This window comes from Lycium barbarum, chromosome 4 (assembly GCF_019175385.1).
Source record: "Lycium barbarum isolate Lr01 chromosome 4, ASM1917538v2, whole genome shotgun sequence".
NCBI classification, from domain to species: domain Eukaryota; kingdom Viridiplantae; phylum Streptophyta; class Magnoliopsida; order Solanales; family Solanaceae; genus Lycium; species Lycium barbarum.
In genome coordinates this window covers 124360411-124504589 of record NC_083340.1, presented here as the reverse complement: position 1 = coordinate 124504589, position 144179 = coordinate 124360411, and the positions used below count along the sequence as shown (strand labels likewise).

At 35.8% G+C, this 144179-nt stretch overlaps 5 protein-coding genes across 12 annotated transcripts in view; 1 reads left to right on the top strand and 4 right to left on the bottom strand.

The window, feature by feature from the left end:
- The window catches only part of LOC132636367 (protein NDR1-like), a 4269-nt gene extending 2423 nt beyond the window's left edge, over window positions 1–1846 (bottom strand). The window contains exons 1-2 of one of the 2 annotated variants that reach the window (XM_060353207.1): window positions 1004–1846; window positions 545–784 (exon numbers count right to left, since the gene is read on the bottom strand). In XM_060353207.1, coding sequence (XP_060209190.1) covers window positions 1024–1638 — 615 coding nt within the window. In that variant the 5' untranslated portion in view covers window positions 1639–1846 and the 3' untranslated portion in view covers window positions 545–784; window positions 1004–1023. Of the gene's footprint in view, window positions 1–544; window positions 785–1003 lie in introns of those variants that run through there. The other variant, XM_060353206.1, reaches the window with a different exon arrangement.
- Window positions 1847–53915: 52069 nt separating this feature from the next.
- Window positions 53916–65641, bottom strand: LOC132637744 (uncharacterized). The gene is made up of 5 exons (XM_060354791.1): window positions 65564–65641; window positions 65161–65478; window positions 55313–55612; window positions 55028–55225; window positions 53916–54680 (listed from the first exon to the last, which is right to left on the bottom strand). The coding sequence occupies exons 1-5, from the start codon at window positions 65639–65641 to the stop codon at window positions 53916–53918; spliced, it is 1659 nt and encodes a 552-aa protein (XP_060210774.1).
- A 14183-nt stretch (window positions 65642–79824) lies between these two features.
- On the bottom strand, window positions 79825–89353 carry LOC132636365 (uncharacterized). Of its 5 annotated transcripts, none has more exons than XM_060353203.1 (8): window positions 89190–89353; window positions 86299–86715; window positions 85953–86191; window positions 85674–85877; window positions 85282–85374; window positions 85083–85199; window positions 84554–84977; window positions 79825–80116 (listed from the first exon to the last, which is right to left on the bottom strand). In XM_060353203.1, exons 2-8 carry the CDS (start codon window positions 86654–86656, stop codon window positions 80079–80081), a joined length of 1473 nt encoding a protein of 490 aa, XP_060209186.1. In that variant the 5' UTR covers window positions 86657–86715; window positions 89190–89353; the 3' UTR covers window positions 79825–80078. The 5 variants fall into 5 exon arrangements, with proteins under 5 accessions (XP_060209186.1, XP_060209185.1, XP_060209184.1 ...); XM_060353202.1 differs by having other exon boundaries at window positions 86299–86672; XM_060353201.1 differs by having other exon boundaries at window positions 86299–86975; window positions 89190–89352.
- Window positions 89354–90244: 891 nt separating this feature from the next.
- On the top strand, window positions 90245–93253 carry LOC132636364 (protein translation factor SUI1 homolog). 2 transcript variants are annotated; one of them, XM_060353199.1, is made up of 5 exons: window positions 90245–90396; window positions 91552–91653; window positions 91900–92105; window positions 92206–92259; window positions 93059–93253. In XM_060353199.1, the coding sequence occupies exons 2-5, from the start codon at window positions 91617–91619 to the stop codon at window positions 93101–93103; spliced, it is 342 nt and encodes a 113-aa protein (XP_060209182.1). In that variant the 5' UTR covers window positions 90245–90396; window positions 91552–91616; the 3' UTR covers window positions 93104–93253. The 2 variants fall into 2 exon arrangements, with proteins under 2 accessions (XP_060209182.1, XP_060209183.1); XM_060353200.1 differs by lacking the exon at window positions 90245–90396 and adding an exon at window positions 90577–90599.
- Window positions 93254–96426: 3173 nt separating this feature from the next.
- On the bottom strand, window positions 96427–105042 carry LOC132636363 (rab GTPase-activating protein 22-like). 2 transcript variants are annotated; one of them, XM_060353198.1, is made up of 13 exons: window positions 104879–105042; window positions 104250–104398; window positions 103161–103256; window positions 102848–102951; window positions 102090–102259; window positions 101878–101955; window positions 101653–101775; window positions 100868–100956; window positions 99460–99565; window positions 98167–98264; window positions 97769–98020; window positions 97070–97153; window positions 96427–96851 (listed from the first exon to the last, which is right to left on the bottom strand). In XM_060353198.1, exons 2-13 carry the CDS (start codon window positions 104340–104342, stop codon window positions 96831–96833), a joined length of 1314 nt encoding a protein of 437 aa, XP_060209181.1. In that variant the 5' UTR covers window positions 104343–104398; window positions 104879–105042; the 3' UTR covers window positions 96427–96830. The 2 variants fall into 2 exon arrangements, with proteins under 2 accessions (XP_060209181.1, XP_060209180.1); XM_060353197.1 differs by lacking the exon at window positions 104879–105042 and having other exon boundaries at window positions 104250–104648.
- Window positions 105043–144179: the final 39137 nt, after the last annotated feature.

The window sequence follows — 144179 nt, the reverse complement described above, 5'->3', positions numbered from 1 at the left end:
GAAATAGGGGTATGAAACATGTTGCCTAGAGCTGGAAATGCAGCATCAGCAGATCAAATAACAGAGAAAGTCACTGCCCTCCCACAGGGATAAAATAACACTACAACGGAATAACTAATCTCGGGATTAATTATATTACGATTTTATCCCAACCAAACATGGGATAAACTCATCTCAAATATAATCTCCGAATTATTTATCGTTATCTCTCGTACCAAACGAGCCCTTATAATATTATTCAATTAAAAACTTGTGAGAAGCTGCTACTAAACTCAGAAAGGTGACTATTGTCCATAAAATACTTTTATATGTTTTTCACTTTCTTTAGTTTAGGTAATAAGTAGGACAAGCCTAGTTGGATAGAATATTTCTATTTTCTGGAGGACATTGTTCCACAAATCACACTTCTGGACAGAAGGCATCAGAAGGCATCGAATCATAAACTACCTCTTTTCACTTTAATTGATGTGGTGCAAACTCCAAAGCCTACATGGCTCATTAAAAAGAGAAAGAGGGAAGACAGAAAAGGATAAGACTTACGATATCAACAAACTACTACATGGTTCTTTTATAACCACTTATAAATGTGTAAAAGCAATATCCAAGAAAAAAGGTCATAGATCTACCACATTAAACAACAACAACAACATAAATTTATAAAGAACAAATGCAGGGAAAGATAACACTTCTGTCTATTTGTACCTTGTCTATTTGTACCTTAATTAGACTCTGCAAAATTTTTGGTTGGAGGATCCGATACGGGTGTGACAACATTTTGAAGAATCTGAACAATATAAATACCAACAAGCAGAGTCGGGAGAAATATGTAAAATACTGATTCAACTGAATTGAATACTTTTTACACGAAAAAATGATACATAAGTACAATAAAAGATCAAAAATATTACGAATACTAAAATCTGAACCCATAATTATAAAATGAATTAGGTCCAACAATGAATATATAAAAGTGTTGAACTCATCAAATTTAAATCTTGAATACCTTTGTCGAGAAGTCATTTATCACAAAAGAAGCAAGCTGACCAAAACACTTAGGGGAAACCCAAAAGCCATAAGATAGCGATGAAGCTGTTGTGCACTTGATTTACCTGAACCATCCACACTCACTGTTCTATTTTCCACAGTTACATTATGTCTCTTACTATACCAAAAAATAACCTTGTACCTGACTGTTGTAGTCACATCCACCCTAAAAACAACATTTGACCCATTTGAAACAATCTTTAAAGCATCATCCCAAGGCAATTTTTCAGTTTTGAACATCCCCTTTTTATGTGCTTTCTTGTCATGGCCTTGGTAAAATCGAGGTACTGTATAATTACCTATAAGGAAACTGGTATTTGTACCATAGTAAAAGCGTAATTTAATGTCGTCGTAACGAACACCTTTGTCCTTCATCTTGTTGTTCAAATTGAGCTGAAAGAAGAGTGTATGGTTGGATCTTGTTGTGTTGGAATTATCAGATTTGTTAAGGGCAGGTAAGTAAAAATTTTCTATGGAGCATGATGGTTTGGTGGTTCTTAAACTTAGCCAGATGAAGAGAGCTGATAAGCCTGCAGTTAATACAAACTTGGCGCAACGAAAGCAGCATGTGTTGTCGGATCCATAGTCAGACATGAGAAAAAACTTGGTTTTTCAAGGAGAAAAACAGATGAGATGAAGATATATTAAAATTTGACTTTAGATCACTAATTTTATAGAATGAGAAGGAAAAATCTTGAGTTTAAGAAGAATCTGGGAAAATTACACTTTTGGTTTTGGGAAGTGCTTGTAAATGAGTATGTGAGCACTTATGAATTTCTGGTCACTGGGTAAGTAAATACCCACTTGGTGACCTTCCAAGTCTTTGAAGTCAATGGTAAGGGGTCAAGCTGCTGACTAGCCAATAAAATTGTGTGTGCGTGGCCAGTTTGCAGAGGGGTTGGTGTAGTAAAATACTTATCGGTGTTTATGTTTATACCAAATCGTGTAAACGTATTATAGTTAAATAATTTAACAATGAGAGAATACACGTTAATTAACCATGATTATGTGCTAAGGGACTATATATAAATACATATATATTATGCATTTATTATTGGCTTGATGTAAGTATCGAGTGCTAATAAGTTTTTATCAGTTGAAAGTGGGGTTTCTTTTATATTACTCTGTCACTTTAAATTTATGTTGCATTAGCTGTTTACTTCATTTTGAAAAGAATGAAAATATGTTCAAATTTAGAAGAAATTTAGTTTTAATTTTTTAATTTTACCCTCAATAATATGATTTGGTTATGACATAATTGAAACTATATATTTTAAAATTCTTTTTTTATTGTTTAATAATGTGCTTAGTTAAATACGATCATATAAAATACAATACGATATTTTCCAGTTAATTTGTTATATACTGATAATATACTTTATTATATTATTTCTAAATTTGCTTTGTTACTACAAGATGATCAGTCCGAGAGTGCTTGAGAGAAGAGAGAGCAGTAAAATCTCTCTTATTCATTCACTAAGAAGTCGGACGACTTCAGTAACCCAGGGTGATCCGACCCCTTCGACACTTTTTCATTGTATACTCCCTCCATCCTTCAAAGGTGGAAGAAAGGGTACCCTAATTTTAAGACATAATAGGGCCCAGTGTTGGGATCGAAATAAACAGGGCGTCATGCAGAAGATAATAATTGCAAACCTCGAACAACAATAAATCAGAAACAAGCGAACTATACTAAAAAGGCATAATATTTTAATAGGTTTGATCAATTAACCTACATATTAAAAAACTAATATAAAGGAAAGCATAGAAACTATAGAGAGAATAATATCTACATAAACAAGACTCGATAGAGGACTACATTGTAGATGTTATTGTGTTTTTGTTTGAAGGAAATATCCTTGATTTATAAAAGTACAAAACTTCTCCTCCAAGAAAAGGGATAAATATGGTAGAGTTCTTTTTGTTATACCCCATTTTAACCGGGTTAAAGTAGAGTACAACATATTGGAGATTCCTATTTTTTTCTTTATTTTAAGGAGTCGCCACCTAATTGATTTTAAGGTGAATTAGGGCACCTAATTATTAACTAAGGTAAAGTTGGCTAAACCTCCGTTAATAGTCTGCTTAATCAGTGTGATTCTAGGTAAGGGTTTTATATTATCCTAAAGGGAAGGGGTTAGGCATCCTTTAGAATCCGTTAACTACGGTTATCCAGCCAAACTTAGGTTAATTAATTAATGCTAAATAAGATGCTTGAAATTTTAAGAAAAGGTGCTAAAAAATGTTGCTAAGGTTTTTAAGAAAATATAAGAATGTTGCTTAGGATAAGATTTAGAGAAAATATAATAATTTGCATAAAAGAAGATTTTAAATGCCATTTAAAATAAAACTTATAAAAGTTAATAAGGCTTTAAATAAAAATGCTATTTAGAATGAGATTTGCAGAAAATATAATAATTTGCATAAAAGGAAACTTCAAATGCCATTTAAAATAAACTTATAAATGTTGCAAAGACTTTAAATAGTAATTCTATTTAAAATAAGATTTGCATAAAATATATAAGTAGAAGAAAACACGGGTTTATGTAATGTTTTAATAAATATTTGAAACAACTCAAATGGTGAGATATTAATTGATTTTGCGATTTAAGAGCATAAACAAAATATAAAAACAGCTTATGTGAGTTTTCTTTATCCTTTTATTAACTATACTTAAAAAATATGCGTAATTGACTCAAAACTTAAAGAGTTATTTATAAAATATATTTATATTTGTGTATTAGTGAAATTCTGAAATTCCTAAGATAGTAAGAATAAAAATGATTTCTTTAACCCAAAATATGTAGGCATGCTATTTTGCAAATCAATTATTCCAATAAAAATAAATATTATATATGCTATAAATAGTTTAACATAAAAGAAACTTATGGGACTAATGGTGAGTTTCTCTCTTAAATTAACTACCCATCATACTAATGCTAACCCACTAATCTTACTAGAATTCATCTAAGTTAGAAAAAAAAAAAAAAGTAACGGGTTAGTCAAATAATACAAGTTAAGTGCACAAAACAAAATAAAAGAGCAAAAGATATCAAATGGGCTCAGCCCGTTTTGGACTGCTGCAATCCATAGCTGCTATTGGGCTTTGGCCCAGAAAATTCTATATGTTGCTGCTGCGGGCTGCTCCTGTCTATTGGGTTTTGGCCCAGGATTTGTTTTCTTATTTTTTGCTGCGGACAAGACTGATGGGGGATGACCCGAGAAGATTGTGAGATTATGTTGGGCTTTCAGCCCAACACCGAATGCGGAAGAAGAACGAGTCCGTCGGACTCGTATGCGATGGTCATGCATAAGACGAAAAGAAAAGGATTAGAATATAATCAAATGAATAAGATCAAAACACGTAAAATATACACTCAAAGCAAATTATGTATATGCCGTGTATAATTAATGTATATCTCATACATACATATGCATAACCAACCGAACATGCTTGCAATATAGGAATCACAACAAAAAAATCAAGCAAACAGCGAACCCAAACATGCTCCACAGATCTGATTTTATACTTTACTAAGTATAGCAATCTATGAGCAACTTAATGGCTTTTAATTAACACAGTGGACTGCCTCTGGTTCATATATCAACAGTTTCCAAACAAGCAAACATGAATTGATATTTGTAAACTGGACAAAACTAAATAACATTCTTGACATGCCACTAATGTTTCAACATCAATCAGTCAATGACACACCCTTAAGACACACATAGAATTCCTTAAGATGTGCTTCACATTATAAAACACAATGTTTTAATGGTTGGCTTAGACCAGCAGACCACAGAGAGGACCAGTTCGAACAACATGGGTATAGAAAAATCAACATCAGACAGGGATTTAATCTTTCTAAACACGCAAACCCACATATTTGGCATTTCTTTACCTTGGCATGGTCACTAGAGGCCAAGCAGGTATGGTTTTCCATAGGAACATTAGAATGTCAACAGTTTATCCAGATTTAAACAAGTATTTGTATGAAGAGGTACACTTAACTGATTCATGTGATTGTTTTTTTTTTAAGTAACAATAGCGAGTGAAACAAGGTTAATCTAACAGGGAGTAATCATTTAGTATGCAGTTGTCATTTTTTTTATCAATAATGGACTTCAATACTCCTACATAACTTAGTCAGATATGTTATATGTATGCAAAATATCAGAGTTGAACTCAGAGGAATGAAAGGGAATGAAGGAAATAATTATGACATGCAGTTTCGGCAACAATTTGAGGAAGGGAATAATACAAGGTCTTTTAAACAAAGCCAGTGATTTAGATTTGGCACTTTCTTGAGCATATTTTAGTTCAAAGCATCAAACCAACATTATTTAAGCTATTGTATAATGAATCTAAATAATAGAAGAAAAATTTTGACAGCTCATGCCAGCCCAACTTCACTTTACACTTCTCCGAAATAAGATACAGGGGAAACAGTGGGATAAGGGGACAAGATGAGGACAACCTAGTATTCCATGTCAATGAATGCCCCAAGCAAAAGTATGGCCTCCCAGAACCTCTCTAAGAACAAGAGTCCTCACAGAGAGCATGTATGCATAAGATTTAGGCAAAGCACCACAATTTAAAGGTCGTGCAAGGTCTTAGGTCAGTGTTACAGATATAGGCAGGATCACATTAGGGAGCACATCAGCACACAGTAGTATATTGAAGAGTGATTCAAGCAAGTAAAGTGGGACATGAGGCTAAAAGTAGTTTTGCATATCCAAAGAACTCTAAATTTATCACATGATGGTCATGGAGGGTAATAAGTGGCACTACAGGGGGTAGGGTAGGGTAGGGTAGATTGGCTTAGGATACATGGAAGTTCACACAATGGAATAGACGAGCGCAATGAAGTAGGCATAGCATCTCAGATACCATGATGGCTCAGTAGGCTAATGAAGTTGAGGCATTGCATAGAGGGTACAAAACAGATAGGAAGACATCTAATACACATATGCAGTGAAGCAAGAAAGAAAGACATATATGTTAACCAGTTACACCCAAATCATGATGCAAATGAGGTTATACCATATGCAGATGAGTAGATGCTCATTGAGAGTGAGTTCAGATGAAGCAAGGTGCAGACAAAGATACAAACATGAAACGTTTAAAGCTCAGATCCTTTAAAACAGAGACACTATATGTTTATAAACTAATTGAAGTTGAATTCAGATCCTTGTTGATCCTATTTAGACCTGCTAACATCATTTAAATCCTATTTTTTATCATGCTGAAGAATATATGAACCAAAAGAAACTCAGGCCAACACCGAAACCTATCAGAATCAGCTTATAGCCTAGCATAGAGACATTAATGGTATCATATTAGTATAGTTCATACTGACGCATAACCAAACTACTAAACTGGAAGTTTAAACCAAACTAAATGGGAACATCCCAATATTTACCTTCTGGACCGAAACTAGCCTAACTGAAACAGGGATATGCCTAATGCTGCCTAGCTAAACTGAACTGAATAAACCCAACTGAGACCGCAATCATGAACGAATATACAGCACTTACTGAGCTACCAGGCCGCAATTGACTAATTAAAGAAGTGTTGTTCACATACTTAAACAAGCTAAACTGCATTATCACGTAAAAAAACAATGCTTAGCCACGCAAACAGACCAATACAAGAAACAAACTTATCCATCAAACTAAATCAAATTAACCATACTAACATGCTTAATCACAGAATGACAAACTACAATAACACAGAGCAACCAAAATGGGAAAGAAAATATATATAAAAAAAAAGAAATGGAGAATTACCTTCTTCGGGTGCAGCGAATTAAGGCTTTGAGTCTTCGATCTACCTCGAAAGACTGCCAAATCCGAGCTTGCGAGGCTCGGATTCACGGCAACAACAGAGCAAACGAAAAGCAGAAAAATTGTCTTAGTATTTTTGACTCGATATTCAGCAATAGAGCTGATGTACTAATATTGCTTAAAGGATTTTGGCCCTTGGAAAATATCGGGTTTTGTAAGGGATTTTTGCGATTCCAAGGCTTTCCAAAACTTGTCCTCAAACGATTCAACCCGCCCCTATTTATAGGGTTTTGCTTTGTGTTGAAGAAAGCGTGAAGGAGGAGCGGGAGAGAGAGAAGAGCGGGGGACAAAGGGAAGTGGGAGACAGCGGGGAACAGGGAGAGAACGGCGGTGGTGGGGATGAGAGGAGAAGAGAGAGACGAAGGGGAGAAGGGAGAGAGAGAACAGGGGGCGACTCAAAATGGGAAGGGAACCCTAGTGATTCCCTTGTTTTGAACGAAAATGGGTCGGGTAAGAGTAGTGGGCCGGGTTGTGGGTTAATGGACTGGGTCAACTTCTTTTGGGCTGGGTATTAAATTTTGGACTGATCTGAAAATTGGGGTTGATGGATATAAATATGGCTGGTCATTAATGGACTGGTCCAAGAAGGTTTGTGGATTAATCGGAACGGATGAGTCCGCAATTTGGCTGATGGATTTAAAATATGGGGCTTTATAAATTTGAATAAAAGACCATCAATTAATGATATAACAACGTGTGCTAAAATATTACTTAATATAAAAAACATAATTATCGGTCCTCAGATAAAAAATAAAATTATACGATATCGTAATAGCCCAGCGATAATATTTTAAAATTCAACAGTAAATAAACGCTATTTACATTAATTATGCGAAGATAAATGCGATGCGTGTGCGTAAGCTGGTAAAATGCTGAAATGATAAAAAAAAATGTGAATTATAATAATACTGGTAGCAAAATAATAATAATAATAATAATAATAATAATAATAACAACAATAATAATAATAATAATAATAATAATAACAATAATAATTATTATAATAGTAATGATAATGGTGGTGGTAATAACGGTAATAAAATAAAAGATAAGAATAGTAGTGACTACAACAGTATAATGAAACGCCAGTGTTAATAATTATAGTAAAAAAATATAAATATAAATAATTACTTCTTGAGTTGCCAAAATATTAGGAGTGTAAATAAATATTTAGAGGAAGGCGGGACAAAATTGGGTGTCAACACTTTTTCACAAAGAAAACATTTTATACCAAGAAATCCTTTTTGAAGTAAAACACAATTATGATAGAATCCAACTAAGGTAGGAAATTCAGGGCAAATCCTAATAAATCTCCCCTTGGCCTGAATTTTCTGGCAAAATAATATAGATTCTCTATCTACGCATAATCTTCATCGTTGCTGCTTGTCATGTTTAAAAATAAGGTTAAAAATTGATTTAAAAATATTTTACTGTATTTTTAAAGATGCAGCGCAGCAGCAGTGATGTTGGAAATATGGTTGAAAATTCATCTCCACGTGTAGTACTTCAGACAAAATCTTCATTATCCTGATATTGGCTTTGCAACTTGATTTGAATCTGTCTTGAACCTATCTTCAACCTCGTTCAACCATTGACTCTGCTACCACTTGTTGGGATCGAAATAAACAGAGCATCATGCAGAAGCTAATATTGCAAACCTCGAAAAACGATAAATCAGAAACAAAGAGAACTATACTAAAAAGGCATAATATTTTAATAGGGTTTGGTCAATTGACCTACATATGAAAAATTAATATAAAGGAAAGCATAAAAACTATGGGGAGAATAATATCTCCATAAACAAGACTCTCTAGACAAGTACATTGTGGATGCTATTGTGTTTTTGTTTGAAGGGTATATCCTCAATTTATAGAAGTGCAAACCTTTTCCTCCAAGAAAAGGGATAAATATGGTAGAGTCTTTTTCCACAAACAAAACCTTTTATACCAAGAAATCTTTTTTGAAGTAAAACACAAGAGATAATGGTCAAAAACATCTCAAGTATCGCATTCTTTTAGTTTCCTACCTGAACTATCAGGTGTGAGAGTTTTCTACCGAAACTATGACCAATTAGTTCGTGAAACACACCTAAACTATTAGTTATTCTCTTACCCAAACTATCACCAACTAGTTTGCAAAACACACCTCAACTATCAGTTGTTCACTTTTGATGAGGTGTGTTTTGCAAACTAGGTTGTGATAGTTCATGTAGGAAACATGAACAACTGATAGTTGAGGTGTGTTTTGCAAATTAATTGGTGACAATTTAGGTAAGAAACTCTCATACCTGGTAGTTCAAGTAGAAGACTCAAAAAAGGTGATACTTGAGGTGAACTTGTGGTAGAATCTAAATAAGGTAGGAAATTTAGGACAAACCCTAACAATCAGAACAGTAAAGGTCGGGAAATAAGAGTTGTAAAAATAGAAAGATAAATAAATAAATGTAGTGTTCAACAACATGGAACACAGTATGAGAGATTTTGAAGGAGGGTTTGTTGCTGCCTTATATGCATACTAATAGGGTAAGTATGTTTTTCATTGTGGTTCACCTTCATATTTTACGTGGTCTATGTCATATCAGTTATAACAGTCCTAGAGAATTTGTTCAGTGTCCCGGCATTATAATTTTCCAATTTATGAATGATTGTGACTACTTTTATAGGATATGTACTATCTTGAAGTTAGACAAGCTTTTGGGGAGCTACGGTAATACAGGCTTAGCTAGCACCGTATTATTAGCTAGTTAATTTGTTTTAAACACTAAGAAGGGGAATTTCTAAGTAATTATCCCTACAATTTAACATGTTATTACCAGTGTTTTAAAATGCAATTTCAGGACTCTTCCCGGGGCTCGTCTTGGGGCGGAGCACTGACAAAACGCTCCGGGACTCACGTGCGGGGCTTAGTTCTTGTGAGGCTAATGCCCTAAGCGCCCAATTGTATGCCCTAAACACGCCTAACACCTAACGCTCAGGGCTCGCCTAACAGTTCTTACACAAATTATATGTTGACTTTCTTAATTAAAATCGTTAACCCTCATAATTCTTTAACAAATGAATGATACTTAATAGTTTTTCTCCTATAGAAGAGATAAGAAGATTGGGTGTAACTCAAATAACAAGTCGTAGTATTGTATATTTACTAATTGAGAATATCGTGAGGGTGGTGAATATCACTTAATGTTTCTTTGAAAAATACATAGGCGAACTGTATATTTTCACTTGTCATTGGTGTTTTTGCCTATATATCAAAATTATCATATTTTATTATTTCGTTATTTGAAAGTAGTTTTATTTTTATTCATGAAGGAGTTAGTTTTAATTATAATACTGATAAAGTTTATCGATTATTTGCTTATAGGGAGATAAAATGAATAGTATGATAGTAATATTGTTTTAAGAAATTGTGATTTTTTCATTGTTTGAAAGTTAAGATGTTAGAGTTGATTTGCATTTCATAATAGCTTTCATTTCATTGTATAGTTTATACATGTAAAATTATGTTATATATAATTATAAGTTGTAAGTGGTGTTTTGTTATTAGTTTATCATATATATATATATATATATATATATATATATATATATATATATATAGACACACACACACGCACAAAGGTTTCTTTTATTTTTTTTATGTAATTTTACCCATTTAAAAATATTTATTGCAATTATATTATTTTATGAAATACTAAAAATAAATAACCATGAGGCTCAAGTCCCGTGCCTCGAAGCTTACGCCTCACCGAAGCATATGTAAAATGCCCCGTCTTTTAAAACACTTATTATTACACATTTCAAAGTTACAACAGCAGACTTGATATAGAAACTATTTGTTACCATAAATTAACTTTAACCGAGTACTCTAGTAGTGCTAGCTGTTTTGCACTGCCCCTATACTGAATATAAACCCTATCGGCATGACCATTTAGTCAACAACAATGGCTGTATATTTCTGCACTACTTGTCTTGTGTGCATAATAATCAGCGACAACGACAATAACCTCTCATCGTAGCTACATATACTCAACCCCTTAAATTAAGGGCAAAGGAACGGCCCAAAGTAATGTCATATTTGACCAATATTTGAGTCTAATATCGCCAGCTGGCCGGCCAGCCCAAAATAATGTCAAGCGCTGACCGGCCCAGCTCAAGGCAACAACCAGATTTTTAGTAAATAAGTAAAATATTTCATAATCCACAACTATTAACTAAATTGCATAATCTACAATATATACTCTATATTTAGGGTGTATGTATAATTTTATACCATAAATAAAAAATGTTGCTATGAATAAAAGGCTAATAATAAGGAGTTTCCTATATTAGTGATAACCAAATTAAATACATATCAAAACACATTAATTACTTTTCTAAACATTCCAATATACTCAGCTAGCATTAATCCATAAAATAGTATACTACTGTTTATATGATATATATTATACAATTCCTTGAACAATTATATATATTCTTGTACTTATATATGCGTATATTTCACTAGTATATACTATATATAAAATAATTTCTTATGTATATTAAACAAAAAATATTATATATATATATATATATATATATATATATATATATATATATATATTACTACTATATAGATAAACCCATGCTTCGTCGTCAGTCACGGACCAAAAAAAAATAGGTAGGCCCCATACTAAAAACACCAAGCAATACTAAAAAAAAAAAGTGGACCCCACCATCTCTAAACTCATGTAAAAAAAAAAAGTGAACCCCATATTAAAAAAACAAGCAATGTCAAAAAAAAAAAAAAAAAACGTGTACCACATATTAAAAATCAAACAATATTCATGTAATTTCCAAAGTATCCCCATTAAGTCAATAATGGTGGATTCATTGCTACATGCGTATCAACCCATTAGTGGGAGCAAATGAAATTATTGTACAGCAAAAAATATGGACTCCGTATTATTGCTTTTCTTCAAAAGGTTAAGTAGCCAAACCATGCAATTTCCTTTCTTTTCTTATATTAGCATGAGATCTAATCTAGATATTTAACTGTTGTATTTTTTATTCCGCCATGTTATTTATTTGTTATGTTTACTAAAATAAATATACTTAAAATATTTATATTTTAAAATAAGATAGAATTTAATTACTTTTTCATTTTTATTCTTACTCTAATAAATGTGAAAAGAGATTAATGTCATAAAAGAAAAAATAATATTAAATGGAGATCAAATAATTAATAATATAAATTAGTCAAATTATAATTCTAATTGAAGTTTCGTTAAAAAACCGTGCAAAAGACAACATGACAAGTAAATTGAGTTAAACCAAGAATATTTACCAAAAATTAAAAAATACTAGTTCTTTGTTTATCAGGAAATCAAATTTCTACTTGTTTCGTTTTAAACATGTAAGATTAATTTAATAATTTGAATTAGAATTATCAAAATCAAAATTTTGATAAAAAATAATAAGTATTGTTTAGGTCCAATCTACATACATTAATAATAGAATATTCTACACCTTTAAATTAATCGAATTAAAATTCAAAGTATCAACTAATGCTTAAATATTACTATTGTTTTATCTCAAAGAGAGGAAAATAGTTTCCTTTTAAACAAATCTTCTCTTTTAAAAAGTATTAATAAAATTTTGCCAACTTTGTATTCGTAGCAAACACTAAGTTTTTGATACGGAGCACAAATTACCATGTTATATTAATCATGTTTTGAACATAGTATATATATATATATATATATATATTATCACTACCCAAACACAACTACATACACATAGATACACTATAATCCAAAGTACGCACGGGCATACGTCGTCTAGTGTATATATATATATATCTTTGACCACATACATTATTGTATATATTAGGCATATATTGTTTATTATATTAAATATACACAAATATAAATTTAATTGATTTAATTTTCCTATTTCATGGAATAGAGGGAAAAAAAATTGAATAGTAAATATGTGATGGCAGAAAGGAAGCCAAGTTTAATGGGATGGGGTGTCAATTATTAATTAAGATCCTATGTTAATGGTAATCCATAAGTAATTATATTATTCTAACTAGAGTTTAAGTTTGGTGCACTGCATCATTTTTTTACACTATCAGATAAGTTTAAAGATAAATAAAATAACTTTCTTAAGTAATATTATTATTTACCTTTTAAAAAAATGTGAATTACCGAAGAGTAAATATCATTAAAAGGAAGTTGTATCGTACGGATACTCTAACCAAATTTATTTTCTTATTTACGGTCACTAAGATTATTTCCTTTTCAAACGACATTTAGCATTTTGATTTTTTTCATCAGGTTTACTCAAGATCATTACTGAAGCAATTTTTTAACTCTTAAAACATTGTCAACGGTAATACAGTAGTACTTATGCGTTTTCTAACAAATTGTGAATGTTTTTGGTTCACATTTCACAAGCATGTAAAGAGTACTGTACAATTTTAAGGAGTTAATAAGAAATGAATTTCAGATTTAAACTATATGGGTTCAATATTTAAGAACTTAATAGTTATAGATTCGTACCTAATATTTGTTGTAATTTTAGTAAATAATTATGTAGAAATTTATGCTCCACGTCGAAAGTACTGGGTTCAGATGACTCGATATCATAAAATTAGATCCACCCCTGAGTGCTATCATATTGTCTCCAATATGTCGTCATGCTCTTTAGATTGTTGGGATGGAACTTTAGGAATTGAAATTTGATTAATGTTGAATATTTTAACAATCGAAAACTAAATTTTCAATGTAACAAAGAGATGCTGATGATCCAATTCGTAATGAATATAAAGGGTTCTGGATTGAAGGAGGAATAGAAATTTACGGTGGTCGAAGAAGCAAAGAGAAAACGTGGATAGACTATTGAAAGAGATGAAGACAAAAAGAAGGGAAGAGAGAGGGATAAAGAAAAATTCAGTGTGTAAATTTTAAAAAGAAAAAATATATGAAAAGTTGGTAACCTGTTATAGTAGGTCAAAGTTACCCGATAGTGTAAAAAAGTGATACACCGACGGTGCATAAAACTTAAACTCTTCTATCTATATATTGTATATTATATTATGTACTATATATAATATACAAACTTAAATATACTAATTTCTACTATTATAATCACAAACATTTTGTTATCATCTTTTCAGTTTAATATACCAATTTGAATATACCATATACTTTCTAAGGTATATTTTCATGTACATTTCTTATACCATATTTCCATATATCATATCTTTTCATGTACTTTTCTTAATATTAATATATTCAAATAATTTCTTTTAGTCACAAAAAAATAATTGAATCATCATCAAGTGAAATTTAAAAAAAAAAAAAAGAAGAATAAAAAGGAGGAAACGAAAGGGAAAAAAAGACTTTTTAAAACGGTAGATAGAATATGGTATTAGAAGTTGATTTTGTTATGTTTATTTGGAAAATTATATTCTAATGATTTTGAAAGAAAGAGAAAGTAAAAAGTCGATATGCATTAATAGTAGTAACTCCTAAAATTAAGTATTATTGATATTTTAGGAATGTAAAAAGTTGTATTTTTGTAATTAAGAAGTTAAAATTTTAAATAAGTTGTATTTATGTAATTTTTTTAAAGTAGTTGTAATCTTTTAAATTACCATTTGAAAAAGTTGTATTTGTGTGGCTTTCCCCTTCCCCTTCCCTTGTGTTTTGGGCTTTTTATTCAAATAATCCCAAAACATGTATAATACGTGTATATTTAGTAAGAAATATCCTAAGATATGTATAACATGTGTATATTTAGTAAGTATATACAAGAATGATACAGTTTATATACATATGCTGGAATTATATATACACTTTCTATACAAGAATGATATACTTTATATACATATGCTGGAATTAATTATACATTTATTGTACATAAATTATACGTTAATTATACATTTATTATACACATATTATACAATAATGATACAGTTTCTATGCATATGATATATTTTCTATACGTATATGTATAATACATTTTTTATACGTATGATACACTTTCTATACAAGAATGATACAATTTATATACATATGCTGGAATTATATATACACTTTCTATACAATAATGATACGGTTTATATACAAATGCCGGAATTATATACACACTTTCTATACAAGAATGATACAGTTTATATATTGTATATGTATGATACATTGTGTAGACGTATGATACATTTTCTATACAAGGATGATACAGTTTATAAAGTATTGGTTAATGGATGAGATTAATTTAGCGGGTATAATTTGAGTTTAGAAGAACTTTGGCCACCGGGTGGAATTAGTTTCACCCGGCTGGCCAATTATGTCCTTTCCCCTTAAATTAATCCAAGAAGGAAGCCCATCAAAGATACAATTGATCTAGCAGTAATTATCCAAAAATAATGTAATTATATATCCAATTAATTCGTTAATTAATCTCAATCAATTATTTAGAGTAGTAGGGGAACAATTGCCAGCAATCAGGAGGTAGGATGATTGATTGTTCTAATATTCCAGTTATAACATTCTATACTTACACGTCAATCAAATATATCATTCCGTATAGATATTTAGCAATTAGATTACTATCAAAATTCAAAACGTCTATTCCAAATTTAAGTGTGTCATTTCAGTTGTTGAGACTCTGAAGACATTTTGTAGCTATTTTGATTGAGTAGATGTACATGTATCCAATAATATTTCCTTCATAATAAAGTGATAAAAATTCTCCATTAGATACTCCTTCACTTGTCTCAATTTATATGACGTCTTTTTTATTTTGATATGTTTCGAAATATGTAATATCATTTCTTGAACAATATAATTTACAATTTCAAGAATTTAGTATCATTGAATTATTCAGATTTTAGTCATAATAACAGCCGGTCCATTTCATAAGATAGTTTTGACTGGAATCAAAATTTGAAAAAGTAATTTAACTTATACTATACTAATTACTATACTAATTTTTGAGTTGGAAAGAAAGTCAATTTGATGGAAAAATATCACATATATTAATACATGAAAAAAATTTTAATAAGTATGTGGTGTTTGCACTAAATCAATAATGAACAATTTGTGTTTTGCATACAGTTTCCATATCATAAGTGATGTTTTGAAAGTAACTCTAATGTGCATACTAAAGTCGTGCAAAATAAAATACGAGTTAAATATTGTTGTTAGTGATCACCTAAAAAACATGTTGTTTATTCATTATATATAGGTTCTTTAGTTTGAGACCCACCACTCTACCACATGTAGTAATAGTATTCATGTGACAATAAAAATTAAATTGTTACTCATTCAATGCAAAAAGAGCATAAACTCATTATAGATTTCAGAAATTAGAAATTAAGTTCTTTCCCCGACAATCATCAAGATCATTAACATGATTCTGTACATTTTGTATTACAATGACATGAGATGTGTTACCATAATATTTAAGGTAAATTTCGTGGTTTAATTATTAATATTGCTTTACCAGTACATATACATCTTCTTGTTAAATGTGAAGAGAGACAAAATAATAATTACAAAGGTCGAGTAGGAGTATTATGTTCACGGGAAGAAGAATTTTGGGAGATTATAAGTTTTTGGATTACTTCTGTTGCAAATTTTAGTTCTTTAACAATTATAAATTTTTTTGAGAATTTTTAAAAAATATTTCATGTTATATAATGAGGTTCTTTTGACACTTGTTTGTGAAGCATTTTCTAAAATCCTAGAAGCAGTTCTTGTTAAACGTGTTGTAAAAAGTTTCGTTACACAAATGTTCTTAAAAAATCTTTTTTTTTCACTCACAAAAGGCACATAAATCTTTAAAAAATGCAATTATCCAAACACATGTTATTTTTTTTTGCAAAAACTCTTTTCTTTTTTGATTTTTTTTGCTGAGAGTTCTCCTAAAAAAACAGCTCCTCTTTTTGTTTTTTTCTTAAAAATATTTTATTGAAAAGTTGAACACACCCTTTAAAGTGAGGGCCAACTCCAATTAAGTGAGGGCTTAATAGTTCCTCCTACTTTTGCCTCAAAGGCACTAGAGGCAGGCAAATTAAGGAGTAGTTGTCGCGCCTTTAAATGGGGGCGGAACATGATTGACATTCAAATCCTTACTATATATTTAAGGTTAGTGAACCTTATAGTAACCTTCATGGTTTGAAATAGGGCTGTACAAAGAAAATTCACAAACAACACTAAACTGATAATCTGAGTCAAATTGAGAAAAAACCCAACTATTAGTGTGGTTTGACTTGGTTTGGTATTAAAAAAAAATTCAATCATCATTGGTTTGGTTTGGTTTAATTAAAAAAATTCAAACCGAACCAAACCAACCCGACAATACATATAGACAATTTTGAAAAATATTTATTTGTAAATACTTTTTAAATGTTTTCATAGTTTTTGTCTTTTAACATACTAGTCTAGCGCACGCGCTTTGCGTGTGACCAAAACGCGTACCTCATTTGACAGCAAACACTAGAAAAAATGGACTTAGCTACGAACTTCGTCGCTAAATTGATTTTTAGTTATGAGCAATTGATACAACAAATCATCTTACTGTTCTGAAAGTTGCAAACTGTGGCTTCTACAATGAACTGCAACATGTCAACACAAAGTCTCAAAGTATTGATGTTGAACTATTACAATCTACACAAAATTTGAGGTGATCTCTTGTTTGTCAGTTCTGACTCTAATAACAATTAATTAAAATTAATCTCTACTCATGTATAATTCATATATAATGTTAAAAGTTATTAACTACCACGGATAAAGAAAGCCAGAAATAAGAACTAAAACATCTCTCAAAGCAATCCCCATTCAACGACATATAAGATACATTCATACTTTAATCTCCAAATTTTCTATCAACGATGATAGAAAACCATGTTTCAAAGTGAATAAAAGTTTGTCTGGTTCCAATTAATACTATGACTCATAATTTGCGTTGGTGTCCACTATCCAACAACTTTTCAAAATTCTTGTTGAAATAAAAAGGTCCTTTTATTCCTTACATAGTTAAACGAAATTACTTTTGTATTATTTGTTGTATCGTGAAATTATGTTTTTTTTTAATTAACTAACAATCATAAATTAAAAGAAAATCAAAGTTGCGAAATCCTAGAAGGTTTATATGTTTGTTTTCCGATGACATGTCACAATTGTACTGAAAGTTTACTTGGTGACTCCATATCTATATATAATATAGAGCTAGGCATTAAGGGAATGATGTGACACATCTCTATGACCATCATTCCTATTTATATTTTTTCTCATTTTTTAAAAAATTTCTCTAATTTTTATTTACTTATTATTGTACAAAAATAAATGTGTCAATTACTACTCCTCTATTCATTCTTATTCTTTAATGTTTATACTTAAATGACTCAAAATTACTACTCCACTAATTTCTATTCTTTATTGTAAAAGAAATTAAAAGTTTCAACATTTATTACTCACCTTAGTCTCCTTTATTTTTGGCATTTTGTTTTTCCATTTTTCTACTTCATTCTATTAAACACATTATTACGGGAAAACAAAATCTGATCATCTTTCTTTCCTTGACATGTAGCAGAGGCTATACGGTAGTACTTAATACCTTTTTCAGTTATCTTTTTGTCTTCTTTATTTGTTTTTTTCTCCTATATTTGTTTTCAAATTTTCACCTCCATAACTTATACCAATTAAACTTCTACTCTTAATAGTGTCATTAACTTCATGATTTTAAAGTTTTCATATTAATAACCCCCAACTATTTAGTTTTCAAATTTAAGATACCTTATGGTATTCCTCAAATTTTCTCTACATAAATTTACAATTTTTTTTCATGAAAACCACTACCCAATGTTATTATTTTCATTCCATATTAAAGGAGTAATATCCTCATAGTATTATTGTAGTGTCAGATTTATGCTTTACCTTGACTCGATGAAGAAGGCTCTTGAATGATGATCAGTTTGTGGGGAGGAGATGTCGTAAAGAGCTCAAAAAGTGTGCATTAATTATGTATTTCTTTTTTAGCTACTTCTTATTATTAATGTCCTAAGGAAGAGCGTGTGTTGTATTTTTTCTTTCTATTTACTTTCTCATGTGTTCTCTCTAGGAAACCTCTTTAGTTAGAGTTTTTATGAATTTTGAGTTTGACAAGTCTGTATATTCGTTTAGGCTCAAAATTAATTTTCTGTAACTTTGTCTGGAATCTGCTAACTATTAACGAAGGTTAAAGAAATACTACTAATTGCTTAAAAGGAATATATATTAAATATTGAAATAAGCCCTTATTTAGGTGTTTCTTATGGTATGAAGAACCATTTACGCTTTCTTTAAAGATTTGTTCATTTTTTTCTACTTTCAAAAAATTAGCAAAAGAATTGATAGAGTCCGTATAATTTAATAAACTAAAATTAATCATTTATAAGAATATTAGCAATATCTTTAGGTAAATTCTTGATCACAGTTGAGGTCAAGATGAAATGAACCGGCGACAATCCCAATCTACAAAAGGTAAATGAAAAATAATTCTAAATGTTCTTGCTGAAAAGAAATTTAAATTACCTAAAATGTAAGTTTTTTTCTTTTGTTTTTTCCAACTATTTGCTCTCTCTCTTTTTGGAGATGTAGTTTTCTTTATTTGTAAGACGAGCAACTGAAATATTGAAATAGCAATAAATTTTGATGTCTTAGAATAAGAAATAGAAATTTCTAGGCATGAAAAAAATAATATTTTTTTCTTAGTTTTTTAGAGTAACGGTAGGACAGAGGAAGGAAAAGGAAAAAAAAAAAACGAAGAACAAAGTAATAAAGGAAGAGAAAACAAATTTTGTAATAGAGGATAGAGACAAAATTAACAAGAGGAATTTATTTATATGATGATGAAATATGAGAGAAAAATAAGGACAAAACATATTAAAAAAATGAAATAGATACTTATCTTTTTTTCCTTCTATTTAGTCTCATCACTTTTCTTTTCCTTCTTTTTTTTTTACTTCAGATTCATCGAACAAAACCGTTTAATAAAAGCAACAAAAAAAAATCAAGTCCTTAAATATATGAATTCGAAATAAATTAAACTAATAAAATTGTGTATTAACCTTATAATATATGAAAATTTTCTTAATAAATTTCATTTTATAGAATAATTGACAATAAAAATGTAATAATTCATATAAGCTCCAATTCTACTAAAATGTCTATATTGTAATTTTATCATTTTTATGGTTGAATTTTTTTGTTTGTTCTATCTCGATTAAATTTACAAAAGAATTATTGCTAAACTTACTGGGGTTCCCTAACTGCACGAAGTGCGGCAAATTCCCTAGTTAATAATTTAAAGTAGTCCTTAGGCACATAATTCAAATAAGGAAAGGTTTAATAATCAAATTGTAACGGATTTTTAAGTTTAGGGTATAGAATATTCATGTATTATAAGATTGAATAATTAAAATTTTAGTTATTGTACATGCTGGCTCATATTTTTTTTCCACTGAGATACATATATGTAACTAATCTTTAAGACATAATTCACGTGATCAAGAAGATTAAATTACCTCAAATAGGACTGATGTTCTGTGAATGTGGCAATATTTGATAAATAACCTGAAACACACAAAAAGAAAAATGTATCACAAATATTATAATTTAATAAAGCGAATGTGCAAGTCGAAGTATTTACGAAAATCCCGACAAATTAGTTTTATTAAAATGCACAAAATGCACCACATAATTATACAAAGAGAAACACCCATAATCAAAACCTGATCAAAGCTCTAGCCCTCATATCCCAAAGCACAACCATCATTAACCATTATGCAGAGGAAAAAAAAAAAAGAACAACAAAAACGAAAGGATAAAACTACAACATGCTGGCATAATTTATTTTCAATTGAGATAAATAAACGAAATTAATCTCTGAGAGACAATTCTTGTAATAAAGAAATTAAATAATGTATAAAATAATAATAATATTGCGTGTGTATTGCATCGGAATGAGGCAACAATGTAACATCTTCCTTTATATAGAAAGCCAAAGGCAGTTCAAATTATGTTTTCTTGATTTCTTGTCATTGTGAAATTTGTATGAATGTAGGATTTACAGAATACGTAGGATATGAAGTTTAATAGTGGAAGAAGCTATATAAGGTAATCGAATTCAAAGTTCCTATGTAATATAAATAAGGAAAAATTTAGTAATCGCAATTTTAATTGATTTTGAAGTCCTAAATATTAAAAAATAACTAATGAATTCATTTACTTTTCCAAAAATAAAATGTTTGCCAAAGTAAAAAAAAAAAAATCCAAAAATAACGGTGAGTATTATCCATAAAACAGATGAATAGAAAAATATCATAGAATAATTAATTGCCAAACCAAAGGGCAGTAGTAATTATTGCCGTGCCTTTTTTTTTTTTTTGGTAAAAAAATAATAACTATAATTCAACATATCTAGCATTCCATATTTGACTTGGACTCTAAAACTTTTCCTTACGTGACATAATTTTTTACGTCAATTCAAAGTCTTAATTCTAGGACTTCTTACATAATTCAAATAAGGAAATATTGAAAAAGTGAAATTTAGTTAATTTTAAGTTCTAAATATTACGATAAAAATTAATTTACAATGACAGTTTTGTCTATTGTGGAGTCTTTTAATAAAGGACAAAAAGTTCAATCAACATTTCTAAGGCCCTTCGTGCTTATAGTATAGATATAGATTTTTTGTAAAAAAAAATAATAACTATAATTCAACATATCGAGCATTCCATGTTTGACTTACTTCAATTCAAAGTTTTAATTTTAGGACTTCTTACATAATTCAAATAAGGAAATATTGAAAACTGAAATTTTAGTTGATTTTAAGTTTAAAATATTAGGATAATAATTAAATTACAATATTACACATTTATTTAATGAGGAAATTAGCAAATGACAGCTTTGTCTATTGTGGAGTCTTTTAATGAAGGGCAAAAAATTCATTCAACATTTCTAAGGCCCTTCGTGCTTTTAATATAGTATAGATTATTTCAAGCTTGGACTTAGAATTTTGAATGTTCCAATAAGTTTTATAGCCCAATGAATGTTAGCAATTCAAATAAAGTTCAAATCAAAATCAAATCAATAATAATGCTAACAGAACAAATTCAATTCTATAACTGAGAATGAGAATAAGTTATAGGAGACCAAATTTGATTTCGTTTGTTTTTTACTGATTGCTGACTGTGGATTATTGGGTTCATAAGTTATGGGAGTACGACGTTGATTGTTGGAGTGTGTTAATTGTTTCTTTTCATCTTCAATTTTTCCTTGACAAGAATCTATATATAATATAAAGCTAGGCATAGACAAGGTGATGTGACACCTCTCTATGGCCTCCATTCCTATTTATCTTTTTTCTCCTTTTTTTGGTCCTTTCTCAAATTATAAAATCAAAACCTCTAATTATATCTTAGTTATTGTGTTTAATAATGGACAACTGAAAAGACTTACTAAATTTAATATGACAGGAGCTTGCCACTCTTATAATGTAACGTACTTTTCTACGTGAAAAGTGTAATGGCAGAATTAAAAATAGTACAGTACCCAACTGAGCACTTCTAATATGCATAATTAATTGATATGTACTACGTGAAAAGAGTGCAATGGCAGCATTAAAAATACTAACGGACTCAGCACTTCTAATATGCATAACTAAAATGATAAGTACGAAGAAAAGAAACGACATATATTAATTAAAACGTAAAGCTTTTAATTCTATTAAATTCGTGAAACGTTTGGTAGAGATCATGGAGATGAAGAGTTTGCGCAAGTTATGGAGGTAGGCTTTATAATTTGTGAAATTGTTGGGTCTCAGCTATTGCATCCAAGAAAATTCTCAAGAGTCTAGATCCAGTAACAACGATTTCATTAGAAAATGGAGAGCAAGAAGGATTTCATGAATGCTACTTGGCAATGTATGTAAAAACGATCGTCAAATTAACATCTTTACGGTTTTGTTATATATATTTCTACTTATATATTTTTCTTCTTTTGCATATTTCTTAGTCATCATTTTTTGTTATGAAGAAGACCGTCGTTTGGCAAAGAGATCTGCAATTATTGTATGAACACGTTCAACATTGTTTTCTTAAAATCTTTCTTTATTTATTTAAGATATTTTAACAGAAAGATGCTCAACATAAAAAAAATAATTTATTCAATTGTATTTTCGCAGAGGTGCTTGTGTTTGAATTACTCCATTGATTTTGGGTAGTGAAATATACGTACAATTGGCGAGGTTGTGGTAAGATTAGTTTGAAGAAACACTCATGTTTCAGTTAAGAAGTCTAGGACTTCTACAACATATATCAAAACCATCAACCATAATGTTAATCAAGCTATGATTGCTTAAACTATGAGAATATTTTTTTCGTTAATCTTAGGGTTACATAAGTTATCAGATGTAATTTTAAATGTTTGAGGGTGAAAGAAGCATTTCAGGGGATGATATTGAAACTAGAGAGTTTTTCACTTTCTCCTACTCTAAGGTAAACTAATTTATCTAGATAGCATGCTGATCCCAAAATTAAACTTTTCAACATAACAACTTGATATATGATTATTCTGGTTTGGGCTTTCAGCAGGAAAATACCCATGATAGCAATGACATTAAAGGTAGATGTAAATTAAATATTACATATAACAACTAACAAGGCAACAAAGTATCAATAACCTTATCAAGTCCCTAAGAAAGGTTCGAGGCTAACAAACATGTGTTATGTTCTTTCGAATAATAATTAAATTTGCAGCAGTTTATGAAAACTTTCTCATTTACGTTCTATTCAATGTCTTTGTGCTCTTAATCATCATGAGAATACAACATGTTGTTTAGTGAATGTAATCTATTTGTCTTTTTTTTTTTGTGATTTTCCTCTGTACCCTGCTTTATTCTCTTCTCTTTTTTTTTTCTTTTTTTTCTTTTAGCGTTCTTTATTAGCCAAAGTACTAATTTTGTGACTCCAACGATGATCCAAAGGGTGAAAATGCTATTTTCTTATGAATGATAATACAAAATGTAGCTTTAGTCATTACTAGAGTAGTACTATTTTTATAATATACCTTTATTTTTATTTTTCGTTTTGTAATCGGCATGTAATTTTGATTATTTTTTAATTTATCCTTGGGGTTAATATAATCTTTTTAAATTTTAATTTTATTTATTTTTGTATCAAGTTGAACTGTTGAAGTTCTAAGAGAGAGGTTCGAGTCTAACAAACAAATGATATGTGTTATTCTCCTTTTTCGTTTACTCCATATTTATTTCTTTCTTTTTCAGTAAATTTACAACTTCATGCTTATTACCATTTTAGTTTTACTTTTTGATCATTTATATTGTAAAAATTCATTACCTTGATAGAAATAATGTTATAAACTAAATGTAGGTATAGTAGGAATTATACGTTTATTCTTACTTATTTACAATAGTTTTTATTGTAATTTTCCTTATTCTTCCGCTAAATTTTTAATATTTGTAAAAGAAAATATATTTCAACCGCGCGAAGCGCGGATATATTTACTAGTATTTTATATAATTGATCTTTAGAGTTTGTTGTGCTATTTAATACTTTAGCACACTGTCTAAAAGGAATACTAGGGTACATGTTTTTGGAAATGTTGTGTAACAATCACATTATATATATATATATATATATATATATATATATATATATATATATATATATATATATATATATATATATATATATATATATATGCAAAACATATCGTAATAATCTTTAATTTAATTTACAGATTATTTATCTAATATCTCTGTGTAGGTACTATTGGATAGGGGTGCTTGTTGGAGATACTATTGATGATCAGCCACATGTATAGCATTAGTGTATAGCTTAGTATGCTTGTATATCATTAGTTAGGACCTACATTTCTTTTTCATTATTCTGCATTCGGCTTGGCCCGATATTTATATGTTTAGTAGAGATAGTTTAAGTGAATCAAACCCGGGTCGCTATACATACCTTGGGCCCAGATATTTTATACTCAGATTTCATTTTCTCATTTTACACAGATATAGAAAATTCTCTCTCTACTTTTCCTTTTCCATTCTCTCTCAAAGTTTAACCGACCTTATGTACATTTTCCACTTTCGTTGCATCATTTGAATGTTAACATGGTATCAGAGCGCAGATCCTATTAGATCTCGCGATTTTCTTTCGATCGATATTACCCTCGAGTATTTTTGATGTTGTTTTCGAGTTCGTCAAAATAAGGGTTTTGGCTAATTTGTGAACGGAGTAATTTTTATTTTTGCTTCTGAAGGCCGTCACTTTTTCCGGTAGAGAAAAAGCCTGGTATTTTCGTTCTCATTTCTTTGTTATTCTCATTTTTGTTGAGGTATTGTCATTTGTGCTGAGATTTTGTGGTTTGAAATCGTTTCTTTTTCGATTTTGTGTTGAGATTTCTGTTATTTGAAATTAGGACTCTTTTCGTTTTGGGATATTTGTTTTGAAATTAGAATTCTTTCCATCAACATTAGGGTTTTCTACTGTGAATTTTGAGTTTCTTCGTTTGATTTTGGGGATTTTCATCGCGATTAGGTTTTTCTTTCGTGAACATTGTTGCTATGACGAATTTCGATGACAACAATACTTCTTCTTCTCCACCTGTTGCATCTGCATCTACACAACTTACTGCGTCTCGAACTGAGTTTCACAAGGATGATTATACTCATCCATGTCATCCCTTGTATGTTCATCCCTCTGATATTTTAGGAGGCTCTCAGTTTTTGTTCCTTTCGATGGTACTGGTTATGGAAGTTGGCGACGAACAATTTTGGTGACTCTCGGTGTGAAACAAACTAGAATTCATTGATGGTACTTTTGATAAGCCTCCCACAGACTCTCCTTTAGCTAGGCAATGACAACGTTGTAATGATTTAGTGTTATCTTGACTTGTCAACTCCTTAACTAAAGAAATTGGTTGTAGTGTTGAATACTCTATCCTTGCTAGTGAAATTTGGAATGAATTAGAGGACAGATATGGTAAAGCTGATGGTGCTAGGGTTTTCGAATTGAAAAAGGAGTTAGCACATATTTCTCAAGGCTCCCTTGACATTCCCTCATACTTCAATAGAATTAAGCAATTATGGGATGAAATTGCTTCTATATTAGTCAAACGATCTAGGGTTTGTAGTTGTGGGGCAAAGAGTTTGTATCAGGAAGATGAGGATGAACAAAAACTTTACCAATTCCTAATGGGACTCAATGAGACATATGTTCAGGTCTGGAGTCACATTCTCATAATGAAACCCACTCCATCTATTGGAACTGCTTATGGTATGTTGCTTAATGATGAAAAACAAAGACACATGTTTGCCTCATCTCAGTTTTCATCAGGTTCCACTTCTTTTAGTGTTAGGTCATCTTCCTTTAGTGCTGGTACTGTGAGGCAATCTAATACTGTGAGATAGTCTTTCCCCACAAGAGTGAATTTTGATCCATCCAAACCACCTCTTATTTGCAAATATTGTAAAAGACTAGGGCACAACATTGACAAATACTACAGGCTACATGATTTTCCTCCTGGGTTCAAATTTAGCAAATCTGCTGGACCTAAGAAGACTGCAACCAATGTGGAAGTTGAATCTCCTTTCACCTCTGGTCCTAATGTTGTTTCCAACTCTTCTGATGATGTTTTAATGTTCTTGGTCTGACTCCTGACCAACATTCTCAACTCATGTTTCTCCTACAACAAACTCAAATCTCCTCTGAAGCACTTGGTTCCTCATGTCATGTAGCATCTGCTGACTTTGCGGGTAAGGTCATAGCTCAAAGTTTATTACTCAGGTCTTGCATGCTCTCTCAAGTAGATAGTTTTATATGGATAATTGACTCTGGAGCCTCTGACCACATGACTTCCCATAAGAATTTACTCTTTAACATGCAAGCTTTACCCATTCCTATTCTTGTAACTCTCCCAAATCGATACAAAGTTAAGGTCACAAACAAGGGATCTTTGACTCTGTTCCCTCACATTACTCTTCACAATGTCTTGTATATTCCTACTTTTCATTATAATCTAATTTATGTTCACAAACTAGTAGATCAGTTGGATGGCATTGTTCATTTTACTAGAACTCTTTGTGTGTTATAGGGCCCTTCTTTGAAGATGCCTCTGGTTCTTGGTAGGGTGGACAATGGTCTCTACAAATTGCTGCTCCCTCCCGCCAGTTTTGCTAGTAATCTTACATCTGCTTGTCCTGTCTTGTTCTCCAATTCTGTCACTAGAAGCATTACTGCTCCTGTATCTTCTTATGTTCTTCCTAGTTCAATTACTTCCACTGATTTACATACAGATGTAACCCATATTGTTTCTAATAAAGTAGATGATGCACATATAGATGTAACCTATGTTGTTTCTAATAAAGCAGATGTTAATAATGTTGTTTCTACCAAAATAAATAAATAAATTGGACATTGTTTGGCATTACAGACTTAGGCATAGTCCCTTTTCTAGGATGAAAGACATACCTTACATCAAGCCCCGTTTATCCCATAAACAATCTTTCTCTTGGCTAGTATGCCCTTTAGCAAGACAAACTAGGCTACCCTTCTTAGATAGCACTATCCAGACTACTAAACCTTTCCAACTTGTTCATGTTGATACTTGGGGTCCTTACCACTCTCCTACACACAATGGTTGCAAATATTTTCTAACACTGGTAGATGACTATTCTAGGGCAATCTGGACATAGTTGATGGGGGGCTAAAAGTAATGCCTTTGATATGTTAAAAGCTTTTATCTTTATGGTAGAGACTCAATTTAACTACAAAGTCCAAATTGTGAGGAGTGACAATGCTTTTGAATTGGGTTCTAGTCACCTTGGTTCTGCTTTCTTTTCTACCAAGGGCATTATCCATCAGACCACCTGTCCACACACTCCGTAGCAAAATGGAGTGGTGGAAAGAAAACACAGACATCTCCTAGAAATTGCTCGGGCTCTTCTCTTTCAATCCTCTATGCCTATTCTTACTTCTACTTATCTAATTAATAGGTTTCCTTCTTCACTACTCAATAATAAAAGTCCTTATGAGGTCCTTCACTCTAAGCCTCCTACCTATTCCAATTTAAGGTCATTTGGTTGTCTGTGTTACTCCACTTTTACTAAACCACATAAATATAAATTTCAACCCAAATCTATCCTTTGTGTGTTGTTAGGGTATCCATTTGCTAAGAAGGGGTATAAGTTGTACAACTTAGTCTCTAAATCCATCTTTGTTTATAGGGATGTAGTGTTCCATGAGCACATATTCCCTTTTGCTAGCCTATCCACCAGCTCTTCCTCACCTTCTTATTTTCCTTATCCTCCTTACTTTGATGATCCTACTTCTAAATTTGACTGATGTTCCATCATTTCCTCCTCCTGAGGCTTTCTCTCCTGATCCTTCCCCTCAGTCTGCCTTTCCTCCCCTTACTCATTCATCTCCTTCTTCCCGTACATCTTCACCAGATCCTCTTGGCCCACCTAGTTCTGTATCCCATGCTTCCATTCTCCCTGTCAAGACTTCTTTTTCTTCTACCTTGCCTGCTGCTTCCTTGGCACCTTTAAGGCAATCCTCCAGGTCCCACTCTCTTCCTAAATATCTTCATGATCACTCTCTTCCCAAATACCTTCAACACTGTTCTGCTCATGTCTCCAACTCACTTCCATCCATTACTACTTCTAGGGGGCATCTTGTAGCTGAGCCTTCCACTTATTCTCAAGCTGCAGCCATCCCTGCTTGGCAGGATGCCATGAAGTTGGAGTTTGAGGCTTTAGTTGCAAATGGTACTTGGGATATAGTTGAATTACCTCCTGGGAAGAAACCCATTGGGTGCAAATGGGTCTATAAAATCAAGTATAAAGATGATGGTAGTATAGAGAGATACAAGGCTAGACTAGTAGTTAGGGGTGACACCCAAGTTGAAGGAATAGATTTCCATGAGACTTTCTCTCCTGTAGTTAAAATGTCAACTCTCAAAACTTTGGTTGCTATTGCTGTCAAGAGACAGTGGCCAATGTTTCAACTTGATGTCAACAATGCATTTTTGCATGGTGACTTGGATGAGGTGGTTTTCATGAAACTTCCCCCTGGTTTAGTTGTTGACTCTTATTCCTCCTCTCAGTTGGTTTGCAAGCTTCAAAAATCATTATATGGTTTAAGGCAGGCTTCTAGGCAATAGTATGCCAAGCTGTCCCGGGCCTTGTGTTCCAAAGGGTACTCCCACTCTTTTAATGATTATTCCTTGTTCAAAAGGGTTTCTGGTGATTCTTTGGTCGTCTTAGCAATCTATGTAGATGATATAATCCTTACAAGGATTGACTTGACTGCATTTTTTTATCTCAAGTCTTTTCTCCATGCTAAGTTCAAAATTAAGAATTTGGGTTCTCTAAACTACTTCTTGGGTATTGAAGCTTTATACACTCCTTCTGGTGTTGTTCTTCATCAGAAGAAGTTTGTGCATGATCTCCTAACTGCCTTTCACAGTATTGATTGCTCACTAGTGGTGTGTCCTCTTGAACTGAATGCTAAACTTAAAGCTGGGGTTGGGCATCCTCTTCCTAAGCCTGAGGAGTACAGATGTTTGGTTGGAAAATTGAATTTCTTCACTCAAACAAGACCTGACATTAGCTTTGCTGTCCTGCACCTTAGTCAATTCATGCAGCAGCCCTGTGTTCCCCACATGCATGCTGCCTTACACCTGCTAAGATACCTCAAAGGGACTTCTGATTTTGGTATTCTCTTCAATTCATCTCCTGATCTTTCCTTGGCTGTGTATTGTGATAGTGACTGGGGTGCCTGTGTTGATAGTAGAAGATCTATTTCAATTGGTTGGAAATCCAACAAGCAGGCTGTGGTGTCACTCTCATCTGCAGAAGCAGAATACAAATCAATGAGTAAAGCTATTGCTGAGATTCCTTGGGTTGCTCGTTTATTGTCTAATTTTGGCCTGACTGATCTCTCTTCTATCTATGAAGCACATTGAGTTGGATTTTCATTTTGTGCGGAGCAAGTTACATGAGGGGCCAATCACCTTATCCTACACTTCCAGTTCTTCTCAACTGGCGGACATGTTTACCAAGCCCCTCACTGGTTCTGCTTATCACTTGCATCTTCACAAGTTGGGAGTTTTCTCACCCTCCAACTTGCGAGGAGGGGGGGGGGGGGGGGGTGTTGGAGATACTATTGATGATCCGCCACATGTATAGCATTAGGGTATAGCTTAGCATGCTTGTATATCATTAGTTAGGACCTACATTTCTCTTTCATTATTCTGTATTGGGCTTGGCCCGATATTTTTATGTTTAGTAGAGATAGTTTACGTGAATCAGACCCGGGTCGCTATATATACCTTGGGCCCAGATATTTTGTACTTAGATTTCATTTTCTCATTTTACACGGATATTGAAAATTCTCTCTCTACTTTTCCTTTTCTATTTCTCTCTCAAAGTTTAACCGACCTTATGCACATTTTCCACTATAGTTGCATCATTCGAATGTGAACACGTATCATATTATACTAAAAGCGGAAACAACCCAAGTAAAAGTTAAAATACCAAAATGTCCTTATAAAATTAAATGACACTATTGCCATTTTCTTCTATTAAAGGCCAACAAATTTATTTATTTTTGTTAAAACCCTTTTTATCAATCAATTCTTTTCATTTCCGTTTAAAGACAAATGAAGAGTCATCAATACAGTCAAACCTCTCTATAATTGCCATTCGTTATAATGACATTTCACTATAACGGCATGATTTTCTTCGGAACCGATTTTTCATGTTATATTTTACTTCTCTATAATAGCATTCTGCCTATAACAACAATGACATCCATTATAGCGGTACACTTTTTGTAAAATTACCTCTCTATAACAGCCATACCCAAATAGCGTGTAATAATATTTTGTAAGAAATATATTATGTGACAACAAAAGTGTCGATGAAGAGCCTCAACCTATTGCTACTTGGAGATAGAAGAGTCATCTGTTAAGCACTTAGACAGCCTTCAAGGGAAAGCAATTGAAGTTCCTTTTGCTGAAAGTTTGGAGAAAATTCTTTGTCAGTTCAAGCGTTATATTATCACTAAGAGACTAGAATTTATGAAACAACCTACAATTATAGAGTTCTTACGTAAAACTTGAAATATTTAAATTCTCAATTAATTTAAAATGCATATGTTCCATAGATTTTAATTCTTTATCTATGTGGTACAACTAGTTATGGGTTTAGTAGTAATTTATTAGTCTTTTCAATTTTTAATTTATGAGATATGAATATCAATTGAGATTTTAAAATTTACAAGTATATTATTTTCGTTTATAACATAAAAAGTACAAAAGTTAATTGTTTGCGTACTTTTGTTTATAACAACTAAATGAGATCTAAATATTGAATGCCAGTATACATGCATAACAACACCTCACTATAACAGCCATAAAATTTTCGGACAAACGCTGCCATTATAGAGAGGCTTGACTGTATATACAGTCAAGCCTCTCTATAATAGCATCGCTTGGTCTGAAAATTTTCAGATGTTATAGAGAATGACTGTTATACACCTATAACAACATTGACATTTAAATAATACTTCGCTGTTATAGGCAAAAAAAGAGGCATAAAATCTAATTTTCATTTTTAATTGTCAAATTCTAAGCTTAATAACAATTTATACAACGAAGGAAAATCGTTTAATAATGAAAATATATATATTCATATGATATTTTTTATCATAAATAGTGTATTAAATGATCAAATATTTGGTCAAAATCTATACACTTACTATTGGTAATCATAGATATTCTATTTTTTAAAAAGATAGTTAGTTATTATATTACCAAAAAAAGAAGATAGTTGTTATATGGGGGGTAATTTTACAAAGAGCGTAGTTGTTGCTGTTATAGGTGAAATGTTGTTATAGAGAAGTAAAATATAACATAAAAAATTTGTTCCGAAAAAACTTGGCTATTATAGAGAGGTGATGTTATATGCGGGTGCCGTTATAGAGGGGTCTGACTGTACACCATTATCTTATCTTTAACAATAGGGAAATCAATCAGCAAAATAATAAATTTGCTCAATAAATAATTTATTTTTTAATCCATTAAGATGCTGCCATTAATGTACACAAAATCATAACTTTCACGATTAAAAATAATAATTATGTCTCTTCCATTACCTATCCTAAATATATACTCTTTAAACAAGTAGAAATTTAAAAGTTAGTTTGGTTAATCTATCCTTGAAAGCAAATAAAAAGACTTATGTTATAATTTTATTATTTAGGTTGAATAAGTAAAAATTATAATATTTATATTATTCTAAAAGTGAGTTTCAAATATGAATATATTGATAGGTTAAAATAACCTAATAAAATTGAGAGACTATAACACCCTTAGGTAAATAAATAAATTAATCCTTGTTAAATTACTACATTAATTAAATTTATGTTAGCCAACCACTTGGTTGCTATAAGAAAACCGTAGAATTCACAAAGGTTCCAATGAGTAGTTAATGTAAATTAATCCAAATGATAAATGCATTACTAAATTCTCAAGGAATGACAAAGCAAAAAACAACTATAAAAAGGCAAGATAGGGTTTATTTCTCTCTAATCTCTTCCTCTTCATCTTCATGTACTCAACATTTTACGTGCATTTATCAGATTTTCGTTAATTTATCCTTTTTGTCTTCTTCTTCGTTTTTGCAGCAAAAAAAAAAAAAAACAGAAAGAGAGATGGGAAGCACATGTAGCTGTTGGAGGTTGAAATGGAAATAGCCGTAAGAATCAACTCTTGCTACATTCGCTACATTCTTGCCCTTGTAATGATAGAAACTAAGCGTCCCCAAAACAGATAAGGGACCAAGTACCTTATCTGTTCCCTTAAGCAAAACAGAAAGTAAACAAGACACAATGTTTACGTGAAAAACTCATTGCTCAAGGGATTAAAAATCACGACCTACACTGGTAGGATTTCCAACTTCACTAACTGAGCAATGTTTTTCAGATTAAAAGACTTTTGCAGCCGAGGAATTAGACAACTAATCCCTTCCCTTATAATAACTCTATTGCAAGCACTTACTTGACCAACTCTAGCCAAGAACCAAACTAATTCAACTACCTCTAGGTGAACTTCAACTCACCATAACTAACTATAGTTAGGCGTCTAAACAAAAAGCTTAATAAACCAAACACCTACAAAAGCCCTTCTTAAAAGAAGTGTAGGTTTACAATATTTAGACCAAAAGATAAAGACTAAAATAACCTAGGACTTAAGACATCTTCAGTATTGGGATCTAGTCCTTGGAGTTATTTAGTCTTGATCTTGAAAGCTTTGAGAAAATAGTGGCAGCTACTCTGTTCAACAATGAGAATAATATGTTTTGAGTTGCTAGGTCAAACAAATGCCAACATGTTGTTTATATAGGGGCAAAGTGAGGAACATGTGAGAAGCATGTGATATATATAGAGACATTGCAATGATCCATCTGTCCTGCTGTGGCTCTGCAAGTCGGAACATTGCCACAGCTTTACAGCTGTCATGTTCGTATAGTGCCCAGGGGACCTAATCAAGGACCTGGTCCCTGGTGTATATGTCGATCATCAAAACTCATAACTCATCAATTTCCCCCTTTTTGATGATAACAAACTCGTAAGTGATGTTCCCTTGCAGAACTAAGTTCCTCCTACAGATTTGGCCCCAACAACATGTAGCATATAATATTTTCGTTTTCGTTTTCATTTTCATTTGGAGAACCAAGGTTTCCTTTTGCGATACTCACACATATCTTCCCCCTTTTGGCATCATTGAAAAGAGATAAAGATTGGCACAAGCAATAAGAAGTTCAGAAACATTGACCCAGGCCACTTGAGCAACTCAGCATGAGTACCAACAGAAACAGCAAAGCACCAAAAGAAACATATGCGAAAATCAGATAATGTACCAAGCAGAAGAAAATTTTTGTATAAAAACATAGTAATCAATGCAATACATATATACTAAATTAAATGTCAAAATGCCAATATCAAAGAGAAAGTTCAGGAATTGTGACGGAATAGAGGATCAGGGTTGGACGAACTGGCAAGGTTGAAAGCTTTGACCATCATGTCTAGTCTAGCATCCGCAGCTTTGTGATTAGCCAGGATTTGCTCTTGGATCTCGGAAACTTTCTTCGTGACATTAACCTCTCGCAACTCCGTTACTTCTGTCGCTGAATCACCACTGGGACCAGGCCCCTCCAGCTTCAGTCTGGTGATTTCTGCCTTCAGCCGAGTGTTCTCAACCTGCGACCTCTCAACATCAGCCAAGATTTTCTCATTTGCTTCAATTAGAACGGATATAGTGGATGTGGTCCCTGATCCTCCTTTCTTTGGGACACATTCACACTCCTCCAAGGTGGACATAGAGAGTATCTGCTTATTGGTCCCTTTGGAAGCTTTACCAAGAGGCACCTTGAAATGCTCAAACACTTTGGTAAGAAGAAAACCATAGGGCAGACCATACTTACCATCCTTGATATCCACCACCTTCATCATGTGTTGCAACATTATGCCAGGAAAGATGATCAAATGGCCACCATACAGAATTTCCATAAGGACCAGGTCCGTCCTGGAAGCAATACACCTTTTCTCAGTGCGAGGAAGCATGACCTTGTTCACAAACTCAAAGAGCAACTGATACTGAGACTTCATTTGTTTGTTACAGATGGTCTCAGTGGTCACATGCTCACCTCTTTTAACTATGTAAAGCTTGGAATCTGCAGTAGCCTTGTCTCCTTCCTCCAGTCTGCTTACTCCATCAATTGGAACACCAAGAATTTTCCCCAGCTGTTCTTCATTGAGGGTGAACTCCACCTGATCAACTTGGCAAACCAATGAGTACTCATCAGTGTACTAAAGATTTACAAAGAAATCAGTTGTTTCTTTCTCATAAGCCACTGTAGGACCTTCCATTAGGTGCTCCCATTGTTGAGATTTGAGCACTTCCATTAAATCCTCTAACGCTTTGTGGCCGACAATATTTTGATCAATTACTCTTCCCAGTAAATTTCTGCCAGTGGAGATTACGTTGTCTTTCCTTCTCCAGTGCTTAGGTGCTTTTCATTGAGGAACCAGGTCCTTCGATACTGACTCTTCTCCTCTTGGAAGAACCTTCCTCTTTACTAAAATCGTTTTTTCTCTTCTTAGGCGATTTTGACACCAATCTCTCCTCTGCCATAGCTTCTTCCTTTCCACTTCCTTCAGCCACAATTTTCTTTTCAACAACCATTGACGTGCTTTTACTTTTGGAGTTCTTTCTGACCAAGGAGGCTTCCTCTTCCTTTTCTTCTCCATCAGACACAACAATTACCTCTTCATTTTCATCCCTCAACTTACTCAAATTTGCCAAATGTACTCTCATCCGCCTCTTACCAGTTGTCTTTGCTTTGTTAACCAGTGAGGCAGAGTCTAATCTTGCCTTAGATTTTTGCCTTGTAGTGGGAGGTCTCCTTCTTTGCTTAGAAACAGGCCTCCTATCAGCGATGTTTTCTCCTGCTTTCCTCCTTTCTCATCTGCTTAGCACCCCTGACCTTTGTCTATATACAGTTTTCAATATAATATCATCATCACAGTTTAATTCATTTCCTTCAGAGTTAACCCTTTCAGAATAGTTAGAGGAACCAAGTTCCTCCTCTGAAGAGGCTTTCTGTTCAGGTGTGGTTTCTTTTCATGGAATCGCAATTGTAGACACTTTTTGAGAGGCAAACGCTATTTCAGAGGGACCAGGTCCCTCACTCACCATATGTCACGCCCCAAAGCCAGCTTGTGACGCCCCAAAGCCCACCCTAGACGTGACCGGCATCCGACGTCATGAACAACATCGGAAGAACCTAAAAAATGCAATAATAACACTTGAACCCGCCAGGTTCAACATTCACCTCCAACAGTTTATGAAATAAATGTAACGTCAAGTTCCTTTTTAATAATATTTCCTTATTAAATTAAAGAAAGTAATAAATAACTGCATATATCAGGATCATAATTATAAAATAAGATCAGCGGAAGTCTAATATAAGTAATAGTCATAAACGTGGCAAACACCCATTAAGTCGTACGAGACTTTGACAATCTACCCACAATTCTGACAACTATCTATGGAGCTTCTAAGAGACACAACAATCGTCTAACTTCGGGACACAACCCGGAAATCTAGAATAATAAATGAAACAGGAAGTGTCCCACGAACAAGGATGTGAGCTCACCAAATCAACAACAGCAACAAGTTCTCCTAAGCGTCGAGAGTATCACGAACCTGCTCTTCTCCGTTTCCTAACATACCATAAAAAACAACAATGGTATGCCTGAGTACTTTTGTACTCAGTGAGTGCCTCGGGGACAACAAGTATTATAAAATAAAATATAATAATACATAAAGAAATCAGTTCTGAAAAGATAATATAAAAACAGTCATTCCACTTTGTGATTCTTAATATCATTTGTTAAACAGTTTACAAAGCAATTAATCAATATAAAAACAGGTATTCAGCATGTGTATCTCAATAAGAATTATCAAAACCAATTATAAAGTCTTTTGTCAAGTTACAACTTTCAATTATGCCTTTTAAATTGATCATGATTGTCAACAACAGTTCCATGAGAGAATAAGAATATCACACATGCCAATACAAGCCCAAGAATAAATCATATCGCCCATAGCGCAGCACACCGGAACATATAATTTTCGGTGGCTATCCTTCCTCCCGAATAGCTAGGCATAAATCACACCCTAGGTAGCGAACCCAGCAGTAGCTATCCTTCCTCCCGAATAGCTAGGCATGAATCACACCCCGGGTAGCGAACCCAGTAGTGGCTACTCTTCCTCTCGAATGGCTAGGCAATTACCACACTAGGATCCATAGTGACTACCCTTCCTCCCGAGTAGCTAGGCATAAATACACCGGAATATGAAATCCTCGGTGACCACTCATCCTCTCGAATGGCTAGGCATAAATACACCGGAATATGAAATCCTCGGTGACCACTCATCCTCCCGAATGTCTAGGCAAAATCACATCAACAGAGTTCATAGCATAAAAGCCGAATTACAATTCATCTAAAGTAGTCACATCACCATTTACCATTAAGGTTCGTTATGCCATATCGTAAAGATAAATCATTTCAAAGAATGTCTTGAAAACGTTTCACTTCTTTAAACAAGTTTCAATTTCCACAATTCGTGATAACATACTTCTATGAGTTAACAACCTTTCAAGTAACTAGTTAAATCATCCATCAAGAGAATTCCAATATCATTACCAATCGTTATCCTTCATTATTAAGCATCTCTTATAGAGGAAAACATTCATAATATCATATAAATATATAGATTTTGTTACAATCTAGGTTTAATGTGGGTTTGTCCCCTCACACATATTAACCACCATTTAGACATGAATTGGAGTTCAAGAACCATGAAAAGAATTGCTTTTTCTTTCATTCATTAAAGAATCTTGAATAAAATTTATACTTCCAACAATAGTTTCAAAAGTGATTTTCATTCAAAATAAGCTTTCAAAAGAGAGACATACAAATCACCTTCATAGTCAAAAAGAATTTTCAAAAGCGACATACAAATCACAACCAAAGAGTTCGTACAAACCGATAGAAAGAGTATGTTCAAAAGAGACATACAAATTACTTTTATATTCAAAAAGGATTTTATTTTTAAAGAGACATACCTTAATATGTTAAATAAAGTTTAACAATTCACTTTTCTAATGAAGAACACCCAAACCCTAGCTTGAATCACTTTGGGAAGAATTATGTTGCAAACCCTAGGTTTTGGTCACAAGAATCATGTTAAGAATCATGGGTTTGATGTTAGAATCGATTAGTAATGTTAGGGATGTTCTTATCTTTGATTTGGAGACTTGGAGGAATGATTTTCGTCCTTAGGGTTGTTCAGAAAGTGGAGGAATAAACAAAACAAGTGTCTTATTTATACTTTTCTGGTGAAAACGGGTCAAAGGACGCCCCTGAAGGACGGACCGTCCTTCGTGTTACAGACCGTTCTTTGGATCGTCCTTTAGTGGAAATTTCCAGAGAGTTCTGATGATTTTTGAGACATTACAGTTCCATGTTACGGCTCATAACACGTGTTACGGTCCGTAACGTCTCACCGTAACACAGGCCAAATTTCCAGCGAAGATAGGCTTTAGTAAAACGGGCATAACTTTTTGTACACAACTTTTCTTGGGCTGGGCGACCTACCGTTGGAAAGATATTTCAAAGATATACAACTTTTATCAAGGACGTTTTTCTAAATTCACAACAAATTTTCATGAAAATCGGCCAGAAGACAGACCTACCAAAACTTAGACGAATTTAAAAGCCCTTAAGAACTTCAATAGTTGGTTTGACTTCAAAACGACCATCTTCCACCTGAATACATCAAGAATGGATTCATATAGAAAAAATATCATCTTAACACTAGATTTTTACAAATTCACACCTAGTTCAAGTTTACGGGGTGTTACACAATATGACCTAAACTACTCTGTTCCCCCTAAGTTGAAACGCACACTTCCTCAGTTTCCATCCCCCACTGTTTCCAGGTTCATCGGCAACAACAATTTCTACACTATCCTTTGTTTCACCACCCGTTACCACACTCTCATCCAAAACCCCAAAAATATCCATATTTTCAAGAGAAGTTGGATTACTTGAATCTGGAGGAACTTCCCCTTTTTAATTGCAGTCTCTGTTTCCACTCCTTAATTTGTCACTTCTATACCGTCGTCCTTCTCAATAGTGTCCACAGATGTCTCAAGATTTTCAGAGGTCGTCATAGTATGAATGCTTTCTTCTGAATTGGGTTTCTCAGAGGATGTGAAAGTAGGCACAAACTTCATTGGGATTTGGTTTTTACGAGTCCTAGAGAAACCAATAGGATTTGGGGAAGACGTTGTAGAGTTTGGTTCTTTGGGAAAGGAAACTATTAGAGATGGTAAACTTGTGTTACACCTCGGAAAACTTTTCGCTCATGCACAGTGAATAGACTAATGAAGGGTACGACGTATACGATGTTTTGATGAGTAAGAAATACTATTTGATGATTCTAAATGACATTTCAAAGACATTTGAGGTAGGAGACGAAAGTTGCTAAGGAAAGCAAGGTATATGTTGTGTGTCGGGCAAGAAATTACGAGCATCGAATTAATGAGGACTTAATGATGTCGTGAAAAAGAGTTATAATGTCCTTTAGATTGCTAACGAGGTGTTAAACAAGTATCAAGAAGGTTCCATAAGGATTGGAGATCAAACGAAGTGACGAGAACAAGATCGGAGAAAAGATGGGTTCCACGGCCGATTATACGGTCCGTATAATGTTATACGGTCCGTATAATGGACCGCAGAATCATCACAGTGAAGTCCCTCATTGGTGATATTATACGGTCACTTATACGGACCGTATAAATTTATACGGCCCGTATAATGTGCCGTATAATGGTCACATAGGCAAGATGTTGAAGAGGTGATTTTACGGTCACTTATACAGACCGTATAAAATTATACAACCTGTATAATGTGCCGTATAATGGTACAGAAACGATATGTTGTTGGGACGATTTCACGGTCACTTATACGGACCGTATAAGTGTCCGTAGACTGCACGACGGGTCAGATTTCTCCAATTATAAATACCAGACCTTACGTTATTATTTTTATTTTTCTCACTTCTCCACTTATCTCCAAGTCTCTAGAACATTCTACACCCTTCATCCACAAGAATTCTAGGGAAATCAAAGATCAATATCATAAATCCAAGGGAATCAAGTGTAAGAAAGCTATTGAGGGTTTCTTGAAGTCAAGAAATCTCTTGGATTGAAGCTAGGGTTTTTCTTCAAGTGGAGTATTGCTATCCAAAACCCATTCCTACACCACCAAAGGTAAGTTTTATGATCAATTCATGTTATTTAGAGTATTGAGGGGTTGAAAGACTTGGATTATAGAAGGAAATAGAAAATGGGTTACAAATATGAGAATGGTGACATTTTTTAATAGTAGCTTAATATGAACCATGATTCTTTGTATATTACGAGTGTAGATATGTTATAAATGATAATATGAACATAGGAGTAACATTATATGAGGATGAAGGTAATGTTGTATTATGACCATGGTTATGGATGCCCTTGAAATGGAAGTAGGAGAATTGAATAATGTATGGTTGATGAAGATTATTGGGTATGATATTATGGATATTGTTATTGACGTTTGGGAGTTGATATGTACTATGAGAAAAGTTGAATAAATAAAGGAAACGCTGCCCAATTTTCTCTAGCTTTAGTATGCACGTTCATATAATCAATTAGCTAATATGAATATGAATTCTCTTGAAGGTAGAAACGTGAGCATTAAAGCAGAACAATCAAGCGATGGAAATTGTTAAACGAAAGAGGTATGTAAGGCTAGTCCCTTCTTTCTAAGGCATGATTCCTATGGTATGAATCGTCCTATCTTTCCATGATTCTCCTACGTATCGAAAATTATGAGTCTACGAGTATAAAGAGCTTCCTATGAGATAAAGATGAGAAATATGTCATGAATACGGAAATAATGATGGTAAGTTTAAGCCTAGAGATTCTAAAGCAAGATATGATGTCTATGAAGTTAAAGATCCTACTTACAATCCCTTGATGTTGTTCATGGTGTACACTCACCTTAAAATGTTAGTTCCTTCTAGGTGAGTTATGATGTATATGATCACTCCATAATGTTATCGGGGGTTCTCGACCTTATGTCACCCCGAAATTGTTATAGATTGTCTGTAAGTTCTAATGTATGTTCTATGACCAATGTTCCGAAAAGTTACGAGTCTATGTTCATAGGGGGTTCCATATGGAATAGAGGTAAGAGATATGCCACAGATACGATGATGGTAATGATGAGCCTAAGTTTAGAGATTATAAAGTCTATCATGCGATATTTTTTTACGAAGTTCATGCTATGAATATGATATGATTTTCATAGATTGTCCTTAAATTCAAATGCATGCTCTATGAAAGGTTATGATAAGCTTATGAGATATATGTGATGATAATGATGACGATGTTGATAGTGATGATGATAATGATGACGATGATAATAGTGATGACGCTAAAGATGTTTGTGGGTTTCTATGTATATGTGCCTATGTATGGTTATTATGAAACCTTGAGCTTATATGGCCGGGTGGAATATATATATATATATATATATATATATATATATATATATATATATATATAATGCGCGCGCACCACTGCAGTTGGGTACGGATACCACTGAGCCTTGGTAGGGCCGGGTACGGATATCACTGAGCCTTGGTAGGGCCAGGTACGGACAACACTGAGCCTTGGTAGGGCCAGGCACGCATAACACCAAGCTTTATTATAGTTGGGTACGTAAGACACCGAACCTATATGATCGGGTACAATACTACTATGTATTCCAATGTATAAAAAGCCTGAAAGACATGTATGTGATATTGTCGAGCCACTACGTGGCCGAATACGGATAATGTTTAAATGTGTAAGAGCAGATACGGTATTATGATATATGTATGATACGATGATGTATGCGCTATGATGATATACGTACTGTGATTTAATATGATATAGGCATGAAAGGTATCCACCCTTAAAAGTTACGCAGGTTATATCTACACCTTATGTCTTATGATTTCTCTATTATGTTCATTTCATTCATGCCTTACATACTCAGTACAATATTCGTACTGACGTCCGTTTTATTTGGACGCTGTGTTCATGCCCACAAGTAGACAGGGAGGCGACCCAGATTTATTGAAGCCGATAAGCAGACTTTTGAGAGCACTCCATTATTCCGGAGGTGCCGTTGATTCACTATTTCATGTACATATATGTTTTGGGCACGACGGGGTCCTGTCCCGTCCATATGTCTAGTACTCTAGTAGAGGCTTGTAGATATGTATGTGTGGGTAGTATGGTCTCACGATGTCATTATTGTACGTATATTATTTTGATAGCCGAAGGGCTTATGTATATAAATGTAATTATGTTTCCAAATAAATAATGGTTTTCCTATGATTTGAGCATAAGATTAATGAATGAACGCTTGATGAGTACGATGGGTAATGGTACGAGCGGTGCTCGGTGGTTAGCCCCAGGTACCCGTCATGGCCCCTAGTCGGGTCGTGACAAAAGTGGTATCAGAGCAGTTCAGTCCTAGGAAGTGTCTGCGAGCCGTGTCTAGTAGAGTCTTGTTTATGGTGTGTTGCACGCCACATCTATAAACAGAAGGCTACAAGGCATTTAGGATGGTTACTCTTCTTTCATCTCTAAGATCGTGCGATAGAGCTAAGCCATAGGGAATGAGATTCCTTATACTAACCCCTGATTATAGCAGAAGAACGGTATTGACCGAAGAAAGTGATTGATGATGTTGAAGTTACAGAGGTAAGCCCCTTCGTTGAGGCTACGCTATCGGAATATGTATTTATATGAAAATGAATTGATTGTCATAGAGGCAAGTCAGTGTTCATATGACAGAGAAATTGATTAAATGTGTATCTTGATGATAAGTTCAGTTATAAGTTGTGAACTAAACAAATTGAATGAACCAGAACAAAGGTAAGCGACGGTACGAAAGATGTGTGTCGAGTAAGGTAAGAATATTGAGGTATAATTGAAATGTAAAGCTGAAGGATGAAAGGGAAAGTAAATAGGAAGGGATAACAGGGCAGATCGCTAAAGGATCAGGCACATCTCGAAGTGTGATATATGAGGTAAGTTTTGACATCTTTGTGCTTTTACTTGAAAGTGGGAGCCCTGTGTGGCTGAGATATGCCGTACATATATATTGGCCCTGTGAGGTATTGTTGGTATTTGCTGCGTGCAGGTTTTGGGATAGTAATAAATATAGAGGAAACTCCGCCGAAATTTTCCTAGAATCTAAAGGAAATAAAAATATAAGCTTGTAATATGTCCTAACGGGAAGAGATGTTGTGCAAAAAGTAATGGCAGGACGAGATTAAGTTAGGAGTATCATTGACGATTACAAGAGATGAGCTAAATGTTGTTGAATTGATAGTAAGGGTAATTATGAGATCAACATTCATAGGGTAAAGAGATATACTAGAGTGAATTAGGGAGACTAGTAGTACTAGAACATGACATAGAAAGAGAAAAGGGTAACTCCAGTAAAGTGTGATACCGGGAGTATTAATTTGATGGATAAGCACAAGTAAGATACGATAAATTTATTAGCAAAATAGAGTAACAATATGATTGAGACAGGGGTGTGAAGTACAAAGGGGTATAACGAATGAAGATACCTTGATAAGATGACTTATGTGGTAAGTGTAATAGGGCTGATTAGAAAGAGTAACAGGTTGAAAAAGGAATCAGAGAAATGTGATATGGCAAAGTAGTAGTAGTTGTGATTGGTATAATCAAGAGTATAAGTGGTATCTTTAGCTGGATGTAAAAGACCAAGACTACAAAAGGATGAATAACGAAATAGGACGATTGTTAGAAAAAGGATCAACACAATAAGGATGAGAGAAGAAGATTAGAATGAACATAATAAGTTTTGGGAAGCGAAGAATGGATGGTACAAAGGTGGTATATTCTAAAGGACAAGCGGTACTAAGTTAAGAATGGGGTTCCTCGTGCGGAGGATAAAGAATTGATTATAAAACGGGAGGAAATAAGATAAATTGAGGAGGAAGGAATGTGAACGAATAAGAATGGGAATAGAAAGAGAAGGAAAATGCGCTGCAAAGTACGCGCACTTAAGAAGTAGTTGTGTTATGATTAAAGGAAGATGCATCTCCTACGAATATCCTATACCAAGTTAGAACGAATAAAGTATATGAAGTAATGAGTCGAAAAGAAAAAGGTGGCCATGAGTTATGAGTTTACCGTACAACGATAAAGCGATAGAGCAAAGCTATCATAAACGACAAATACAGTATGATTATGATTGGTTTTGAAATCAATGTCGAGTGCAACACATGAGTAAAATATTATGAGGCATAAGGGGTGTTAGTTGCGCATGAGACTTAGGCCCTAGAAAACAAAGATGACGTTACAAGTAAATTTTGAGCACCGAAGAAGAGAGCAGGTGACATTGCATGGATGGTATGGGTAACTAGACAGAATACTATTGTGAGCATCCCTATGGGGCAAAAAAGTTGTTAATTGGAGCAGATTTAGACATTGACTCATAACTACCAGATGAGCTAAGTAAAATACATCCTGCTTCGGATTGCTATGTCGGTTGTATTAATTGATTACAAAACTGCAAGATGAGTATGTTAAGACTTCACACATGAATTATTCGTAGCTATAAATTAAGGTAAACGGCATGAATAATATGTAGTATAGTAAGGGATATATGAATTCAAGATTTGAAGGAGAGGCAATGGATTTGAGAATGGTACAAGTAAAACCCTTAAAGGAGGGAAGCGAGTAAAGAGAATACAAGTGTAGAGATTGAAACGATGGACCCTAAGATGTGACAGATATAGACTCTAAAACAAAGAGTGAGAGTTGCGCAAAAATGAGTCCAATGACTAGTAAATAAACGAACACGAATTGAGCAGGCATCTGAGGCTGTACGGGAAATCATTCGCGAAGACCTTGAACCACGTGACATTGAGAGCGAATAACTAAAGGGCTATTGTAAAGGATGGCAATGTTATGCTAGAATAGAAGCAAAGGCACTAACGGTAAAGTCATGATTAATGATATTGCGATTTATAAGCAACAATTAAGCAAGGGACCTAAGGTTTTCTATAGTAGAACCTAAGATATGATAATCAAGGGAAAAATAAAGGAAGGAAGAGATCATGATGAGATAAGTTACTACAGATAGACAAAAAGGTTTAGGTATATATAATCACCAAGCCTAGCCATGGTCGGGTACGCGAAACACCGAACCTTTGTGGTCGGGCATGCTATGTAAATAATATGTATATAAATATGACTATGGATACCATATGTAAATGAGTATGATTATGAATACGGATACGGATATGGATACATGTATATGTATAGATGTGTATGTACACGAATCACGCAAGAACGATTATGTAACTTGCAAGTATTTATACGTCGCCAATGAAACCAAGTGGGTACTTAAAAAGAGGAGTAAGAGGTAAGCAAGAATAGTGTGGTCGTGATATTGCGGGTCAGTTGAAAGGAAATATATGACGAAATTTTCGTAGAATCCCGGATAGCTTAACATTCGAGGACGAATATTCTCAAGGGGGGAAGAATGTTACACCTCGAAAAAAATTTCGTTCATGCACAGTGAATAGACTGACGAAGGGTACGACGTATACGATGTTTTGATGAGTAAGAAATAATATTTGGTGATTCTAAATGATATTTCAAAGACATTTGAGGTAGGAGATGAAAGTTACTAAGGAAAGCAAGGTATATGTTGTGTGTCGGGCAAGAAATTACGAGCATCGAATTAATGATGTATTGAAGAAGAGTTATAATGTACCTTAGATTTATAACGAGGTGTTAAACAAGTATCGAAGGTTCCATAAGGATTGGAGATCAAACGAAGTGACGAGAACAAGATCGGAGAAAAGATGGGTTCCACGGCAGATTATACGGTTCGTATAATGTTATACGGTCCGTATAATGGACCGCAGAATCATCACAGTGAATTCCCTCATTGGTGAGATTATACGGTCACTTATACGAACCGTATAAAGTTATACGACCCGTATAATGTGCCGTATAATGGTCACAGAGGCAAGATGTTGAAGAGGTTATTTTACGGTCACTTATACGGACCGTATAAAATTATACGGCCCATATAATGTGCTGTATAATGGTACAAAAATGATATGTTGTTGGGACGATTTCACGGTCACTTATACGGACCGTATAAGTTTATACAGACCGAATAAGTGTCCGTAGAATGCACGACGGGTTAGATTTCTCCAATTATAAATACAAGACCCCACGTTATTATTTTCATTTTTCTCACTTCTCCACTTCTCTCCAAGTCTCTAGAACATTCTACACCCTTCATCCACAAGAATTCTGGGGAAATCAAAGATCAATATCATAAATCCAAGGGAATCAAGTGTAAGAAAGCTATTGAGGGTTGCTTGAAGTCAAGAAATCTCTTGGATTGAAGCTAGGGTTTTTCTTCAAGTGGAGTATTGTTATCCAAAACACATTCCTACACCACCAAAGATAAATTTATGATCAATTCATGTTATTTAGAGTATTGAGGGGTTGAAAGACTTGGATTATAGAAGGAAATAGAAAATGGGTTACAAATATGAGAATGGTGACATTTTTGAATAGTAGCTTAATATGAACCATGATTCTTTGTATATTATGAGTGTAGATATGTTATAAATGATATTAATAACATAGGAGAAACATTATATGAGGATGAAGGTAATGTTGTATTATGACCATGGCTATGGATGCCCTTGAAATGGAAGTAGGAGAATTGAATAATGTATGGTTGATAAAGATTATTGAGTATGATATTATGGATATTGTTATTGATGTTTGGGAGTTGATATGTACTATGAGAAAAGTTGAATAAATAAAGGAAACGCTGCCCAATTTTCTCTAGCTTTAGTAAGCACGTTCATATAATCAATTAGCTAATATGAATGCGAATTCTCTTGAAGGTAGAAACGTGAGCATTATGTCACGACCCGGATAGGGGCCGTGACGGGTACCCGGGGCTAACCACCGAGCACCTCTCATTCTACTACTCATCATACTCATTAAACGTTCTTTTATCAGATTCATACTCAAATTATAAGAAAATCATCTTTCATTTGAAAACATAAATACTCTTATATACATAAGCCTTTCGGCCATCAAAATAATATATATACATACATAATGGAAACCTCGTGACACCATATAACCCACACTACGTACCTACGAGCCTCTACTAGAGTGCTAGACATAGGGACGGGACAGGACCCCGTCGTGCCCAAAATATACATATGTACACAAAGAATAATCAAAAGCACCTCCGGAATAATGGAGTGCTCTCAAATCGGCTACTGGCTTCTGCGAGTCTGGATCAAGCTCAACTCCCTGTCTACCTGTGGGTATGAACATAACGTCCAAAGAAAACAAACATCAGTACGAACATTGTACTGAGCATGAGAGGCATAAATATCAACAATACATCAATAAGATAAAGGAAGCATCAATAAGGAACATCTGTATCTGACTGTCATTTATAAGAGGAATAATACATGATGTCTTACTCATAATCATCATCATATCATATATGCATAAATATATAAGCTTCCTGTCCATATCGGATCGGTGTGAAAATCATTAGCCTGCGTCCAGGCCTCCCGCGTCCGGGGTATCATCTCATGCCGCCCACTAGTGGTGTCTGCCCATGTCACTTAGACATGGTGTATACATATAGCTACCCGCCTTAGCGGTGTCTGCCCGGCCATATAGGCGCGGTGTGATAGCATCATGTACATATCATAGACTTATCATATTCTCGTCATATTATTATCATAATGCATGACTGGAAACTTAAGACAATTATACTCTATCGGGGTGACATAAGGTCGTGGACCCCCGATTCCATTATGGAATGTTTATAAGTATTCTGCCTCACCTTGAAGGAAATAGTATATAAGGTGAGTGTATACAATAAATGACATCGTTAACTTTATAGGAACATCATATCATAAACTATAGAATCTTTACACTTAACCCATCGTCAACTCTATTGTCTCATAACATATCTCTTATCTCATATAGTCATTCATGAACATAAACTCTTAGCTTTCCGGAGTATAGAAGATTCATGGGAAAGAAAGAATAATCATGTCATAGGATTCATGCCATAGAAAGAAGGGACTAGCCTTACATACCTTTTACGCTTAACTAATCTATTGCTTGCTTGTTCTCCTTCAATGCCCTCGTTTCTACCTTTAAGAGAATTCGCATCAACATTAGTTAATCGGCTATAAGAACGTGTTACTATTTCTAGGAACTTTTGGGCAGTATTTCCTTTGTTTATACAACTTTTCCATGTTATATATCAACTCCCAAACATTCATAACAACACTCACAATATAATAGACAACAATCATCATTCATCTACATTATCCGCATTTCACAATTCCCCTTCAATTTCTCCATAATTGTGGTTATAGCTCACTATCGTGTTTTCTCATATCTAATACTTATTCCATGTTTTAAATGTCATTCATAACACATTTACAATCACAACATATCAATATTCGTAATTCACTCCAAACTACTATTCAACAATGACACTATTCACATCTTCATGACTCGTTTCCTATACCTTTCTACAATCCAAGTGTTTTCAACTTTCAACACCTTAACAACAATGAATTTTCATAAAACTCACCTTAGCTAATGGAAGAATAAGCCTTGAGTGGGAATTATCTTCTTGCACAAAAACCCTAGCTCAATTCCTTTGAGATTTCTTGGTTTAGATAGACCCTAGTGAGCTTTATGCACTTGATTCACTTGAATTCTTGATATTGATCTTTGTTTTCCTTTGTATTCTTTTAGATGAAGTTTGTGGAACCTTCTAGAGGTCTTGATAGGGATGAAGAAGTGTGTGGGAAATGAAATTAATGAAGTGGAATCACATTTATATAATTGAACTTACTCAGCCCGTCAGGACTTCGTGGACACTTGTACGGTCCGTGGAACATTGTACGGCTCATACAACTAGTCGTGGTTCACCACAGGAAACCATCATTTCTGCTGGGTATTATACGGTCTGTGGAAAGTTTCACGGTCCTTGCAACATGGTCGTGGAACTCACAGCTTTTTCCGAAGTGTTCCGCGTCGTTTCGTTTGATCTCCAATCCTTATACAACCTTCTTAACACTTGTTTAATACTTCATTAATGATCTAAACATCCCTATAACTTGTCCTCAAGACCTTACCAAACAATTCTTAACGCAATAATTTACGAAACCTTTCATAAACCTCACTTATACTCCACTTATCTTTATCAATCCTTATTCCATCAATTCATATAGCTTCAAGATCTCAACGTACGCATTCTAAGACCACTAATTATCCGTCTTATAATCTTAAGAACTTCCTGTTATCCTTAAGCTCGCAGTAGTTCACTCACTATGCTACGACATGAAATTTCCAAGGTGTAACACATTAAAGGAGAACAATCAAGCGATGGAAATTGTTAAACGAAAGAGGTATGTAAGGCTAGTCCCTTATTTCTAAGGCATGATTCCTATGGTATGAATCCTCCTATCTTTCCATGATTCTCCTACGTATCGGAAATTATGAGTCTACGAGTATAAAGAGCTTCCTATGAGATAAAGATGAGAAATATGTCATGAATACGGAAATAATGATGGTAAGTTTAAGCCTAGAGATTCTAAAGCAAGATATGATGTCTATGAAGTTAAAGATCCTACTTACAATCCCTTGATGTTGTTCATGGTGTACACTCACCTTAAAATGTTAGTTCCTTCAAGGTGAGTTATGATGTATATGATCACTCCATAATGTTATCGGGGGTTCTCGACCTTATGTCACCCCGAAATTGTTATAGATTGTCTGTAAGTTCTAATGTATGTTCTATGACCAATGTTCCGAAAAGTTACGAGTCTATGTTCATAAGGGGTTCCATATGGAATAGAGGTAAGAGATATGCCACAGATACGATGATGGTAATGATGAGCCTAAGTTTAGAGATTATAAAGTCTATCATGCGATATTTTTTTACGAAGTTCATGCTACGAATATGATATGATTTTCATAGATTGTCTTTGAATTCAAATGCATGCTCTATGAAAGGTTATGATAAGCTTATGAGATATATGTGATGATAATGATGACGATGTTGATAGTGATGATGATAATGATGACGATGATAATAGTGATGACGCTAAAGATGTTTGTGGGTTTCTATGTATATGTGCCTATGTGTGGCTATTATGAAACCTCGAGCTTATATGGCCGGGTAGAATATATATATATATATATATATATATATATATATATATATATATATATGTATATAAAATGCGCGCGCACCACTGTAGTTGGGTACGGCTACCACTGAGCCTTGGTAGGGCCAGGCACGCATAACACCAAGCTTTATTATAGATGGGTACGTAAGACACCGAACCTATATGATCGGGTACGATACTACTATGTATTCCAATGTATGAAAAGCCCGGAAGATATGTATGTGATATTGTCGAGCCACTACGTGGCCGAATACAGATAATGTTTAAATGTGCATGAGCAGATACGGTATTATGATATATGTATGATACAATGATGTATGCGCTATGATGATATACGTACTGTGATTATATATGATATAGGCATGAATGGTATCCACCCTTAAAAGTTACACAGGTTATATCTACACCTTATGTCTTATGATTTCTCTATTATGTTCATTTTATTCATGCCTTACATACTCAGTACAATATTCGTACTGACGTCCGTTTTCTTTGGACGTTGTGTTCATGCCCATAGGTAGACAGGGAGGCGACCCAGATTTATAGAAGCCGATAAGCAGACTTCTAAGAGCACTTCATTATTCCGGAGGTGTCGTTGATTCACTATTTTATGTACATATATGTTTTGGGCACGACGGGGTCCTGTCCCATCCATATGTCTAGTACTCTAGTAGAGGCTCGTAGATACGTATGTGTGGGTAGTATGGTCTCACGATGTCATTATTGTATGTATATTATTTTGATAGCCGAAGGGCTTATGTATATAAATGTAATTATGTTTCCAAATAAATAATGGTTTTCCTATGATTTGAGCATAAGATTAATGAATGAACGCTTGATGTGTACGATGGGTAATGGTACGAGCGGTGCTCGGTGGTTAACCCCGGGTACCCATCAAGGCCCCTAGTTGGGTCGTGACCATTTGTTTGTGGGTTGGTTAAAGTAAGTTGTTTGTGAGAGGAAGGATTGATTTCTGAGACACTAGGAGGTAAAGCTTCGTTGTTTGACATGGTCAAATTGATGTGAGAAGATAGGGACGATGAAGACTGAGTGTTAGGAGTAAAGTAAGAGAGAGAGAAATTTATGGTTGGGTTTTTAAAAGAGGGTGAAGGAACCGATTCCTATTGGCAAACAAACCGTTTCATTTAAGTCGGGTTGGTTCTGAAATAGTGTGATAATTCGACGTTGGATTTCTAAAGGAGGTGGGGACAAATGATGACATGGCATTTTGACAATTTAAGAGCATATAAGTACTAAAAATACTACTAACCTGAGTCAACGGGACCAGGTCCTTTGACTAATTTGCTTTGATAAAGCTTAGGCAAAACTCTGAAATATGCAATGGCTTCCGTGCTTTGGCTGTCCTGAGAGTGTCTTGTGAGTATACCTGTAACAGTATAAGAGTGAGTCAGATGTCTCCAAAAAACTCGTTGAGCATTGTACCTTTTCTATTGACATAGCCAATCATTGGGAGACAATTAGTTTAGCTTGATCAAGCCCAGCTCCAAACACTTTCCTTCAAATGTTCTCTGCCCATTGCCTTGCTGAAAATATCTGCAATCTGATCTTCTGTGTTGCAGAACTTCATGCAGATCAAACCCTTTTCCATATTGTCCCTTAGGAAATGATGCCTCACATCAATGTGCTTGGTTCTTTTGTGGTGCACTGGATTTTTTTCCATATTCAGGGCACTAGTATTGTCACACATTAGAGGCACACAAACAGTGAAGACACCAAAGTCCTCAAGTTGTTGTTTGATCCACAGTAATTGAGCACAACAAGAGGCGGCAACCACATACTCAGCCTCAGCAGTAGAGAGAGCCACAGAGTTCTGTTTCCTTGTACCCCATGAGATCAAGCATGACCCCAGAAAATGTGCCATACCAAGGGTACTTTTTCTATCCACCAGGTAACCAATATAATCAACATCAGCATAACCAACCAAGTCAAAATTGTCTCCAGAGGGATAGAAGAGGACCAGGTCCTGTGAACCTTTAAGGTACCTCAATATTCTTTTTGCATATTTCAAGTGAGACTCTTTAAGACTTGATTGGAACCTAGCACAAAGCCCTACACTGAACATAATGTCAAGCCTGCTAGCAGTTAGGTATAGCAGTGACCTAATGATACCTCTATACATGGTTTCATTCACAGAGAGACCAAGTTCATCCATGTCCAGCTTAGTATCAGTTCCTATAGGGGTATCAATAGGCTTTGCATTTTCCATTTTCAAACCTTTTAAGAAGTTCCTTGATGTACTTTTGTTGACTAATCATGGTGCCCTTTTGAGATTGCTTGACTTGTAGTCCCAAGAAGAAATTTAGCTCACCCATCATGCTCAGTTCAAATTCACTTGTCATAAGCTCAGCAGATTCTTCACATAGGGAATCAAGAGTAGCACCAAAGATGATGTCATCAACATGTACTTGCACAATCAACAGATTCTTCCCTCTCTTCTTTAGAAACAGAGTGTTGTCAATTCTACCTCTTGTAAACCCATTTTCCAGAAGAAAATTTGACAATCTTTCATACCATGCTCGAGGAGCCTGCTTTAAGACATAGAGAGCTTTGTCAAGCTTGAAAACATGCTCAGGATGATCATGACTTTCAAAGCCAGGAGGTTTCTTGAAAAAGACCTCTTCTTTCAAGTATCCATTGAGAAATACACTTTTGACATCCATTTGGAACAATTTTAACTCCATATGGGATGCAAAAGTAATTAGAATCCTGATTGCCTCCATTCTTGCCACTGGTGCAAAAGTCTCATCATAGTCAATACCCTCTTCTTGATTATACCCTTGAACCGCCAATCTGGCCTTGTTTCTGGTAGTGTTTCCAAACTCATCGAGCTTGTTACGAAATACCCACCTAGTCGCAATCACTGTTCTATCTGCTGGTCTATGGACCAGGTGCTACACCTTGTTCCTTTCAAATTGATGAAGCTTTTCTTGCATAGCACTAATCTAGTCAGCATCTTTCAATGCCTCCTTGATATTCTTGGGCTCAATTTGGGAAATGAACGCGGAGTAGGAAAACATGTTTCTTGCCTTAGATATGGTTTGGATGCCAGAGTTTAAGGGAGTGATTACATTTTCAAGAGGGTGAGATTTTTTGTGTTTCCAGTTGGATACTTGAATTTCACTGCTTGAGGGACCAGGTGCCTCCGCATTGGAACCATCATTCACATCTAGAGATGTATGATCTCCACTTCTCTGATCAGTACTAGGAGTGCCTGACATAGCATCAACAGCTCTATCTTCAGCCTCAAGTGGAGTGATGGAGGGACCGGGTACCTTTGCATTAACTGGATATTATGTTGCATCTTTTTCATTGCTTGCTTCAACTTGATTCATCATTTCAGCCTTTCCATTTGTGATTTCCAAGACCTCATTAGGAATTGAGAGGTCTTCATCATCTACTTCATCCCTTTGTATCCCTTTGCTTCCCAACTCATCTGTCTCATCAAAGATCACATGCACACTTTCTTCCACAATTTGAGTCCTCTTGTTGAAAACTTTATATGCCTTGCTGTGAGAAGAATACCCAAGAAAGATTCCTTCATCACTCTCAACATCAAACTTTCCTAAGGCCTCCTTGCCATTGTTAAGAATAAAACATTTGCATCCAAAAGCCTTAAGGTAAGTTAGCTTGGGTTTCTTTCCATTTAGCAGCTCATAGGGTGTCTTTTCAAGCAACGATCTGATCATGCACCAGTTGATCAAATAACAAGCGGTGTTGACAACCTCTGTCCAAAAGATTTTGGCCATATCACTTGCAATCAGCATTGTTCTTGCCATGTCTTCAAGAGCCCTATTTTTCCTTCCACAACACCATTTTGCTGAGGTGTTCTGGGAGCAGAGAAATTGTAACTAATCCCATTTTCAGCACAGAATTCGTTAAAGTTTGCATTGTCAAATTCAATGCCATGATCAGATTTTATGCTTACAACTTGATATCCTAACTTTACTTGAATCTATTTCACAAAGGCTACAAAAACAAGGAGTGTTTCATCCTTGGTTCTTAGAAACAAGGTCCAAGTGAATCTTGAAATGTCATCAACAATCACAAAAATGTACTTCTTTCCACCTCTGTTTTGAATCCTCATAGGCCCACAAAGATCCATATGAAGAAGTTCAAGTGGCGTAGAGGTGATTACTTCCTTCTTTGGTTTAAAGGAGGTTCTGACTTGCTTTCTTTTTATGCATTCATCACACACCTTGTGATCTTTGAACTTGACATTTGGTAGCCCACGGACCAGGTCCTTTGCCACCAATTTGTTCAGCAAGGTAAAGCTTGCATGTCCCAATCTCTTGTGCCACAGCTCAGTATTATCATCCACAGTACTAAGACAAGTCAAATCACCATCATCAGATGAGCCAAAATCTGCTGCATAGATGTTCTTGTATCTTTTTGCAGTTAGTACCACATCTCCGATTTTGAGATTAGTAATAGTGCACACATGAGACAAGAACTCCACTTTGTTTCCTCTATTGCATATTTGTGACACACTCAGCTGACTGTAACTTAAACCCTTCACATAGTAAACATTTTCAATAGCATGGGAGAGTGTTTTTCCAATTTTATCAATGCCAAGAATATATCCTTTCTTCCCATTACCAAAGGACACACTCCCACCTTTCAAGGCCTTGAGTGAGAGAAAATTTTCCATCCTTCCAGTCATGTGCTTTGAGCAGCCACTATCCACAAACCATTTTTGACTGCTCCCTCTCACTCTGGCCTACAAACAAAGTTATTTGTTAGTCTTAGGAACCCAAGCTAAATTGGGTCCCTTGTAGTCATAGAATGGGTCAATAAGAGATCTATTCGCCCATGCAGGCAACACAGATTTCATTTTATGGGGACCAGGTCCCGCATTCTTGGGTTTGTTATCAACATAAGCTCTGTTTCTGTACATAGACCGAAATCTTGCTTGCAAGAGTCTTTATAATGACCAGTGTTGACACAGTTGGTGCAAAACCAATTATCAGTTACAGAAACATATTTGATGCGAGGATTGAACAGGGTCTAGGACTTTTTATAACCAATGCCCTGTCTACCGTCATTACCCTTGCACAGAGTAGCCACCTTGTCAGAGGAGCAGGTCCAATGAAGAGATTTATCAAGTTCAGATTTCACACGGCTTAGATCTTCTTGAAGTTCTCTATTTCTTTCTAGATGAATAGAGAGGTTCGTTTTAGCCCTTTTGAGTTCACTATCAAGCTCAAAATAAATCTCACTTCCCACTTGTTTTCCCTTAGAAGGAGTATTCACCCATTTGTTCATCTAACTAATCAACAAAGCATTATCCCTAGTTAACACTTCAACTTGTTCCTTTAAATCCACAATATTTATTATCATATCATCCCTTACTTGTTCTAAACCTTCAATATCTTCATTTAAGACATTTTTCTCATTGATAAGGCTATGAAAGGTATCAATTAGCACATTTGCAAGAGATATTAATTTCTTTTGAGAGTAATTTTTTAGATTTTTCTGAACATCAAAGAAATTTACCTTTTCATTTCCATTGTCATCTTCATCTTCCGACTTGGACATGAGTGCAAAAGTGGACTCATAGTTCGCAGGTTCATCTTCAATAGCCATCATGGAGGTATCCCCTGTATCTTCATCTTCAGACTCACAAGAGGAGTCTCCCCAAGAAGCTAAAGCCTGTTTTACCAAGTTGTCAGCCACGTCTCTTCTATTGAACTTCTTTGTTATGTCCCGTATTTTCGTGTAAGTGAAAATTTAGAAATAATAAAGATTGTGCCTTATGAAGAAATATTTTTAATTGTGGTGAATATGACGATGTTGGTTATGGAATCATTGATGTTAAGACATTGGGAAAGGCCGAGGGTAAATTTGGAATTTCGGAAATTAGTTTCGGGAATTGCAAAACGGGACTTTTAATGAGTTGGGCCAAGAAAGTGAAACAAGAAATGAGGCCCAAACAATTTGAAGGGGGGCCGGCCACTAGGTTGGCCCAAACCCAATTGTTTAATGTCATGTGCTATGCACATGACTTTCAATATTGGATATATATCACTTTGTAGCTAGTAATTATCTAGAACAAAGAAAAAAAAAATTGGAGAGCACCCATTGAAGGCTCTCGGCCGAACCAAGATAGAAAAAAAAAAAATTCTTGGCCTTTGTTTCTAATCCAATCACCTAGTCTCTTTTGGAATAATTGATGAGTTCAAGGTGCTCTTCGTGGTGGTACAATTAGTTTGACGAGAGGACGACGTTTGCGGCGAATCGGAATTTAAAGAAAGAGGTAAGATTTCAATGTTTTTATGTTATGAAAGGGATACATATGTGTTAGTGATTGAATTAGCATGAAGATTTTGGAATGGTGTTGTGTTTGTGTATGGTGTGTGTGTGTATAAAGGGTGTGTTTGGCCGAAAGTGAGGGAGGTGAAAGGCCTAAGAATTTGAGCTTGTTTAGTTTGAATAATGTGTTGTTGTGGTCGTTATGTTGTAAATGATTGATTAAGGAATTGAGTTGGTATTAGAAAATAATTTTTGACGTTATTGGAAAGTGTATACCCTTGGTATATTTGTGTATATCATAGTATATTTATGATACTAAAGACTTTGAACATGATTTATGGTTGATGATAATGAGTTTGGAATGAAACGACGCAAGTTAGAACGTTCGTCGTAACTTTTGGTGTTTTGAATGAAAATTGGAAAGTAGTGAACGTTGGGGATGTTTGTATGTGATTTGGAACTTGTATGTAGTGTGTTTGAATAATTGAGAATGAGTGAATGAATGGACTAATGTGAAAATAAATTTGGAATTTTGAAGTTGAATCAAGAATTTGCCAACTTATGTATTAAAGTGAAATTTTGAAGTTAATGTAATATGGTTGTGGTTTGTATGGTTTAATGATGTTTGGGCTGTTGTTGTTGTTGTATTTTGAGCCGAGCTAAGTCTCGGGGGTGTTAGATTTATAGGGGAAGTGCTGCCGAAATTTCGGTAGCCAAATATAGCCCAAAGACTAAAATGTTAATTCTCATGAATAGTAACTGGTAAAAGTGACCATTTGCAGTTTCTGGACGAAACGGGAATTTCGATTTGAGGAGCGTAAGGCGCCAACCAGGTATGTAAAGCCTACCTCTCATTCTTTTGGCATGTCCTAGACCCACTAGGTAAATTTCGGAATCTCGGGAATAATCCTACTCTTGGAAATCGAGGTTCAAGTTCGAGCACTATTCACTCAGCGCGATTGAACCCTCTTTGTCACATTTGGTTAAAAGAATGTTCGTACCTCCATAGCTTGTGCTGTTGTGTCCGAAACTCTTCGAAACTTTTGTAGATGGCTCTATGGAGCCGAAAGTCTGTGATTTGTGTCCGCCACCTCAATTTGACTCGAGGTGGGCCCGCGAGCCCCGAGGCTCCCCTTATTCGGTTTGTTTGATTCGCTTGTGTCTGTTATGATTCGCAATCTTCTGTTTATGACTCAAGGATGTGTTTGAAACTTCCTATGCCATTAATGCATGTTCTGTACTTTGGGATGATGTGAGAATTCCGGAAAAATGACTTATGAACAGTTTTCTTACGAATTTGACGGTTTGGAACTTCGTAACCTTTATATGCCTACTTTTATCAATTCGATTCCTACTCCGAGCCTTCTGGCGTCAGTATCTACCTATATGTAAACGATATGTTGAGTCCGACAAATTATTTTTTTTATATGCATATGGTTTCGGCACTACTCTGTTCGTGCTGTCTGCTATGACTTCGTTCGTCGGTACCCGGGCCGACTTTGTGATCGTGCGCGCTATAATATATTCGGGAGTTATGATGTGTTACGGTTTCCGAGGCCTCGCCATAGGGCCGGTTACCGTTTATGGAGTTATGATGTGATATGGCATTTGATATGTTCTGATGATATGATGTGTGTGTGATATGATGTGTCTGGAGGCTGTACGGAGATTTGAAAACTTCTGGAGTTATGATGTGTTGTGGCACCAGCGTCGGGGGGTGACCACGTTCCTAAACCCTATACATGATTTGATTTGCATTTGTACGTTCGCCTCCCGCACAGGTTTGCTTTGTTTGCGATGTTGGTGTGTTTGTTCTTTCTGTCTCCAGCTATGTTTGTGATTTCTGTACCTTCTGCTTTACATACTCAGTACTTCTCCCGTACTGACCCCCGTTTCTTCGGGGGCTGTGTTTCATGCCCGCAGGTACAGAAGCTCGTTTGGGTGGTCCTCCAGTTTAGGCTACTCATTCTGCTGTGTTGGAAAGCTCCCCTTGATCCGGAGCCTACTTTTGGTACATATCTTTTGTTGTGTCTGTATTCTACATATTTGGATGAGTGGGTACGGCGGGGCCCTGTCCCGTCCTATGTTCTTATGTTCTGTTTTGTCTAGAGGCCTGTAGTCAGATTTGTGGGTCGTGGGTCCGGTGTGTTTGCATGTGAGTCTGTTTTGCGATCTTAAGCGGCCCGTACGCTACTATGGCCAAGTCGGCCTCTGAGTTTGTATGTATGTGTATGCATTTGGGGGCGATGTGCATTCCGCCACCCTTCTGATGTGTGTGTGTGAAATTTGGCGATGTACATTCCGCCTCCTTTCTGATTTGTGATTTGTCTGATCTGTACGGGCGACTGCTTAGGATAAGTGTTCGGTAGATATCTGATTGCGATGATGAGTTCGAATAACGTACGTTGAGTTCGGACGAGTCTGATTACGATGGTCTGGGTGTGAGTTCGTTTGGGGTGTCCCAGAAGGACACCAGTCGCGGCCCACGAGGCTGGGTCGTGACAAAAGTGGTATCAGAGCGGTTTTTCCTCGGAATGCCTACAGGCCGTGTCTAGTAGAGTCTTGTTTATCGATGTGTTGTGCACCACATCTATAAACAGGGAGCTACAGGACATCTAGGATGTTGTGTTGCCTTTTCTTTGGAATCTTAGATCGTGCGATAGAGCTGTGTTATTAGGGTCATTCTGATCTGACCCGTTGTTGTGTTTGCAGTGATGCCTCCGAAGAAGGCAACGGCGGCCCAAAAGGGCAAGGCGAAGGTGGGAGAGACCAGTCAGGCACAACGGGCTACTCGGGCTCGTGTTTATGATTTGCCTGAGGTTACACCTCATTCTGAGGGGTCTACTACACCCCCATTAGTACAGCCTGCAGCGGGACCTTCAGCAGCTCCAGAGGTCCGTGTACCCGCTCCTGAGATTCCTCAGCCAGGGGCGGAGGATAGGACCCTACGGGAGGCTGTACAGTTGTTGACCACGATTGTAGCCGGACAGGCTCGCAGACGCGGGCGGAGGGACGATGATGATGAGGACAGGCGGGACAGCCTAAGAGTTCGGGAGTTCTTGTTATGCGGCCCTCCAGAGTTTTTCGGGTCTAAGCCCGACGAGGACCCCCATGACTTCATTCGGGGGATGCGGCGTGCATTAGACTTGGTCAGGGCGTCAGAGACCGAGTCGGTTGAGCTAGCTTCGCATAGACTTCGGGATGTTGCCGCGCATTGGTATGAGACTTGGGAGCTATCCCGGGGTGAGGGTGCTCCTCCAGCTATGTGGGATCAGTTTGTGACTGCTTTCACCCGCCACTTTCTGCCCCCAGAGTTACGACGGGAGCGAGCTGATCGGTTTTTGCATCTGCAGCAGAGGGGTCGGAGCGTCCGTGAATATAATTTGGAGTTTGATTCCCTGGCCCGGTATGCCCCTGCCGTGGTGGCAGATATGACAGATCGGATGCATAGGTATGTTATGGGGCTGGATCGTTACTTGATTGACGGGTGCATGGCGGTATCATTGCAGACAGATATGGACATTGCCCGTCTACAGGCCTACGCCCAGGGGATGGAGAACCGGCACCGAGCAGATCGGCCCAGCCGAGAGTATGATGGGAGACGGCCCAAGAGGGCCAGATCAGCGGGGTATTCTGGAGATTCTCGGAGCGGGCAGCCTCAGTATCAGTCCAGTGGGTACATTCCTCCGTCAGGCCGGGACACACAGTCTGTTGGTAAGAGGTTTGATGGAGCAGGACCGTCCAGGGCAGACCAGAGTTCCAGAGCCCCAGGTCCTCAGGTGAGCAGGGGTCCCAGTCAGTCTAGGCCACCCATACCCCAGTGTTCGTATTGTGGAAGATCGCACCCAGGTGAGTGCTTCAGGGCCACAGGGGCCTGTTTTGCTTGCGGCCGCCAGGGCCATATCATGCGGGATTGTCCGTGGGCAGGCGGTTCCGGTAGCGCAGCACCGCCGATGAGATCTGTTGCGGGTTCGTCATCTACCCCTTCGGCCACGCGCTCTACAGGGCGAGGTATGCCAGCACCAGCGGGCCGCGGTAGAGGCCGTGGTGGGGGTTCAGATTCTAGCGGTCCCTCGAACCGCATCTACGCTTTGACTGGTCGTCGGGACCCAGAGGCACCCCCAGACACAGACCCAGGTATATTACTAACCCTTTTTCTGAATAAAATATGTGCAATGATAGGTTTGTACCTCAGTATTATGCGATATTCTTTTTGTGTGTGTCAGTAAAGGTAGGGTAAGAATCCGAATTAATAAAAATATCCGAGGCAGTTATCTGTACATGTGGGAGGAAAATATATGGGATTTGGAAGGCTAGAACGATAGACCACACCGCCAGAAAAGCAAACGACCTCTTTGGGTCAGAGTGGGACCCGCTACGAAAAATTTCCGAAAATTTTGCTAAGACCCCGTTTGGCCTAAAATTACGTGACAAAGGTCGTACGGGGCAATTGGCGAAATTATATCAGCCCTAAAGCGTCAAAATGTGTAAAAGTTTCAGGGTTAAGCGTGCTCAAGCCAGAGCAATTCTTGGATGGGTGACCCCCTGGGAAGTAATGCAAAGTTTTTCATAAGTGTAAGTATGATTAATGTAAATGGGAATTTGAGGTAACCAAAAGATAATAGAATGTGTGTGGAGTAATTGGTGCCCTTTCGGGAGTCGCGCGGAACGAGGCGGACTAAATGGGCAAAAAGGAAAGGGTACGACACCTCTTGGGAAATTGAACGAATTTGAATAACAGCCAGAGATGTTCGCCAGCAAGGTATGAATAAACGTGTGTATGTGTATATGTATGTGTATGTGTGTGTAGGATTCTCATTTGGTGCCTATGAGGGCTAAGAGCCGAGCCCGGAAATTAATGTTGTGATAAATAAAGATAAGCAGTGTGAGTAACTGGGAATTTTGAAGGAGTCGATACGTAAGACGCAAAGTAAATTGTGTGACGACTGGATGAGTGAGTTTGCGAATAAAGGGAAATTCTCATGAATTATTGGAGCCTTAATATGAATGATTTGATCCTAAATTGACAATCTATCTCTGGTGCTTCTGCACTTCCGATTTCGATGAGGCTCTGCCTAGTACGCCTCTGTGATTCTGAGTTCGACTATGTACCCATCCGATGAACCTTTTGTGCGTTTGATTCTGAATCCGTTTCTGTCTGGCACACCTCTGTGGGTCTGACTCTGGATATAAATCCGTCTGATATGCTTCGGTGCGTTTGATTTTGACCGCGTATGTGTTTGATACACTTCGGTTTGACTGATCACGACTTTGTATGAAACAATTTTGTATATTCGCTTCTGAATTCTGATCTGTTCGATATAATCCCATACGTCTGATTTCGATTATGAATCTGTTTGGTATACCTTCGTGTGTTTGATTCTGCTTACGAATTCGTTTGATACGCCTTTGTACGTCTGACTCCGATCTCAGATGTGTCTGATATGCGTCCGCACTTTTGATGTTGACTACGAATCCGTCTGATATATTTATGCGCGTCCGGCTTAAGTTCTGAATCTGTTTGGCATGAAGTGTTTGCTATGAAGTAAAGAGAGATTACGACAATGTGGTAAGGAAACTCAGGAGTGTGAAAAGAAGATGATATTGACGAGGATATCTGGAAAGCGTCCGTCCCTTACAAGAATATAGTGCAGAGTTCGGTGATTACGTAAAGTATGAGAAAATGTATTATGAAGGCATGTGAATCGGTGACGTGAGAAATCTACCCCTGGTATTGGTAGAGAAGATATGTCGGAGAAATCAATAAAGGACAACTATCAAGAGAACCCTCCCGGAGTAGTGCGACACCCATGAGGTCGATTCAACATTCGAGGACGAATGTTCTTAAGGGGGGGAGAATGTTATGTCCCGTATTTTCGTGTAAGTGAAAATTTAGAAATAATAAAGATTGTGCCTTATGAAGAAATATTTTTAATTGTGGTGAATATGACGATGTTGGTTATGGAATCATTGATGTTAAGACATTGGGAAAGGCCGAGGGTAAATTTGGAATTTCGGAAATTAGTTTCGGGAATTGCAAAACGGGACTTTTAATGAGTTGGGCCAAGAAAGTGAAACAAGAAATGAGGCCCAAACAATTTGAAGGGGGGCCGGCCACTAGGTTGGCCCAAACCCAATTGTTTAATGTCATGTGCTATGCACATGACTTTCAATATTGGATATATATCACTTTGTAGCTAGTAATTATCTAGAACAAAGAAAAAAAAAATTGGAGAGCACCCATTGAAGGCTCTCGGCCGAACCAAGATAGAAAAAAAAAAATTCTTGGCCTTTGTTTCTAATCCAATCACCTAGTCTCTTTTGGAATAATTGATGAGTTCAAGGTGCTCTTCGTGGTGGTACAATTAGTTTGACGAGAGGACGACGTTTGCGGCGAATCGGAATTTAAAGAAAGAGGTAAGATTTCAATGTTTTTATGTTATGAAAGGGATACATATGTGTTAGTGATTGAATTAGCATGAAGATTTTGGAATGGTGTTGTGTTTGTGCATGGTGTGTGTGTGTATAAAGGGTGTGTTTGGCCGAAAGTGAGGGAGGTGAAAGGCCTAAGAATTTGAGCTTGTTTAGTTTGAATAATGTGTTGTTGTGGTCGTTATGTTGTAAATGATTGATTAAGGAATTGAGTTGGTATTAGAAAATAATTTTTGACGTTATTGGAAAGTGTATACCCTTGGTATATTTGTGTATATCATAGTATATTTATGATACTAAAGACTTTGAACATGATTTATGGTTGATGATAATGAGTTTGGAATGAAACGACGCAAGTTAGAACGTTCGTCGTAACTTTTGGTGTTTTGAATGAAAATTGGAAAGTAGTGAACGTTGGGGATGTTTGTATGTGATTTGGAACTTGTATGTAGTGTGTTTGAATAATTGAGAATGAGTGAATGAATGGACTAATGTGAAAATAAATTTGGAATTTTGAAGTTGAATCAAGAATTTGCCAACTTATGTATTAAAGTGAAATTTTGAAGTTAATGTAATATGGTTGTGGTTTGTATGGTTTAATGATGTTTGGGCTGTTGTTGTTGTTGTATTTTGAGCCGAGCTAAGTCTCGGGGGTGTTAGATTTATAGGGGAAGTGCTGCCGAAATTTCGGTAGCCAAATATAGCCCAAAGACTAAAATGTTAATTCTCATGAATAGTAACTGGTAAAAGTGACCATTTGCAGTTTCTGGACGAAACGGGAATTTCGATTTGAGGAGCGTAAGGCGCCAACCAGGTATGTAAAGCCTACCTCTCATTCTTTTGGCATGTCCTAGACCCACTAGGTAAATTTCGGAATCTCGGGAATAATCCTACTCTTGGAAATCGAGGTTCAAGTTCGAGCACTATTCACTCAGCGCGATTGAACCCTCTTTGTCACATTTGGTTAAAAGAATGTTCGTACCTCCATAGCTTGTGCTGTTGTGTCCGAAACTCTTCGAAACTTTTGTAGATGGCTCTATGGAGCCGAAAGTCTGTGATTTGTGTCCGCCACCTCAATTTGACTCGAGGTGGGCCCGCGAGCCCCGAGGCTCCCCTTATTCGGTTTGTTTGATTCGCTTGTGTCTGTTATGATTCGCAATCTTCTGTTTATGACTCAAGGATGTGTTTGAAACTTCCTATGCCATTAATGCATGTTCTGTACTTTGGGATGATGTGAGAATTCCGGAAAAATGACTTATGAACAGTTTTCTTACGAATTTGACGGTTTGGAACTTCGTAACCTTTATATGCCTACTTTTATCAATTCGATTCCTACTCCGAGCCTTCTGGCGTCAGTATCTACCTATATGTAAACGATATGTTGAGTCCGACAAATTATTTTTTTTATATGCATATGGTTTCGGCACTACTCTGTTCGTGCTGTCTGCTATGACTTCGTTCGTCGGTACCCGGGCCGACTTTGTGATCGTGCGCGCTATAATATATTCGGGAGTTATGATGTGTTACGGTTTCCGAGGCCTCGCCATAGGGCCGGTTACCGTTTATGGAGTTATGATGTGATATGGCATTTGATATGTTCTGATGATATGATGTGTGTGTGATATGATGTGTCTGGAGGCTGTACGGAGATTTGAAAACTTCTGGAGTTATGATGTGTTGTGGCACCAGCGTCGGGGGGTGACCACGTTCCTAAACCCTATACATGATTTGATTTGCATTTGTACGTTCGCCTCCCGCACAGGTTTGCTTTGTTTGCGATGTTGGTGTGTTTGTTCTTTCTGTCTCCAGCTATGTTTGTGATTTCTGTACCTTCTGCTTTACATACTCAGTACTTCTCCCGTACTGACCCCCGTTTCTTCGGGGGCTGTGTTTCATGCCCGCAGGTACAGAAGCTCGTTTGGGTGGTCCTCCAGTTTAGGCTACTCATTCTGCTGTGTTGGAAAGCTCCCCTTGATCCGGAGCCTACTTTTGGTACATATCTTTTGTTGTGTCTGTATTCTGTATATTTGGATGAGTGGGTACGGCGGGGCCCTGTCCCGTCCTATGTTCTTATGTTCTGTTTTGTCTAGAGGCCTGTAGTCAGATTTGTGGGTCGTGGGTCCGGTGTGTTTGCATGTGAGTCTGTTTTGCGATCTTAAGCGGCCCGTACGCTACTATGGCCAAGTCGGCCTCTGAGTTTGTATGTATGTGTATGCATTTGGGGGCGATGTGCATTCCGCCACCCTTCTGATGTGTGTGTGTGTGAAATTTGGCGATGTACATTCCGCCTCCTTTCTGATTTGTGATTTGTCTGATCTGTACGGGCGACTGCTTAGGATAAGTGTTCGGTAGATATCTGATTGCGATGATGAGTTCGAATAACGTACGTTGAGTTCGGACGAGTCTGATTACGATGGTCTGGGTGTGAGTTCGTTTGGGGTGTCCCAGAAGGACACCAGTCGCGGCCCACGGGGCTGGGTCGTGACATTCTTATCAGGGACCTAGGTCCTCTTCACTCCCTTGTCAGCATTCTTGTAGTACTTTTGCTTGTGAAAAGGGCATTCCTTAATGTAGTGACCCGGCTTCCTACATTTGTGACATAAGTCATTCTGTTTGAAGTTCTTGGTGGAGCTTCCTATCTTGAAGAATCCACCATTTTTACGAATCATCTTACGAAACCTTTTTGTAATGTAGGCCATATCAGATTCATCACCACTTGAGTCACTTTTAGCCGCCTTAAGGACCAGGTTCCTCTCTTTCTTTGGCTCCCATATTTCAAGCTCCTTCTTTTTCTTCACCTCATAGGTTTTGAGATTTCCAATCCAAATCTTTAGCTTCAGTTATGGCATTAACTTTACTTTCCCAAGACCCTGGCAAAACACCAAGTATTTTTCGAACTCGCTTGTTGATTGGAATGACTTCGCCAAGAGAATGAAGCTCATTGATAATAGAGGTGAAACTAGTGTGCATATCCTGGATTGACTCATCGTCCTTCATTCTAAATAGTTCATACTCAGTGGTAAGCATGTCTATTTTGGACTGCTTGACTTGAGAGGTTCCTTCATGAGCCTCAAGAGGGTTTTCTATATTTCCTTGGCAGTTTCAAAAGATGAAACACGATTGTATTCATCTGGTCCAATACCACACATTGAAATATTTTTTGCCTTGAACCCCTTTTCAATGGCTTTTCTATCAGCTTCAGTATATTTTTTTCTAGGTTTTACCTCTAGCTTTCCAGACTCAGTATCAGTCTTTGTAGGGACAAAAGGACCATCAAGAATGATGTCCCAAAGCTCAGAATCTTCAGCCATCAGATAGTCACGTATTCTTGTTTTCCACCATCCATAATACTTCCCATTAAATCTTGGAGGCCTCGTGGTTGACTGTTCTTACTTAAAGTTTGGTGGAGCAGCCATAATGTGAGATCCTTTCTAGGTGTTACCCTTTTAGAAAGAACCCACTTTGATACCAATTGACAGAAACTAAGCGTCCACCAAAACAGATAAGGGACCAGGTACCTTATTTGTTCCCTTAAGCAAAAACAGAAAGTAAACAAGACACGATGTTTACGTGGAAAACTCCTTGCTCAAGGGATTAAAAACCATGATCTACACTGGTAGGATTTCCAACTTCACTAACTGAGCAACGTCTTTCAGATTACAAGTCTTTTGCAACCAAGGAATTAGCCCACTAATCCCTTCGCTTATAATAACTCTATTGCAAGAACTCACTTGACCAACTCTAGCCAAGAACCAAACTAATTCAACTTACCTCTAGTTGAACTTCAAATCACCATAACTAACTATAATTAGGTGTCTACACAAAAAACTTAATAAACCAAACACCTACAAAATCCCTTCTTAAAAAAATGTAGGTTTACAATATTTAGACCAAAAGATAAAGACTAAAATAACCTAGGACTTAAGACATCTTCAGTATTGGGATCTGGTCCTTAGAATTATTTAGTCTTGATCTTGAAAGCTCCGAGAAAACATTGGCGGCTACTCTTTTCAACAATGAGAATAATATGTTTTGAGTTGCTAGGTCAAACAAATGCCAACATGTTGTTTATATATGGGGCAAAGTGAGGAACATGTGAGAAGCATGTGATGTATATCTAGAGAAATTGCAATGATCTGTCTGTCCTGCTGTGGCTCTGCAAGTTGGAATAGTGCCACAGCTTATAGCTGTCACGTTCGTACAGTGCCCAGGGGACCTGATCAAAGACTTGATCCCTGATACATATGTCGATCATCAAAATTCATAACTCATCATGTAAGAAGTTCAACACAATATTATTTTTATGGCACACAATATTTATGTATCCCGATAAATTTTAAATGTTGCATATGTACTTTAGAATCCGTTAACTACGGTTATCCGGCCAAACTTAGCTTAATTAATTAAGGTTAAATATAATGTTTAAATTTTAAGAAAATAGCGTGTACATATTACTAAGGTTTCAAAGAAAAATATAATAATGTCGTTTGAATTAACTTGTAGAAAAATATAGTAATTTCATAAAGGAAACGCTGAAACTTATGACTGCTGTTAAAACTTTGAATGAGAAGAGTAATGCTATTTTTTTTTTTTTTAAGTAGGACTTATAAATGTTGCTAAGACTTTAAATGAAAGTAATAATGATGTCATTTGAAATAATACTTGTAGAAAATATGATGTATTGCATAAAAGAAGATTTTAAAGGCTATTTAAAATAAAACTTGGACATGCTAAAGCCTTGAATGAAAATGTAATAATATTCTTGAAAATAAGACTTGCAAAAATATAACAACTCGCCTATACCCTTTTACCAAATGTGAACTTTAGACAAAATTTTGTGTTATATCAATATGGTAATGTAAAAATACCCAAACTTATTTTCTTTAAAATGTGATGGATAGGGTATGAGTTTAATTTCTTTTATATTAACTATACATGGCTAAAAGAAGTGTATTATTGGATAAACTTTGAAAAATTATTCATAGAATGTATTTGAACTTATATTTGCATATTAGTGACGTTTTGAAATTTCTAGGATAGTGAGCATAAAATATGATTCTCTTAACTCGAAAATATATAGTCATGCTATTTTGCAAATCAATTACTCTAAAAAATAAATACTAGATGTCGCAAACAGTTTTGACACAAAAGGGAAAGAAAATGAAGCTAATGGAATTAATTGGTCTTTCTTAAGTTTAACTACCCTTTCACTAAAGCTAACCCACTAAATTCACTAAAGTTCACCTAAATTAAGAAAATAAAAACAAAATAAAAGTTAGTCACATAATACAAGTTAAATGCAACAACATAAAATAGAGGTGTAAAATATAATGAGATGGGCTTAACCCATTTTTGGGCAGCTGTGAACAGGCCGCTGTTGGGCTTTGGCCCAGCTATTTTTATAGACTGCTATGGCTGCTGCCTGTATTCCTGTCTATTGGGCTTTGGCCCAGAATTTTATTTCTTTCCTTTTGGGCATGTGCTGCGGACAGGGGGCTGGAGAGAATTTCATATTGGGCTTTTAGCCCAACGCCAAATGCGGGAGGAGATGACGAGTCGCTTGGACTCGTATGCGAGATGTCATGCATAAAAAAAAGAAAAGGAAAAGGATTAGCAGATAGTCAACGAATGAGGTCAGACATGTAAATATAACTAAAAAAAAAAACAAATCAACAGATTATGTATATACTGTGTATATTTAGGTATATCTTATGTATACCCATTCATAAGGATGTATAGAAGGTTAATATTGGAAAGCTTTCGCCCCCGTCCTCCCTTAAATGTATTAACTGAGATATGCTGGTCATATACATATATATACATAATTAAACACAGTACACACATTTGCTTAAAAGCTACAAAAAAATAAACAAAGATTTGATTGGCTGGTAGAAGACCTTCCATATTTCATACCCATACCATAGCCGATGCAAAACTTAAACATCTATGAAATTTAATTAACTGACCATATGCTAATTCAAACATTCAACTGTCGTTATTGTTGTTATCGTATTGTTGATACTAATTTTGAACAAACAGAAAACAGGGGCTGAAAACTACATAACGAACATTAAAACATAATGTAACCATAGCTAGCTTATTGATCATATATATCAATTAAACGAGTGGGGAATCAGTACAATCAGCCACAGGGGAACTAGAAAAAGACTAAAATAAAACTAAACTGAATCAACACATAAGCATATAGCCGTTGTTAACTACTAAGCAAGATTAAGACATAAGCATTTTATCAAATCCCAGCAGCATATCACATGCTTCATAACCCATAAACTGAATTAATATAAGAATGTGCTAAATCATGAAGACAATATACTAATACTAATACATAACGACTAAGAAACTAAAATGTATGGGGTGAAGAGAGGAAAGAAAAAAGAAAATGAAACAGAAGAGGAAGGGATGGCGTATTTTCAGAACTGTAACTAAACAAAATTAAGTGAAAATCTCTAATCACAGTAACACACCAGCAACTATCCCCATAGACAAGATTCAGACCACATAGAGGAATTGACTTGGAATATGATTAATCGACACAGAAATTCAGTTAGACTAACAATCTCCGCTGAACTTAGCAAAATGGCTCAACAGGCATAAAATCAAACACTTTAATGTTAAAGCCTATGTGTGGATTTAAACACATAACCATATGAACATACTTATTGATCAACAAAAGGGTAAGGAAGGGACAAGCCCACATGAGCAGATTCAAAATGTAAGAAGAGGAAAAGATCTGCTCAGACATGAAGAATATCACATAAATAGACATTTGGCCTTAGGCAAACAAACAAGACTTTTCGGAGTTATCATGGATTAAATAATGGCATCCAAACATACTTATGCACATTTGACCATGCTTAAGCAACCATCAATCAGGAAATTAACTAATAAGGCCACTAAATGTTTGTTTACCATATTTAAGTCACTAGCAATAAACAAACTTATCTGGATAGACATTCCACAATAATTTTAACTAAACAGTACGAGTTAAGCATACTAACTTAACTTAACCACCAAACAATACCTAAAGGCAACCCTAATCGTGCTTGCACTGCTAATGTCAACTAACAAACTAAACCATAACATGACAACAAGCAGAAGCTAAACTGGACTCGAAATACCCTTTCACTTTGCCATTCTACAAATCATTAAAAGCCTCCACAAATTAAGAATTAAGGTCTGAAACCACAGCTACAGTAGGGAATTAACAACTGGAAACTACCCTTTTCTTTTAAAGAAAACAGGCTATTGACATGAGATGCAAATTCAACTGGTTTCGAAGGAGAGAAAAAAAAGAAACACAGAATCTGTCCTTAATTCAAAAGATATAAAATTGATTCTATACTCAAAAGAGAATAAACCAAATAAGTAGTTGTCGTACTCCTAAAGCAGTTTTAGAAGGCGAAAAGGCCTGTTTTCATCACTACCCATTTTCAATCTAATATACGAATTCAGGCAGCGTACTTCGAACACACTGAGCTATCTTGGGATCTTCCAAATAAATATTTAACCTCACAGCCACATTTCTTATCAGCTATCTTAGGCAAACACACACATGGGCAGCTTCATTTTTTTTTATCAACAGGCAAATACAAGACAAAGAAACATACTTCGTCTAATCCCAATATTAGATGTTCAATCAAAATGCATATTAACATCTGCCTTCGTCCAAATTAAAACTGATATTTGATCTTGCTAAAACATGATTTCAATAATTAACAGAGTACATTACACATATGTGAATAAACCACAAACACATTAAGAATATAAACCAGCTTGAAACACAGAAGGTAATGGCCACACACAGCCTTAAGACTGCTAATAATGTTCAAGCGATATACTGAAGATCAAATTACCCACTAGAGAGTGAAACATACTAAACTCAAACTAAACAAAACTAAACCAAACTAATCTAAGCAGAACTGGAATAATATCTATCAGTATCATCACATTACCTAAACCAATGAAAATGTAAAGCATATGAAAGCAGATAATACAAAACAGAGGCTGAAATATGCACAACGTCGATCAAACTGATTACTCAACATACTGAATCTCGACTAAACAGGACCTAAGCTACCAAATAAGCAGGAATTAAATACTCTCAAGCATGATTAAACTTAGCAAATAAGAAGAACACAACTAAACACATCCAACTTTCATATATGCAATCCTAGTTTAAACTACCGAACAACATAATTATACTAACAAACTTCAACATGCCCAAACCAAACACCTGACGATGCTTACTCCTTAACTAATACTGAAACTGAAACAAATACATGTCGACATAGGAAACTAACTCATACAAAACATCGCATCGAAAGTAAAAATGAACTTCAAAGAAGAGGGGAAATTGCTGACCTTCTTCGGGTGCAGCGAAGTGAGTACGGGTCTTCGATTCACACTTGAAACACTTCAAATTCGATGTTACGAGACTCGAATTCGCGATATACTCAGATTCACAGCAACAACAAGGCAAACGAATATAAATTGAGATCTAGTATTTTGACCCGATTAAAATAAAATTACGTTTTGCTAAAGAAACTGATTTTTATGGAGATTTTGAGGCGATTCAAGAACTTGTTTTTGCAAGGCAATTTTTGGGGGTTCTAAAACCTGTCCTAAACGATTTCAAGCCTCGACCATTTATAGGGTTTTGGCTCGTTTGAAAAAGGAGAGAGGAGCGGGGAACAGGGGAAAGTGGGGAACAGAGGGAAGTGGGAGCGGGGTGTAGGCGGCGGTGGTGGGGACGAGGGATGATGAAGGAGAGAAGGAGCGGCGGAAAAGGGGAGAACAGAGAGAAAGGGGAGGAAGAGGAAGGGTGCGGCGGATGGTGGGGAAAATGAGGGAAACCCTAGGGTTTCCCTTGTTAAATGGGAAATGGGCCGTCCGGGTCGGGTTTAAAAAAAATGGGCTGGTTTGGCTAAAATATGGGCTGGGCAAAATTAAAAGAGTGGGCTGGTCCGAAAATGTTGGTTAATTATTTGGGCTGGGGTGAATTAAGTGATGTCAGGTAAATTAAAATGTGGACTGGTTTTGTGAATTGGTCCGAAAATAGTATGAGTTGATTGGGCTACTACATTTAAATAAAAGACCTATTTAAATAACTTGTGTTAAAATATTACTTAATATAAAATATGCGATCATTAGTGCTCAGATAAAAAATGGTGTTGTAATAGCCATGTAATAATATTTCAAAAATTCACAGTAAATAAACACTATTATTTAATTATGCAAAAATGCGATGTGTGTGCGTAAGCTGATAAAAATGTGTTGAAATGATAAAAATTGGGAATAATAATAATAATAACAATAATAATAATAATAATAATAATAATAATAATAATAATAATAATAATAATAATAATAATAATAATAATAATAATAATAATAATAATGCTGATGATAATGATGGCTAGTAACTGTAATGGATTAATGAAACGCCGGTATTGATAAGAGGCTAATTATAGAAAAAATATAAATATATATTTTTTAATTTTCCAAAAATATTAGAAGCATAAATAGGTATTTCGGAGGAGAGGCGGGACAAAATTGGGTGTCAACAATAATTAGCTACGATATCTTTATTTACCGCTAAACTGTATAATTCAGGAGATTGGTCGGTGATTACTCCAAACTTCAAGCCAATGATCTAACAAAAATTCAATATGCTTCCTATCCCCCACTTTTAAAATTATAAGCTGCTGAAATTCCCCCAAAGATTGTAATTTTACTTTCATAAGGTTGTCTTATTAGGCATAAGTACCAGATTGGCAGTTCACTGATTCTCCTTTCCATACTTTGCGACAATGACTTCTTCCCGAAGCTTAACAGAAGGTATATATGCTGGAAGTTGCAGAATAGCTAACACCACAGGTAGACCCATGAAGTTCCCAATTTAAATCACTTCCACTTTTAAAGATTAAGAGGGTTGGCGAAGTGCCTCCTACTATCGTCAGTGTGCATAAAGTAGCATGGTAGCAAGTAGGAACCTAACAAATTAGTTGGTGTGCATAGTTTATGGATCCAAGAGGTCCTTTCACTTTTGAATTTAGAGCATTGATTCATACTGCATCTATGTTTAAATCTTACAACTTTGAAGTATATAAGGAGATAGTTTACTTAGAATAAACTAAGACGGAAGATTGCTCTGAACAAATAACTTTCATAATGTAGGTTGAGGTAACACAAAATGTAGTTAATTTTTTTAACAAAGCATAGGATGAGAAGAAAGCGAACTTAGCTCTTTGGTTTTTCTATTTCTTCTTTGCTTGTTGTTCTTGCTTCTCCTGAAGTGTATGTCTTAAGAGGAATGAGATTAATGTAGACAGCGAGGAAAAAGAAATCATCACATAATATCTATTGTGCAATCATCACATCACATAGCATAACATAATTTTATTCAAGGTGGACCAATAAAACCTGAAAAAACTATTGAACAAAAAAGCAAAATATCAACAGATAATGCAATTTCTCTTAAAAATTCTAATAGAAGCAGCAAGAGAAAAAGAGATAAGTACTCATCATAGTGGGAAAAAATTGCAGTATCTCATGAATAATCTCAGTATCAAATAGTATAACAAAAAAGAACAAAAACTTCCACAAAAACAATTGTAATGTAAGCTGCAATCTCGCTGTGAAAAAAAGATTTATATTGTGTTATCCTATTATTCTGTACTTATTTCCAAAAATCTGCTTAAAGCCAAAGTTAGAAAGAAAAAATGATCGAGAGAAATAAGTAAAACATTCAAATGAAGGATATGCACATACACAGCTAAAAAACCAGGAAGGAATGAGGATGAGGATACAAAAGACATCTCTTACAAATGAGAATAATGTGGAAGACTCAACCGTTGTTGATTCCCTGGGGCTGGGGCTATCGTCAGAACCATTGCTTTCAAAGGGAAAAAAGTTATTTTTTGAATAAAACATAAATATTTCCATCATCACTGATCAGTGGCTTGCCGATCCTGCAAAAAAGTAATCTTTTGAACACACATAAACCTTTTCATCATGACTGATAAGTGCCTTGCTGATCCTATATGCAGCTTTCTTGGAAGATTCTCGATCTATTGAAAACAAATACAAAAATTCAACAGATTTTAGAAGGTTGAACAATTCAATCTCTCGTATTTCAAGCATTTTTTGCGAACTATGTTTGATGCATCAAAGATTACATAGTGGAAAATGAGGCCAAAAATCAAAGCTTAACTATCTAGAATAGGAACATAAGCAGATTCAAGAAATATTGTAAGCATGTATATGAAAGAACCAATTTTATGTAGATAAGTTGGTACTTGAAGTTGTACCACATCAAACTATATAATATTGAGGTATGAAGTTAGCCAATATATATCTAAAAATTAGTACTCCTAGTTTCAAATGCTTTTCTCTAAAAGAGCCAAGAGGCGTTGGCACTAAACTGTTTGTCAAGGTTACAAGCTAAATCTCAAAAGAAGATATAGGATGTGTGCTCTCTTGGTGCATTCAATTCACTTGAATTTAATCTTTCAGCATATAAAGGGTTCAACTATTTGAAGAAGCAGATTGAAGTACTACAAAAATGAAATACACTATCGTATGTATATAAGTTAAATCCAGTCCATAGTGGTAATTCTAATTTAGTAAGCTAAATGCAGAAAACAACTTGTTATCATCGGTTAAAATACACTTATAATAGAAAAATTCTTCACATTGTTACTGTATTATTCAAACAAATCTCTCTCATAAATGCACTTAATATAAGGATACCTAAAAATATTTGGGGATATGCAGAGGACACAACAAATGCAGACGATAAACTTCTTCTCCTCTATTGATTTATTCTCTGTCTTTGCTGCTATTGGTATTGAAATTCTTAAACGTTTTGTTCAAAACGACAGATGGGCGGAATTCTTCTCCTCTGTTGATTGATGGCGGCAAATGTGCGGAATTCTTCTCATCTATTGATTGATTTATGTTTTTGATTTGATGCTATGTGGCACTATGAATTTGGTGAAGAATTTTCTAAGAGAACACTTAACATTGATTGAAATAGAAGACGTTAGGTTTTGTTTGAAAACGACGGGAAGTTGCCGTTGTTGCTGGGAAACAAATGAACTGAGGGAAAAAAATCCTAAAGATTGGCTTGTTGTAAGGGAGGAGAATGGGAGAAAGGGAGGTGTATGGAGAAAGGAAGCGGTTGTTGAGTTTTGTGTAACTGGAAACGGCTTTTGGGGTTTTTCAACTGAAGGCCGAAGGCGCACTTTTAGTTCAGTTAATAATTGATTTTTTAAATTTAAAATGACAAAAAATTTAGAAAAAAGATAATAGTCATTCTTATCCTAGAGCGTGCCACATCATCGAATCTAAGTCCCTGTTTTATATATTTATATAGATATGCAAGATTAGAAATGATAATCTAATTAATAGTGCAACTTACACCTTTCTTTAAGATCAATTTATGGTCTGCAGGTTTCCGTTTCATAGAAATGACAACTTAGGAAAAACAATGTCAATAAAAAACTTTTCTACAAGTTTATTTGATAAATAAAATATGATATTACTGTTTCAATTTGATTTTTATTAATTTTGAGATCTTTTATTTTGTGAACTTTAATGATGACTATTAGCTTGCGAAATATTAGTGTTCTTTTATATAATGTGTGACAATTATTAAGCGAAAGATAAAATAATATAAGCAAATTAAATTTCATAGAGGGAATCGAATATATAGGAAATTGTTGTAAGAGTAAACTTTATTCCTAAACTATTGAGAGAGGAAAATTTTGTCCCCTTTTGTTTTCCAGCACAAAAATGCTCACTCAATTAGTCAATGGCTCAAAAAATGCGCAAATCAGGCCAATGAGAAAATAACATATCAAAACAAAAAAGAGATGTCCGTGTTTCATAGGTGCATATTGGCCAACTTTAGGTGTTCAATAGGTCGTTAAGTGGAGCGAAGTGTACAGATAGATGACTACAAGATCCAAAATTTAAGCCATGGCCAGGGGTACTTATTTTTTACAATATTTAGCTGCTTTTAAATCAACTTCAGGCCCGTGAGTCTAAAGTTTTATTATATATGAACATCTGGAATTTGGCTTGCCAAAACTTAACTTTAGGCAATTTTGAAGCAAGCAATTTAAGATATTTTTATATAAAACAATTAATATGAGATACACGTGCAACACACGTGTCCGAATACTAGTATAATGGATAAGGAGATTTAGTTCGTAACCATCCAGTCTAGGACTTGACATTCTTCATTTGTAATTTATACATAAGGGAGGCTCCTCCATCAATTATTAGATGGTATGTTTGATGTTTCATCTTCTTCTTTTTTTTCAAGAAATTTTGTTGTTTATGTTTTTTTTTCTTTAATCTTTTTTCTGTAGTATCACATAAAGGAATAATTTTTGGCAGGATTGTAGGTGGTCTATTTATCATTTTTTTTTTTTTTTTGTGTGTGTGTGTGTTTGTGTGTGTTAAATATTTATGTTGAGTCAAGGAAACTAAGGGCACTCTTCAACAACTTCACTTACCGACGACGAGTTGCCCATGATGCGGAGGAGTGCACAAGATTATTGTGATGCTGCTCACAGTGGGTGCCATTGAGGTAAATATACAGTACTCGTTTGTGCTTTTTGCCTGTACTGGGTCTTATAATATGGAAATGTTGTTAGTTGTTTGTATCAATTACCTTATCGAGTTTAGTTGTCTAATATTATTTTTTCTCTTTTCTAAATTATATGATGTTTGACTGGATATGGCGTTTAAAGATGCTAATTTCAATTGGTGTATTATATAAGTGATAGTTGAAGAAAATATAATTAAAGCAGAAAAGTTAGAAAATCCACTGAAATTTATGATTGATTAGTTAAATGGATTAGGATATTTGAAAATTTTGAATGTGTATAAAATAGTATAGTCAAAGACTTTGAATTAACCCAAAATAAAATAAAAAGGCGTATAATTGGAATGGATAGAGTACTGGAAAATGCTACTTGAAGATGTTTACTTTCGTATGTAAAGTATCATTTATCAATTCTTAGATCGATGGTTCTCGAATATTTGTATTTGCATGGTCTAATTTCTGTAACTACGCTTTCAACCACATCATTTAAGTGATTCTTCTTTTGTTCTTTTTTTTTGTTCTTTTCTTTTTTTTTTTTTTTTTTTTTTTTTGCTCAATGTTGAGTTTGGGGGTGTTGGATGGTGTGCAATTGAAGTAGTTCATCAAATAAGACGGGCATTAATAGGAAATCTAGATCTGATCTGTGAAAAAATTTTACACGCGATCTTTGGGACAAATACATTTTGAGACCTTTGTGCTTCTGTTTTGGTTATTCATTATCCAAAATAGAAAATTCCCACATACTTTTATTAATGTCGTTTTCCAGAAAATTCCTTTAGTGCATGGGGATTGATTGTTGTTGTTTGAATATGCAGATATTTGTGTCCTGAGCCATATCCCAGGAAAATTCGGAGTTTCTCCTAATTAACAATATCAAGCTTCTCAAATTTGTGATAGATGGCACTGAGGTAATCCTTTTGTGTTTTCTTTTGTTTTTCTGCTTTATTTTCTTTTCTTTTGTTTTTCTGCTTTATTTTTGATGTTCTCTACTATTAATTATCTCAAGTTGCCAATTTTATGTAGATCGTTGCTGATTATTTAAAGGACCAAAGGGGTGTAGATCCGTTTATGGTTGTTGTTCAATCATGAATTTGATGTTTTTTGGTTAAAGAAAGATGAAATCTACAAAAGCACGTGAATTTTTCTAGCCTCATTGCACATAACTAAGGAACTTTAATAATTGAGAAGTTAAATTTTGTTTTTTTTCTTTTATCTCAGACTTGGCCGATGATTTAGATAATTTTATATTTAGCCGTGTTGCAAAATAATATAGAATGGATAGGTTCCACTATTCTTCATATTCTCCGATGTTGACCGCTAAAGTTTAAACTTTTTTAGAGCTATAATTGCAGTGGATGCAGTAGCAACTATTTGGAAATCGAAGAGGCTACAAATAATATCGTAGTAATTTTTTTCAAAAATGTAACAATTCTTTGACAATGACACGTTTAAAGTATGGGTTTACTTACATTGCTACATTTATTTTCTGTTAATCTTTAAGTAACAATGGTTCTTTCTTCTTCTTTTTTATAGTCATTAGACAATGATACTTTAGTTGTGTAACCGTTAAAATTAGTAGCCAAAGAATTATTGCAGGGAGGATGAGTAATTTGAGAAAGTATTAAATATTGTTAGAAATAATAATTCAAAATTGTAGGAAACAAAAATTAGTTAGGATTTGATATTTTAATCCATGTCCAATTAGGATTTATAATCAAATTAGTATAGGAATAGGTTTTCCTGTTTTGAGTTAAAGTAGGTTTTATACTATTATAAATAGGGTTGCTGCTATTTATTTTATGTTGTGGAGATTGTAGAGAGCATTCAGAGATTCATAGAGTTTATCAATAGAATATTTTTCCTTCAACTGGTATCAGAGCTTCTACGATTCTGGTAGAAAATCAAAGAGTTTCGCTGCCGGCGGGCGGCTACAACTCTTATATGCCACCCATCTGGCCAATGATGATGATGTTGGCAAATGTTGGGCTAATGATATGCATGAAAAACAATCATGCTGACAAGGACTAACAAACTATTGCAAGTTTAAAGAGGTGCAAGAAAATATGCACAAGAAGAACGAACTGTTTTCTTTAGAAGTCGGAGAAGTGGGTTAAAAAAAAGGGTGTTGAAGAGAAAGTGCTTCAAGGGCTGCACAATTGAAGGTTGATGAGAAAGTATATCAACAAAATTGGAATGTTAGAGAGAAAGTGCTCCAACGATTGTAAATGTTGAAGAGAAAGTGCTTCAACAATTGAAGGTTGATGAGAAAGTGCATCAACAAAATTGAAATGTTTGAGAGAAAGTGCTCCAACGGTTGAAGGTTTTAGAGAAAGTGTTTCAGCAATTGAAGGTTGGTGAGAAAGTACATCAACAAAATTGAAATGTTGGAGAGAAAGTGTTCCAACGATTGTGAAGGTTGAAGAGAAAGTACTTCAACAATTGAAGGTTGGTGATAAAGCGCATCAACAAATTGGATTGTTGGAGAGAAAGTGCTCCAATGATTGTGAAGGTTGAAGAGAAAGTGCTTCAACAATTGAAGGTCGGTGAAAGCGCATCAACAAATTGGAATGTTGGAGAGAAAGTGCTCCAACAATTGTGAAGGTTGAAGCGAAAGTGCTTCAACAAATAGGAAGATAGTGAGTGACGGTTGAAGAGAAAGTGCTTCAACAATTGATGGGCTGGAAATAAGTGTTTCAACAATTGGAAGATGGTGATAAGTGCATCAAGAATCAGATATACAATTTTGAATTACGGGAGAATATTGAAATAATAATTCAAAATTGTAGGAAACAAAAATTAGTTAGAATTTGATATTTTAATCCATGTCCAATTAGGATTTATAGTCAAATTAGTATAGGAATAGGTTTTCCTGTTTTGAGTTAAAGTAGGTTTTATACTATTATAAATAGGGTTGTTGCTATTTATTTTATGTTGTGGAGATTGTAGAGAGCATTCAGAGATTCATAGAGTTTATCAATAGAATATTTTTCCTTCAAATACTGATTTTGTGAAATAAATGGAGCAGTAAAGAGCATCCATGTCCTCTCAGCTCCAGTTTTTTGAGAAATTTTCACTCTTTCTGGACATACAAAATTTAGCCAATTCATTTTCTATTTGAAGAATTGATACACACAAGTTATATGTCGAACAATTATGTTGTAATTCTTATGTTATAATTCTGATATTATACTTTACCAAAATGGTTTGCCCTCTAACAAAGAAGAGAAGTTGCCAATTAGAACATATTGAGGTGCTTCTTATCGTCATCTATTCTATCTGATGAATTGCTTCACCTTTATTCATTTGCTGAATGCAAAAATGAATTCATTTGCAGGCAGCATTAGACGAGCGAAGGGCGAAAGGAAGAGAAAATTTCTGTTGTGTCGTGGGAAGCATTGAAATCATAGCAGGAGGAGCCAAAGCACAAGCTGTCACGACCCATTTGTCTTAGGCTGTGCGGGCACTTACCTTCCCCCCTCGGTAAGCGAACCCTCATCCCAACATTGAACCAATACATAAACTGAAGAAAGTTAAGTAACGAAAATCAACAAATACGTAAGTCTCACGATATATATATATATATATATATAGGTAGTAGTAAAAGTGTGGAAGACAGTAAATACCCTCAGGGTCTAGGCTGAATAATACAAGAGCATCTAAGGAGAATAATACAGTCTGGAATACTAATACATAATGTCTATGTCTCTGAAATAAAAGTAAGACATGTGATAGGAAGGTCTTCAAGGTCAGCGGACACCATGCTCACCCTGGAAACTCGAGAGAAAGCCGAAGAGTCGATCAGCCACGGGTCACAGAAGTAGATCCGACCTGGTACTCTGCATTCATAAAAGAATGCAGCAAGTGCAGGTCAGTACAAACAACAGTACTGGTAGGCATCATCGGCCGACTAAGTATAGTTAACACAATTCAGAAGATAAAGCAGATAAGCAAGGAATCTAGCAAGTATAAGACAATATAATCACAACCAAGTATCTATCATCGCCTATGTAAAGCATCTAAACCCAAATACGTCAAATTCGAATATATCCGACCCAATCAAGTCATAATGCAATATTGGAATGAATGTAATGTAATGCCATGCAAATGAGGTGTACACATGTACTCCGGACGGAAATATCGACGTCTCGGTAGCACAACCCAGTGTGACTCGCGAAGTCTAAGTGCCACCCGTCTCGGATCTTTTCCCAACAGACAGACGGGATCCTGGCTAATTGCTCACACAGGGAGTCTCATCGGCACCACCCTGGGGGACCCGCGGAGTCCATGCACTAACAACGATTCCGAGATATCATCAGAATCAGCCATGCAACAATGATGCCGGAATAGATCATCAGACATTGCCATCTCACAATCACTAAAGTAAAAGAGTCTATCAAATATCGGTCTCACACAATCAACGATTCCGGAATTAAACCTCGGACATCGGCCTTCTCACAATCACTCAAGTAAAAGAGTTTATCAAATGTCAATTTCATACAATTAACGATTCCTGAATTGATCTTCGAACCTCGGCCTTTTCACAATCACTCAAGTAAAGAGTTTATCGAAATATCAGTTTACTCAATCAACGATACCGGATCATCACCGGGTATCGGCCATGCATCATGAATGTGTGAGAATGCGTGTAATGTGTATATCAATTATCCACAATCAAGTTCAATATCACAAGTACCAACGAAGGGTACGCCAACAATGTATCATATCACAATACCAACAGTGGTATGCCAACAGTATATCAATATCACAAGTACCAACAACGGGTAATGTATCATAGTTCAAATACCAACCACGGTATATCAATCCTATCTCAGTCAAGACAATAACACAGATTCCGATATCTACCAACTATTCATGGCATCAAACCATCACAATGGAACAATCAAACACGCATAACGGGGTGGCTAGTCCCAACACACAATAGGGCCCAACCTACGGCAATATCCAACCCGACTTCATACCCGAAGGTTCACATGTTGTCTCCGACATCATAATCTAAATATGTGTTTGGCTATACAAAATCTCACCAAAGGTAAGCCATAACCTACCTGGGTTGCCGAACCGCAACACCAACAACTCACACCTTTGCTTTGCCCTTCCGCTGAACCTCGGAATCAAAGTAGTCTAAGCATAATCGAATTCTATATTAGAAATCATGAAGAATGATACTAATATTGCTACTATTTCAATTCGGTCCATTTTAACCCTAGAAATTGGGGAAACGGGCCTACAATGGCAAAACGGGAAATTCGCGGGCAAAATACCAATTTAAGTACTAGGCAATCACAATCCAACCATTAATTGTTGATTTAGCCCAAGGATTAGCCTATTTCTGATTTCAAGCAAAACTCCCAATTTGGGTATAAACCCTAAGTGTTCAATCCCGAAATTCAATGTTAAAAGTGGAAGATATATGATCAATAAGCTTAGATTAGTCAATATCTAGCATAAACATCATCAATTTTATCATTAATAATCTTAGGAACAATGTTCTTCCAAACCCTCTTTCAACTCTTATCACCATGGGTTTATTAAAGGAAAAGGGGAATCTAACATGATAATGGGTTTAAGGAAGAATGAAAAAATGGACAAGATTTACCTCCAAGATTCTCCTCCAAATATCCTTAAGAGCAGTTTCTTCAAGCTCAACTATCGAAATGGGAAATAATGAGGGTCTAAGACTTATTTAAGACACACTTAAATGAAAACACTGGCCCGTCACCGCCACAACGGTATCGGGGCCGCTACGGCGGGAGGCCGCCACAGCGGTATGCCTAATAATTCCCATGGCCACCCCAGCGGCCAACACACTGCCACAGCGGTGTCGTTGTTGCGGGCACCAGATACCAGAATCCCCCGAATTTTCTAAGTCTTCAATCGAAATCCCAGGTTATTCCCAAGGTCATCTGCTCACAAACCAAACACACAGACCTACACAAAAATATGCTGCGAACGCACTCGTGGTCTCGAAATTTCCAACGGAGGTCTCGTTGACCGAGTCAACCCCCGATGCCTTAATTCCAATTTCCCATCTCAAGTCCCGCAATGCATCCGAATGCATTGGGAACCGAACCAAATGCACATACGAGTTCTAAACGACCACCCGAACCTTTCGGAATCGACAGAATTTCGAAAAAAGTTTGTTTGCCCAAAAGTCAACTTTGGGTCAACCATTTTTCACTTTAAGCCTATATTTTCACCGAAGTTGCCCGAATCCAGTCTAGACACCTCGGGAAGTGTTATTGCTCTCACAACATAGAAGATCAAACTAAATATACTCCTCCAATAGCACATAAATCAAAAAGTATATATTAGGTTCTCTTTTCAGTGTTACCGTTCCTACTAGCATGACTTATTGCAATAGTTGTTTCTCCCTCTTTTTGTAGATGACTCTATTTATGATTATCAAGCGTTTGTTTTATCTTAGACCTTATATTTGTGTTGAATGAAATTAAAAGGACGTAATAAAAGAATCATAATTAATGATATGGTCTCTAATTCAATTTGCTTTGTTATTTTTTTATTTATTGTAGTCATAATCAAGATCACTGTTTGAAGAACTAGTCAATAATAAAGCAATAACATCTACAAATATCATACAAAAAAAATTTAGATTGTAATAACGCTAATCCAAAAAAAAAAAAAAAAAAAGAGAATATAAAATCTGTAATGTCACACATGGTTCATATACATCCGTTCATCCAAAAATCTTAATCCAAAATGTCCAAGTAGTCGGCTGACAATTCAAGAGTTAAAATACATATAAGTTTGCGTAAAGTCCAAAATTAAAAACAATCCTAGAGTGTCTGAAGAAGTAGATCAACCAATACTCTTTAAGTAAGGTCTTCGCTGCTTTCATCTCCGCTTTGTTCAATTCTTTCACCTTTTTCTTTTTTGGTCATGAAAGATAAAGATTTCTTTCACCTACTATTTCCGAAGGGACAAAGAAAGTTCAGAAAAAGAAAAGGAAAATCTATTAAATAATCTAAGACCAAAAAATAAAAAAAAGTAATGGACTTCAAACTAATCGAGATCTACACAAGCCCGATTTGATAACTTGATAAATAGAATATTAACCTACTATAACAAATTAAATTACACTCATAACGTAAAATCTCTAAATTGCCGTCATAATCTCCCTCTTCCATCACTCTTTTTGCTTTATCCTTAGATTGTGTAATTCTCTTCTTTGCAGTAAAGTAGTAGCAAGGGAATAGTTTGAATTCCAACAATACCTTGTATAAAAGATAAAACACAACGAATGCAGTCCAAAAAATTTCTATCCTGATGAGAGGTCGCTTCACTATGTGGCCTGGTGAACTAGGAGAGGAACTCTTTCATTACTAGAACAAAAGATCACAACGAAAGAAAAAAGGAACTATAATGAACTATAACGAAAGATTTTAAGTGTCACAACTTTCGATCAACATCAACCCTAGTAAGGATGTGGACCGCACTAGTGACAATTGAAACCACCACATACTGACAACTATGATCAGAATGAGGGCAACAAAAATCCCCAAGACTATAAGTTTGATCTTCTATGTTGTGAGAGCAATAACACTTCCATTTGGAAATGGCTTAGAGATTGCTTATATAGCAACTAAGCATTTCGCCAGCACTAAACATAAAGACCAGCACTAGCTGGTGATGTTATCCAAGTAAAGAAGTCCCGAGAAGGTACAGAAAGGTAAATCAAATCAGTTCCAACTGTTTCATGAACTACGACAAAGGAGAGGGATTTTTCAAACCGGTTCCATTTCAGTTGCTAGACCAGAATGTCATTAGAAACCTCTGAAATAAGTATTGTTTCAATACTGGAAAACAGAGAAAACAAATTCCAACAAAGCGAACTTAGTTTCTGCTATTAGATACCATTTCACACTTGCTGAGCACCAACTCGTATTTGAACTAAAAAGACAGCATTTGAACCAACAAATACCAGTATAGCATCGACTTGAAACCAAACAGATTCGACAAACTAGAGATGAATCACTAACAACTAACTTAAATAAAAATAATTACTTGCAATCAACCAATTTCAACTCCATTCTTTAAACTGAAAACAAGAGCCTTTTTCTTGTGGTAGTAGCAGCAAAGCCTTTTTCTTGTCACAGTAGCAGCAAATCCTTATTCTTTAAACTAACAAAAACCCAGAAGAAGATCGCAGTCTCAGCAGTACCAGCAAAAGATGAAAAAACAGAAGTAGTAGAACAAGCAGAAGCAGGAGGAAAATAAAAAGGAGGGACTCTGACCTTGATTGTTGCTACCAATAGATGGATGATTAATTGGCTGAATAGCTGCTGCTCGTGTTGAGGAAGCTTCACCCAATGTTGCTAAAACGCTAGCATCAAATGGTAATCCTGAACGTTGAAGTTTTGTTATGACATCTTCTACAATTTCTTGTCTCATCAGGGTCTTTTGTTCTTCAAATTGTTCCTTTTGTTCCTGAAGTTTTTCCTCCAATCTTATCATCCTCTCTTCCATCTTTTTGAGATCATTTATTGCATTTGAAGAGGGTTCGAAATGTCCCACTTTCCCTTTCAAAGTAGTTTTTGTAACCCCTCGTCCATACAATCTCAAGTGTCCCGAATGTTCAGGTACTGTGACGGATACAAATGCATTAATTGACTCATTACCATCTTCATTTTGTTGCGTTTCAATATTCACCATCTCAGCCTATAATGCAAATTAACAAAAAAAGAGAATTCAAGTACATATATAAAAAGTCCATCAGAACAAAAAATTTAACTCAACAAAATAGAAATTAGATAGAATTCGCACAATCTTGCTAGTTGTATCTTCATCCGAATCCTTGTATGATCGACCGGGCTTTCTTTTTCTTGTAGCCACAAAGATTTCCTCAAGTGATAGAGGATCAGAAGTTTCCATCTCTTTTGCCTAGATTCATTAAAAGTGGATATCAAAAATCTTCTTAAAAATGACCACAAGTTCATATTTAATTATAAATAAGGGTACATACCAATTCATTGCGGACTATAGCAAAGCTTTTTTTGCCAACAGTATGTGGATTCTTCAACTTTTTCCGATTCTCAACATTGATTTTGGACATTTTCTGCAAAAAAAAAAAAGAATCAGACATATCATACTTCGTAGATGAAGTAAAAGAGAAGAGAATCACACATATCATTCCAACAAAATGTAACTGTTTACTATCAGCTAGCAAGCATTCTTATAGATTGAGAATTGATACTTATATTTCCCACAGAGAAAGAAAAGAAGGAAAACTAGGACCAAAACTATCCCTGATGAGGAGGGGGATACAAATCAACTCATTTTATTTTATCCATGATCAGTGGAAATAACATAAAAGAAATTGATCAAGCAGATGCAATAGTTAGTAGTAAGAATTACCTGGGCTTTTTCCGAGTTCCAATATTTTAGAAGTTCCTTAAATTGAGATGCTGGAACATCATCAGGCCTTTTTTCCATTCGGATTTCGTCATTAGCATAGGGTTCAAAGTGAATTTTTTTCAAATCACGCTTACGCCTTCTCCAAGCATTTTGAATTCTTCCCAAAGTCCATTTCTTCGCAATATCAGGAATATCATATTTCTCCTGAAATTGTGTCAATAGGTTAGCACAAAAAATGTGATACATATTCAACCAAAAACTGAATTGGGAACTTCAAACCTTGGTATAATTCCACAAATCCTTTTTTGTGTTAACTTTCCTCCAATCATATATATCAAGAGGACAGAGGGTCGTATTCCTTGCCAATGTACCGAGGAAGCTGCTCAACTCTGTCACATCATCTTCACTTGGACCAACAGGTTCGCCGTGCTCATTTAGTACAATCAATTTATGTTCATGCCTTCCATGTACATTTAGCATCTTTGTTTTACCTCTTTTTCTTTTTTGAGTGGAAGAGCCTACAACAATACGCGAACCAAAGATAACCTCCAAATTAGTATTGTTATTCGCTTTAATAATTAAAACATTATGTCAATATTTTAAAATAAAATTTAAATGTTCTTGCCTTGCTCATCGCATTGTTCATTTCCTGCAAGAGTAGTAGAATCCAATTGCACTTGTTCCTCTACTGATTGTGTTGCAGGGGTGGTTGACTCAGTTTGTATATGGGCTCCTACCTCGGGATGTTCCTCTACTGATTGTGTTGCAGGGGTGGTTGACTCAGTTTGTATATGGGCTCCTACCTCTGGATGTTGTGGCGCTAGTAGCTGATGTTCTTCTATTGCATTTGTCAGAAGCTGAAGCGACCGTATAGAACTAGCTGGAGCAGTTGTTCTTCTGGCCAGCAAAAACTTTTTTTGGTTTGCCAAAGACGTGATTCTTGTTGCTTTATTCTTTAGTCTTGAAGACTTTCGTTGTGTCATGACTATCAAGAACTGCCTATTGGAGTCACAAATCAAGGGAATTCCTTCTTGCTTAATCCCTTTTTAAACATACCAAAAGGTACACAACATGCTTTAAAACAGATTATGATCTTCAAGAACTAAATGTGTGCGTGAAAACTCATCAAACACCACAAACTAGTGGATGATTTCTGCCTCCGTTTCTCCTTAAATTGTTAAGCAATAGATTCCCCTAGTGAGTCCTCTATTCACTATTTGGCCAGTACAATAGAAAGCTTCATAATTTCATCTAAGTCGAGGTAAGAAAAAAAAAACATGTAGAGTTGAACTGACCCTCCTCCTGCACTTGATACAAATAACTACTCATTCTTTCGCAAGGATCAAAACTGCTCAGCATAGAGTAGTGGGAAAAATCAACAAACTATACATAACCATGTGTACAGATATACTAATTAGTGAGTGTTTGAAGATAGCTTTTTTCCCCGAATTTTTTTTTTTTTTTTTTTTTTTTGGGAAAAACAACTCAAAACAAACAGTTTTAGCAAAAGTTCAAACTGAGTCTGCATTTTTGCAAACACAAACAAACAACCCAAATGACAAATTCTACAATTTTCTACTACTAATGCCTTCACTTTTCAACAAACTCAAATGACAAATTCTACAAATCAGATCTTAACTTTCCCACCAAACTAATACAACAAAAAGCTTCAATTCTCACAGGTCCTCAATTTTCACCTAAAACCAAAAGGGTCTAAATTTTTTAGCTTTTTCACCAAATCAGTACAACTTTTACAGCTAAATGTCACATCCTTAGTCTTAAACTAAGCGTGCAGCACGGTATGCTTAGTTTGGAGTCTAAGTCCGTGACATAAAGCACCAATTTTCACTGTTTTTATCTCCACCCCAAAAGGGTATCTCAAGATTGTCACTATACACAAGTAAAACTTGAATCAAGATCCAAATTTTGATAAATGATATACAGAGAAATCAAGAAAAAGAGCAAGTGGGTTCCTTTGAATCCTCGAAAACTTTGATACTACCTAAGAATAATCTCAGATCTCACAAAATCCATTTCCAATATAAAGGGAAGTCACAAGACCAAAAATTTCCAATATAAACATACAATAGCAACAATAGTAAAGAACACCCCAAAAGAAAACATTTTAGTACCCTTTTCTTTTGGATGGTAATATTGACCAATTTTATATTTGAACTGACACAGATTAACTCATTTTTTGAAAATAAAAAATTTTCAATTTAGAAACTACACCAGAAAGTGATCTAAATCCCAGAATTTTCACCGCCAAAATAAGATAAAATACATTTAAAAATCATAGTTAAAGATCATTAGCTGACTCTTGGAAATAAAAAATAAAGGACAGAACTTTGGGGCATATTGACTAGTTCTCATGTCTGCAATAGTTGAACGAAACTCTCTAAAATCCCACTTCATCATTTGAATAAAACTATAAAATGGAAATCTGAAACAAAAGTATGAGTTACACCTATAAATCCAAGCACAATATTCCTACTTAGTCCCTTCTATCAAACCATAATTCAGATCACGACACCGAATTTCCCAACAAAAACCCACCCAGTGTAATCCCACAAAAAGTGAAGTCTGGGGAGGGTAGAGTGTACGCATACCTTACTCCTACCTTGGGAGGTAGAGTGGTTGTTTCCGATAGACCCTCAGCTCAAGGATAACAATTCAAAGCAGTTCGAAAAAGGACATAACGCAAAATACTACAGAAAGCATAACAAAGCATTCTAAACAGTAACGACATCAAAATCCGTAATCGAAGTACGGAATTTCTCGTAAAATTAGAAAAAGGTCATAGATATGATCCAAACACACCCAAGATTTGTACATAAAAATCCTCAGAAACCAACAAAGAGACCTAACTTCCCCTTAAACCTAGCAGTCACAAGACATGGATTAATACTCGCTCCGTCCATTTTTACTTGTTCACTATATCAAAAATGGATGTGCACTTCTACTTGTCCAGTCTAAAAAATGAAGAAATGATTTACTCCTTTCATTCACTTTTACTTGTCCACTATTCTAAAATAAATTTTCACATTTACTTGTCCATTTTAACATATCAAGAGAAGAGAAAGACAGTTTTTTTCTAGTTTTACTCTTAACATTAATTACTCATTTTCAAATTATACACCAATTAATATGGGTATTATAGTAAAATATATACTTCTCAAAGGGCATGCAAAGTCAAAAGTGGATAAGTATTAGTTAACGGAGGGAGTACCATTTTTCCCCTTTTTACCCTCATTGTTAAACAGTAATAATTATTTCCAATTCATTTCCCAATAGGTGAGAAAAAGAGGAAAGAAACAAAGATAGACGAATCAAACGATTGACTTGAAGAAAAAAAGGTCAGATACTTGATGCATAAGCAGGCAAAAATAATAAAGGTATACCCAGAAACCAGCACATAATTTAGCAACAATAGAGAACCCCCTTAATTCGAGTGACAAAATCTCAAGAAAATTTAACAATTTAAGTGAAATCTGCAGCAAAAATAGCTAAAATTACCTCAATCGACAAGATTTGACTTTTTGTCGATTAAGCGAAAATGAGGAGGCAAATGAAAACCGTGCCAGTAGAATATTTTTTAATCAAAGCCGTAGCAATAGATAGATCTATTGGAACCGTTGCAATTAAGAGTTTGTTTGGATAGGCTTATTTTAGGCCCTTGTAAGCTAAAATAGTTTTTAAAGCATTTTGTAGTATGTGGGTAAAATAGAAAAGTGTTTTTAAGCTAAAATGACAAAATAAGCCAAAAGTTATAAGCTAAAATTTCTAACTAATGGCACGACAACGGTTTGATAACACAAGTGTATCTGTAGTCCTATCGCAACGATGCAAACCGTTGCAAATCCTGACCAATAGCAACAAATTACATGTCATATTTCGTGTTGTTAATAGAGGGACAATTTTAAGTCTAAAAATAGCGTTAGAGACAAATTTAATTCCATAGGTGAAAGGAGGCATTTTTTATTATTAGTTGCTTCACTTATATATGACATTACGAAGTATTTGATACCATTTCATAAATAATAATATATAATTTACAACTATTATACAATTTTCTTGATTAATGTTAAGCCTTTTTTTTTTTTACTTTAGTTAAGCATAATTAGTTTCCCCTAATAAACCATAACCTTCTGAATAAATCCCCACTTGACCATATTAAATCTAGAATTTAAAGTTCTTCACACGAAATTTGTTAAAGTAATATTCAAATCGAACACGTATCCTAAAAGTTGCACGTATGTTCTTGAAATATTACATTTGTCGCTGTTTATAAATATACTTATACATTTTTCAAAAACTATATAATTAATATTCTAGTAAAATGAAAAACTATTCAAGCTAATATACGTGTATGATTTACATGTATAGGTGAAATGCTTTCTTTTAAAACCATAATATAAAGTGTATTTGTAATTGACTCATACGACAGGAGTATTTTACGTTAGTTACACTGACTTAACAAAAAGGAATAAGAAAATTAATTCCGATTAAGTGGAAGGTGAACATTAAAGGGGCCGCACAGTAGAGTATACTGCTCCATCACGCAGCCTATAATAGCTCCACTTCCGTTTCATAATTTGCGACCGACCTAACATATATTCTATCGATCCTTTCACATTGAAAATCTTTATATTCTTCATAGGCTTAACTTTACTCTCTACAATTTTAATCATCATCTCTCCATACCTTAAAACTTCCAAATCAGGTAATTTATATACCTCTTTATTTGTAACGTTTATCTATTTTAATGATAACTAATGTTCCAGTCAATTTGCGGTGGTGCACCTACTTTAATTACCTGTCATGAGTACAAGTTTCAAGAAATCATGTCCACCATGTTTGGAATTTAAGATCCCTTTTGAATGTGGTTTTATTTGTCTGACTAGTTGTTTAGGCGAAGAAATTCAGGTATTTCTTTGACGAATTGGGAATTTTATTTGTCGACTAATTGTTTAGGCCAAGAAATCCAGATATTTTATTTGTTTCATGCCGTTGATTGTTGTCTTTGTGCTGAAATATTGGTGTTTATAGATGCTTTTTCCAACTAATCGTAATAAAGGCTCCATCTTTCCTCTATAGTGCTACTATGGGTGTGTTTGGTACAAAGGAAAATGTTTTCTTTGAAAAATAATTGGGTTTCTTACTTACTTTCTTGAAAATAAAGTTTTTTTTTTTTTGGTCACGGAAAATGTTTAGTTTTTGTTGCTCTACCCTTTTACACAAGTATTCTGTAGATACAGTTTTGTGGCTTCAATTTTGATTTTACTTATTCTATACCTCTTGCTATGTAACTCATGCAAGAAAAATAGAATTTTTAGGTACTTATTTATATATTAAAAAAAAAAGATTTTTTCTTTTGAAAACACACTTTTTGCGGTTGAAGGTTTTGACTTTTGATATAGCGATGATTACACTTTTTAAACTCAGTTAGTGGTAACTTCTAATTTTTAATCCTTGTGATATTTGCTAAGCATATTTCATCTCGATTTAGTTAAAATGTGTTTTGTTGTCCTTTCACTTAGGAAATATGTTATATTTAGATTATTTTAGAACTATATAACCCTCAAATATGAATTAACAATATAGATATAATCATATCACATGGATAATTGAAGGGTCTAACAGGTAATAATGCATATTCACAAGCAGAAGGATCAAAAGCGCGCTTTCTTTTTAATTGAAGGTTAAACGTCGTGCTTTATAATCCATCTCAAAATAAGAATTTATCCATATTTCAGAGACGCCCCTTTGAGAAATTGATTGTGATTTTTCTTGCATAGTTGTTTTACCCTCGTATACTCCATGTTTATGCTTATTGTAGATAGTTGTACTAACTGCTGAAGGGTTCTCATTTTGCTAGGTCTAAGCATTCAAGTTTGAAGAATTGTGCGTGGTCTTATTTCCCTTTCGTTTCAGCCAAGTTTCATGTCTGAGCTCGATCTCCAAGTGCCTAATGCTTTTGGTATGCAACTCCTTCAATTTACGTTCCTCTTTGGTTGAATTTGGTGGATTTCACTATGTCTGTCATCTTTTTTTAATTCAATCACTTAAAAATTTTAATCTTGCAAGTAAGCACTTGTACGTATGAGGTTATATCTTTATATTTTATGTGGAAAAATGAAAATGTTGAGCGTGCTAGTTAAGAGTAGCTGTAATGTCCTAGTTATGCTTTATAATTGTAAATATTGTGGTGCTTTGCTGTCCTCAGATCCCTTTGCTGAGGCAAATGCTGAGAACTCTGGTGCGGGGACAAAAGATTATGTGCACATCCGTATACAACAAAGGAATGGTAGAAAAAGCCTGACAACTGTGCAAGGTTTGAAGAAAGAATTTAGCTACAATAAAATACTGAAGGATCTCAAGAAAGAGTTTTGCTGCAACGGCACTGTTGTCCAGGATCCAGAATTGGGACAGGTTTGTTTTGATGGATATTGATCTCTGTACCGTCTCAAAGAAAAAAGAAATATGGTGAGCATGACTAATGTATGGGTTTTTTTTTTTTTTGTCTTTGAAGGTTATTCAACTTCAGGGTGATCAGCGAAAGAATGTTTCAACATTTCTTGTCCAGGTAATTGTTCTTCACATCAACCAGCAGCATCTTTTTCTTATTTAAAATTATACCTGTGATGAGAGGGTAAAATAGAGGAAAGCACATTATACTTCTACCTCAATTGGTCATGTCTGATTTCTCTTTTTCTCAAATTGTCCTTTATTGGCCCCATGCTTTGGTTTAGTGGTAAGAGCTCAATGTTTGGTGTGTCGATTAGGCGCACATCATGTGTTGATCCCTGTTGCCGATAAAAACCTGGTATTTAAGTGTAGAAGGGTAGATGGCGGACTCATTATGCATCGAGTTTAGAACATTGCTTCAGATGGCCCTTGGGAATTTTTCGGTTATCAAATATGTATTTAAGTATGCTCTGTTCGTGCTGATTATGATGAGGCCTTTTTTTTTTTTCTCTGTGGAACTGAAATTGGCTATGAGTAAGTTGTGTTTTCGGTTCTTTTTATCTCCTTAGTCATTATACTGTCAACTTATAAACTCCTTAAAAAATCATATACTATTAATTGGTCATGAGTAGTTAGTTGCGTTTTAACCATAAATATCTATCTAGGCACCCATTATTTTGGTTGGGGAGAATTTTTTTCCCTTCTTCAGTCTTGGGAGTCTTTTATTGTTGGGATTATTTGCTGAATATCTCCTGATACCAGGGTCCGAATAGAGAAAAAGCAACGTTCACATTGTCACTAGGATGTTCTCTAGCTTGATCGAATTTTGTTTTGTTTGTTGGTAGTATTGGAATGTAATTTGTATTTAAGCTAATGTCTGAATTTTTTTTTATTATTATTTTTTTTTTTTGAAACAGGCTGGAGTAGTGAAGAAAGAACACATCAAAATTCATGGTTTCTGATTGCCAATATCAATCACTGCGCAGTTACAATACTTCTTTCTGTTCCAAATAATGCTGTTATGAACTTGAGTTGTTGTAAACTGTAAACTTGCTAATGTTGTTCTTCTGCTTGTTTGATATAAGTAATGTATTTGTTCTTGCTTTTCTCCATGAGGGTTCTGGCTTGTTTGATATAAGTAATGTATTTGTTCTTGCTTTTCTCCATGAGGGTTCTGGCTTGTTTGATATAAGTAATGCATATGTTCTTGCTTTTGTGCATAATGGTTCTGGCTTGTTTGATAAAGGTAATGAATTTGCTCTTGCTTTTCTGCGTAATTGTTTTGGGTTCTCTCTACGAGGAATTTCTCCATTTTCAGTACTCGAATCCGAATCATCTTGTTAAAGATGCAAAGGTCTTATCTATCCTACATCCCTCGATCGATTGTGAGGGATTCTACAATCATCAGAGAGCTAGAAAGTTGTCCTAGTAAAGTAATATTTTTGTACAGCAAATTACGGGGGAGGGGATATAACTTCAAATCAGAAGTTGCGGTGTATTGTTGCACCTGATGTGTTTTGTGACTATAGTTCAAGTGTAACATAAGTAAATCTGTACAGCAAATTAAGGGGGAGGGGATACAACTTCAAATCAGAAGTTGCAGTGTATTGTTGCACCTGATGTGTTTTGTGACTATAGGTCAAATGTAACCTAAGTAAAATTTTATTTTTTATGTACATATATAAAGTTTATGTGGAGTGCAGTGAGTGAGCTAGCTCGCGCCTCTGTAAATTTATGTATGCCTTTACAAATTCATTGTCTAATGTTCAAAATACTAACAACGCGCGTTGCATGACATGTCTAATGACAAATCATAAAAATTTGCCTTGATTTCTACGTCTCTTCAAATGTTTTTTATGTAACTTCAAATACTACTTGTACGTTTTCTTAATACTAGTATTCCTTCAATTAATACATCCAACAGAAGTACCTTAATTCATTTGTATATGGTAAAACCATTCCCACTAGTTTGTTGGAAAAAGGTGGTGGCTAAAAAGAGAGTATTTCATCTTACCTTTGTTCATAATGGGACTAATCCTGATAAGGATCCTCAGGTGCCTGGAAAACAACAGTGTCTGATTTCATTTTTTAAGAAGAACACATCTCATATTAATATTATATTGCAGCTGGTGATGGATTCCCTTCTAAGGTGTTTTCCAATGTGAAGAATGTGCTCTTCCAACAGATTTGCCTAAAAGAAATGCAGCATTTAGATTCCAAGTTGGCTTCTTGCTAGCAGTTTTGCTTGCTCCCTTCACTTCTCTTATTTTGACTGATAACTTCGTCTGATTACTGTATTGTGAGCTGGTATATATGATCCCAATTCTAGGAAACCACCTTTGGTTTCTCTTCTGCGGTAAGTTTATATCTTTGCCTTTTTAAAAAAATAAATAAAGATTAGCATGGATTGGTCTTTGCTTACTTATTAAACCGTTTCTGTATTGAGCTTTTCTAGAGGCAATAGTCATGAAGGTAGTGTACATATGATAATAAGCAAAGCATCTATTACAGGCTTTCAGAATTAGAAAACTGTAGTTAACACAGCAAAACGTTGTATTATGAGTAATTGAAATTGCATAAAATTATGTTACATCTTAAGCTATATTCAACTCAACTATTAGCGCTGACCGAGTTTACCCAGAGAGGCCTCACACCATGAAATATATCTTAACCAACTTATAAGTAACTTAGTTTTCTTATCAACTCCAGAACTGAGTATTACATGTTCCGTCACCAAGAATATGTGCTTATTTGCAGATTCATTGGGTCACTCACATCATTCTGAGTATTTTAGTCCACCAAAGTGCACGGATTTCTTATGTGTGCGTCTTCAAACTACAAGTAAATGTTGCAAACTGGCTCGTAGACGAGCAAATGGCAATAAACCAACACACTCCATGTCATCGTTCCATTATTCTTGTTCTTTATGTTTTCACGAGGCAAAGGTATTAAATCGGTCTTTCCACACCAACACTCAATTGTGCTTGTTCTTTAACTTTTCATGGGCAGCATGTGAGAGCTACTCTATGCTAGCTTTGTACTAGTCTTATGCAAGACGAACCATCGATGCCATTACTTCATTGGACTTTTTTCTTTAGCTCTTCACAGAGCATAAGCAGTAAACTGGCTTGTTTCACCCCATTGGGCTTGTTCTTTAGCTATCCATGGCAACGACATGAGAGCTATTCTCTGCCATCTTCATATCTTCTCATTAAGCCATCAACACATCACTTATTGGGTTTGTTCTTTTAGCTCGCCACAGGGCAAAGCCAGTAAACTGGCCCATTTCACGCTAATCACCCCATTGGGCTTTTTCTTTTAGCTCTTCATGGCGCCGTCAACAAAGAGAGCTACTCTCTGCTATCTCAATACGCATCCCCTCAAAACTATCAACATTGATACCAACTTATTGTGCTAAATAGCTCAGAGATACTTTCAACTTGGTGTGATACTGTCCATTGTGAGCCAAACCTCCAAGATTTTTCCCAAAAGATCTCTCATTCAGATTGTAAACACCCTATATGTAATTTTTCTTATCAACTTCCAATGGGACTTGGTTCGTACACCCTACAGTTACAGACGTAGAGTGGACGAGATAAAACATCAATGCTCCAACCAGTGCAAAAGGCTCATGCCGGCTATAACAATGAATCAAAGGCAGCATCCACTGCCTAGGGTCTTTTTCTGCCTGGCCATCTATGAGACGCTAGATACTGAAAATGATAAGAGAGACAAAACAATACAAAACGAAAGGAGAGACAAATGCAAGCTTGAGTCCGGCCTCTTATGAATAAAAACTCAGTTTTAATGACAATATGTTTTACTTTATTGTCCATCCTCTGGCAAGCTTCAATTTATCTTGGATTCGGGCAGACTCCAATGCAAAAGCCTCAAATAACATCACTTGTTTTCAAGAATCGACTAACTTAGGAGTAGTAGTTTAGACTTATTTGCTAGTTAAATATTTCTTGCAATATAATTCACTTTGCAAAATAGATGAGCAGTTTCTTTGTAATGTGATTATATCATACTGCACAGATGTTTAGCATAATTTACTCCTTTTTGTAAAAAGTATTCTTTGACCATTTCTATTTCAGCTCATGAGTATTTCTGGCGGCCACATTCAAGAAAATCATTCACATAGAATATTAACGTTAGGAGTTTTTTCTGTTATCGCTCTCCATTTATTGTGCTTTCCCTCTTGATTTTTGTCTCGGAGCATTTTGACTGTATATCTTAAAAGCCAGCATAAAAGAAAATCAAAACTAAGATGAAAACATTGCTCTGTCCCGAAACATGAATGAGATTATCGTCTGGATAAACTTATTCCTCCAATTTCCCTTGATGGAAAATAACATTTGGTATTTTACAACTTTAATAATACAAACCTTTGGAAGAGTGTCCTTGTACTCCGAAGACCCTTGAGAGCACATTATACTTTGAATCAGTACACGTATATAAAGAGAACCCTAATATGGGACCAGATTAGAATGGTATTTTACATGTCTTAGAACATCACAACAACAGTAGCAAAAGCAGCTAATGTTCCTCGACAGGGCCAAAAATCAGAATATAGATTCTTGTCATACCTTCTTGGCCGGCAATGAGTTGCTACCGGAAGAAAAAAAGTTGATACCGTTGTTTTCATTGAGAATATTACATGAGCTCCATAGTAGTCGCTCTGCTCGACTACCTATTGTTGTTGGCTGCCTGTTTTAACCAGAAGCAGTATTTACAAATGAAATCAGTCTTTCTTAATCAATCTTGCAAATATTGCTACCTTTTTTACAGTAAGATACTAATACTGCAAGAATGACAGTTTCTCATGTACTTACGGGTGATATCATGTTTTTGCTTTCATGTTACTTGTAATGTGACAATAAAGTTGGACACACATTTTGATTTAACCATCATTTAGGAAAGGTTACCTTCTTAAGATACTTCTTTTGAAGTTTCATTGCGCTACTGCAAGCCTTTTTGGCATCCAAGTTTCCAGTAATGTTATTCAGTATCTGAAAAATATTAAGCAAATAATTTAGAGTATGAATTCCTAATGGGCAAGAAATGATCTAACTAAGGAATGAAGTAAAACTTACAAGTAACCGAAAACGTCAAAAACACAACCTACATATACTCCATTTGCATATCTATACTAGAGATCCATAATTTGTAACAGTCATTTAGATTTTAGACACTTTTCACGGACTTCTTAATTCTTGGAATATCCAGTATATCGGTTGCATGACAAATACATGTGGATTTCAAATCTTTGGTGCAATCAATTAACAGTAGATATCCATAACACACTAGATAAATGAGAGGCTAAGAGTGTCTCTGCCTGAAATTATCTTTTATGTATGTACTTTAAAATCTACAGCCTACAGGTCCAAAAAACCATCTTATAGCGGTTTTTTTATTTTTAAATGCAATAGCTATCCTTTCTATTCATCCTACAAGGGGCAGTAAGGGTAGATGTGAATTTTCGTGATCAGAAGTTCTGTATGATGTGCTTATTAACTAACTTGTTTCACCATAGACTATGATAATTGCCTATCAGAGATTAGGAAAAGGGAATCCATGAGTTGGAGACCAAAATAGCACCTAATTTACATATTTGTCAAACCAACCTTAACAACCTCGTCCAATCCTCTAGCTTCTGTTAACTTCGCACTCTTGTCCTTCAGGACGCTGGCTACTAGGAAAACAGAAATTGGGAGGGGAGCTTCTGCATCTTTACCTCCACTTCTCAAAATCTCTCTTTCATATTTCCCGTACTGGCGTATTGATTTTACTTTTGCTTGTCCAGATTTTTCAGCAATTAAGTTAGGGTCTTCAGACATAAGAAAAAATTCCGGATCATATTCCAGAGCCCACATCATCTGTTGGAAAAAGTGGACAATACGAACATCATGGTCAAAACCATAAATTTTTAGAGAAGGAAAATTTATTAGTGGCTTCGCAGGCATCCAGATGCAAAGCCATTTAAATAACGATCAGGAAAACATTATTAGGTAATGAATCTTACCTCCCAAAGATATAATGAATCAGCAAAAGAAAATTCTCGACGGAACAAAACCATGAGCATTCGAAAAGCAAACACGTAATTACCTCCACCTAATGTTTCTGTGGGCCAACATCACGAAGAAATTCAATGATACTTTTCAACAAGATGAAGCATAAAAATAGAGAATCACGGAATACTTTTGATAATTAAAATTTGTACAAGAAGATTAATTCTCAAACAATTAAATATATATAAGAGGATCACACTGAGAGACTCAGCTCACAAAAGAACATTCAAAATGGCTGCAAGCTAGTTCTTTAATCAGTTCAAACTGGGTACTGATTGTGTCTCGATAACTGAAGCAACGTAAAAAGCAATTGATGGGAAAATTTACAGAGCTCTATATAGACCAGAATATTCTAACATAACGGAAATTCAAGAAAGTCAAAAGAAATCAATGAATTTGAACAGAAGCTTGTGTTAAGAAGTAAGCTATCAAAATAGCACTATCCACATTTTCCACCCCTTTTTTCAACCATCAAATTTAATATAATTAAAATTTAACAAAATCAAGGAAAGCCTGCTGCCGCTAAGCCAACTTGGACATGCCCAGCCAGCAAACAGAATGTTAGTGAAGGTATCTTTAACTTCCAATTTATTCTAGTTCTGCCAGTTCAACTTCACACACACAAAGAAAAAGGTCTTATCTATTGGTTGTGAAAGAATTACTAGGACATATAGTATGGTGCATAATTGACTCCTGCTCATGTTATGTAAATTTTAAACAAAAGGATTGATTAATGAGTATCAATTTCTTAGACAAAATATAATTCTCACCAGAGGCATAACCAAGATTTGAAGTTTATGAGTTCAAAATTTTAGTTCTTTTAAGTTATTGAAAAGGGCAGCCCGGTGCACTAAGCTCCCGCTATGCGCGGGGTCCGGGGAAGGGCCGGACCACAAGGGTCTATTGTACGCAGCCTTATCTTGCATTTCTACAAGAGGCTGTTTCCACGGCTCGAGCCCGTGACCTCCTGGTCACATGGCAGCAACTTTACCAGTTACGCCAAGGCTCCCCTTCCTTTTAAGTTTTGAGATTTAACTTAATAATTTGTATACATTCAATAGAATTTTTTATGACAAATATAGAATTTAAATCAAAACTAATGAATTTGACTGAACCCGTAATTGAAAAACTAGCTCCGGGGCCCCTAATTCTCAACTAGCAAAAGATACTATAGATCGGCTGAAGTCATAAAACTATACATATATCGGAATAGCTCAGTATTTAAGTATAAAGTAGAGAGATGGTACCTAAGTGCTGGTGAAGTTTGGGATCAATAACTTGAGTTATTGATGCTAGATTACTCAGCTGAGCCTCCACTCCAACAGAATTTCCAGTAGATCTGAAATTCCTTCTCTTTAAAATGGGTCAAAACACCTAGTATTAGTCACAATATTACAAACATAAATAATGTATGTTAAACCAGCAGCTAAAGATGTAAAAGCCTATAGATGCATATCTATAAGCACAGAAACTAAGGAATGAAGTTTCAACAACCTGAGTTGTGTAACCTCATCAGCTTTTCCCGGATATTTTAATTTTGGTGTAGTAAGATATTCTTCTTATATAATTTATGATTGTTTCTGTCCTCTAAGAAACTTCAGCTCAAATAGAAAGGATGAAGGATTTGACATGATTGTATGTATGATTGCCGATGGAACTATCAGAATCTAAGGAATTGCAAGGGATAGCAATGCTACTAGATATCAAAGGGATAAATGCACACAACTTAATAAGGACTGAAGTTTATTTTTGTATTACTTATGTTGTTTTCCTGTTTTTGACTCAGACTTTATCTCAATCACTTCAGTTCATTTAGTACTATTTAAATTGTTTTTCTGTCATCCAGGTTTATCTCCTATAGTTATCATGTACAGACTTTGTATGTATCAGGACTCTATGTTACAGTCGTGTATAGCCCTTTAGATACTGCACAGTACAAGTTAATAAAAGGTCAATTCATTCTTCAATATTGCTCTACTCTTTACAACATAATGTTTCTCTCAGCTCTGCGGAGAAGATTAAACCTTAACGGCATTTCAAACCGCAATGGAAAGAAACTATCTCGGTACGAAAGGAATAATGCATTTAGGATTAGAAGGATAAGCCTGTATAATTCAAAATGCTTAAAAAGAGATGCTAATCGAGGAAACTTGTGCCTGGATCAAATATGGAAGCATGTAACAGACACGACAATGTTAGGCAAGGTATCATAAGTGGTTAATTGTCAAATTTAGGATAGATGGCAATCACTGGTCTCTCCCGCCTCCATCTCTGTGTGTGTGTGGGTTTTTTTTTTTTTTTTTTTTGGGGGGGGGGGGGGGGGGGGGGGGGGGTGTATGTGCGCGTGTGTCAGTGGACACCACCAATGTTGTAACTCTACTGCCCCAACCATTTTTATGGCAAGCACTGCAACACACAGTGTGAAAAATGAAATCCTCTTTTTTATTTGTTAATCCAGATGTATACTGGAATTCAGGGGGATAACAAAAGAGTTCTGTTACGAAATGATGCGAGTATTCAAAAAAATTCAGGAAATTACCAGGCATCAGAGTAGTAAGATTATATTAGGACTGGATAGCCCATGGTAGTTCAAAGTACAATTTACACAATTAGGGCATACGCAGGCAGTCTGAGTAAAGATTAATATTATTGTACCAGTCTCTTCATCATACGTTCAAAGCACCAAAACGCATCTGCTTCATCATCAAGTAGCATAATCATGGGAGAGCAAAGATCACTCATTCCTGTTCAGCATTGTCAAATGTTAAAAGAGTTTCAGCACAAGCTCGAAGCAATAAATAAGAGAGAAGCTTGTGATCATGTATAAGGAATACAATGGACTCAAAAAGGTAAGTAGAAGGATGATTTTCCGGTGGAGATAAAGTTTATGCGGACAATGACAAAAATATGAATGCTGGAGTGAAGAAAAAACACAAAAGGACCGTGCGTAAAATATGGATACCTTCCCTTGCAAGAACAATTTATGATGGAACATTTAACTTATAGAGATTTTGAGGGTACACAGATTTGAGCAATTGGAAAAGATCGTCAACTTAAGCATAGTGCATAGTAGTAAGTCAAAATAAGTAAACACTAGAACATTCAAACTAGTATCACTAACACGAGTTCTAACTTCTTCTTCTTTTTCTTTTTTTTTTTTTTTTTTTGTTTTGACAAGGGAACTCGCAGCCGCTACCCTTTGGGTGCGCATAGGGTAAACCCCGCTCCTGTGCCCGCAAACCACACAGGAGAGATAAATCCCCTGCTATCGTAGGCAGGGGGTTTCGAACTTGAGACCTCCATTATGAAAGCCTCATGCTCAACCAACTGGGCCACCCTTGATCTATTGCAAACGATTCACTGTGCTAAAGCAATTACAGGATCACAAAGAAGCCAAAATACTGGAAGAATTATCTTAAGAGCATACTATAATAACCCACCTTGACAATAACTAACTTCTTTGTCAAACCAAGAATAAACAGCCAGAATATCCCAAAGCTTCGATAGATTCTCTTGTTTCTCATAAAAGACAAGTGTCCTGTCGGTACGAATCACATCCAATCCTAGCATAATACGAACAAGGATGAAAAGATTTAACATACAAACAAAGAAATTAATTGTGAAGATACAGAAACAAGCTTATGCAATCTGTATACATAACCAACCTATCTGGTGTAACGAGAGTTTCCACTGGATTATTTTTTTGTCGTGCTCCTTCACCAATTCAAAATCACCAGAAAGACCTGCAATTCCATGATATCAAAAAAACGGTCACTGTATGCAGCATACAAGAACCTTTCCACCAGAACGACAGGAAGACAGAGAGAACGAGAAAGAGAAAGCAGACTACTTGGAAACTGAACATGTTAAGGAATACCATTTTGACCAGCTGAAGTTGGTTCTCTTGCCGCATTCAACTCTTGAAGAACTATAGGATCTCGAATAGGGTCACCATCTTCGGTGATTACAGGTGCAGAAATAAACCGACCACTTCCAATCAAGGGAAACATCACACGACATTCTTCTTTCAATCTAGCATACTGTACCCTGAATGCATACAAGAAATGCGTGTTGAGAATGTGATTTTGAAATGGATCAGTATTGATATATACTGTTGAATGGCAAAGTATTATCAAATTTCACGAGTGAAGATAATTTGTCTGTTGCTGAATCATAGATACAAAATATGCAAAAGCCAAATCTTCATATATGAAGCTTTGGAAACCACCCGCGCAAGATAGAGTACAAGGACTTCCAGGATGCAACATTTGAAGCAGCAAAACGAGATAGCAATATGCATATTTTATGACGAAAAGAACAATGGTCATTAGTATTAGGGATACAAAAATGGGTTTAAGTTTCAACATCTAATTGTAAATTAACATCTATTCACAGGGTTTATCTTCTGGACAAAATGATGGGTTAATTAATGATGTAACTATTCCATATGAAGCGGTTTGGAAAGCCTAGATCCTGCAAGCAGCTGAAAACAAACTATTTTTGAGTCACCTCCAACAATAACTTCTCTTGTAATTCTACTCGAGTAACTAGCTTAGGATGATGAAGCACATAGTTTGCAAAAATTTAATTGTTGTCCGGGTATATTCATACTTGCTTAATAAAGAAAAAATATACCTCCGACGTTGTCGTAACTGCTCTCGTTCCTCAAATGTGCTCTTTGAATCATAACAACCCAGTAAGAACTCCCAAACTTCACCTCTAATTGATGGATGAATACCCTAAAAGCCACGAATACTCGATACTTAGCATTCTGGTACACTGAACTTGCCAAAAATAGTTTAAGAAAGACTAGGATTATGTCACACAAATTTATTAAATCAGTACCACAAAAAAAAAAATAGCATCAAACAAACAATAAAGATGCAGAATTGCAATATTACTGAACTATATGGCACATAAACTGACAGTAACTTGAAGCTAACCTTACCCCACGACAAATTCGACTAAGTATTTTGCCTATGTCAAGATAACCTTCTTCGGTAAATGCAGCATGCCATCTTCTTGCACTTAGGGTTTTCCCAACCTGAATAAATAGATCATTAGATAATAAATATGAGGAAAAACATTAGAAATGAAGGGTGACAAGGATTCAATTCAATCCATCAATCACACCTCAATCCAAAACCAAGTTGAGGTCGTTATATGAATCCTCTTCCGTACGCTCTATTTGAGCTCATTCATTCCAGAGAAAATCAGGAGTTATCTAAAACTAGAGGTTCTTTAAATGTCACGATTATCTTTACATTGACGTACAAGCTTTTAACAAGACTAAAAAGATTCATTGCAAATCTCGAACCTTACATAAGTGTAATAACTATGATGCTTATAGATTTGGGAGTATTTACATACATGGAGTAGGGGGTTTATAGCTAACGAGTGTTGGTTGGATAGGAGAATAGGTATTTACTTTTTAGGAGCTTAATGCATATGCTACAAACACTGTAAACACTCTTCAGAAATCTAATCAAATTTAGCTTCAAACACTGTAAATGCATATGTTCATCATATTAACATGAGAAGAATTAGAACTCATATTACTTCTCATATAGTTCTTGAATATCCAAATATTAATTTTAAAATATTAAGTTGATCTAATCCAATTTAGCTTCAAAGACTAGTCAAATTGACTCTTGAGAAATCTAATCAAATTTAGCTTCAAATATTAGTCAAATTGACTCTCGGGAAATCTAATCAAATTTAGCTCAAAGATTAGTCAAATTGACTCTCATGAAATCTAATCAAATTTCGCTTCAAAGATTAGTCAAATTGACTCTCGGAAAATCTAATCAAGTTTAGCTTCAAAGATTAGTCAAATTGTCTCTCGGGAAATCTAATCAAATTTAGCTTCAAAGATTAGTCAAATTGTCTCTCGGGAAATCTAATCAAGCTTAGCTCCCAAGATTATTCAAATTGACTACCGGGAAGCGAAAAGTGTCACGTAAATTGGAACATAAATTGGAACAGATGGAGTATATTGTACAATCATGATAATATTTATCTAGAAAAGACCAATTACCTTGATTCTAAACTTGGTTTCTGGAACATCATCAGCATATTCAGGACGAACTTGATAGAATGAATCAGCAGTAGCTCCATGGCTCCTCCACATTCTTGACAATGTCTTAAAAGGTTTTTGCTACCTTCAAAGCAAACTCCTAAAATCAACTATTCAATACCAACTAAGCTTTATCAGAATTTCAACAACAAGAACAGAGGTGGGACCCACCTCATACCTATTTTTTATTTGCTTAGCTGGTTGATGTTTTAACAGAGAGATAAAAAAGACTAGTTAAAAAGCAAACAAAAGCACAATCAGAAAATTAAAGAAAACAGGGTAGGAAAAGTTTCCCCCTTTTTCTTTTAACGCGACATCTGCCCCAATCTACGCGACACAATTCAGATTTCAAGAGTCCCACCGTTTTAATTTTAACCGAAAATTTAGATATAAAACCTTTAAATTATTCAAAATAAAATTTATATATTTAAAAATTAGTAAAAAGTACTACAACTCACATTAATTGACAATTAAAATCTAATTTTTTGCTACCTCGAAAGCTCCTCAAATCAACAATTTCTATATTAACAAGTAACAACCGTTGATCTGAATTTCAATAATAAGAACAGAAAGGGGGACCCACATCATACCTTTATTTTTATTTTTTTTTGCTTAGGTGGTTGGGGTTTTAACAGAGATAGAAAGACCAGTTAAAAGCAAAAAAAAAAAAGTACAAAGGGAAAAGGGTAGTATATTTTTTGACTTTTGTTTTTATGTTTCAAGAGTATTATTTGCATTAAGGAGTTGAGGGTAGTTGATGCATGTTTGGCAGCCTGTTTCTCAAATTTCCTGTTGCTTTCTTCTCACAAACTGGGGGTGTGGGTGGGGTTGGCGTGGGGTTAGGGAATGTCCAGATTGGACAGTGGGGTCGTCGATTGGTCTATTTGACCGAGAAATGTGAAGAAATTGCACAGTTTCCCCTTCAAATGGGCTTATCTTTAATTTTTGCCCTGGTCTTTAATTTTTATACTTCAAAATCGTTCCCATGTGAGACATAAGTTCTTTAATTGTTTGAATGGTTGTTGCCTATTCTTTCGTAATGTATCATATTATATTATATTGTATTACATTATTGTAATAAATACAATATATGGATAGATTGTGTTATTTTTCTTCGTTGCATAATGCTAGACATTAACAATTTGAAGGATAAACCTATAAAAAAATTAGGATACAATGTATAGCCATCATGAAAAGTTATGATAAATGATAAAATATAATTATTAGATAATGAGTAAAGAAAAAATAAGAAAAAAAAATAAGGTAACGACGCGATAACACCAAATCGGTCTTTACATAAAATGATATTTTTCGTTGTTACGTAACGATGAATTTAAACACCAATACATAAAGCACAATAAAAATAAATATTGTATTTAAACTAACAACATAATACGATACAATAACTAACACCCATCCAAACAAGCTCCGACATAACTTGCGAAATATTATGATTAAAAAGTATAAATCTTATTCCCTGCCAAAAAAATTATTGAACAAATGCAAATGACCCTAGAAATGCGGTGAGAGGAGAGAGGAAGTGGGGAGAGGGCCATTTGGAAATGGTCCACTTGTATTTGGTCTGATATCAAACGTGGGATTTGGGTCAACTCAAAGGGAACGACTTTCTTCTTTGATTTTTCAAGAAATTTTTACTGAAATGTCCTACTTAGGAGGGGAATTTAATTTTTGGTCCTACTAAAAAAGGTTCAGTTAATATAGATATGAGAATTTGACGGTGTATGACAAGTTGGATCATTAAATGAAATAACTTAGGGTTCGTTTGGTACTTGGACAAGAGGCGAGCTATTTATGTATTAGTTTTTGTATTAATTTATATCAAGTTTAGTAGCTAGTAAAGAGATATCTTATTCATGTATTAATTTTGCATGCTTATATCGCGTTAAGTAGCTAGTTAGGAAGTAAGTTATTCATTTATAAAATTAGTATGACGTTTGGTTTGCGAATTAAAAAACTTACACAACTAATACATGTATACATTATGACCGAATCTATACATTATTTTATGTGGGGTTGAAGATGAAATAATTAATACATGAATAACTAATACATGAATAAAAAGTTAAAATGACAATATTACCCTTAGCACTCCCCACTTAAATACTTTTCTTTTCTAAGCAAATATTTTTCTATAATTTTGTAAGATAATATTATAATATTTTGTAAAAGAAAATTTAATTTTATTGTAAACAAATATTTTAATTTTAAAAATATATAGTATTTATTTACTTTTAATATAACAAACCAACATCCAAAAAAATAATTATACATAACTAAATCCTGTACAACAAATACTTACATAACTAAAACATGCATAACTAATACCTGTGTTACTAATGCGTATATTACTAATACCTACATAATTCTAACTAACTATCAAATGACCTCTTAAGCTTTTGAAATTCGTATCTAGATAACTAATGTTTTACTCCTCCTCCTCCTTTTTCTTCTTCTTTTTTTTTTCCCATCTTCTCCACTTAAAAAAAAAAAAAAAAAAAAAAAAAAAAAAAAAAGAGGACCTATCACTTATTTATGATTTATGATTGATTGATTGATTGAAGAAACTTTAAAAAACATCATGATTAAAAATTGTTAAACTTGATTTTTGAAGAAGACAGACAATGTCTATTAATTTTTTAAGATTTACATTGAATCTAATCATTGAAAATTATTGGGATTGGTGCTTATGTTGGAAAAATATTAGAAATGATTACGTTAAGAAGAATAAATAAGAGACAAACAAAATATAGTAATAACAGTGTAGATAAGACAAAGTTGAAATTGAAAAATCCGATTCAAGGCACGCTATGGATAGCGTTGTCTTCAAAGTAGATTTCGTCGCCACCCCGGTGCAAATAGCAAAATAGCGTTCTACTCTCAAGATACAATGAACCACTCAGGAATCTTCTAATGTGCACTCAAATAGAAGTTCCGGAGAACTCTTTTAATCTCTCGACTGCTTTAGTAGAAAGGAAGAGGTACAAATGTAGAATTGTTACAAGAATTTTTCCTAAGTCTGAAATATTTTCTAAGTGCTGAAAACCTACAGCAAATCTAGTATTTATAAGATGTAAAAAAAAAAACTAAAACACCTTTTCAAAGAAAGAATGCAACCCTTAAGATTGGATGACACATTTTCATAATGAATAGGTGTATTCTTTAAAGATGAGTAATACCTATTCATAATATATTATGTCTTTTCAGAGGTGTGTTTAAATTTCAAATCACATCTAAAATAAATTCTAATAATCCCCACATGATTCAAGAATTTAAAGAACACAAAAGCAGTCTTTTATAATGATTTCATTGGAGGTGTCTTGTGGACTTGAACCTCACTTAGTATGATGACTTCTAACTGGAAGGACCATAGTGAACAAAAGTCTTGAACTAGGGCCTTGTAGCCTGATCTTCAATTCAACATACGCATTATACGAGATTTTTATTGAGTTCATAAACAGGATCGCGTGTTAACGACCTTGTGCTCGTATCTTGATTCGCGAGTGCTCCAAAGAAAAACCCAATCTCATATGTTGTGGCCTCACAACCACACTCGAATAGGTTAATCCTTCAAGGATATGTGTAACAGAAGCATATCTAGCGTCATTTGCTATGAATTCATTCAGAGTATCTACTCTTCCTACCCGTTACATCAAGTACCATGATAATTAATCATTCACGAAGGGACTAAGATAAAAAGATAAATTATGGTACTTCTTCAATTACTAGACAGCTTGTTATTACCATATTGAACCTTTGCCATGGGATCTCCAATCAGTAAGGTTGGGTTGTGTGACACCTCCGAAAATTTTCCGTGAGCATACAATGAATAGACCAACGAAGAGTATGAGTGTACGATGTTTTACTAAGAAGGGAATGACTACCAATGAGTTTTGAAAACGCGAAGGTTACAGATTTGCATTGCGACCCAGTGGTCATAAAACACAATACGGGCCGTAAAGTGATTTACGGACCGTAAAGTGCCATCGTCCTCCAACTATCAAAACTTCAACTTTCTGTCAAATGTTGAAATGGTTAAATACGACTCAGAATACGGACCGTAAATCGAAATACGGCCCGTAAACTGCGACCGTAAACCACCATGGCCTACAGCAAACCTTTCTGTTTTTGATATGCTTAAATATGGTCGTGGAGGACGGACCGTAAACCAGAATATGGCCCGTAAACTGGGTTTACGGCCACTGTGCATCCCGACTATTGTTCACAAAAATCAGATTTTTAAGTTAAGTATAAAGGACCCCAAGCTCATTTCATTTCATTTCATTTCTCATCTTCACAATTTAAGAATTCTCTAGAATACTCCAAAACACTTCATCCACAAGAATTCAAGAGAATCAAGGAAAAATCAAGATCAACAACGCCAAATTCATGAAAACAAGAGTGTGATACCTAGCTCAAGTTCATCTTCCTTAAAGAAAACCAAAAGAGGTGAAGCAGGGTTTTGGTGCTAGAGTAGAGACTCCACTCAAGGCTTGTTCCACCATCATCCAAGGTAAGTTTCATGACCATTTCATGTTGTTTAAGGTATTGGAAGGTTAAGATACCCGAATTGTAGAAAAGCATAGCAAATGGGTCATAAATGAGTGAATAGTGCCATGAGTGAATGGTAGTTGAATTGAATCATGAATGTTAGTGTGTTGTGAGTATGAATGTGTTATAAACGACATGTAGACCATGAGATAAGTGTGATACATGAGAAAATACGATAGCGAACCCAAAACCATAAAGGTGGTAAAAATGAAGAGAAATGGTGGATCATGGTCATTGTATATGAATGATGATTGTTGATTGCTATATTGTAGTTGTTGTTGTTGTGGGTGTTGGGAGTTGATATGGAATATGGGAAAGGTAGTATAAACAAAGGAAGTGCTGCCCAATTGTCTCTAGAAATAGTAGTGCGTTCTTATAGTTGATTAACTAACATTAGTATGAATCCTCTTTTGAAGGTAGAGACGTGACATTGAAGGAGAATAAGCGAACGCTAGATAGCTTAAACAAGAAAGGTATGTGAGTCTTAACTCTTCTTTCAAAAGGCATGAATCCTTCAATTTTTCCATAATCTTTCTATAAGATGAAGCTTATGAGTCCTTCTATATATCGAATCACCTATAAGCATGATAATAATGACAATGAGCTAGAGTATAGAGATTCAAGAAATTGTGGCACGATGTTCCTACAATGCTAATGATGTTATTATTGTTACCACTCGCCTTATGCCTTATTTCCTTCAAGGCGAAGCATGATACCCATAAAATGTCCATAATACAATCGGGGGTTCACGACCTTACGTCACCCCGACATAGTGTGGTTGCCTTAAAGCCTAATGTATGCTCCTAACGCTAATGTATGCTATGACAATAAGATGATAAATAATGCTAACTTGTAATACGACTATGGGATGCATGGAATACCAAGAAATGATAACATGATACTATGGTATGAGATGTGTAAGAGTGATGTGTTATGATTGATTTTGTTATGATATAATTCCACCGCGCCACGATGGCCGGGCATGTCACCGCTAAGGCGGGCTGCATATGATTCCACCGTGCCTAGATGGTCGGGCATGTCACCGCTAAGGCGGGCTGCGATGTTACACCGAGCCTAGAGGGTCGGGCATGATCACCACTAGTGGGCGGCATATGATGGTTACCCGGACGCGGGTTAACGACGAGGACTATGATGAGATGATTTATATGATGTGACGACATGTATACTAGGATTATGTAAAATGTGATATATGTAAGTAATGTGATTGCCTATGACACTTGTGCAGGTTATACCTTTGCCTCTCGACTCATGATCTTCCTATTATGTTTGTTTATTTCATTCCTGCCTTACATACTCAGTACAATATTCGTACTGACGCTCGTTTTCTTTGGACGCTGTGTTCATGCCCACAGGTAGACAGGGAGGAGATCTTGCTCCAGATTCTTAGAGGCTGTTAGCTGACCGAAAGCACCCCATTGTCCTGGAGGTGCCTATGATGATTCTTTTGTGTACAATTGTAAATGTCATCTCATAGAGGCTCGTAGATACTCAATGTGGGTCATGCGGTCTCACGGCGTGGTCATTGTGTAAATATTTACATATATATATTATTTTGCTAGCCTAAGGGCTCATGTGTATAAATACATTATGTTTCTAAAGAAAAACGGGTTTTCTTATAAATCGAGCATGAATCTGATAAATGATAGTTAAATAAGCCTAAGGAGTACTAGTACGAGCGGTGCTCGGCGGTTGGCCCTGGGTACCCGTCACGGCCCCTAGCTGGGTCATGACAGGTTGCCACCGTTAGTAATTACAAATTAAGGGCTTTAGTGCCATTCCTTTTGAGAATCACGACTTACTTTATGCAAGTTATTTGCATTAGCTGATTCATGTCTTGACGAAGTGCACTTCAAATTATTACTCTGATTTTGATTTAAGCCACTCATAATTACTTTCCGCCTCAAGCTGGATGTCTCTTCTGTTTTGGGTTTTGCTATAGCAATTCGATAATTACAAAGAAAAGCAAATAATTAAAACAGGTTTTTCAACAATGGTAATATCGATTAAGTCTCAAAACTTTCTACAAGTCATACCATCACATGTAGGTAGGGCTGGGCGTTCGGTCGGTTCGGTTCGGTTCGGTTTCACAAATTCGGTTCAGTTTGTAAAAAATAGGAACCGAAACCGAACTGAAATAACTTCAATTCGATTTAGTTTTTGCGAGTTCGGTTCGGTTTTTTTGGTTTAGATATGGATGACATAGTTAAGCATCAATTTAACAGAAACCTAATGACAACCATTCTATTATCTTCTCTTTGTCCAATCTTTAGCACTGGTATACAAAAGCCAGCTACAATCAATTGGATCCAGACTTTATGGTTTCAACATTCATAATAGATGAAACAAAATGGAGGATTAATAAGACATCTTGATAGTGAGAAGCAATCAACACTTCAGCTAGACAATAAACTGTTTTGGTCTCTTTGTTTCTCCTCTCAGTATAAGCTTTATACATTTTCAAGAAATTTGTCGTATTTTCTCTACTATACTAACACACAGACCACAGTCACATATTATAAAGAGACATCTATAATATTATCCATATTTAGATGGATAGTTGGATACGGTATCAATAATTGGGTTGGACTTGGATATTTTTATATTGGGATTGGGATTTGGGCCTTTTAGTTTATTAGTTACGGGCAAAATCCCAATATATATGTATAATAGATGTTTCAAGAAAAAAAGGCTTGTTAAAATTCAGTTTTTCGGTTTAATCGAATTAAATTTTGCATAAACTGAAAACCGAACCGAATGTTGAAATCTTATAATTTAAACCGAATCGGGCTGAATAAACCGAAAAATCGAAACCGAAATTAACTTCGGTTCGGTTCGGTCGGTTTTTTCGGTTTGAACCATATTATGCCCAGCCTTACATGTAGGGCTATCATATATACAAAATTTTAAACGGAAAAGGTCCAAAAATACCCCTAACGTATGGGAAATGGCTCACAAATACTCTTCATCCATCTATTGGTTCAAAAATACCCCTCCATCCACCTATTTAGTTCAAAAATACCCCAACCTATTTTTTTTTGGCTCAAGAATGCCCCTCAAACTAACACCATAATTTTGATGGTATTTTTTCAATTTTAAAATGCCATGTGACTTGTTTTGATTAGACACATATTTTATTTAATTTATAAATTAAACCCCACCCATTTAATTTAACCCATTTTGTAACAAGTTCAAGCGCTATGGTTTCCATAATAAATTTATTTGACAGTGAATTTTGAGAAACATACTAGTCATTTCTTCACAAACAAACATAAACAAGCTCAGACAAAAGAAGATGGCGATCCAGCAGCCATTGGCACCAAAATAAAGAAGAAACGTCCTATCCCAGCAGCCATTGGTGCACCGAAACAAGGAAGAAACATGTTCTGTTCGATGTTGCACTATAGGAATTGACTATCTAGGAGCTGGTTATACAAGTCAGTACGCACTTGTATTCTTGAGCCATAGAGCTTGAACTTGTTACAAAATGGATTAGATTAAATGGGTGAGGTTTAATTTTTAAATTAAATAATATATGTATCCAATCAAAACAAGCCACGTGATATTTTAAAATTGAAAAAATACCATCAAAATTAGGGTGTTAGTTTGAGGGGTATTCTTGAGTCAAAAAAATAGGTTGGGGTATTTTTGGACCAAATAGGTGGATGGAAGGGTATTTTTGGACCAATAGATGGATAGAGGGTATTTATGAGTCATTTCTCATACGTTAGGGGTATTTTTGGACCTTTTTCGAATTTTAAATTATATCAAGAAATACATGTTTCTTGAAATATTTTCATTTGGAAGGAAGTTTTTCTCTTTAATGATATCTCTCACATCTAACTTCAATTCCTTTGATTTCAACTAAGATAATCATGTTATAAGTCCTCACGTTGCACAAGTTTAATATCTCATATTTAAACTATTTAAGCGTACACATCAGTTTTAAATACATTGTAACAATTATTCAAACGATAACCCCCATATTTTATATGTCAACTCATGAACTTTACTATTCATGTTATTATGCACGTATTGTAAAAATAAAATCACAAATTAACACTACGACTTGATCACATGCATAATTAAGCATGAAACAGATTCATCCAAAAAGAAAACATTTGTCGTACTTCAATAGGTATCAGCATGGAATAAAACACTGAAAAAATATATTATGTTCCTCACCATTTTGAAATACAGATAGAAATACACTTCTCTGTTCAAAAGTGATGTCCTTTACTGAATGATTGTCACATTAATCTACAGCGATAATTTCTTATTGTGCAAAAGTTAATTAATGCCTATCAATATCATAATCCTTGAATGTGTGAAAAGAGGATTAATAAATTTACTATGAAGGTTTGTGTTTCAAGGAATTTCATAAATATTCATAAGTATTTGTGACTTCATGCTACATCCATAAACACGTATGCGGTAAGGCAGTGGCGATGGGACTTTGCTTAAAGTGTTCAAGACACAATATATGTTCTTCACAAGTCACAATAAAAACTTCAAATTTTGTAAGGTTTTAAACCTTTAATAAATCCCCAAATCCTGTCTACAAAAAAATATCATCATTTTTTTATGACCTCAAGTGTCACAGCAATTTTCAATTACAAAATATGTTTTTTTACTATAAGTAATTTACTTCATAACACTTAATTCTCATGATCTTAAAATGATAAAAATAATTTTCAAGTATTGATATGATCCTTATAAATAAAATACTTCATATCATCTCACAACTTGAAAATAAATTTCACATATGATCTTTACGCAAGAATAACGAAACACAATATGATCACAAGAAAAATGTTATTCCTAAGATTAGAAAGCATTGAAAATTCATCATATAAGTGAATCACCTACCCTAACATTATGAAAAACAAATTTCATGAACATCACAAGGGTAAAAATTTATAAATGAATCAATAATTAGTAGAGTTAGGAAAGTAGAACCCGTTTTATTGTGTAACTATCTTCTTGACTCCTTGCTTAGACTGCTCGTGGCACAGCACACAGGCACTCCATTGTCAATTTCCATTCAATTTTTTTTTTTTGTGGTACCATTCATTACTCAAATCAAAAGAGTGAAAGAAAAAGAAAAAGAAAAAAAAAACAAGAAACATAGATGAGAAGTTGTAAACTCTTATCTTTTTGAAGCCCTCTCAAACGAGAGCTTTTTTTCGATCTCGGTCATCCAGAAGTATTTAGTCTTACAAGGTGGTCCTTCCTGATTCACACGGGATTCCACATGCCCTATGCTACTCGGATAAGAGCCTAAGCAAATCTTAAGGCACATAAATCGAGCTCTAAGACTTATAGGAAGCTAGGTCCTTCACCTGTCAATTCTCATTCAATTTATGTAATTAATTTTAATTTTTTAACACTCTGCATTTTTCTTCCAGACAACCAGTGAAGAATCAAAACAAATTCTTACAAGAATTCCAATACTTATCACCATTAAACAAATGAAATGTCCTTTTAAAATAAACACTCAATCTCATTAACAGTGAGGAAAAAAAAAACACTCTAATCAAAGAACTTATTCTAAATAGTCAATGCTTCAATTAGAAAAACTTATTTAAAGATAACAATTAAGGGTCTCCTAATTCTTACACCAAACAACTGTTGTGGTGTAACCCACAATTCAAGTAAGAAAAGAAACCAGGCTGCCCATTGACGCCGAACAAAAACGTCAGAAATGTTGTTTTCACGGGAGAAAAGTTAGGCTAAGAAATCAGTTAAAACTTAAAACCGCAGGCTGATGCCATTGAAGAATTAATCTAAACAATCAGTCAGCGCTAGTAGCATTGTTTCGGCTCAACTTCCCTCAAGTTATGTTCTTCTCACTAATCATTTATTCTTAACTAAAATGCGTAGAATCTACTATGAATTTATTGGAAAAATATTAGAAATGATCACATTGAGAAGAATAAATAAGAGACAAATAAAATATAGTAATAGCTGAAGGAAATGTTTTTCCGTGTCTCCTTTCATTCCTTGACTTGGTTAATATACAAATTATACAACTGTAATGTTAGGCTAGAATTAAGGAGCTAATTCTACCAAATAATATGTTAAGCAAAGCTAACCTAAAATAGGAGATTACAAAATATTCTAACCTAAAATAGGAGATTACAAAATATTCTAACTAATATTTACATAATCTATCACACCCCCGCAGTCGAAACGGGAGGTTTACGAACGCTGAAACTGTCCCGAAAATCTTCAAATAAGACTTGTGGTAGTCCTTTGGTGAAAATATCGGCAATCTGATAACGGGATGGAACATGAAGGACACGAACCTGTCCTTGCGCAACCTTCTCACGAACAAAGTGGATGTCCATTTCAATGTGCTTGGTGCGCTGATGTTGCACTGGATTTCCTGAAAGATAAATGACACTTACATTGTCACAATATACCATAGTAGCCTTATGAATAGGACAATGTAATTCTAACAGAAGATTTCGAATCCAGCATGACTCGGAGACAACATTAGCAACCCCCTATACTCCGCCTCAGCACTCGAACGAGAGAGGGTAGATTGGCGTTTCGAAGACCAAGATATCAAGTTATCTCCAAGGAAGACACAATAACCAGACGTCGACCGACGTGTGTCAGGGCAGCCCCCCCAATCCGCATCAGTGTAGGAAAGGAGGTCACTAACTGAGGATGGATAAAGATGCAAACCATAATCAAGTGTACCCTGAATGTAACGGATGATGCGCTTAAGAGCATGCATATGATCATCTCGCGGAGCATGCATGTGTAAGCATACCTGTTGAACAGCATAAGAAATATCCGGCCTCGTGAAAGTAAGATATTGAAGTGCACCTGCGAGACTGCGATAGTGAGTCGGGTCATCATTGAAGTGTACAAAGGGGTTGGGACACAAATTCGCCATGCTAAGCCTCTCCCCCCATTCATAGAGGCTCGGTCTTCCCTTGTTTTGGAAGAACGTGAACTTGCAGCCATGGTGTCTCATGGGTCTGGTTCGGCTATGGTAGCCGCGGTCAACGACGCTGCACTTCACTCTGAAAACACAAGCTCACACCGAGGGAAAAACAAAAATTCCCACCGCCACAATTCTGGGAATGGCCGTAAAGGTAGTTCTTGCCGCGGCTCAGGCAGTGGTAAAAACACCTCCGGCGGACGCGGTGGTTCAGGCCGTAGCAGCGGTGGTGCACAGCCAGCGAGCTCCTTTTCGCAGCAGTGGCATGCCGGACAACTTGGTCACTGGCAGTGGGTACCGCAGCCTCGATGGGTTGCTGCTAATATTTACATAATCTATCAATAGCAATAAAGATAAAACAAAGTTGAAATTGGAAACCCGGTTTAAGGCATGCTATGGATGGCACGGTCTTCAGAGTAGATTTCCGTCGCTATCCTGATGCAAATAACAAAATGACGTTCTACTCCCAAGATATAATGACCCACACAGGAATCTTCTAATGTGCACTCAAATAGAAGTTCCGGAGAACTCTTTTAATCTCTCGACTGCTTTAGTAGAAAAGAAAAGGCACGAATGTAGAATTTTATGTTGCAGGAATTTTTCCTAAGTCTGAAATATTTTCTAAGTGGTTGAAAACCGACAGCAAATCTAGTATTTATAAGATGTAAAAAAACAACTAACACAACTTTTCAAAGAAAGGATGCAACCTTTAAGATTGGATGACACCTTTTCACAATGAATAGGTGTATCTTTAAAGAATGGGGAACACCTCTTCATAATATATAGTGTCTTTTCAAAGGTGTGTTTAAATTTTGAATCACATCTAAAATAAATTCTAACGGCTTAGTCTGAGAGGAAATAAGATATCAAATAAATAATTTTGTAGCGAATGATGATTTGGACTAATTTTAAAGCAAAAAAGGTATTGCTGAATTGTTTTAGAAACTTCTGGCAATTCGTCAAGAATTATGAACAATCTCTTCCTGAGTTACGACATTATTTGTACTAAATGTCTAGTAATTTTCAAGACATGGCAAGCCCAACCATTAGAATTTTTAGTGATTCGCAGTGATATTTTTGTGCAAAATGCTGGTGATCCGCCATCATAAGCTGCGGCAAGGCAAGTTCTCTAGTGGTTCGCTAGGAATTGAACTCCAACTTTTGACGTAAAAACTGTTTTCACACAACTTTTTTTTCAAATAGAATCAAATGTAATCCCATATGTGTAAATCTCCCTTTCTTATTTTAATTCCAATTTTTTTTTTTTCCTATTTTGTCTTGTTAACTTATCCAATCACATCGGTGAACAAGAGTCTTGACCCTCTTTATTTTTGTTCCTTTCTTTTATTTTTTTAAGATAAAGAAACAACTATCTAGAAGTATTATGAACTGATTTAATTAAAGTTTTTTTTTCACGAAAATGATAATCAAAGTAAATAAGATAAATCATGTTGGTATATGGACCCATAGAGTGTTCTTCGAATATAGGATTCGACAGAAGAACGACATTCGATTATTAAGACAATAAGATTGGTTTTTATTAAGAATAGGTCATATTAATGACTTAGAAAAGTCTTTAGGAGGGGTATAATAGAGTAACAATAAGCTAAAGTTTTTCAAAAAGATAGAACCGTACTGCTTTAAACAGGTGGTGACTGCTATATTAGAAAGGGCAATTTGCAGGATTGTCCTTTCGCTGGGGTGGTCTTTAATTTTTGCCCCTCAAATTGGTGGTATTTAATTTTTGCTCTCTGCATTGCATGGCCAAATTTGCAAAATTCTGCCTCAGCATAGGTAAAGAGAAAAAGTTAAAGACCATCAATTTGAGGGCCAAAAAGACCACCGTTTTGAAGAGAAAAATCAAAGACCACCCCAAATGAAGGACAATCCGTGCAAAAAAAAAAAAAAAAGTAGGGACAACTACGTATATATACATCTTAAAGAGAAATATTTACGAAACGTGACGATAGTTTTATATTTACAAAACATAACATTACAAACCCTATATAAAACATGCTTTTAAAAAAAATATTTTTTTAAATATATTTTTTATTTTCTTTAAATATTTTTTTCGCTAAAAAATTTATGTATGAAAGTTTTATGAAATGTGTATATCTAGCTCAAGGCTTAAAAAGTTCGCTCAATATTTAGTGTATGAAAACGGTATGAAAAATATATGAAATGTGTATATCTCGTTCAAGACTTAAAAAATCAGCTCAAAATTGTGTGTATGAAAACAATATGAATTTTGTATCTCACTCAAGTCTTAAAATTTTGTTCACATTTTCGTGATAAAGTTCATGTTAGAGTTCTGTAAAATTAATACAACTACAACAAAATTATATACAACTTTGATACAACATTCAAGACCTAAAATAATTGTTCAAATTTTTCTGTATGAAATGTGTATATCTTACTCAAGGCTTAAAAAGTTCGCTCAAATTTTACGTATGAAATGTGTATATCTCGATCAGGGCTTAAACATTACGCTCAAAATTTTATGCATGAGAAGGGTATGAAATGTGTATATCTCGCTCAAGACTTCAAATTTCATTCACATTTTTTGTATATAAAGTTCATATTAGGTTTCTGGAAAATTCATACAATTACAACAACATTGTAACAACTTTCATACAATATTCAAGGCTTAAAGTTTTCGCTCACATTTTGTGTATGAAAATTATATTAAAAATTTCGCTCACACATACACATTTCATACACAAAAATTTGAGGTAATTTTTTAAGTTAAAAATTAAATTTTAAAAAAATATATATAAAAATTATTTTTTTTTAAAAAATTTAAATTATTTTCTGGAAAAAAAATAAAAAAACAAAAAATCTATGAAAATCCGTCATGTTTCGTAATATATCGTTATGTTTTGTAAATAAGGAAAACTATCATCACATTTCGTAAATATTTCTCCTTAACATGTATATATACGTAGCTTTCCCAAAAAGGTATTAGAAATCGAGTTATTTGGGATTGGGCTTGGGAGAAGTGGGCTAGTCCGTGGAAGTGAGGCCCAATTACTAAAAAGGCCCAACGAAGCAGTAGAGTCTATTAAGGGAAAAAACATCAAAAAATTGCACGGACTGTTCCTTTCGACCGGTCTTTAATTTTTGTCCCTTCTTTTCATTTAATGAAAATTTGTGAGCCAAAGTATCCTTATTCGTTGGTCCATGAAAGAGGTTCGGGTTCGAACCCGGCGGAGGCAAAATAAAAACAATTTTGAAACTATGCCTCAAGGCATAACTTCTATATAGAACTATGCTTTAAGACATAGTTCTATAGGATAACTAAATTTCTAACGCATTACTTTACCCCCGAATAGGCATAGTTTGTTATGAAATCTTGCTTTACGTTTTTTTTTTTTTTTTTTTTTTTTTTTTTTAACTCTGACGGGTTTCTACAGGCCTAACTTCAGCTCGAATAGGCATAATTTGCTACGAAATTGTACCTTGCAATTTTTTTATACTCTTCCTGGGGTTCGAAGCCACAATCTCAGTGGTATTTTCGGCCACTTAAAGTGCTGAAGGGGAAAAAAAAAAACTAAATACTAGTAGTTTGAGGGACGAAAATTAAAGACCACCCCCGAAATAGATTATTTGTGCGAATGACCAAAAACCATAACTGCCAGCCCAATAATATACTCTCTCCGGTGCAAAATAATTGAAGTTTTAGACTTGAGCACATGAATTAAGGAATTCACTTACTTCTAAAAATTAAGAGGTGTATTGACTAAAATATCTTTAATTAAGTGAGGCTTTGAAACAATAACAAACATTAAATTTGTTCATTGAATTAAGAATGTGTCAAGGATAAATTTGAAAAAAGAATGAAATATCTTCTTGATAGACTAAAAACCTAAATTATCTTGGACTAATTTTCAGAGGCTAAATCCTCAATTATTTTAGGACCGGAGGCCGGAGGGAGTAGTTTACTTTTACAATAATTAGCAGTATAGCATTTAGATGAAGGAAAGGAATCTTATGCCAGTCATTAGCTTAAATCACGGAACCTGTGATTTTATTGAGCAATCTCCCAAGTCCCAACAAACAATCCCACTAATTTCTAACGCGCGGGTCATTCAATTCAGAAAAGTATTTAATCGAAATAGATAGTTAAACTTAGCCGAAAAAGAGAGAAACATGTATATTTGGTGTATAGCAAATATTAATGATGTATAAATATTGTACATTTTTTAAAAACACCAGATTTTCTATTCATCGATAAAAACATTTTTTTTTTAGCATCAAGCACTCCATTGAAGGCTACTTGAACATAAGATGCATGCACAATGTGCATTTACTGTATATACATGATACATTGGAAATACAAAAAAAGTATAAACTGAATATACAATACTTATACACATTATACATTGAGACTATAGTGTATAATTAATGTATACTGAGTGTGTACTTATTAATTATACAATGATTATACAATATACACTCAAGATACACTTAGGATACATCAATTATACACTGTTGTTGATTTCGAACAAAAAGAAAGGACAGCACTGTTCTGAAAAATGACAGTACCACTATCACCATTTACCTCCATAACCAAAATTTTCACCTTTAATCCTAGCCAAAAAAATAGAAAAAGAAAATCTGAAATGAAATTATGTAGATTATGATGTAAAATCATGGGAGTTATGTAAGTGATCATGGGGTTGGAGAAGGAATCAGTATAAATCAAGAGAGGGAAATGATTTAAAAAAGTATTTGACTTGTACTAATTAATACTCCCTCCATTTCAAAATAAGTGTCGTTTTAGGCTTTTAATTTTGTTCCAAAATAAGTGACGCTTTAGGATTTCAAGAAGAAATTAATTCTATTCTTCCAAACTTACCCTTATTTATAATCAAGAATCATTAAATAACTTTTCTTTTTCTAAGCATTAATTAGGGGTAAGTTGGTAAAAACACTCCTAATTTTTTACGAGTGAGCAATTTCTTAAGGGGTGTGCATGAGCTAAAAGACACACTTATTTGGAATGGAGGGAGTAACAGTTAAACAAGGAAACTACATCAATTAATGAAAAATAAGTTTATCCCTTAAATAAGGGAAACATATCAGTTATCCCTAAAGGGAATTATAGAAATAAAGATACAAACAAGCAAGTTGAACCAGTGGAGCCGCAACATGTGATCAACATGTTCATCAGTGGGGCTGAAACTCCCAGGGGTCCGATGATGAAGAGGACAAAAGTCTCAATCACTCGAGAAAAAAGAACTCGAGACTACGTACAGGAAGCATCCATTTCCTTCAGTGATGAAGACGTGGAGGGAATCATGCAACCCCATAATGATTCCTTGGTAATCTCTATCCTTATAAATAAATCACAGGTTAAATGTATTTCGATTAATCTAGGTAGTTCAGCCAAGATTATCCATTGGAAAGTGGTGCAACAACTGGGACTATTAGACAAGATCGTACCGGTAGTCCGGGTCCTTAACGGATTCAACATGGCATGCGAAACTACAAAGGGAGAAATTACCCTGCCAGTGAATATCGCCAGGACGGCTCGACCGATGAAGTTTTACGTCATTGAAGGGGAAATAAGGTACAATGCATTTTTGGGTAGACCGTGGGTACATGACATGAGGACGGTACCCTCGACGTTGCACCAAATGTTGAAATTCCCAACCCCGGAGGGAGTAAAGACGGTTCACAGGGAACAACCGGCGACAAGGGAAGTGTTCGCAATTGAAGAAGTAGCTCTCGTACCGAAGGCACCATCGTTGAAGGATGTTGACAAGTCAGTCAAAAGCAAGGACACTAAATAGCAACCACAGGACTCAGACACAATCGACACAAAGGGAGAGGAAGGATCGGCGAACTTCGAGGAAAAGGACTTTAGGGTTCCCAGATCGTTCGTGCTGCCGGATGATTTGGACATAATAAAATCAACTATGGAAGAATTATAGCAAGTCGTCTTGTTCATACATCTGCCAGACAAAAAGGTATACCTGGGCACGAGGTTAACCCCGGAGCTCAAGCATAAATTAATTAAGTTTCTTCAAGCTAATGTCGATTGTTTCGCATAGTCCCATTTAGACATGATAGGTATCCCATAGGAGGTGACGACTTACAAATTAGGTGACGACTCACAAACTAAGTCTGGATCAAAACTTCCCCTCGGTGAAGCAGAAAAGAAGACCGATGGCTGAAGTTAAGCATAAGTTTGTCAAAGAGGAGGTAACTAAGCTTTTAAAAATAGATTCCATCCGAGAGGTAAAGTACTCGAATTGGTTAGCTAACGTGGAAGTTGTGCCTAAGAAAGGCAATAAATTCAGAATGTGTGTGGATTACAAAAATTTGAATGAAACATGGCCGAAAGATTCTTTTCCTTTATTTCACATCAATCGAATGATTGGTACGATGGCAGGGCATGCCATGCTAAGTTTTCTTGACGCTTACTCCGGTTACAACTAGATCCCGATGGAACCGGAGGACTAAGAGAAAACTTCTTTTGTAACCCGATATGACACATATTGTTACAGTGTAATGCCATTCGGACTAAAAAATGCTGGAGCAACTTATCAATGCCTAGTTAACCGGATGTTCAGAACAAATAGGGAAAACAATGGAAGTTTATATTGATGACATGATAGTCAAGTCCCTGGAGACAGAGGAAGCATTTGCAAGAAACTTTCGACATACTCCGCAAATATAACATGAATCTGAATCCAGAAATATGTACTTTCGAGTTAGACTCGAGAAAGTTCTTGGGCTTTATGGTATCAAATCAAGGAATATAAATCAACCCGGACAAAATCAAAGCCATCGAAGATATCGAAGTAGTCGATGATGTGAAGGTGGTGCAAAGGTTGACTGGGAGGATGACAACTTTGAGCCAGTTTATCTCTCGATCTTCGGATAAAACTCATAGCTTCTTTTCACTATTTAAAAAGAAGAATGACTTCGTGTAGACACCGGAGTGCCAACAAGCTTTAGAAAAGCTGAAGCAATATTTGTCGAGCCCACCATTGCTGCACACACCGAAGGTGGATGAACAACTATTTCTGTACCTGGCAGTGTCCGAAGTCACGATACGTGGAGTTTTGGTTTGGGAAGAAGAAGGTGTGCAATTCCCAATTTACTACGTTAGCAAAACCTTGGGGATGCAGAAACCCGATATCCAAACTTAGAAAAATTAGCCTTAGCTTTTATAAGAGCATCTAGAAAACTGAAACCTTACTTTCAATGTCATCCTATATGCGTAGTAACGACATATCCTTTGAAAAATGTCATGCGTAAGCCTGAATTATCGGGCAGGTTAGCAAAATAGGCAGTAGAAATTAGTGGTTATGACATAGAGTATAAATCCAGAATGGCCATAAAGTCTCAAATTTTGGCAGACTTTGTGGTAGATTTTACACCCGCAATAGTCCCGAGGTGGAAAAAGAACTATTGCTAACCTCGAGGAAAATTTCAGGGGTCTGGACCTTATACATGGATGGTGCATCGAACGTGAAAGGGTTCAAATTGGGAATCGTACTTAAAGCCCCCGCAGGCTATATTATTCGACAATCGATGCAGACTTTAAAATTGTCTAACAATGAGGCCGATTATGAGGCTATGATTTCAGGTTTAAAGCTGGCCAAAAGCTTGGAAACCGAGGATATAGAAGCAAAGTGTGACTCGCTTCTGGTCATGAATCAAGTTAATGGCGTCTTTGAGGCAAAAGATGAAAGGATGCAGAGGTATCTAGACAAAATCCAAGTGCTGTTGCATCGGTTTAAGGAATGGACCCTGTAGCATGTGCCGAGGGAACAAAATAACGAGGCAGATGCATTGGCCAATTTGAGTTCGTTGGTAGTGTTACACCTCGGAATTTTGGGTTGCTGAGCGGTGAATGGACTAACGTAAGTTAAGGTGTACATGTCCCTACAAGTAAGAAGGGATGCTTAATGATTCTAATTAAGATTCCAAAGACATTTGAGGCAAGAGAGGAAAGTTCGTCCAATGAAACTTCACTACAGTTCTGTGAAAGGGGGGTTCGACAGTCGTTCTTTGTACCCTCGGATGGGTCGACGCCTCGTTGATTGTGCCGTAGAATTTATTTAGCACACGGACCATTCGACGGAGCAGATTGACGCACCGTCGATCAGTTCGACGGACCGTCCTTCTCACCGTAGAATGAAAGGAAACGAAAGGTTGCTTACTGGAAATTGAACGACTTCGACGGTCAGATCGACGCTCCGTCGATCTGATCAAAGCTTCGTCAATCGTACCGTATAATCCTCGTCGGGCAGCTTTTGATTTTTTTTTTAAAGAGACCCCAAGTCCTCATTTTTCATTTCACTCATTCTCCAACTCTCTCCAAACCTCTAGAACCTTCTCCATACCATTTCAACATATATCCGAGGGAAATTAAGTAGTAAACACCAAGAATTAGTAGAATCTTGTGCAAAAGTACTCCCTAGGGTTTGTGGGAACCAAGAATCTCTTTGGTGTTGAAGTGGGGTTTTCTCCATTTGATGTATTTACATCCAAAGTCCATTCCTACACCATCAAAGGTAAGTTTTATGGTATTTACATGTTATTTAAGGTATTGAAAAGTTGAAACACTTGGATTGTAGAAAGATATAGGAAATGAGTCATGAATGTGTGAATAGTGTTATTGTTGAGTAGTAGTTTGGGGTGAACTATGAATATTGGTATGTTGTGATTATAAGTCCTCTATAAATGACATTGAGAACATGGAATTAGTATTATATGTGAGAAAATGCAATAATGAACTATGACCACGATTATGGAGGAATTGAAGTGAAATTGTGAATGTTGTTATGGATGTTTGGGAGTTGATATAGAATATGGGGAAAGTTGTATAAACAAAGGAAATGCTGCCCAATTTTCGTTAGCTTTAGTAAGCGCGTTCTTTTAATCGATTAACTAATGTTGATGCGGATCCTCTTGAAGGTAGAAACGCGAGCATCAAAGGAGAATGATCAAGCGGTAGAATAGCCAAAGGAAAATGTATGTAAGGCTAGTCCCTTCTTTCTAAGGTATGAATCCTATGATATGATATTCCCTTCTTCTTCATGATTCTTCTACGTATCGAAAACTATGAGTCCACGATCATAAAGAACTTCATACAAGATAAAGAAAAGAGACACGTTACGAGCATGACGATAGTGATGATGAATCTAAGTCTAAGAGTCCTAAAGCTCATGAATGACCTTCTCACGAAGATGGTAATCCTTATACGATTCCTATGATAGTATTTCCCCTACCTCTCCATGACTTTCTTACATTCCGGGAACTATGAGTCAACATTGATAGAGATCTTCTTATAAGATAAAGATGAGGAATAGCCATATGGGATAAGATAAGAGATGTGTTACGAATGCAATAATGCTGATGATGAGTCTAAGCCTAAAGATTCTAAGGCCTATAATATTATGGTTCTACAAGGCTAATGATCCATATTATGATCCATTGATATTGTTCATCGATTACACTCACCTTATATGCTAATTCCTTCAAGGTGAGGCAGAATGCTTATGAATGCTCCATAATGGAATCGGGGGTTCTTGATCTTATGTCACCCCGACATTGTTATAGATTGTCGATAAACTCTAATGCATGTCCTATGACCAATGTTCCGAAAAGTTACGAGTCTATGTTCATAGAGGATTTCATATGAGATAAAGATAAGAGATATGCTATAGAAACGATAATGGCAATGTTGAGCCTAAGTCTAGAGATTATAAAGTCTATCATACGATATTCATACGAAGTTAATGCTACGAATATGATGTGATTATTATAGATTGTCTTTAAATTCAAATGTATGTTTTAATGAAAGGTTACGATAAGCTTATAAGATGTATATGATGGAAATGATAATGATGAGATATACCGAGCCTTGTTATGATGTATACGACAATGTCGAGCCACTACGTGGCTGAATACAGATATTGTCGAGCCACTACATGGCCGAATACGGATAATGTTTTATGTGTGTGAGCAGATACGATACTACGACGATGAATTATGTGACACAATGATGTATACGCCATGATGACTCATGTACTACGATTATGTATTTATGACATATGTATGAAATGTATTCGTCCTTAAAGATCACGCAGGTTTTGCCTTAACCTTATGACTTATGATTTCTCTATCATGTTTATTTCTTTCATGCCTTACGTACTCAGTACAATATTCGTACTGACGTCCGCTTTCTTTGGATGTTGTGTTCATGCCCACAGGTAGACAGGGACACGGCGCAGACCTATAGGAGCTATCAACAGATTTACAGGAGCACTCCATTATTCCGGAGGTGCTAATTGGGTTTATCCTTTTGTGTGTATATATATATATATATGTATATGTATTTTGGGCACGACGGGGGCTAGTCCCGCCCATATGTCTAGTACTCTAGTAGAGGCTCGTAGATACGTAGGTGTGGGTAGTATGGTCTCACGATGCTACTATGGTGTATGTATTATTATTTTGATAGCTGAAGGGCTTATGTATATATAAAGTAATTATGTTTCCAACGAAAAATGATCTATGTGTTGAGTATGAATTGGATGAATGAACGCTTAAAGAGTATGATAAGTCGTAGAATGAGCGGTGCTTGGTGGTTAGCCCTGAGTACCCGTCACGGCCCCTAGTCAGGTTGTGACAGGTAGGAGCCAGAAAATTCAAATCTGGGACAGTCGTTCAATTGATGAACTCCGCGATAGAAAACGATCACGTGGAGGTAAGTACAATGAGTCTGACTTGGGACTGGCGTAATAAGTATGTAGACTATCTTCGAGATGGAAATTGCCCATAGACCCTAAGGAGTCCAGAGCTCTTCGGACCAAAGCGGAAAGATTTTGCTTGATCGATGGCCAATTGTATCGTTGGTCTTTTTACTGCCCTTTGGCCAGATGTTTGGGCTCGGGAGAAATGGATGTGATGTGAGAAGTCCATGAGAGGACTTGTAGGAATCATTCGGGGGCAGAATCATTGGTCCGAAAGTTGATCAGGGCTGAATACTACTAGAATTAGATTGAAGAAGACGCGAGGAATTTTGTCCGGAAGTGCGACGAATATCAAAACATGCGCCGGTGATACACCCATTGGGAGAATTAAAGCACCCGGTATTGTCTCCATAGCCATTCATGAAATGAGGAATGGATATTGTCGGGCCCCTACCTTGGGCCCCTGGTAAGGCACGATTCATTTTATTTATGATTGACTATTTTTCTAAGTGGGTTGAAACGCAGGCCTTCGAGAAAGTCAGAGAAGGTCATCAGATTCATTTGGGATCACATTAGATGTAAGTTCGGTATTCCCACTGAGATAACGTATGACAACAACCGACAGTGTATTGGCAATAAGGTCAACAACTTGCTCAAAGGTTTGAAGATCAAGAAAATCTTCTCGACTCCGTATCACCCGAGTGCAAATGGAAAAATGGAGTCAACAAATAAAACCATTATTCAGAATCTAAGAAAGCGATTGCAGGAATAAAAAAACAACTGGAAGGAAATTTTGTCGGAGATACTCTGGGCTTACAGAATGACCGCAAGGTCGAGCACTGGGGAAATGCCTTTTCCCCTAGTTTATGGAGGAGAGGCTGTAATTCCTGTGGAGGTCGGTGAGCCGAGCTTAAAATTTCAGAATGCAACGGATCAATGAAATGACTAAACCATGTCTGTGAAGCTTGATTTGACGGATGAGGATATGTTACAATCAAAGAACAAATCTTCGATACTTCCAAGTTGGGGACTTAGTTTCTATGAAAAGTTACCATTCACACCAAAAATCCCAATGATGGGAGGTTGGATCCGAATTGGGAAGGGACGTACAGAGTAACCGAGATAACCGGTAAAGTTTTGTACTAATTAGAATTTGAAGATGGTCAGCAGCTGTAAACGAATTGGAACGTGGCACACTTGAAAATATACTATTGCTAAGATACAGACTGCCAACCCTTTGTGAATTTCTTCTAGGTTATTCTAGTCAATTGACCCTTTCAGGTACGGATCAGATCAATCGTCGAAGATTAGAATTAGTTCTGTAAACACGTGTTGCACTCTTTTTCCCTTAGCTCGGTTTTATCCCGAAGTGGATTTTCTAGCAAGGTTTTTAATGAGGTAATAATGTACAATTTATTACTTGTGCTGGGGACTTCCCAGTATCGACTATTCGTGTTTGAATCCTCATACTTCAGACATAGACACGAGGGGACTATCATACCCTCGACGGGTTCGAGCCAGCTCACTGAAGCCTCTACAAAATCCGAAGTAGCCTAAGGGCTGAATAAATTGACATTTTCTGCTATAGCATCTGTTGTAAGAGCCAAACGATCAAAACGAATCGTGCCCGGATAGTTTACTTGCTACGACGAAAGAGCCCAAAGGATTTACATCAGTCATTTGTATGAAACATGCTGAAATAAGAAGATTACTTCGGATGAAATTCATGTTAATTATATTACTTCGGATGAAATTCGTGTTAATTATACTCGTGCATGAATACTTACTTAAATATTTTCAAGCCCATGGGCTACCCTCGACTGGGGACTGTTATCACAAAATAGATGAAACAAAAACGAAGGCACTAAAGTCATAGTGAACTAAGCCTAATTTGCGAAGACATCAAATAATCTAAAAAAGTTAGAAGTAATTAAAACTTATATGCCCGAAATGGTTCAAAGACGTCCAAATTCACAATCATAAAAGAAAGGACCTTATATAAAAAGCCTTCAACCGGCAGAAAAGACACGGTGCAGAACGAGCCTAAATTTTTAAAATTAAGTTGGTTCGAAATCTCGTTAAAATAAGAACTGGTGCTACCCCACCCGAGCACCCCCTTATCGTACATAGCATAACATCTAGGTGAACCATAAATCAATTCGTCCTTTTCTTATCGTTAATCATATTGATCCCATTAGATGACCATCATCATTTAACATATCATAGACATCTATGCCACATCATAAGTACAAGGCCGACGAGGCCAACAAAAGATATACAAAACATGGGCTGACATGGCCGAACATCTCTACCCACATACACATGACTACGAGCCTCTAAGAGTATGACATATCTGTTATATCCCGTATTTCATACATTCGGATAATTCGAGAAAGTCGTGGCAAGTTAAGGACAAGATCATTTTCAAGAGTTATTTGATGTACGAGTTGTTAAGAATATTATTTATGTACATTGGTAGTATGGAAATATTGGGAAAGGTCACGGGTAAAAAGAGAAATTCGCAAAATGACCTATGGTAATATTATGGAAGGCTAGGGGTAAAACGGTAATTTCACATAATTTTCAAGAATATTCTTGGAGGACCAAAAGTGTTCAAGAAATTTCTTGAAGGGGCCAAAGTGGCCGTCCAACCTAAGGTGGTGTGCCTCTTTTGACTATGTAATTATACATATGGGTCAAAGCTTATAAAACAAGACATTAGTTATTCTTATTTAATTTGAAGAAGGCTCTAGAAAATTGGAGAGAAAGGCCAGGTGCTTATATGATATTGGAAGAGGCTAAGTATATATATATATATATATATATATATATATATATATGGGGACATCTTTTAATTCAAGAAATTGGAAGAAAGAACAAAAACAAAAGAAAGAAGAAAAGAGGGGAGGTGGTTCGGCCATGGTGGCCAAACATGAAGGCCATGGAGGTTGATCCAAAAAAATATTTTCTTGTGGTAGTCCAAGTGATTGGAAAGTCCTCTTTAACATGAGACAATTGTTGAAGCAAGTAGAAGGCTTTTTGGTGTCATATACCAACCCTAAACCAAGTGGGAAGTTGAAGAAAAAGGTAAGGTTTCATCTCTTTTATGTGTTATGGATGGTTTGTGAGTATTATAATGTGTGAAAATGAATGAAATTCATGAAATTTATGCATGTTGGTTGTAGCCGTGTGGGTGGTTGACTTATGTAGAAGTGATGAATTAATTTTACTTAGTACCATGATTGTTGTGGTTATAGATGGTTCATGCATGTTGTGGTATGTTGAAGTAAATGAAACTCATGAAAGTATGTAGTGTGTATGTGTGGCCGTGTGGTGCTTAGGTGGTATGGAAGAGAGTGAGCAAATTTTATCTTGTATGTTGGTTGTTGTTGTAGTGAAATCTATGGTGGAAAATGGAAGCTTAATAATTTTAGTTTAGGTGGTAATTGTTGGAAACTTGTTCTAGAAGTTTATGAAGATTGAATATGATGTTCTTGAATGTATGGCATATAAGGTTGTTAGTATGGTGTTGTTGGAATATAAATTATAAGGTTGTTATTGTTTTTGTTGGAGTTGGAAAGTCTTGAAGGAAGTAGTATGTTAATTGAAATTGTTACTATGATTATTGGCATTGTTGTTGATAGTTTGGCCGGGTTGAATTCCCGGATTGTCGTTGATTAAATTGGCTAAGTTGAAGTTTTGGAGATGGTGTATTTATAGGGGAAGTGCTGCCGAAATTTCGGTAGACAAATGTTACCTTAAGATCCCACTTCTAAATGCTCTAATCAATGTTTGGTAAATGTGACCAAATTGTAGATTTTGGCGGATTTGCAACTTGAATTTGGAGTAGCATAAGGAGCGAAAAAAGGTATGTAAGGCTTTACTCTTCCTTCTATGGCATGTCTTAGATGTAATAGGTCGGATACGAGCCTTGGGGACAACTCTACTCTCCGGAATCCGCATCTAAAGTTTCCCCTTTTTCATTTAGTAGAATTTAACTAGAAATTGTGTGAAATGTTGGAAAAACTTCCTAAACATCTAAAACCTGCATAAATAGGACCCGACTACCTTAAAACCCTCACAAATGACGCCATGAAATGTAACATATGTAAATTGTGTACGCTACCTCACTCGGCCCGAGGTGGGCCCATTGTTCCCGGATTTTCCTTATTGTTCCGCTTGACTTATTTTGAAGCAGAATCCAAAGGAAAATTTTGATCCTTGTTCTGATTATCAAACGATAAGTACTGTACCATTCTAATGGAAATACGTCTATGATAATAATGATAACGATGATGCTAAGGAAGAGAATACGTCTATGATAAGTATGACAAGAATGATTCCATGACTAAGAGTCTTAAGCTAAGGATTTAATATGAATATGAAAGTATCAAACTAGTTATTGATCTTTAATTCTATTCCTTGGTTATGACACTATCTTCTAGAGATTCCAAAGCAGATGAATTGATTTCTCTGACATCCATGACTTCATTCTATGTTTTCTTGCAACGCTATTCTCCGTTGATAATCTCGCCTTAAATTACTCGTCCCTTCAAGGTGAGACAAAGCGATCACGGTTATTCCATAATGTAATCGGAGGTCACCGACCTTACGTCACTCCGATGGATACATGATTTTCTTTGGGCTCTCCTGCATGCTTTATGACATATGTATATAAGATATGTATATGAACATGGGGTGGGGGAAGGGATACATGGGGGATGGGAAGGGAAACATGTTTCATTGCCACCTGGTCAGCTGGCTTATCATCCCGGACGCGGGATGCCCGGACGCGGGATATATGGGCGAGCCGATGTATTTCGGTGCTATGTGGGCGAGTCGACATTGTTCGGTGCTATGCTATGACCTGATATGATATGACATGATATGCTATGACCTGATATGATATGACATGATATGCTATGACCTGATATGATATGACACGATATGATATGACATGATCTCATATGATATGATACGATATGATATGATATGATAAGATATGACATGATATAAGTTCTATTTTCTATGTCTATGAAAAAGAAATATTTTTAAAAGGGAAAGACAAGCATGCACGGTATTCGCCCTCAGCGGCACTCATATGTACAGGTTACTCTTTTATCCTATGACATGTTCTATGTTTCCATGCAGTTATTATTCATGCGCACAATTCTTGCTATGTTAGTATTCTTGCCTTACATACTCAGTACATTGCTCGTACTGACCCAGAAGAGTTGAAGCTAGCATAGAAGATGTTCCAGCGGGGTTGGTAGGCTCCACTTATTCTGGAGTGCGGTCGAGTCAGAGTATATGAGCCATGATGTTTTGTTCGATGCTAGAGACTTTGCAGACAGAGTCGTGGGTATAGAGTTTCAGCCTTGTATATGGCTTCGTCTGTCAATATGTTATTATGTTTCAGGTCACGGGTCCCATATGATGACAGACTTTGCTTATGAAAAAAATATTGGAGAGCCTACTATGTATTCTATTCTTAATTAATTCAAGGGTTTATATATGTAATAAGAGTCAGCGGGTTCGCTCGGCTCCAGATGCGGGGTCGGGTGCCCATCACACCCTAGTAAAGTCGGGGTGTGACAATATCGTATGAGCGGGACAGGACCCCGCTATGCCCATAATTATATACACAAAAGAATAAGTACCCAAAATCTACGGCTCCGAAAGAAGTGGAGCTTTGCTATGCAATCTCTGAATAAGCAGCTATGGATCAAGTCTGTCTCCCTGTGCACCTGCGGGCATGACGCAGCGTCCACAAACAGAAGGACGTCAGTACGAAGAATGTACTGAGTATGTAAAGCATGATCAACATCAATATAGAAGCATAATAGATATCATATGAAAATAGTATAGGAGGGGAGACAGTAATATCATCATCATGTCGCTTACTTGCATACATCGTCGTTCGTATCCCATAATAATACTCGTACCATACTTGTGCTCATATTCGTATACATGTCCTTATTCGTATTCCTATACATAGTATTTTCACATTCATATTCATATTATATACATAGTCATTTCATATACATAGACTTTACATAGCATACCCGACCTCATAGGATCAGTGTCTTATACATACTTGGCCAACCATGGCTCAAGGTCATACATACCTGGCCCTACCAAGGCATCAGGGTTATCCGTACCATCTGCAGAGGTGTGCGCGCGTTTCGTAATCGTATACATACTTTATACATAGTCATATACATATAGTCTTACCCGGCGTCATAAGCTCGGGGTCTTATCATAGCCCTTCATAGGCATACATATACATATATCATAGCTCGTAAGCATCTCTAGTCTCATTTTACTCTCATCATCATTACTATCCTCATCATTATCGTTACATTTACATTATAGACTTACTCGTCATACGAGGAACATAGTGTAATCATAGTACATATCAAGGGTCGTGAGCTTATGAGCTCGGAATGTCAACCATGTGAGGACAACATACTCATATAGAGGAATTTAGGAATTTGGCCAAGAACCATGCCTTATGAAAGAAGGGTTAGCCTTACATACCTTTCCGTCGAACTATTCTACACTTGCACGTTCCCTTCCAATGCTAGCGTTTATACCTTCATTAATATCATAACAATGGCCATTAGTCATTCACACTATCCACATTATCTAGATTCCTCAATTTGCCTCTAATTCACCCACATTCATGGTCATAACACCCAACTTCGTCCATTCGTCTAAAGTGTTTAGTTCATGATCTTAATACCATTTATAACACATTCATATCACAACACAACAACATTCATAACTCAATTCAAACTATTTCTCAAAAACGTCACTATTCATCTTTCATGACCTAGTTGACCACATTTTCTATAATCCATGTATTTTAATTCTCCAATACCTTAAACATCTTGTAAAAATCATGAATCTTACCTTAGAAGTTGGAGGAACAAGATTTGGTTGATAATACTCCTCTTTGAGAAAAACCCTAGTTTTTCTCCATTTGGATTTCTTGACTTGGATGATTCCCTTATCCTTGATTCACTTGTCTTAATGTTATTGATGTCTTATAATCCTTGAAAACTCATATAATAAATGTAGAGAGAAGTTCTAGAGAGAAGTGGTGTAATGTTGTAATGAAATAAAATAAGTCTTGATCCTCATATTTAATGAATTGGAAAATCTGTGCTGGGTGAACAGTGGTCGTCCATGGAGGTTTACGGTCCGTATTTCAGTTTACGGACCGTCCCTCGTGGTCGTCTTTAAGGTTAAGCAGGACCAGAAACTTTGGCCTGCATGCATGGTGATTTACGACCATGGTTTACGGGCCGTAAATCACTTTACGGTCCACCAGGTCGTATTATACCTTTTCCTCAGCTGGCAGAAAGTTGAAGTTGGGCATGCCAGTTTACGACTTCAAGTTTACGGACCGTATTGCACTTTACGGTCCGTATTTTGCACTATACGACCACTGGGCATTTTTGCCAACTTTCTATTTTTCTCATTTTTCGACTTTTCATTCTAATCACCCACATCCCTTCACATACATTTCCCATGAAACATTATACACTTGCACTCCTCGCACACATCATTAGTTCATTTACTTGCGTACCAACGGGAAATTTTCTGAGGTGTAACATTAAGATTTACTCAAGGTCGAGCCTAGTTCATATTCATACAAGATAACATCATTACATCTTATTCGATTAAGTATTCAAAGAAGAAGAATACTCGAAAAGTAAATACTGATGTAGTAAAATTGAATCAAATTATGCATTTTATATAAACAGAAGGCCAAAGACCGACCTTGATAAATTTACAAAAGGCAAAAGAAAATACAAGCCTAAGCCTATCTAATCCTCCGAAGAGGAATCCAAGCCATCAGAGCTAGAGCCTTCGGGGTCATCCTCCGAGCTATCCACGAGGGGTACTTTCAGAGCGGTACTCCCTGCAACCTCACCTCCTCGATTTTGGTAGCAATGTCGTTAATTCCACCCCGATCCACTTCTAAAGTAGCCTCCGAGATTTTTATTTCTCATGCTCAACTTTTAATACGGATCGAGCTCTAGCCACTTTAACATTATCACAGGCATGGTTTCTTTCGGACAGGGCTTGCTCCAGTTAGGCTGATAGCTTGGCGTTCCTTTGGCTCAGGGTGTCATGGGCTTGGACCGAATTTTCGAGCTCACCCCTGAGATCTTCGATGGCTTTGGCCTGTTCGTCTGCCTTTTCTTGGGCAACCTCAAGACTTCTTTCCCGGAGGCCCTCTTCGCCTAAATCTGGGAAACCCAGTCCCCGAGGTTGACAACCCAACCTTGAGGGTGTCTACCTCTTGCCTCAACTGGGCGATGGTTACCCCGCGTTTGTCGAAATGCTTGGCGGAGGCAGAGGCATTCTCAACAACCCTCTTTATGCCACCTCTAGGAGCTTATTTTTCTCGACTATGTCCATGAGATCGTTCTTTACTCGGACGTTTTTCTTTTTAGCTTCGAGAAGCTCGGCTCTGAGGGCCGAAGGGTAACGGTCTTGGTATAGCTAGTTTTCTTTTTGCTGTAGGAGAAGCTTGAACTTCTCTGTTTCTCAACCTTGGGCATCCAACTGGCCCCGCAGATCATGCATCTCCCGCATGGTTGGCACAAAACCCTCATTCTCGAGCATGATAGACTGGAAAAGGGTGAAAAATTTGTAGGCAATGAGAGTTACTCGAAATGAATGAAGCTTTTTTGGAAGGATGTAATGTTTACCCGTTGGCAGCATGCATGCTCTCGTTAAGGGGACACTTGCAGGATACTCGCCTCATCTTCTCTTTGTCGGATTCCGACATAAGAGGATGGAGATAGTTGGCTACCCCGACAGGCCGAGACAAAAAGCTGGTATCCTCAGGAATGATAATTGTGACCGACCTCGTTCTTTTCGGGTCGACACACGAGGTCGGAAAGGTGTCCACGAGCTTCGACCGCGAGCCATTTTTGGATATCCTGAGGGACCGGGAAGACTCCCTCGATATTTGCAGAATGGCAAGGTGGCCAAACTCGGAGGCATCCACCGTCACAGCGGGTGTGGTAGCAACGCCCGCCTCGAGGAACATATGATCAAAACTTTCCTGCCCAAAGGAATGGGTTGGAGGTGGAGAGGAAGTTGATTCGACTTGCCTGGCCCTCTTGGCCGCAGGTTCTACATTTGGGAACGTGTCATTCCCAACCAAGAAAGTCTCCACCTCAGGCAAGATGACCTTCAACGTGGCCGGTGTGTGAACGACATCGGCAGTGGGGATTAAATGGTTTTCAGCCGTGCCATCGGCAACAAGATTGGTCGAACCAGCGGTAATGTTTTCCTCGGGAACATCAATGGGAGTGGGTTCCATTTCGGCGGCGGTAGTTGTGGTAGAGCCAGGGGTGGTGCTTTCTATTATAATATCATCGTCCGAGAAGTCCCTCAAATCCTGAACTTCTGAAGCGCCGTCATCACACTTGGATCTCTTTTTTCGACTCACGGAAGATGACTTCGAGGGCCTGGATGACTTGGCTTTCTTTTTCTTCTTCTCTGCTCGGCAATGAGCCACGCTGAGCTGGACGAGTCAAATTCCAAACTTGGCGCGGTAGGGGCAATTGTCTTTTCAAGCCTCAGGATTACAGAACCCTTCCGCAAGCCTAAGAAAGATGTCGATGTTAGAGAAAGGGATAAACGAAGCGAAGAACATAGGGCAAGAGAAATACACTTACCATGATTTTTTTCTACCCACTTCTTGTCGAATAGCTCCTTCCACATGTGCAATTGATACGGGCATTGTCATATAATACCCTCCACCCAGTCGTGAAAATTATCTATTTCCTCCGCGATCCATCAACGGTTGAAATAAAAGAGAATTAGATGAGTAGTTAAAAGCACGCGGGGAGATTAAAAGTTCTATGATGCTTACGAATATTGTTCCACCACTTGGGAAATGGCATGGATCCCTCTAGGATAATCTCCGCGGTCTTGATCCTGACAAAACGCTCCACCCAGCCTCAATCTCTATTTTCATCGACACCGGAGAGGATAGGTTGGTTTCCTCATTTGGAAAGCTTTACGACCCCGCCACGGAAGACACGTGGACAATATAACCGGATCAAATGATACAAAGTGAATTCTGCATCGACGTTGTTTGCCAAAAAGCAGAGGAAAGTTACGATCCTGTAAACATTCAGGCCTATTTGGGCAAGGCACAAATTATATATTTGGCATATCATGAATGACCTCATCGATCAGGGGGGGTCAAGTTTGAACGTGGAAAGGTAAGTGTAAACACTCGAGTATCTCTCCACGAAGGTGCTGATGTTATCGTCCTGACCCAAAATGATGATCTGTGAAAGGCGTCTCCAACCGCATTCGGTTCGAACTCATGGTAGATCCATTGCTTTGATCAAAGAAGGGTATCGTCGGACATCAAAGCCCCCGTCAGACTTTTTCACGGCCACCTCGACGACAAACTCAGTGTCGAAATGGAAATATGCGGGCAGAATATCTTATAGCTGAGGTTCGAAGGTTTTGGTTTATGTGCTAACCCAGGGCTAGTGCCGATGTCGATCGCCGGAGGAAGAGAATCGGCTGCTGAGGCATTTCTAGAAGAAGATCGGGAGTTCATTATCATTTTTGAAGATTCAAAGATAATATATGAAGATTTGAAGGTTTTCGATGAACATTTGGAGAAATTCATGAAAGATTTGAAGAGATTTATGAAGATTTGAAGACTCCGATGAGGGTTTGAGTGTTTCAGATGAAGAATGAAGGAAAGAATAAAGAACGAGGAGTAAGAAAGTGTGGTAAATGGTGAAAAGTGAAGGAATAGGGCTATTTATAGGCGAAGAGTAATTATGGTGAAATGCCGTGATCAGAGAACCAAATGGACATCCAATCAGGAAGTTACACGTGTTCAAAGTTAGACGGACGTGATGTGAAAGGACGCTTGCTTTCCCGCCTATTTCGAAAATTATAAGAGAAGATACCGAGGTTATCATTCCACTTCCTATCGCTCCGATAAACTTCGATCCAGGAAGTGTGAGGACTATCAATATACGGTAAAAATCGGGTTAAAGTGCCTAGAGGGGTTGGAGTAAAATGTAAACGCGGACAGATATGGCGTTGGATTAAGTTCGGTGGTTTGAATCAATTAATGTTCGAAGAGTCATTTGCCCATTAAATTGAGGAGACGCCAGAAATCGAAGTGACACCGGAAACAGAAGTGCCACCGAAAACTGAATAGACGCCAGTCGACACACACGAAGAATCCATTATGAGTCGAATTTCTCGCCCCCCGTTACACCGTCCGTTACACGGAAAGCTGTGGACGCCGCCTTTAGTTAGGGTTTTTATCGAGGTTTTAGGGATTAAGGAAAGGCCCACTCATGTAACTATAAAAAGGGGTGAAACCCTCATATTTTAGCTCTGACTTTTCTTTATAGTCATACATAGGCTTGCTCTTGCTCTGTAATATCTCTCAAAAAGTATAAGCTCTCGTAATTGTCTCGGGTTATCTGTTCAACATGCTGGACCGGATCAATTTTCCAGTAAAGATATACACGAATACAAGATATCATTCTCCTTTTTTGCTTTATTCAATTGATTGTTATTTCTTGTTTTATTACCTTAACAACTAATAAAACCACATATCATTTAAACCCCGTATAAATTCAATTTTTACCTTTTTAGGGGTAAACACTCACAAATCCCCCCTTAACCAGAATCTCCTTAATAGGCATGCCCTGTGGAACGACGACATTATGAATTTACCTAGTTAGGACTCTAACTAAGCTTAGCCATGTAGTTTAGGTAGGTAAAGGGAATAATCAAGAACTGAAATTCTGGGACTTCACAAAACTGAAATTCTTAAACACTCAAGAACTTATTAAGAATCAAAGTCACATGCATCTGTAATTATTAAAACTACAAACTATGAAATAACAGAACTTTAATTTGCTCCAAAGTTGTACCAAACACACCTAAATGGAGTGGCTATTTTTCAGCTGAAAAAGTGTTTTCGTCATTTCTCTCTCGCTACACGATAAGTGGTGAAGCTTCATTATTACTGTTGGGATGGACAAAGGACAAAAATAGAAGACCACCAACAAGATCAAACTATTCGATGTCAAGCTCACGAAGAACAATCAACATCTATCGGAGACATTAGCTGCTGCAGTGGAAAAATAAAAAGTAACGAAAGTACCGCAGTCACTGCAGAGTTCACCAACAACTGTTCAGATAGGGATTTCTTCCCATTACTCTAGTGCTAGTGTCAATACTTTTAAACCTAGTGCCGAATTAAGCTCCAGAACTACCTAGAGCTAGGACAAATTCAAACCCCAACTCCGAGTCCAATTCTGGCGCTCTCCGCATCAATTGAACACTCTAACTGTTACACCTAGAAAATTTTCGTGTTGTTGCGTCATAAGTAAACTAACAAAAGCTTGGAGAGGTCATGGAAACCTTATAAGGTTAAGGAGAACCTCTAACAAGTGCTGAATAAATGTCTAAAGGTTTCGTGATCAAGTGAATCGAAGAAATTAAGTTTGTTGAAAATTTGGCAGAATTTTGGACAGGATTTTTGGTCCAAATTGAGAGAGGCATTTCTCTAAGAATATGAGGAGTTATGGAATTTATAACCTATGTAAAGTCAAGTTCAGTGAGTCTTCTTTCCAATGCAACTGAAAAATCGAAATTTCGAAGTACGGGATGAAAGGTATAGGCCGTTATTTGAAGTGCATCCTGCACTTCTAGCCTGTACTTCACCAAAAATTTCCAGAAACTTGGATTTTGGTCCCCCAAGTACAGGCTGAAAGTACGGCCCCCACGTTTTGCCCATAATTTACCTATTCCAGAAATTTTTAAGTCTGTGGACCTTTTGTCTTGGCCTCTAAAATGATTTTCCCACGACTTGGGGTCATATATTTCATCAAAACAAAACCCTAGTGACCTTCTAATCTCTCTCAAACATCCAAAACACCCTTAAATATCTCAAATCAAATCAAGAAGAGATCAAGCTATAAAATGCTTAACTAATTCCTAGAAAGTGATTGTTCTTGGATCTATTTGGAGTTGTGGAGAACTTGATCTTGAAACAAGTTGTGAAAGTTGAACGTTTTAAAAAATAAGGCATGTTCCTCTTCTTGTTTCCTATGTTGAGTTTATTTAAGGGTTTAGCAATGTCTTAAAGTTGAATAGAATCATGGTAGAAAGGTTATAAGATGTTATGTTGAAGCTATTGGCTATGGATTGAATTTGTAAGGAAGTTTTGGATGAATTTGGGTCTAGTTTGAATATAATCTCTTGGTTATGGCATTGTGGATATTGTTAATGAAGTTTGGGAGCTGTTTTGGAATTTGGTGGAAGTAAGCGATATAGGAGAAATGATACCCAAACTCCGTTAGATCACCTAATAGTTTAGTTTGATCTTATAAGCGTTTCGAGGACTTAACCTTAGTGTGAATAATCTTGAATGTAGATTTTGCAAGCTCGGGAGAATAGACGTTGAGTTGTTTAAGTAAGACGACAAGGTATGTTAAGGCTGTCCCTTTCTTTCTTATGGCATGATCTTATTGATACAAATCCACACAAATGCTATCCATAATGTCCCCATCCTAAGAAAATACTAAAAGCTCATGGTTCTTGATTGATCTTATGATATTGTTGACATTTGTCTCATGATTATTGATCTTTATCATATGGTGTTTGATTTTATTCGTTGATGTTAATCTCATCTTAAGGTTATTGTTCTTTCAAGGTGAGATATGATGATAATGATAGTTCCATATTGAAAATCGGAGGTTTACCGACTTTATGTCACTCTGATAGATTTATAGTTTTTATTTGGGCTCTCATGCATGCTTTACATCTATGTTTGTATTTTGTCATACCGAGCTGCGCTATAGTTGGTCGGGTACGACACCTATTGTGCACACCACTGCAGTTGGGTACGGATAATACCGAGCCTATATGGCCGGGTATGATATTATGATATATGTATATGTATGAAAATGTTTTTTTTTAAATGCAAGCATGCATGACATCCGTCTTAAGAGGCAATCAAATGCACAAGTTATCTCTCTTAGCTCTTGTCATTTTCATATCTATGTTATGTTGTTTTCCATGCCTTACATACTCAGTACCTTATTCTTACTAACGTTTTTTTGTTTATGGATAATGCATTCATGCTCGCAGGTAGACAGGGAGATGGTAACAGATCCTTAGGCAGTTATCACAGTGTGGGTACAAGAGCACTCCATTTGTCCGGAGTTGCGGCTTGTTTTGGTATGATTCATTTGTGTACATATAGGTATGGTGGGGTCCTGTCCTATTCTTACTATGTTATGCATTCTATTTAGATAGATGTGTATAGTTAGATGTCTCATGACCTCATCGGTCTATATTTTGATATATCTTTGATAGCCTTGTCGGCTATATATATATATATATATATATATATATATATATATATATATATATATATATATATATATATATATATATATCTTTCGGGCATGTGCCCCTTTCAGTTATGTTATTTATGAGTTAGTTTCATGGCCCACTCAGATATGACTATGAGATGTATATTTTGAGGTACTCGGTAGGCTAGATACTGGTGCCCGTCACGGCCCTCCGGTTGGGTCGTGACAAAAGTGATATCAGAACAGTTCGTCTTAGGGCTGTCTACGAGACGTGTCTAGCAGAGTCCTGGTTATCGGTATGTCGTGCACCATATCTATATCCATAAGGCTACAGGGCATTTAGGAAGTCACTTTCTTCATGATCTAGATCATGCGATTGAGACAAGTTATGCATGCAACTATCTAATTTTTTCCCTGTTTAATTTTCAGTGATGCCTCCGAGAAAGAAGAAAGTTTGCATAATACTGGCGCTGCTGGGGAAAGTAATAGCCGAGTACCCCCGGCTGAGTTAGGACATAGCGAGGCTCAGAGTGCCACTCTCTTGCATTGTACCTCTATTCCTCTAGCGGCAGAAGAGCATGGAAGGGCTCTAGTCCCTTCGGCTCCTCAGCCTCTAGCTCCTCTCCCTGTTGCTCCAGATCAGGACTTGCAAGATGTAGTCCAGTTGTTGACTCAGTTAGTAGCCGCTCAGGCCCAACGACAGGGTACCGGTCATGGTGACAGGGTAGTTAGTGCCAAGATTTGTGATTTTATTAATTTAGATCCTCTAGAATTCTTTGGGTCGAAACCAGATGAGGACCCATAGAACTTTATAGATGGAATATTGAGGATCTTATGGGTGATACATGCTTGAGACACTGAGTTAGTGGAGTTGGCCTCCTATAGATTACGGGATGTTACCGTTCATTGGTATGAGACTTGGGTGTCATCCAGAGGGGTTAATGCATCTCCACCCGTGTGGCAGGAGTTCGTAGATGCTTTTTTTCGATATTATTCGCCTCATAAGATTCGACGGGATAGAGCTCATAGGTTCTTGAACCTTAGATAGGGGAACATGAGTGCTCGAGAGTGTAATCTTCATTTCAATTCACTGCTAGGTATGCTCCATGTAGCACCCATAAAGTTTTTTTTTTTAAACTAGTACTTGAATTTTCGATTTATCATATCTTTCTAGTAAGGATATATTTACTTCGCACTCCCTACGTGAATTTGATGATATATGAAAATTGCTTACTTTAGATTGTATTAATATTTACAAGAAAGTTCGTGATGTTGTTATGTTTACTACTTATCATCCTCTTGATAAATTTATTGTGAAATATGATAGATATATATAAAAAAGTGGGCAGCCCTTTTTTTTTAATTATTTTCTTTCATCCCTATCCTAGGGAGTATATAATATCTTTTTGGGTTCTTATTCTCTCCACCACCCCCAACTTCATTTTCTCCAAGAAAATAAAACCCCAAAAGCCCTCTTCACTCATCAAATTCTCCCACTAAATCTATCATCAAGACTTATTTTGGTTGAGCCGCAAACTACTCCACACGATTGAGTAAGTTCAGAACCCATTTTTGAACTGGATAGTTGTTAGTGTTTTCAGCATATCTCCTTGTATAAAATTTAGTTTTAAGTTATCCAAGATGTTATAGAAAGCTATTTCATAGCCCTACAACTTTCATTCAGGCTCCAAAACCCAATTTTGCTTGTATTTACTCGAAAAGGGGTGATGAAGTACATGGCAGGTGCTGCCTAGATTTCTGTTTTGCAAACCCTACATGTATTACTATTAGTATTTTGAGCATATCTTGTACAAAACTGATATAGGAGTGATTTAAATTTATATAAAACCCCAAGACATATATCTACAACTTTCATTAAGGCCAAATAGTCTGTTTTTGCCGTTTACCCCTTTGAAACTGAGTGACAATACAAGAAAGTAGTACTGTCCAGAATTCCTATTTTGATAGTTTAGGGTTTTTTTTCACTGATTTCATGTTTATTTTTGACGTGCTGAAACCATTGAACTTAAGTAGATATTTGATTGTGTATTTAAGGTATATATGCTCTTGTACAAGCTAAGAGGAATTGTTTGACGAAGTGGACTTTGGTTGGTCTATGGCGTAGACGATTTGAACTCCTCGAGTTGTGGTAGAACTTGTTGGCACTTGAATTGAATTATAAGTTTTCTTGACGCTTGAGCCTCCGAACATTGATTTCGACATTTGGAAACTCTTCAAGGTTTTGCTATTTGATACTTTGATATATACTTGTTTACTTGATTTATTATTATCTTGTTGAGTTACCTACGACGGATAAGGGAATTGGAGAATCTAATGGCTCCGAGCCCAAAGTTTATACGCCACTAAGATTTATTTTTAGCGATAGTTGTTTTCTAGCGTAGGTAATGTTCGGGAGGAGATTTGAAGATGGCTATTTGGAGTAGACTTTTTGGGAGCCTTAATGAAGATCACATTTGAAAATGCATCTAGGTCTTGTAAAATTATGGGGACTTGTACATGATCCATATGTCACACTTATGTATGAAATTTTGGAGGCTTGTTGGACACAAGACCATATGCTTGTAACTTGAACTTGGTGACTTGTTTGCTATTTTTAGGTGTGCTTTTAACCCAAGTCATGCCATGTACTGGGCTTACATTTTGCTTTGTAATTATGTACAAAGGAAGATACTAGTTTTCTGTGATAATCGCAAGTTTGAGTTTCGTGAATCTTATGGACCTGCAGTGGTGTTGATTTGAAAATATAATTTCAAAACGAAGTTTCTTAAATGTGTTGACTATTTGAGGAGGGCGTTACCATTTTAAATTGATACTCTGATATTGTATTTCATCTAATTTTTTATTCCGGAGGGTATAATGGAAAAAAATGTCGCACTTTCAACCCTTTTTCGCATGGGCCTATTTTAGCTATTAAATATTTTTGTGAATATCTTTTGGCATAAATTTCTTCTAAACGTTGTAAGTGTGAAATTAGCTTTTATTTCGTAAGTGGTATCCTTCCAAAGGGGATGCTACAAGTTTTGGTATCAGAGCCTAGGTTTGTGATTCTCGGACTTTTGTTGTGACTTGTTGATATAATTGTTTCTTTTTTTTTTTAACCTGTTTTTTGCACATATGCATCATGTACATGTCCTTAATGAAATGTAATCTCCCCTTATGTAGGAATTAAGTTATGGCCTCTTCTTTCTCTAATAGACCTATGGAAGCCGCT

What these genes read in the sequence shown, in the direction of transcription:
- LOC132636364 (XM_060353199.1), top strand. Translation starts at nt 91,617, where the DNA reads ATGTCTGAGCTCGATCTCCAAGTGCCTAATGCTTTTG. An exon ending in AGGATCCAGAATTGGGACAG is followed by an intron (nt 92,106 to 92,205) that starts GTTTGTTTTGAT and finishes TTGTCTTTGAAG; the next exon opens with GTTATTCAACTTCAGGGTGA. An exon ending in TTTCAACATTTCTTGTCCAG is followed by an intron (nt 92,260 to 93,058) that starts GTAATTGTTCTT and finishes TTTTTGAAACAG; the next exon opens with GCTGGAGTAGTGAAGAAAGA.
- LOC132636363 (XM_060353198.1), bottom strand. Translation starts at nt 104,342, where the DNA reads ATGTGGAGGAGCCATGGAGCTACTGCTGATTCATTCTATCAAGTTCGT. An exon ending in AACGTATGATGAAGAGACTG is followed by an intron (nt 99,566 to 100,867) that starts GTACAATAATAT and finishes CCCATTTTAAAG; the next exon opens with AGAAGGAATTTCAGATCTAC. An exon ending in GATTGGACGAGGTTGTTAAG is followed by an intron (nt 97,154 to 97,768) that starts GTTGGTTTGACA and finishes AATATTTTTCAG; the next exon opens with ATACTGAATAACATTACTGG.
- LOC132637744 (XM_060354791.1), bottom strand. Translation starts at nt 65,641, where the DNA reads ATGAAGGACGATGAGTCAATCCAGGATATGCACACTAGTTTCACCTCT. An exon ending in AGCTTCATTCTCTTGGCGAA is followed by an intron (nt 65,479 to 65,563) that starts GTCATTCCAATC and finishes CCATAACTGAAG; the next exon opens with CTAAAGATTTGGATTGGAAA. An exon ending in ACAAGAATGCTGACAAGGGA is followed by an intron (nt 55,613 to 65,160) that starts GTGAAGAGGACC and finishes TTGGTAAAACAG; the next exon opens with GCTTTAGCTTCTTGGGGAGA.
- LOC132636365 (XM_060353203.1), bottom strand. Translation starts at nt 86,656, where the DNA reads ATGACACAACGAAAGTCTTCAAGACTAAAGAATAAAGCAACAAGAATC. An exon ending in ATTTGTGGAATTATACCAAG is followed by an intron (nt 85,878 to 85,952) that starts GTTTGAAGTTCC and finishes ACACAATTTCAG; the next exon opens with GAGAAATATGATATTCCTGA. An exon ending in GGAACTCGGAAAAAGCCCAG is followed by an intron (nt 85,375 to 85,673) that starts GTAATTCTTACT and finishes TTTTTTTTGCAG; the next exon opens with AAAATGTCCAAAATCAATGT.